Source organism: Helianthus annuus, chromosome 17, assembly GCF_002127325.2.
Source record: "Helianthus annuus cultivar XRQ/B chromosome 17, HanXRQr2.0-SUNRISE, whole genome shotgun sequence".
NCBI lineage: Eukaryota > Viridiplantae > Streptophyta > Magnoliopsida > Asterales > Asteraceae > Helianthus > Helianthus annuus.
This window is the reverse complement of record NC_035449.2, coordinates 61,727,867-61,872,045: the sequence shown is the minus strand read 5'-3', so window position 1 is coordinate 61,872,045 and position 144,179 is coordinate 61,727,867. Positions and strand designations below refer to the sequence as shown.

At 38.5% G+C, this 144,179-nt stretch overlaps 4 protein-coding genes, 1 long non-coding RNA gene and 1 pseudogene across 6 annotated transcripts; 4 read left to right on the top strand and 2 right to left on the bottom strand.

Annotated features, from left to right (window-relative positions):
• Window positions 1-42,248: 42,248 nt before the first annotated feature.
• LOC110924682 (LEAF RUST 10 DISEASE-RESISTANCE LOCUS RECEPTOR-LIKE PROTEIN KINASE-like 2.5) lies at window positions 42,249-45,007 on the top strand. The gene is made up of 3 exons (XM_022168676.2): window positions 42,249-43,146; window positions 43,277-43,309; window positions 43,811-45,007. The coding sequence occupies exons 1-3, from the start codon at window positions 42,429-42,431 to the stop codon at window positions 44,863-44,865; spliced, it is 1,806 nt and encodes a 601-aa protein (XP_022024368.2). The 5' UTR covers window positions 42,249-42,428; the 3' UTR covers window positions 44,866-45,007.
• Window positions 45,008-79,872: 34,865 nt separating this feature from the next.
• LOC118489305 lies at window positions 79,873-80,992 on the top strand (annotated as a pseudogene).
• Window positions 80,993-90,786: 9,794 nt separating this feature from the next.
• Window positions 90,787-95,574, top strand: LOC110926244 (probable leucine-rich repeat receptor-like protein kinase At1g68400). The gene is made up of 2 exons (XM_022169999.2): window positions 90,787-93,416; window positions 94,723-95,574. Exons 1-2 carry the CDS (start codon window positions 92,039-92,041, stop codon window positions 95,385-95,387), a joined length of 2,043 nt encoding a protein of 680 aa, XP_022025691.1. The 5' UTR covers window positions 90,787-92,038; the 3' UTR covers window positions 95,388-95,574.
• Window positions 95,575-103,537: 7,963 nt separating this feature from the next.
• Window positions 103,538-105,142, bottom strand: LOC110922771 (glycosyltransferase BC10). The gene is made up of 2 exons (XM_022166974.2): window positions 104,377-105,142; window positions 103,538-104,263 (listed from the first exon to the last, which is right to left on the bottom strand). The coding sequence occupies exons 1-2, from the start codon at window positions 105,052-105,054 to the stop codon at window positions 103,619-103,621; spliced, it is 1,323 nt and encodes a 440-aa protein (XP_022022666.1). The 5' UTR covers window positions 105,055-105,142; the 3' UTR covers window positions 103,538-103,618.
• A 10,271-nt stretch (window positions 105,143-115,413) lies between these two features.
• On the bottom strand, window positions 115,414-119,682 carry LOC110920968 (endoribonuclease LACTB2). Of its 2 annotated transcripts, XM_022165225.2 has the most exons (13): window positions 119,294-119,682; window positions 118,487-118,634; window positions 118,205-118,359; window positions 117,914-118,096; window positions 117,762-117,837; window positions 117,589-117,666; window positions 117,389-117,474; window positions 117,236-117,309; window positions 117,108-117,153; window positions 116,479-116,588; window positions 116,180-116,354; window positions 115,837-115,947; window positions 115,414-115,672 (listed from the first exon to the last, which is right to left on the bottom strand). In XM_022165225.2, the coding sequence occupies exons 1-12, from the start codon at window positions 119,558-119,560 to the stop codon at window positions 115,882-115,884; spliced, it is 1,464 nt and encodes a 487-aa protein (XP_022020917.1). In that variant the 5' UTR covers window positions 119,561-119,682; the 3' UTR covers window positions 115,414-115,672; window positions 115,837-115,881. The 2 variants fall into 2 exon arrangements, with proteins under 2 accessions (XP_022020917.1, XP_022020916.1); XM_022165224.2 differs by lacking the exon at window positions 115,837-115,947.
• Window positions 119,683-121,607: 1,925 nt separating this feature from the next.
• Window positions 121,608-122,793, top strand: LOC110925832. Its single transcript, XR_002584769.2, has 3 exons — window positions 121,608-121,738; window positions 121,981-122,057; window positions 122,624-122,793. It is a non-coding gene; the product is annotated as an uncharacterized LOC110925832 (long non-coding RNA).
• Window positions 122,794-144,179: the final 21,386 nt, after the last annotated feature.

Sequence of the window (144,179 nt, the reverse complement as noted above, 5' to 3'; positions counted from 1 at the left end):
TGCGATGCTTGCCAAAGGGCGACAAATATATCGGCACGTGATGAAATGCCACAGAACTGGATTCAGGTTTGTGAAGTCTTTGATATCTGGGGGATAGACTTCATGGGACCATTTCCCCCCTCACGAGGTAATAAGTACATCCTGGTCGCGGTTGACTATGTATCGAAGTGGGCGGAGGCACAAGCCTTACCCACCAATGATGCCAGAGTGGTCGTGAGATTTTTGAAAAGCTTATTTGCCCGGTTCGACGCTCCGAAAGCGCTTATCAGTGACAGAGGGACGCATTTTTGCAATACTCAGCTCGAGAGAGCTTTGTCCCGTTACGGTGTGCATCACCGTCTATCCACGCCCTATCATCCACAGACAAGCGGGCAGGTGGACATCACGAACCGGGGGCTGAAAAGAATCCTTGAGCGGTCGGTAGGTGCAAACCGCAAGGATTGGTCGGATAAGCTTGATGAAGTGTTGTGGGCTTTCCGTACGGCTTACAAGACGCCTATTGGGACTACTCCCTTTAGGCTTGTGTACGGAAAGGCATGCCATTTACCGGTTGAGTTGGAGCATAAAGCGATTTGGGCTCTAAAAACCGCAAATCTGGACCTAAAAGCCGGAGGTGAAGCCCGGTTTCTCCAGATTCATGAATTGGAAGAGTTGCGACAACGCGCTTATGAAAGCTCCGTGTTGTATAAGGAGCGCACGAAGAGATTGCACGATAAACGCTTGAAGGACCACAAAGAATTCCAAGCGGGCGATCTTGTTCTTCTTTACAACTCGCGGTTGCGCTTATTTCCCGGGAAGCTTCATTCACGTTGGACAGGCCCATACACGGTTAAAGAGGTATTTCCGTATGGGACTGTTGCAATAGAGAACGCGGACGGCGTTATTTTCAAAGTGAATGTGCATCGCTTGAAGTTATACGTTGCCGGGCCGACAGAGTCGGTGATGGAGGTCATTGAACTCCAAACCCCGCACACATCATAAGTGTGGGGAGAAGAGAGTCTACGCTGCTGACTCACGGACCAAAAATGCAGCAAGAGCGTATTTTGCGCTTTAGGGGTAGTATCGTCATTTTAGGATTTATTTTTCTAGTTTTAGCTTGGAGTCTTGCTATCGACTCGTCGACAAAAATTTAGCATGAGTCTACGCTACTGACTCGCCGACAAAAATGTAGCAAGAGCGTCTTTGGCGCTATAGGGGTAAAATTGTCCTTTTTGTGTTTTTGTAGTTTTAGCGTAATTTAGGTTAGTTAGGTAGTTTTCGTTAGTTTGTACAGTTTCTATTCGTGCCGAGCGAAGGTTATGTGCTGCAATAATGTTATAACAGTTGGCGTGTTGAAAAAATGGCGAAAAACGGCCAAAACAGTTGCTGGAAATGGCTTCTGCAGAAAATTCTGATCTGCAGCTGATGCACGACCGTGCCAGGATTCGCACGACCGTGCGTTCCCGAGCTGCCGGCACGGTGGATCGCACCCTTGGTGCATCACCGAGAAAAATGAATGGGCTTGAACGATGTCGGTGATGCACGACCGTGCTTCAGGCTGAGGGCAGTTTTGTCATTTGGCACTATAAATACCCTCATCTGCAGCCCCCATTCACAATTCGCGAAACCCTACCAGCACCAGGCCGTTCCAGAGCAATACTTCGTCAAATCGCACGATTTTTCGCACGATCTCACACCCTTCTTCGCACGGTACGTTCCTAGTTGTAGATTTCTCGTTTCCTTGCTTTCTAGGTTAGATTTCCTCCGATTCTTCAAGGGATTTATTAGGGTTCTCTTTATAAACAAATCGAAACCCTAACCCTTGTTTGAATCTTGCTTATCGTGAACACCCGGTTGAGTTTCCGATCCCTGTTTGTACAAAAAAGTTGTCGATTTTGGGAAAATCAGGCTATTCAAAGTTCAGGGGTTTGAAATCTGCAGGTCGCTTGTTGCACGGTCGTTCCTTGGATGGAACGGTCGTGCCAGTCCGGGTGATTCACGATTCCAGCTTGTTGTTCGGTGTTGCACGGTGGTGCCAATTGGCCGCACGCCGTGCAGTTCCGGCATCTCTGGGCAAATGGTGCATGTCATCGGCGACGCACGACCGTGCATCTCGTCGCACGACCGTGCCATATGCCCGGATCAGATTTACAACTTCTTCATAAGTGGCTGCTCGGCTGTTTTTTATTCAAAATTTTTATGTTTCCATCTCTCTAATGACATCTCTCATACAGATGAACCATCCTTTCCTTCAATTCGATCCCAACGACGAGCGTGAGGCTTTATGCATTCCAAAACGAGACGCATTATGGTCCCGGAGGGGGCAGTTCGGAGTCCCCAGATGGTTGGATTGGGAAGTGATGCAAGAACTCAATCAGTATGACCGACTCGAAAACATGATGAGTCGCCCACTTACAAATCTGGTCGGTTGCAACCGACCCGTTTACTTGGAGCTGACCATAGAGTTCTTCGCATCCTATGCCTACGAAAAGCCAGTTGCTGCTCGAAGACCCAAATTCCGCCACAAGGAGCGGGTAGCTTTCAGATTATGTGGTCGATGGCATAGGTGGTCGGTTGGTCGTTTAGGTAGGAGGCTCGGGATTTACACTAGGGAAGACATGGATGATCCCAATGTCTTCACAGAGCAGTTCACCTTCCCTTCTGATGCAGCACGGGATGCGTTTTGGGCTGCAAATGCCGTTGGGGACCCCTACAACCCGAGGATGTCGAAGGCCTCGCGACTCAGAGACCCTGTGGTGCGAGTGATGCACCATGTGTTTAGCCATACAATATGCGGTCGCATGGACAGTCTTGGTAACTGTCCAACACCAGATTTGATCTTTCTATATGCATTGGTGGAGAAGGCACCCATCAACTTAGCGGCGCGAATGGCTGAATACTTTGTGAAGTGTTCAGGGCGGACTCCGAGCAGTCAGATACATGGCGGTCAGTATGTGACCGAAATTGCGTACAACGAACACTATATGACTGAGGAGGTGCTTCAGGGTCTCACTCTGATAACCGAGGGGGTTCACGTTGACATCAGGTCACTCAAGGCCATGGGGGTGATTGTAGAGTTAGATAGAGGGGATAGATTGAGGGGACTCAACAACGAGGTCTGGGACCCGTTACCCCCACTCCCAGCAGAGGAAGAGGATGTAGAGATGCTGGAGCAGCATGTGATTCAGCAGCACCAGCCACACACACCACCACACCAGACACCGCCACATGAGCCGCAGCACCATGAGTACTACCAGCATCAGGATTGGCCTGAGTTTGATCAGCAGTTCCAGCAGATGCGTGTTACGCAGGAACAGCATGGTACGTACATCGACCAGATTAGGACTAGCCAGGACCAGATCCGGGCTAGTCAGGATCAGCTCAGGGTGTCACACCCCAACCAATGGCGGAAACATCGGGATGAGACGAAGTGTGAAGATTGCTAGAGACATCATAACACTATTTGTGACAATATTTAAATAATCCCAATTTCATTTCATAACTTCAAATAGTCAACATTACATAAACTCAAATGACAACAAGTTCCAAAAGTAATACATAGCAACATAAGCAAAATTGATACAACATATTAAACCTAAACGTCTATATGTGTATCTAGGCATCAACGCTACTTCTTTTCATAGCATCGTCATCATCAACCTGTAACATGTTTAAAAATACAATTCAATGCAAAAGCAAAGGTGAGTATACAAGTTTGATACATACATAGCAAAAGATAAGTTGTGAACAATTCCTCATAGCAAGCATGTGATTCAAGATAAACATTTAAACATGGTATGTGTCTAACATATCAAACCAAGGAAACGCAATATGCTCATGACATTACCGAGATAAAGGGGCGGGTCGTTAATCCTATAGCGCTACATATGTCACGGTTTGGCTCGTACGAAGTTAATGATAAATTCAACACATAAGATAAATCCAAGTTTAAAGCATCAAGCCATCACGTATACAAGCATGTTATAGGAATGTTCATGTGTTTAAGCAAAATGTTCACGTGTAAGTTTGTTGATAGATAAACATGTTACACCCCAAAAGTGGTAAAAGTAAAAAGGGGGAATACGAGTATACTCACGGTTTACAAGTTGTGACTTGAGAATCCGAGAGCAAGTTGGTGGTTGAATTAGCTAGTTGGAGCACCTTGTTTCTCTACACAAGGAAATGAAGCGTATGAGTTTGGGGAATTCGGAAGATTCGGAATTAAAGTGACATGAAAATGTTATAAAATATTATATCAAAATACTCATCTTCCCATATAACACTTGCATGACACTTGGTAACCACGAGGGTTATAATGATTTCATGAGTTGAACACTCATAAGAATCATAGCAAGGTTTAGGTCCTTAGATGATTATCAAAGATTTGAGTATACATAGGCATTATTTAGTTTGTAGAATATATATATTATTGGATTCGGATGTTTAAGTATTCAAGTAAGAGGTAGAAGATTTTATCCTTCATTTAGGTACCTCAAGTTCAGTCATAGGTGTCATGGATGGGGTAGGAAGACAAGGCTTCCATTTAGGTACCCCTTTGATGTTCACCACTACACTTGATGTAAAAACAACCAAGGAGGTCATGAACTAAGGTCATTACAAGTATGTAAAGTAAACTAACTAATAGAAATCATCAAATCACGTGAGGATTGTATGTTTGAGACAACCCAAGTTGTTCCATAATCACTCATGTATCAAAGGCTATGTTTGACATGATTTGTGGGTTGAAACCCTAGACAAAACACCAAGTTTATGAGGTTTAATCCTCTGATTTTAAATGTCTCAACCTTGTTTTTAAGCTTAACCAACCATGGGATAAGTTGTAAGCATTAGGACATAGGTATGAGATGTGTTGAACACAAGTTACATAGGTTTAAACAAGTTTTTGATGAACATAAAAACAAACAGAAAGTTTATGGACTATTTCGGGGCATTTACAGGTCTGATTTCTCCAAGGAGAAGTCTAGGAATCGAACCCCATGATTATCCAAGCAAGTAGGAAAAAGAATCAAGTGAATCGGATAAGAATTGAGTGAGTTATGCTCATTTTCGTGAAGGGGTGTCAATCTGCTCGAACCTTTGCTTTCAGCTACGGTTTGGAGGATGTTTTGAGAGTTTTTAGTGTTGCAAAAGTGGTAGGGAGGCTGGTTATAAGTGGTATTTATAGGGGGAAGGATTAGGGTTTCAATGGGTTGGGCTTTGGAAGTGTTTAGAAGGGGTTACACCTTGAAACTAGCCCACAAAACCCAACTATATGGGGCTGAATTTTGCTGAATTGGGGCTGGCATATTTCTTTATTTTTTTATTTTTTAAAACATTATAATGAGTAATTTTGTTAGTTAAGTTGTGTAATAATATGCAACAATGTTTCCCCTAACTTGTAACAAGGTGAAATATGAAATAAAACATGATTTAACTAGGTAAAAAGTGTAATGTACAAGTATGTAACATGTTTGTAAGTGACAAGTATATGTCACATATTAGATGATTAACCGTTGTATAAATAAGCATAGTATAAGGTGTAGTTAAGCATGATGATCACAACCAAAGTATATTTAAGCGTATAAACGTCATAACCAAGTATCATCCTCGTTCAGAACGCGTTCAAGGCATAAGTTTTAGTTTAATTACAAGTTTCACACATAGTTTCCAAGAGTGATGATTAAACATCAATTGTTTCACGAAGTTGAACATACGAGCATAATTAGAGTGCGTATGACATATACGTAATAAAATACCAGTTTCATTAATGATCCAAGTCTCGATTTGATAAAGATTACAAGGAAAGGAAATGATTACAAGAATACAAGGTTTCCAAAAATAGAACTACGAACGAAACCTCCTATAAATGGAAAGTACAAAATAGCCGGGCGTTACAGTCTCCCCTCCTTTAGGAAATTTCGTCCCGAAATTTAGGAAGACGTAGGGAAGAGATGAGGATATTTAGACTTCATTTCACTTTCGAGCTCCCAAGTAAATTCAGCGCCACGTTTTCCTTCCCATCGAACTTTGACAATAGGAATTCGGCTGCGCCTCAATTGCTTGGTTCCTTGGTCCATGATTTCGACCGGTTTTTCTACAAAGTGAAGCGTTTCGTTGACTTGCAAGTCTTCGAGAGGGACGTGGAGTCCTTCGTCAGCTATACATTTCTTTAAGTTGGACACATGGAAGACAGGGTGTACATTGCTGAGTTCTTCGGGCAGGTCCAGTCTATACGCAACTTTGCCAATCCTCTCGAGAATTTTGAAAGGACCAACGTAGCGAGGTGCGAGTTTCCCTTTCTTGCTGAATCGAACCACGCCCTTCCAAGGGGATACCTTGAGAAGCACGAAGTCACCTGTCTCGAATTCCATAGGTTTGCGTCCCTTGTCAGCGTAACTCTTTTGTCGGTTCCTGGCTTTCAATAAGTTGTCTCGAACCTGTAAAATCTTGTCCGTCGACTCTTGTATAAGCTCGGGACCGGTGATTTGGGCTTGACCAATCTCGTGCCAACAAATAGGCGAACGGCACTTGCGACCATATAATGCTTCGAAAGGTGCCATTTGAATACTCGCGTGATAACTGTTATTGTACGAGAATTCGACCAAAGGCAAGTGTGAAACCCAGTTGCCACCAAAATCTATTACGCATGAACGAAGCATATCCTCTAAGGTTTGGATAGTACGCTCGGTTTGACCGTCAGTCTGAGGATGGAAGGCGGTGCTAAGGTTGAGTTTAGTACCCATAGCAGATTGAAAAGTTTGCCAGAGACGAGACGTAAAACGAGCATCACGATCAGAAATGATGTCAGTGGGAATACCATGACGACAGATTATCTCCTTCATGTAGACCTTAGCCAATTTCTCGACTTTGAAATCTTCACGAATGGGGAGGAAGTGAGCTGATTTGGTCAATCGATCAACGATTACCCAAATGCTGTCATGACCAGCAGTAGTGCGAGGAAGCTTAGTGATAAAATCCATGGCAATGCTCTCCCATTTCCAGATAGGAATTCTTGGTTGTTCGAGTAAGCCAGAGGGACGTTGATGTTCAGCTTTCACTTTGGAACATGTGAGACATTTTGAAACGAAGGTGGCTATATCCTTCTTCATTCCAGACCACCAATAGGATGTACGCATATCATGGTACATCTTGTCGGCTCCAGGGTGAATAGAATACTTCGTGTTATGGGCCTCCTTCATCAGGAATTTGCGAAGATCATCACGGTTGGGAATCCAGATACGATTGAGAAAGTATAAAATGCCATCAGATTTGGACACGAGACTATTTTCAGCACCACATTGCATCTCGTTGTAGAGGTTACCCTCATTAACGGATGCATACTGAGCTTTACGTATGCGATTTTGAAGATCGTGGACGAGTTGGAAACAACGGATACTTTTGACATGGGTTTTACGACTAAGAGCGTCGGCTACTACATTCGCTTTACCTGGGTGGTATTTGATTTCGCAATCGTAGTCATTTAACAATTCCACCCAACGACGTTGACGCATGTTTAGTTCTTTTTGGTTGAAGATGTGTTGAAGGCTCTTATGGTCGGTGAAGACCACACATTTAGTACCATAAAGGTAGTGTCGCCAAATCTTCAATGCAAAAACGACTGCACCAAGTTCAAGGTCGTGGGTAGTGTAGTTTTTCTCATGTATTTTGAGTTGTCTCGATGCGTAAGCGATAACCTTGTCGCGTTGCATAAGGACACAACCAAGGCCAAGGTTTGAAGCATCGCAATACACAACGAAATCGTTGTTACCATCAGGAAGGGTTAGGATAGGAGCATTACAAAGCATATCCTTGAGCGTTTGAAAAGATTCTTCTTGTTCGGGACCCCAAACAAAAGGTCTCTCTTTTTGAGTTAAGGAGGTCAAAGGAACAGCGATTTTTGAAAAGTTGGAGATGAAGCGACGATAATAACCAGCAAGACCAAGAAACGAGCGAATTTCAGACGGGGATTTAGGTGCGATCCAATTTTTCACAACTTCGATTTTAGCAGGGTCAACGTGAATTCCAAGTTCGTTGACAGTATGACCAAGGAATTGAACCTCTTTTAGCCAAAATTCACACTTGGAGAATTTGGCGTATAGACTTTCAGTACGAAGGAGTTCAAGGATGAGGTGCAAGTGTCGCTTATGCTCTTCTTGCGTCTTGGAATAGATGAGAATATCGTCGATGAAGACGATCACAAAACGGTCCAAGTATGCTTTGCACACGCGGTTCATTAAATCCATGAAAACAGCAGGTGCGTTGGTCAAACCAAAGGGCATGACCACGAACTCGTAATGACCATAACGCGTACGGAAAGCGGTTTTAGGTACATCTTCTTCGAGTACTCGAAGTTGATGATACCCAGAACGAAGATCGATCTTTGAAAAGCAGGTTGCGCCTTGCAGTTGATCGAAGAGGTCATCAATGCGAGGAAGAGGGTATCGGTTTTTGATGGTAAGCTTATTGAGCTCACGATAGTCAATACACATACGAAATGATCCATCTTTCTTTTTGACAAATAAAATGGGAGCGCCCCAAGGAGAAGTACTAGGGCGTATAAAGCCTTTGTCAAGAAGCTCTTGAAGTTGACTCGAGAGCTCTTGCATCTCAGAGGGTGCTAAACGATAGGGAGACTTAGCGACAGGCGTAGCGCCAGGCACTAAGTCGATGCGAAAATCGACAGAACGAGCAGGAGGCGGACCAGGAAGATCGTCGGGAAATACATCCGGAAAGTCGCGTACAACAGGAACGTCACTTATGCTCGGGCCTTGGTCCCTCTTTTCCACAATGTGGGCGAGAAAGGCGAAGGTACCCTTGCGTAAGCATTTGTTTGCTTTAATACACGACATAAGCTTAAGGCCTTGAGAAGGCTTTTCACCATAAACGTGTAGAGAGTCACCGTTTGGAAGAGGTAAGCGAATAAACTTCTCGGAACAGACAACTTCAGCACCAACTCGCCTAAGCCAGTCCATACCTACTATGACGTCAAAACTACCCATTTGCATAGGTATGAGATTGATTGAGAACGTGTGATCGTTTAGAATCAACGAGCAATTGGAGAGAACAGAATTGACAACGACGGTTTTACCATTAGCGACTTCGACAGCGAAAGATTTTGGCAACTTAGAGCGTTTATACTTGAGCAAGGACTCGAATTCTAACGACACAAAACTTTTATCGGCACCAGTATCAAATAAGCATGAAGCATAGACATGGTTAACGAGAAACGTACCAGTAATGACGTCGTTCGCGTTTTGAGCCTGAGCAGTGGTGAGAAGGAAAGCTCGACCTCTAGCGGGTTCTTGGACCTGTTGTTGTTGTTGTTGAGGCTGCGGTTGCTGCTGTCGAGGTTGTTGTGGCTGGTATCGTTGAGGGCATACGTTGGCCATATGGTTGGTATCACCACACGTGTAGCATGCTCGCGCAGGGGCGACTTGATTCGGAGCTAAAAGGGCTTGGTTTTGGTGGGTATGAGGTGGGAAGCGGCAGTATGGAGCAGTATGCCCACCTCGGCCACACTTGCCGCACTTTCGACATTGAGCGTTTGGATGGTGGTGATACTGGCATTTGCCACACTTCGGTTGCGTTCCAGTATAAACCTTGCGTTCATTGTTGGCAAAAGCAGGCACGGTTTGAAGGGGTTGTGGATTTGGCGGAGTGACGACCGCACAATTTTGGCTCGAAGCCTTCCGCTTCTTGCCTTGGTTTTTCTTAGACGACTGGGAGGGTTTGGGCTCATCAGGAGAGTCAATTGTAGCTTGGCGTGCACTCTTTGTTGAAACCTTGTCAAAGGCTCCATGAAGAACGCAGTTGTTGTTAAGTTCAGTGGCTATACGAAAGGCATCTTCAATGGTTTGGGGATTGGCAGAGGCAAGGTGGTTTGTCAGAGAAGGTGCAACACAACGGACGAATTTGGCTATGGTTTTGGGTACGGTTTCAACTTGTCCAGGACAGAGAACACTGAGTTGCTTAAAGCGCGTAATCAGGCCATCCATGTCACTCCCCTTCTGAGTAAGGTTCCAAAATTCGTTCTCCAATTTTTGGAGTTCATGAGGAGGACAGAAGTGGTCTTTCATAAGCTGTTTGAGATCGTCCCAAGGCATAGCATGTGCAACCTCGTTTCCTCTTTTGTTGCGTTCAGTCGTCCACCACTCGAGTGCCTTTTCACGAAACACCCCAGTTGCATTCAAGGTTCTTAGTTCGTCAGGGCAACCACTTTGCAAGAAGGTAAGCTCGATGGCATCAAACCAGTTCATCATGGCGGTAGCGCCATTCTTGCCAGTAAATTCTAAGGGTTTACAAGCCATGAAGTGCTTAAATTGGAAGGTCGATTTGGGCTTTTCTGCCTTTGAGTCAACAGAGCCATGCGGTGAATCGGTTTGAATCTTGCTAACGATGTCAGGTAGGACCTTAGCAAATTGTTTGGCCATAAATTTCATGCAATCTTTTTGAGACATGGCGGTGGAAGTCGAACCCTTCTTTGACTTGCGTCTCTTGGAGGAACTAGACGACATCTAAAAGATTGAAAAAAAAGAAGGAAAGGGTGAGACTTGATCATTAATTGAAAATAAGGTTTGTGTATGTAAAAGCAAGTAAGTGTTCATGTATCAAGTAAAGTTCACATAGAGCATAAGTTTCCAACATACATTCAACAAGTATAACACATAAGTTGCGTAAAGAGGTACAAATTTAGTTTGTTCACGAGAATTATTATTGTTTGTGATTGCGGTAACGTGCGAAATGATTAAAACGACATTTCGAAACGAATGAACGTTCAAGTATAAAATCACATATAAATTGAGATACATAAAAGAGAGGCTCAATAAAACATAGGATTATTTCGGGTAGAGAAACGTCGACAATTCCAAAGTGGGTCGAAAGTCCTTTCGATTTAGAGATATTGTGCTTTGGCCTATAAGTAAGATACTCTCGTCGAGAAGCGATTAACGGTATCTTACCCTTCCGGTTACTACACATCTCTAAATGATTGGAACATTCGGGACTTTGGCGAGAATAAAAATCAAGGAATGGGACTTAATCGACAAGATGCGGGTTTCACCCCTAACTTGACGATCTCGTACCCTAAATGTGGTTGGTACTTGTCGGCCAAAAATAAATTTTGACACTTTGACAAGGGTCCACTAGAGTTGAAATGGAAATTACCATTAAGTTGTGGATGTCACTCCTAGCTTAATGGTGAAATTTCGTGCAAAAATAGATTAAAGGTAGAGTGAGAGTCGTTTACCAAATTGTGGGTTTCACGCCTATTTTCGTAAAGTTGTCTCGTTGATGTTACAAGAGTATAAAATAGCATAAGTGTATTCGTGTTAGCCTTAGGAAAGGCATATAAATTTAATAACAAGAAGTGTAGCTAGGAAGCATGCAAGGTGGAGTACAATTGTTTTAAACAACAAATAAGAGACAAAGTTCCTAAAAAACTATAGACTAGGGCAAAAGCATGGCAATTTTCCTAATTCCCTATAGTTATGGCTCTGATACCAATCTGTCACACCCCAACCAATGGCGGAAACATCGGGATGAGACGAAGTGTGAAGATTGCTAGAGACATCATAACACTATTTGTGACAATATTTAAATAATCCCAATTTCATTTCATAACTTCAAATAGTCAACATTACATAAACTCAAATGACAACAAGTTCCAAAAGTAATACATAGCAACATAAGCAAAATTGATACAACATATTAAACCTAAACGTCTATATGTGTATCTAGGCATCAACGCTACTTCTTTTCATAGCATCGTCATCATCAACCTGTAACATGTTTAAAAATACAATTCAATGCAAAAGCAAAGGCGAGTATACAAGTTTGATACATACATAGCAAAAGATAAGTTGTGAACAATTCCTCATAGCAAGCATGTGATTCAAGATAAACATTTAAACATGGTATGTGTCTAACATATCAAACCAAGGAAACGCAATATGCTCATGACATTACCGAGATAAAGGGGCGGGTCGTTAATCCTATAGCGCTACATATGTCACGGTTTGGCTCGTACGAAGTTAATGATAAATTCAACACATAAGATAAATCCAAGTTTAAAGCATCAAGCCATCACGTATACAAGCATGTTATAGGAATGTTCATGTGTTTAAGCAAAATGTTCACGTGTAAGTTTGTTGATAGATAAACATGTTACACCCCAAAAGTGGTAAAAGTAAAAAGGGGGAATACGAGTATACTCACGGTTTACAAGTTGTGACTTGAGAATCCGAGAGCAAGTTGGTGGTTGAATTAGCTAGTTGGAGCACCTTGTTTCTCTACACAAGGAAACGAAGCGTATGAGTTTGGGGAATTCGGAAGATTCGGAATTAAAGTGACATGAAAATGTTATAAAATATTATATCAAAATACTCATCTTCCCATATAACACTTGCATGACACTTGGTAACCACGAGGGTTATAATGATTTCATGAGTTGAACACTCATAAGAATCATAGCAAGGTTTAGGTCCTTAGATGATTATCAAAGATTTGAGTATACATAGGCATTATTTAGTTTGTAGAATATATATATTATTGGATTCGGATGTTTAAGTATTCAAGTAAGAGGTAGAAGATTTTATCCTTCATTTAGGTACCTCAAGTTGAGTCATAGGTGTCATGGATGGGGTAGGAAGACAAGGCTTCCATTTAGGTACCCCTTTGATGTTCACCACTACACTTGATGTAAAAACAACCAAGGAGGGTCATGAACTAAGGTCATTACAAGTATGTAAAGTAAACTAACTAATAGAAATCATCAAATCACGTGAGGATTGTATGTTTGGGACAACCCAAGTTGTTCCATAATCACTCATGTATCAAAGGCTATGTTTGACATGATTTGTGGGTTGAAACCCTAGACAAAACACCAAGTTTATGAGGTTTAATCCTCTGATTTTAAATGTCTCAACCTTGTTTTTAAGCTTAACCAACCATGGGATAAGTTGTAAGCATTAGGACATAGGTATGAGATGTGTTGAACACAAGTTACATAGGTTTAAACAAGTTTTTGATGAACATAAAAACAAACAGAAAGTTTATGGACTATTTCGGGGCATTTCCAGGTCTGATTTCTCCAAGGAGAAGTCTAGGAATCGAACCCCATGATTATCCAAGCAAGTAGGAAAAAGAATCAAGTGAATCGGATAAGAATTGAGTGAGTTATGCTCATTTTCGTGAAGGGGTGTCAATCTGCTCGAACCTTTGCTTTCAGCTACGGTTTGGAGGATGTTTTGAGAGTTTTTAGTGTTGCAAAAGTGGTAGGGAGGCTGGTTATAAGTGGTATTTATAGGGGGAAGGATTAGGGTTTCAATGGGTTGGGCTTTGGAAGTGTTTAGAAGGGGTTACACCTTGAAACTAGCCCACAAAACCCAACTATATGGGGCTGAATTTTGCTGAATTGGGGCTGCCATATTTCTTTATTTTTTTATTTTTTAAAACATTATAATGAGTAATTTTGTTAGTTAAGTTGTGTAATAATATGCAACAATGTTTCCCCTAACTTGTAACAAGGTGAAATATGAAATAAAACATGATTTAACTAGGTAAAAAGTGTAATGTACAAGTATGTAACATGTTTGTAAGTGACAAGTATATGTCACATATTAGATGATTAACCGTTGTATAAATAAGCATAGTATAAGGTGTAGTTAAGCATGATGATCACAACCAAAGTATATTTAAGCGTATAAACGTCATAACCAAGTATCATCCTCGTTCAGAACGCGTTCAAGGCATTAGTTTTAGTTTAATTACAAGTTTCACACATAGTTTCCAAGAGTGATGATTAAACATCAATTGTTTCACGAAGTTGAACATACGAGCATAATTAGAGTGCGTATGACATATACGTAATAAAATACCAGTTTCATTAATGATCCAAGTCTCGATTTGATAAAGATTACAAGGAAAGGAAATGATTACAAGAATACATGGTTTCCAAAAATAGAACTACGAACGAAACCTCCTATAAATGGAAAGTACAAAATAGCCGGGCGTTACACAGGGCCACTCAGGATCAGCTTAGGCATAGCCAGGAGAGCTTATACCAGGGGGTGAGTGCCGGATTTTCATACCTATTCGGAGAGATGCACCATGCATATCCCGACTACTTTCAGCACCCTCCACAGTTCCCACTGTGGAACCCGCCTGGTTATGGTGATGCAGGCCCATCCTTCATGAGAGACGATGATGGTGATGACGAGTAGGAGATGGTGGTGATGTTCGTTAGTTGTTTTTATTATTTCAGTACTTGTCATTTCGGGTGTTCTTTTTGCTTAGTATTTCAAACACCCTCGGATTGTATTTTTATTTTCAAAACATTTTACTTTACGTTATGTCTTTGTTTGAATTGATAGTATTTATGTATATTATGGTTGATTTGTGATTTTTCTGTTTCTGTTCTATTTTGGTGCACATATGACATACTTGCAGATTGTGGGCTATTGGATTTTGGACCGGAGCACGTGACAGATACAGCTTCGGAAGTCTCGTTGCATCAACATCATCTTGAGGGGAGTATTGTTATCCTTTTCTCTATATTTCGGGTCTCGCATTGGGGACAATGCGAAGTTCAAGTGTGGGGAGGGGGTTAACTTTGTTAACTTTGTTTGTCCTCAAAAAAAAAAATCAGAAAATCAGAAAAATCATTCAAAAATACCTATATTTTGTTTATATTTTAATAAATAAACCGGTTGGTTGTGTTTTAGAAAGCTTCGGACTTGATAAAAACTCGACAAGCAAAATATTTTTGAAAAAGAAAACTGGAAAGCGTGACAAACAAAGAAAGACTTACATGATAGTTTTCACACTTTTACCCATTCCATCCGTTACGTGAGCATATTTGAGCCTATTGTTATATATTTGTTCATTTCGGATATAGGAGTGAGCCGGATGTTATGTGTAATTTAAAATTTGTCACTAGTATGCTTGTTAAGACCATGAACTTGTGGATTTGTGTAAAAGTGATAGAGGCACTTAGATTACCCCTTTGTTGTAAACCTTGTTTTTTGTGTTGTGCTCCCCGTTCACCTTATATTACCCTTTAGGATTAACCCTGTCGAGCCTTCCCGTTTACCTTTGTTTACCCACATTATCTCCCACTTAGCCAAATTTAGCCTTTTTATGTTTTAAACCCTTTTTAGTGTTCAAACTCGGGCAAAATAATCGTTTAACTAGCGTTTGTTTCAGTTTATTGTTTAATTAGTATGTTGAAAAAAAAAACAGAAAACAAAACACCCTAAAATAGGGTAAAGTTGATAAAAATCGAGCAATTTTGAATGCTTAAATGTTAAAATTTCGTTGATAAGCTCGATTGCGCAATAGTCGCCTTTTTAAGGCATTTGTATGTATAGTTGTATACTTTGTTGCTAGTTAAACGCTACTACCGAGTTTTAACCATTTTCGCCACTTTATATGTCTACTTCCATACCCTTCGCCCAAGCCTAACGTTACAACCCGTAAAGACCTCTTGATTTACACTTGTTTGCATGTTAGTTGGTGGAGACGAGATCTTATGACAAGCTTATGATATTGCATTTTTCATTGACGAGGCATTGAGTGTTTGCACATACACATTTTATGTATGTTTCATAAATAAAACCGAGTGTGTGTGAATATTGTGAGTCGTGTGAAGATTAACATGTTGAGTCAATTAAATGTGAAGTCACGGCTTTTTGGTTGTCGCTATTATAATTGCATATGCTTGTTGGGTTTGAGTCTTTTGATGTTGTCTTTCGACAAACCGGCTAACCGTTTATAGTAGTTTTCAATAAAATAGTGTGTAAGTTATCGTTCTTATCTGTTTCTGTCTTTTATTACTTTTTAGTTCAGCTTGCTTGAGGACAAGCAAGGTTCAAGTGTGGGGAGATTTGATATTCGCTAATTTACACATATTTTAGTCCCCCGTTTTACCCCTATTTTATGCGTTTTCGGCCGTAAAACCGTCATTCGGATACTTAATTATCTACATTTTTGTTTACAGGCCTAAAACAGCATACCAGACAAGATGATAGCGAAAACGAGGACTTTCCGGATAAAACGACGAAGCTGCGCAACTTCTGTCACAAAACTGACCTGGGCGTCTGGAACGGTCGTGCGACCTGATGCACGACCGTGCATATCCGACAAACTAAGAAAGGCCCGGCATTGAACGATGGTGCAACTCCGCGTGCAAGGCATTTGAAGGCCAACCCGGGAACGCACGGTCGTTCCATATCTCGCACCCCGTGCGGATCCGACGTTCCAACAAGACCTCGGAACTGAACGACCAAAGGACCAGGCGTGCAACCAGACCTCAGAAAGGAACGGCCGTGCCAATTGAAGAACGGCCGTGCGTGTCCGAAGACCAGTCAACGATCTGTGACGTCATGCAGTATGGTGGACCACCACCAATAATTGCTTAAAGTGCACGGTCGTGCGATCGGAGAATGACCGTGCGACATCGAAAAAGCATAAAAACAGAACAGAACCATTCTATTAGTAACTCTGGAATTTTGGAGAGCTTTGCAGGCGATTTTGAGGCTCCGAAGGATTCTGCTTTCACTCGGATTCAAGCCACATTGCCCGGTTTTGCTCGTTTACTATCCGGATTCTTAATCTTGTGCTTGTTTATGGTTGGGTTTTCTAATCTTTCCATTTTTGTTAATCTTTCAAGCATTTAGGTTAATGTTTATGTATTATTGTAGCCTTTGGGCAAAAACACAACAATCCCTTGCTTGATTATAACCATTAGTATGTTAATCTATGTTTGTAATGAAATTTGGAAGTGTTTTCTATGATTATCTTTGATGATTAGTTTGCAACCTTGTTATTGATATTGATTTCTTGATTATAAGTAATTGTGTTGGATGATTAGTGCTTGGTTAGGTAAGATAGTTGAAAAATGAAGCTTATTTAATCATGTATTAGTAAACTTTTAATTTGGTTAACTAGCTTAACTTGGTTAAAATGTGGGCATCATGATACTCTAACGGGTTAGTGGTTTAATAAAATGTAATTATTATTAATCAAGAAAGCTTGCCCTCACGGAAGGACTCTAACGGGTTAGATGGTGTTGTTACGAATTCTTGCCATGATTTGTTAGCTTAGTTAGTAGTTTCGGCCAAAATTGCTATCTTGGTGAATTTATGTGCAAGATTTGTAAAATGAACTCGGTTGTGATTTAATCTAGTTTATGCTTGTCTCGGTGGTTGCATTGTGTTTATCGATGTCGCTTTCCTTGATTAAGTGAGGTTAGAAAACTCCTAACGGATGACTAACTTATTTTTAGGAGATTTTTGTAGACATTAATCAATCGCACGTTAAAGAACAATTTTAAGTGGTTAAAGTGTGTTTATCGTTTTAACTTTCCGAATGATTGTCATGTTAGGATTCCCGAAAGGGATACTAATTGTCTCGAAATGGAAAATTGACCGAATACTTCTAGTGCCAAAACTGACTTAGTTGACATGTTGTGGTTGTGTATTAAGCAAGGCTATTTATATATAATCTACTATGTTTTATAAGTTTTTATTTCTGCTTACTTTAGTTTAATTAAAACCAAAACAACTTATGTTTTTACCGGTAATTTAGTGACAAAGGTCTAGTATTATTTCTCCGCCCATTTCCGTGGATCGATACTTGCTTCTTACCGATACTTACTACATATATGACGGGGTACACTTGCCCTTTCGTGTGTGTTTTGATGTAAAAGTAATAATCACTTTTATAAATTTAAAACCAATTCGTGTGTAATTTCATTGTAAAAAATATGTACAGTCGCGCACGTACCAATTGCTTAGCAAACATATGGTAGAAGTAAGTTCTATGCCGGTCTCGAGTGTTTCACAAAATACATCTTCGGGCGAGTGTTGAGTGATCTCCCGTGAGGTATGTGAACTTGTATATAAATGGAATTTTAAAGAGGCATGTTATGCCTAATTAAGTAATTTCTCTTATGAAACGTTCAAAATAAATCATAACGAATAGGATTGTAAATAAACATAAAAATAAAGCCTAATAAAGATTTTGGATTCCCGACACTCAAGACAAGCCCAAAACTTCTCTTCTACCCATTCCATTTGGGAGTGTAAGCCACATTATAAAGAGTTCTGCTTGAGGACAAGCAAAGATTCAAGTGTGGCGGTATTTGATGTGTGTAAAATACAACATATAAATTACATCAAATGAGGCATAAAACTAACCCTTTTTTAGTACTAATGTTGAAAAAAGTACGCTTTTGTCTTCCTTTTGTATTTTCAGGATTAAATGAGCGTAAATGAACAAAAGAAGCAAATATGCAGCAAAATCTAACATAATTACAAGAAAAGGAATAAACGTGGCATGCCCGACCCCTCGACAGCATCTTCCCAAGCAAAAACAAGTGAACAGAAGGGTGAACACGGCTCCGTGCCCATCGGACACGGGGGCGTGGTCAGGTGTCTGCAGAAAGGACAAAGCTATAAAAGCTTCTATCCCCGACACGGGGGCGTGCCCAGCTCAACACGGCCGTGGTCAACGCTAAGATTTGCAGAATCCAAGCAAATCTTGATAGTATAGATACGCTTCTACACACGGGGCCATGCCCAGTAGACACGGGGGCGTGTGGAGCTAATGCAGACAAATTGCAATTAATAAAGAAAGAGAAAGTGGATGGACACGGGGCCGTGCCCACTGGACACGGGGCCGTGTCCGGGCTTCTGTGCAGGCTCTAAATCGGGGTGCTTGGTTCACTTCAAAAGCATCCATTGGCAAACCACCTCTCTCCCACTTCACCCACACACCACTACCATCACAACCCACATCCACCACCATCATCCATCATCCATCATAGAGTGTGTGCAGTAGTCTCGGGATCCAAGATTGATAGTAAGAGTTCTTGACAATCAAAGGCCATGTTTGCCTAAGTCTCTTACATCACTTGGTGAAGACAAGCATTTAGTGTAATACTTTTTGTTTTTTAATCTTTTTGCACTTTTTAATTTGTTTTGTATTAATGACTTTAATAACTAGTTTCTTATGTTGAAGGTGAAACTTCCTTATCATTTGTCCGTGGTGTCTTGGCGTTATTTTACTGTCTATATAAAATAAAAGATTTACACCATTCATATCTCTACGGTCTATATAGAGATATGTTGGCTACCTGGTCGGGGGTTAAGGGAATGGTTTGGTAAGGTTCTTGCCTTGTTCAGTGTATAGATCCTGCAAGGACCTGGGTCAAGCTTACTAGGACCTCCTTCAATACCCATTGGTATTGGATGGCGGGGGTGTGAATGGCTTGATCCCCTCATATGTAAACTACTATTAATACATTAACCCGGCTACTTGGGATTGTGTCCCTGCTGACTCAAACCACTTAGCTGAGGGTAACGTCACCTTCAAAAGAGGGGCCTACCACATTACACATTAATAACTTAATTAATTATCTTTCAATATTCCGACCCTTTAGGCTTGTATCCTTGCTGACTCAAACTACTGGGTTGAGGGTAACGTCACCTTCAAAAGAGGGGCCTACTACTATAACTAAGATAATCTCTTAAAAAGTGCAAAAGTGCGGAAATCATCAAAGGTTACACTAAAGCCGAGCCGGATCCAAGTGATTCATCTTGTCTATCTGTTTTTAGTTTTATTTTTCAGCTTTTTTAATTTTATTTTCATGTTTAAAACTTTTTCTAAACTCTTGATTTGATTAGACGTTGAGGATAAACTGGTACTAAAAGCTCTTGTGTCCTTGGATAAACGCTATACTTTTATAAATTTAAAACTTGACTAAAGTGTTAAAAAGGGCTTAAAATATAACTAAAAATATATTCACACCGACACGCATCATTTTCCAACTTCTGAATTTCGTCGCGAGGACAGTACTTTTCCGTATCAACTCCTTGAAGTCATCCCAAGTAGTTGCATTCGCCATTTCAATGCCCAGCATCTGGACTTGGGCATTCCACCAAGTCAAGGCACCATCCTCAAGGGTGCCCATAGCATACTTTACCCTATCCCCAGCTGGACAGTTGCACATCGCAAAGACTGACTCTACCTTCTCGAACCAACGGAGTAGCCCCACAGCTCCTTCGGTTCCACTGAACGTCTGTGGTTTACAATCCATGAACGTTTTGAACGTACAAGCAGGCGGATTGTTCTGGTTCCGATTCGCAGGTTGACCGGCCTGCTGTGCTTCTAAGGCTTCAGCCACACAAGTATTGATTAAGTCAGTCAGTTCCGCCTGGAACATAACAATGTTGCCACGTCCACCACCACGGCCACCACCACGTCCACCGTTACGTCCACCACGTCCGCTCATGATTATATATAAGAAGAATGGAAGAGGTAAGGATCACAATTGAGTAGAAGTCAATCATTGCCATGACTTCCATGGATTACTGAGTTCTCACATTATGTCAGATAACGGAACAGAACCCTTTACACACTTGTTAAGCCTCACTGGGACTCACATGCGCCCCACATCATTATTATGTGTGCACCCACAATAATAATGCAGTCTGCATGTTTATCTCAGCTCCTCTTAATTAATTTGCGCTAAAAGGTTTCTCAGATTCGAGTGACAAGACAAATTATATCACAAAAGTAAGGATCGCGAAAGTCTAGAGGGTATATCACACTATCAAACATCACAACATAAGCAAGCAACACATATAATCATATCGTAGGGCAAAACATGCAGTCGTATGCAATGTCATAAGTAAGTGTATACTAGGTATGTGGTGCAATACGTAAACGAGAAAACAACCTTGCAATCTAGAGCTGAGTGTTATCGTCGATTTTAAAACTGTTAGGTTATAATCTGGTTTTATGAAAACATTTTAAAACCTAGTTCACTATAACCAGTGGCTCTGATACCAAGCTGTCACACCCCCAAAATACCACATGCGGAAACCCCCGCGAGGTGTGTGACATACCAGGATCCAGCCACTAATCACATTGAACTAATGACGCATTTTAAATAAAGGTTCCCATTCATTAAGATAATGTAATTCAAAACATAAACTTAAAACTCAACTGAAGAAACACTAGCTAAATGACCGGAATCAAGTTATCTAGGGGGTTAGGTTCTGCATAAAAGGGTGGTTCTCTCTCGTTTGATTCGAAGGGACAGATCTTCTTCTCCGGTGAACACTGCAAAACAGAACACCATAAGCCTCGTCAAGGGGAGAAGGGAGGTTCTCTCCTTGACCTGACTCTGGCGTGAGAATAAGTATGTGTTTATGAAGAAGAAGAAGAAGAAGAAGAAGAAGAAGAAGTATTGATGAAATGAGTGTAACTTGAACTTCATACCTAAATTACTCTCATATTTATAGCCGGGAGTTTGGGTGGGAAAACTCGTTGTTGAATTATTAATGGAAGATGCTAACCCCATAAGCGGTTATTTTCCCTCCGTTAATTCTCTTGATCGGATTGTGAGAGCACACGGATCGCGATCTTAATCAAAGGCTGGGGGATTGCCACGTGGAAAGTGGGCAAGTGGAGGTTTCTCTCCAATTCCATGCCATCATCATGATTTCAGGATGGCCTGGGTGATGACACGTGTCCCAGACGGTTATAACCGTCTGGTGGTGCACGATTGAGTCTTCTAGAAGACTATTGCCATAATTCAGTGTGACTCCTTACTGTGTGGTATCAGCTTAGTAAATTATACCCATGTCTGGGTATTTTTTTGAGCGGAAGTATTTGTTGGGATTTTATCCCTTTTGCTAAGGAGAATTGGTGCAAGGACTTATTAACTTCCTTTTGGCGCACGGGTGCTGCCTGCTGTCTTTCTTCTAAACTCTTTGTGGGACCAGTGCGGCGCAAGGCCTAAAGAGGGTAAAAAGACGAGGTTGTGGTATGGTCTCAAGTACTTGATATGAGGTTTTTGGGACCTTACCCCTTCAAGTCTCCCCAGTCTAGTGTTGCTCTTATGCAAATAAGTGGAGCACTGGACTATGAGAGAGTGGTGCTTATAGGCTTTTGGGCGCGAAAGTGGGAAATCTTCTATGAGAAGATACACCTTGCTTATTTTAATGATTTTTGAAAATCTTGACTTTGGGTATGAAAGGTACAGTAATGACTGTATGACAGGCTGTCATTGTCAGATGTATGTTGCTGACCGTGTTTCATACGCGTGCGTGAGGTCGCATTCGTGTTGTTCCCCACTAGCCCTGTCGCTTGGGTAACTGTGCTATTCCGAAAAAGGTGTTGTTGCAGTTACCTAGGCTATTTATGGCGGTGGGTATATAAGTTTGTTTGAGTTGCCCATTCTTGTTAATCATTACTTCATTGAAAACTTTTCCCCTTCTTGTCTTCTTCATCCGTTAAGAAGAATTTGCAGTTTCTTTCTCTTATGTCAACCGGAGATCATCACGAAGACTTTACTGAAGAAATGTCTGTTGAACTTCCACCGTAAAGTGGCCTAGGGCAACTTTTGATGGCTTGGTTCAAAATCTTAGGTTTCCGGAGAACTGGGGTGCCCGATACCCTGAAGAGGGACAGACAGCGGCAGATGCTCCGGCTGGGTATGTGACCCTATTTTGGGATTTCTTCTGTGTAGGCAACTTCTGTTTTCCTGTGACGAAATTTTTCCTCGAAATCTTGGAGTATTATAAGTTCCATATCTCCCAGATGCACCCAATTGGTATGGTAAGGGTTTGGCATTTTGAATTCGTATGCCGGACGATGAATATCGAACCGACGGTTCCCCGATTCCATGTTTTCCACCAAATGCATTGTTCTCAAGATTCTACTCTTTTGTGCAAAGAGCCTCGGGCGAAGAAGATTTTGCTGAATCCCCCCAAATCTTTTCATGATTGGAAGCAAAAATTCTTCTTTTTCAAGGTGGGAGTTGTTCCGATGAGGATGATTTTTAGGGGAAAAGAGGATGTTCCCACTGAGACCATTCAAACCCCTGTTGACGAAAATTGGTACCAAGATCTGAAAGATGTTCCATCGATTGCTTTGCCGGAGAAGGCCCTTGTTGGTGCTAGTATGAGTCTGAACTGGAGGATGGACCGGGAAGAGAAACCGGTGTATATGGAGGATGGTAAAGGTGAGATTTTGGGATTTGCCTTGTTTGTTCCTTACTCTCTCTCTCTCTCTCTCTCTCTCTCTCTCTCTTTTATTTTTTGTTGACCTTGCTCCTCTTCATCTACAGTTGTTTCCTTGTATGTTGTTGCTTTTGAGAGGGAAGGAGGAAAAATGGCTACCATTGCTAAAAAGCCTGATGAAGAGCTTTGGTATCATTATATTGTGACGAACTTTGTTCATCCACGGGATGCTGATCTGTATGCACAACTTGCTACTGGTGCTGGTAAGTTTTTATCATATTATTTTCTGTTCGCTACTTTTGCGCGTTTGAAAAAGTTTTACTCTGCGCTTTGTTAGTAGGTGAATTATCTAACTTGGGCATAGGCCCTGAGAAGAGAAAGCGTGCGCCAACCGCTACTGCTGCGTCAAAGAAGAATGATGTTGAGAAAGCTCAGTCTTCTAAGGCAAAAAATATTGGAGGAGAGAAGAAAGGTATGCGCCGCTCCTCTGACTCCTGGTGTGATTATGTGGTGGTTTCTGATTCTTTGGAGGGTCTTGCGCCTGCAGTTATTATTAGAAGGCCGAAACCGGAGCCAAAAGATAGTGCTGATATCCTTCCGTCTAATCCTGAAGATCCCATTGATTTGGAGTCAAGTCTGGAGCGTTTAGTGAGGAAGAAAGCAGGGAAAAGAAGCAGACTGATGCTGAGGCTGAAAGTCAACCGACGAAGAAGATTCAGAGGAAGAAGATCACTCGAAGAGGCAATTTGGACGCCTTTATTTCAGAATCTGTTCCTGGTAAGTGTCACTTTTTTGCTTCCTTCTTTTTTATTTCCTCGAATAATTGTGGTTTTCATGTTTATCTTAGAAAAACCAGTTTCCACAGAACCATCGTCTGTGGCTAACGAAGAACTTCCACCCTCTCCTCCACGCGCCTCTGTTGCTGCGCAGTTGAAGAACACTAAGACTCCTGAGACGGGGGAGGCTGCTAAGGCTAAAAATCTTGAAGCTGATAAGCCTGTCGATGTTGTTGCGGATGTGAAAAAGGTTACTGGCCCAGAGATTGTGGATGGTGCTGGTAACCCACAAACTCCTCATCTTGCTGCCCATGATTTGGAGAAAGAGAAAACTACCGAAGAAATTCCTGTTACAACTTCTCCTCCCAAATGTTCTGGCGTTATGCCTGAGAACATTGAGAAGGTTACTGTTGAGGAGCAGGGCTCATTTTCTGGTGTTGGCAAGAGTTCTCCTATCCGCCCAAAGGAAACTTTGGGGGATTATTACTATCGAACTTATTCGGAGAAAGTTGCCTCCGAGATTCATGCCCCTGTTTGGAACTAGAAGAAGGGTGATACTTTCTCTGATTGGCGCGTGTTCCGTGACTGGTTGCAGGGGATATTTCCGCCTGGGGAGATTTCAAGAGAGTCGACTTCATGAGCAGACTTACCATGCCTACTTTGAGGAGGCTGCCTCTCATGCATCCACTACGCACCGCATAGTGCGCGAGTGGCACAGTATGCACAAGGATTAGGCTGCCTTCAAGGTATCCAAGAAGAAAGTTGCGGATGATGAGAGCCGTGTTGCTCAGTTAAAGGCCAAGCTGGAAGCTGATCAGGCCAAGTTTGAAGCTGATCGGAAAACTGAAGAATGGTCTGTTGCGGGCTGGAAGAGGAAAGCGGGAGCCGAAGCTGCCCTCCTTTCCGAGGAACGCAAGAACTGGAAGAAGATTTTGAAAAGGACAATGCTGAAAAGGCGAATCTCCGCAATGTTATCAATAATCTCAAAGCTGAGATTGAGAAATTGAAGAAACAGGATGCGGAGGTTGAAAAGTTGAAAAAGGAAAAAGCTGATGCGGAAGCTGCGCTAGATGAGGCACGTTCTCATAGGGAGCGCAGTGAACAAAAACGCAAATGTATGATAACAAATAGCCTTGACTCGTGTTTCCTTGTATCTCGACCCATGACCACTCCAGTAGTTCCAGACAGCAAGTTCCACATTCAAGAATCTAACGACCTGCGACCATGCAGATAAGTGTATCAGCATAATGCTGGCGAGTTCACAGTTTTGTAAACCGTTTAATTTGCCAAGCATTAGTTTAAAAGCATGTTGATAATAACTCGAGTACCGCAATATGGCGTCAGTTTGTTTACCCTTCCCCAATGCCTATCAACATTGGTTAAGTGGTTAAGGTCATTAGTTCACGCTCGTCCTCCCCGGTACGGTGTGAGGGTGCGAAACATAATAGCGCTATCAACTAATAACCCCGTTGCCTCCCGGGCAACTAGTTCGGTAGTACGTGGGACTTAAGTGATAGATTTGAGTGTATATCCAACATCGAATTTAAACCTAGTAAAACCCGTATTCCTCCCCGGAATATTTACCCGTTTGTCCCTCCCCGGGACGCATGCTCGAAAAGAGTAGTGAACTCACCTTTTTATTGCTCGGCAGATTAGATTTAAGTGTACGAAACCTAGAGCGATCAACCACGCCCTATAATAGTTACCATGGGTTATTAGGCCTTGTTTACACATTGCACGAAAATCCTACACATGTCTAGCAACTAGCACGCAAACAAGAAGTCACATGGCACGTCTAAACATATGGTTCCATAACCGTGTTCATAACTTTTCTATGATGTTACTTATGCTATTTATACGATTACCAAACAAACATGGATACTACAAGTAGCAAGTTGGTTCCTACGCGTTCATGCTTTACTACATAGAAAATCACTGAAAATGAGATGTTTTGGGTGACCCGTTTAACCTGGTTACAAGTCTTCAAAAATTATGATTTTTTATGTGACGCACATCTCAGAGGGGTAACCCTTTTGTTAAAATTTCAGGCTCTAACTCTTTACCAATAATTTATAAAAATTCATTTACTAAGCTGCAATCAGATTCGTCACTTCTGACTGCAGTTTACGGAAAAAAAATCATTTAAAATTCTTCGTTTATCCGATTGACGAAATTCCAGTTGGGGATTTTTGGAATTACCTGGAAGTATTTACAGTATAAATTTTAGATCATAACTCAATTCCTATATTGAGTTATGACATTCGTAATGGACTGCAAATTCTGACAGAAAACGCAGCTAGACCTTTGGTACGAAATAATTCAATTAAAATATCAAACGGCGTCGAAAAAATGCAATTCCAATGGGGCTTGAAAGATATTTCCTGAACCACATTATAGAATCAAGAAACACTGATTTTCATTCAATTTTGACCTGGTTACAGTTGACACAATTCGGCTGTAACTTTCTGGACAAATATAGTTTTGTTACCCAGCTTCTTAAAACGAATTTTATCATCTTAATCACATCCTTAGCAGCCAAAAACGACCTATATACATCATCTGCAATAGGTTATCATCATAAATCAGGTTATACATCAACTAATTCACCAAGAACCAACAAGATTTAACCTAGATCATGCAAGAATCAAAACCCTAGAATATATACAAACATCTAAACGATCAAACCACCAAACTAGCATGATTCCTAGCAAACTTAATCCATTATCATCATCACATACATCAACAATCATCAAGAAAACAAAAAACACAACCATGATACAAGAATTTCAAACCAAAACAACCACTAAGAACAACTAACCTTGTAGAGAATGGATGAAAGAACTAGAGAGATGGAGAGTAGCGATCGTAGAAGAGGGGGCTGCTTGTGTCTCTGCCGTCGCACACACAAGGAGTCTAGGGTTTTTGTTGTTTTTTTTATCTTCCCTCATGCAACATACGTACAATATAAAATCAAGGAAGGGGGTTTGCTAATTGGGCCGAGAAGGGTGGGTTTGGTTGGGTTGGTTTGGGCCGCGAATTGGTGTGGGGGATGGGATGGGTTCGGTTTGGGTCATAAGATCACGGGTTAGTTGCCACTAATAATGTTTCACGTAAATCACATAAAAATGTTTTGGTTTCGAGTTTAGGTTTCGCGTAATTACGTATCACTATGTTTCGGTTTCGAGAGTCGAGTATTATGCTAATAAAATATAAACAAGTACATGCTACTAAATTATCCGCGACACACGTAATATATAATAACCACATAAACTAAAACATAACCGTAATGAGAACTAAAACAGGAAGGATACCTGATTTTCTGGGATGTCACAATAAAGATTGTAGATTGCTTATGAAATAAATTATACGTGGTCTGCTTGATTTAGTGTTGCTGGACTTGATGTTTCTTGTGATGGTGTTCAACGAGTGAGACTGTGGGGTGAGAATTAAAGTGGCCAGAACTAACAAAGTGGTCTTACTGGTTTTTAAAGTGTAGGGTGTATTTCCACGCAGCTAACTAGACCTTGAGTTCTTGTAAGTTAAACAAGTTGAGCTTTAGCTTAGATGAGCCCGGGCTCGGCTTGACTCAGCTAGTTTACACCTCTACACTTGATATGGCAGGCTAGTTTACACCTCTACACTTGATATGGTAAAATTTTGTTTTTTCTCATAAAAAACAAAAGGTGTTAACAGTTCACATGATAAATTAAGTATACATGAACGACAAGTAGAAATTGTTTTTTCAAGTTAAGTGAAACTCATTCAAAGGTAAAATTATTGCAAAAACATCGTTAAGAAGTTAACTAACAAAATGACTAAAGTTTATTGGTTTTATCCAACATAACTCCTCTTATACGTTTTCTTCAAGTGCGCTCCAAAAGTATATACTACTAGTATCCATGTTGGCCTTAATTGTTTGATCAAAGTTTGATTAGAAGATCCGGGTCAAAAGTTTAAATAGTTTAAAGTTAGTTTAGATGGCGGTTACAAAATACAGGGACTAAAGGTGGCAAACCAGAAAATGAAAACCACCACCCCAAGGGTTGCGAAACCCGTTGGGTCGCACCTGTTGGATCGTCGGCTTCAAGGGAAAAAGGAAGAGACACATCGGTTTGAACTTGTGGACAAGAATCAATATACTTCTTCAAATTCAATTACAACCACAAGATCCTAGAGACGCGACTATTCGTGAAAGGACACGTCTCTACACTCACACCCATTGAAGTCTATAAATAGATTAGGTTTTCAGTTTGTATATAGTATCTTGTATCAATCAGATTCAATTGTTCAGTTTCAATACAATTGCATATTAGGGTTTATCCCTTTCTTCTTGTTCTTGTTCGATTGTTATTTTGTTCTTGAGTGATGGGTTGAATTCATGGTCTCTTGGGATCTATATTGGCATCAAAGCCAAGGCTCAAAGAATCAAGATCATGGGTTCAATTCTTCAATCAAGGCAAGGGTTTCGCGGTTCGGAATAATCATCTGAGGGAAGGCAGGAAATCATCGGGCGAACCGATCATATTGGTGGGGGTCTGAATGGAGGAAAGAGCGACCAGGGCAGCGGAAAAGGTAAACAGCACGCGCAGGGGAAGCCATCCTTCGTTCATGGAAATCACCAGTTAACAAGTCTCCCGAGAAGTTGATCCCAGATTTGCCTACAGTTAAAGACATTGGGTTCAGAGGTTGCCCAAGAAGGAGAAAAGATACAGAGAAGGAAGGGAGGATAACATCACAAAGGTCAATCGCAAGAGACGGCATTCGTGTCGGAATTGCCTAAGGACTTGTAGGGTTGAAGATTGTTGATGGAATCATAGCGGGAACATGATGGTTTGCACATGCACACATGGATGAGGCCGCAAAGTTTTTGGTGTAGTGTATGACGAATGTTGAAGACACCATGATTATAGTTTGCCCAGGAAGAAGCATTTATTGTTCAAGACTCAAACTTGGATCAACAATTAGGGGGTGAATGTTGGCCTTAATTGTTTGATCAAAGTTTGATTAGAATATACGGGTCAAAAGTGTAAATAGTTTAAAGTTAGTTTAGATGGCGGTTACAAAATACAGGGACTAAAGGTGGCAAACCAGAAAATGAAAACCACCACCCCAAGGGTTGCGAAACCCGTTGGGTCGCACCTGTTGGATCGTCGGCTTCAAGGGAAAAAGGAAGAGACACATCGGTTTGAACTTGTGGACAAGAATCAATATACTTCTTCAAATTCAATTACAACCACAAGATCCTAGAGACGCGACTATTCGTGAAAGCACACGTCTCTACACTCACACCCATTGAAGTCTATAAATAGATTAGGTTTTCAGTTTGTATATAGTATCTTATATCAATCAGATTCAATTGTTCAGTTTCAATACAATTGCATATTAGGGTTTATCCCTTTCTTCTTGTTCTTGTTTGATTGTTATTTTGTTCTTGATCGATGGGTTGAATTCATGGTCTCCTGGAATCTATAATCCATAAACATTGATTATATGTGAACATTTTCTTCTAGTGAGAAAATTTTGATAATGGTGTCTAGCTAGTGTCAAAATTGGGTTAAAAGAAAATATAATTGTCCAATTTGGCGTTTGAAAGGGGTTAAAGATGAATGGAGGAGACTGGAAAGAAAGTCAAGAGTCTTCATGCATGGTGTTAGTGAATGTGGAAAATATTACAATTGTTAGGCAATTTCTATGTTTTTCTAGCATAAAAGACTGGACAAGTCGAGTTTGTGAGTATGAAAGTTTATTAATGGTTAACTCATGCCCCCCTCTATTAGCCAACCGCTCTAAAATCCTGGTTCAAAAACATATAGATATATAAGTGTATACAGACTCATCTTGCCATGCACCATAAGTTGGCTGCGGACTAGGTGTCAATCCTCTCCTGTTAGACATTTGAAATGATTCTGGTCATCACTTTTGTGTCCGTTTTCCTATCGTGTCAACCTGTTTTGTTCTCTGCTACATATGTCGTCAATACATCTAAGCCTATCTGCCCGCAAAGTTTCAGTTGCCAAGATTTTGGCCCATTCATGTTCCCTTTTTACAATACTACTGATACTCGATGTGGTTTGATCAAGGCTGACTGTACTTCGAGTAATCATTGTATTCAATTAGGAGGACACTCATACAAGATTACTGGCAAAGATTATCTAGGTCCTTCCGTCAACATCCAAAACAGCACATTTCAAAAACTTTTAGAAACAAAAAACTGTGAGGCTCTTATGAATAATTTCACTTCTCCAACTCCTCACTTGTTTTCCATTTCAATCAAACCTCTCATGACTATCTTCAAATGCCCAAAAGATCTTGATTATGGTGCAAAAAATGACCAACCTGATTATAATAGCTACAACAGATGCAAAGATCACAATTTCTACTACGAGTCTCTCATCAGCCGTAGACCAGTTCCAAGTGATCTCCCAAATCGTTGTGAAGTAATACAGCTGCCAAGGGGAGTTGATGGCCCTGCACCTAATTACTGAAGAACGTAATGGTTAACCAAGTCCATCCGAGTTACAAGCAATGGGCCTCTCGGGCCGGTGATGTTTATATTTATTTGTTTAGTTTATTATGGGTCAAACAATGGTTATGTTATGTTTTATTATTTGGGCCGTAGGCCACATGTATGGGTCGAACAGAAGTCTTATGTCCAGTCCATTAGGTAGCGGTTAGAACATATGGTTTGGGCCGATAATATTGAAGCGGTACGTCCACATCCCTTGGTAACTACCGAGCGGTTATTATGGGATAGACACATCCCTTCGTTGAAAAGTTGTGACGTTTGGAGACGTGCCCCTTCACTTCGAATATATAGGGCTGCGAAACCATTGTTCAATCAGTTAGTTAGTCAGTTTCATTTGTAATCAGAACGTGTGTTTGCAAGTTATTATTCAAGTTCTAGTTTGTTCAAGTATTTTCAATTCGGTTAGTTTATCTTTGCAAATCTGTTTCGTTCAATTCATCATGAACACTTGTGATTGTTGTGGGTTGTTCAAAACCGATTGTGTTTGTGGTCACAATACCATCCGTTCCGATTGGTCCTGGGTTTCCGATGACGATGATACCAACATTGGTATCAGAGCCAAAGGTTTAACAGGAAGCGGAAGGGATTGTGATCAAGAAGAAAACCGGGTTCGTGGAAACAAAGGGAAATCGGTGGTTACCGATTATGGTGATGATGTTTTTGTTCGTAGTGGAGAGTGCGGCCGGGCGGCGGAAGTGGATGAGTACGCGCAGGGGAAGCCAACCATGCGGACCGGGGTATCACCAATGAAAAAGTTTCCAAAGAAAGCGTTTCAAAGGGGTTTCGTGAAGAAGTCCGGGAAGAAACCTAATGCACCAGTGGGTAGGCCGAGAAAACCGGGGGTTCGGTGTTTCAAGTGCAAGAAGTTCGGCCACATCGCGTCAATTTGCCCTAGTAAGTATATTATATTATCACCATTGCCAATAGAGTGTGATTATATTGTGAAGGATACTTGCGGGGGTAAATGGGATTCAATCTGGGTTGTGGATCCCACGTTTAAAACGCATATGACGGGAAATCGAAATTTGTTTAAGTGTTTCAAAAGACACTTCGGGGTTGTAACGAACGAAAATAGGAAGGATTTTTCGTTCATACATGGAATAGGAGAAGTGAGAGTGCCGGTGGACGGCAAGGATAAGACAATCCCGTGCGTAAGTTATGCACCCAAACTTGACAAGAATGTTCTAAGTCTAGAACAACTCTTGTTTCAAGGAATTGAGACGGTCACTATGGGTGAGAAGTGTGTTTTGAAGAAGATGTTTGGTTGTCGATCAAAGGGGTTCGACATATACGAAGACAAGTCGGAAACCGATCTGGAACAAGATTATCTTAATGCTTTCTACGATAATCTTGGGGTTGATAATGGCTACAAGAAAGAGAAAGAGGAATTCCAAGAGTGTCTGGGGGATTATTATGAACGAGAATTCGAGAAGTCGAAAAACAAAAAGAAAGTGTACGGTGAACGTTCAAACACTAGGAAAGAAAAGGTTGTATACTCCAAGAAAGCGAAAAAGGCGTTGCTAATCTACATTGAAGGCAAGAAGGATAATCCGCACCAATCTAGAGAAATGCTTCGGGAACGGGCAATAACTCTTTCTCAACTCGAGAAGGACGTCGTTGAAAGAGATTTAATTATTGAAAGTTGCATGGAACCAGGGGATCTTATCACACTACACGAAGAAATCAAGAAACACCCAAGGTTCTTCGACGCACCGTTCGAGGAAGTTTTAGTTTGGTTCATCACGGATTTTCTAGGGATTGTTTGTGAAAAAGCAATGCCGCCAGAGTTAATCGATGGGCGTGATCTCAGTCTCATACTACTACACCGCATCGTGAAGCATAACGGTGGGTTCGAAGAGATAATGAAGAAAGACATGTGGGGCGATATTTCGGTGAAGTATGGCTACGAAGCGGACGACGCTTACGAGATAAAGGTCGCCTACGTTTATTATTTAGAGTTGGTCGAATGGTATTTCGACTACATCAAGAAGGAGCGTGCAAGAGAGAAAGTTGGCATGGCGGAAAGCTCAAGCAACAATTGCGGTTGGATCGACGATTCAAGCGACGATGACGTGGTGGTCAAGATCGAGGTCACCAACAACCGCAAGGAGTGATCGTGATCGAAGGACTCGGATGTTCTTGTTTAAGGGGGAGAATGAAGAACGTAATGGTTAACCAAGTCCATCCGAGTTACAAGCAATGGGCCTCTCGGGCCGGTGATGTTTATATTTATTTGTTTAGTTTATTATGGGTCAAACAATGGTTATGTTATGTTTTATTATTTGGGCCGTAGGCCACATGTATGGGTCGAACAGAAGTCTTATGTCCAGTCCATTAGGTAGCGGTTAGAACATATGGTTTGGGCCGATAATCTTGAAGCGGTACGTCCACATCCCTTGGTAACTACCGAGCGGTTATTATGGGATAGACACATCCCTTCGTTGAACAGTTGTGACGTTTGGAGACGTGCCCCTTCACTTCGAATATATAGGGCTGCGAAACCATTGTTCAATCAGTTAGTTAGTCAGTTTCATTTGTAATCAGAACGTGTGTTTGCAAGTTATTATTCAAGTTCTAGTTTGTTCAAGTATTTTCAATTCGGTTAGTTTATCTTTGCAAATCTGTTTCGTTCAATTCATCATGAACACTTGTGATTGTTGTGGGTTGTTCAAAACCAATTGTGTTTGTGGTCACAATACCATCCGTTCCGATTGGTCCTGGGTTTCCGATGACGATGATACCAACAATTACACCGATATATTTTCTCTTCTCACTTCAAATTTTTCAATTCAATTCCGGCCACCTTCTTGTTACGAGTGTCTCAGAAAAGGCCATTGCCATCTATACTATGAGGATTTTGAGTGTTCATATGCCAAAAAAGGTATTAACGGCTTCTTTTTCCCTTCCCTCTGTTTCTCCTTATTCCCTGCAATTAATTTACTGACCTATATGTAACTTCTCTTTTGTCATCTCATTCTGCAGACGAAAAACTGATACTGATCCTAGGTAACTTACCTCTTCAATCATAAGTAATATTACTACACATACGTACATGAAAATAATTTATAACTGAAGAAGTTGCATTTTGTGTCCATTTTCTTATCTAGTCCAACTCTTCTATCATTCTATGCTCTGCTGCGTATGCCAATACATCTAAGCCTACCTGCCCAGAAAGTTTCAGTTGTCCAGATTTTGGTCCATTCAAGTTCCCATTTTACAATAATAATGATACTCAATGTGGTTTGATCAAGGTTAACTGTACTTCAAGTAATCAGAGTATTCAGTTAGGAGGACACTCATATATATATTTAGAAGAAAAAAAAAAAACTAAATGCAACAAAATATAATGGTTTTTTTCGTTCAAATCAACAAAATATGTATGCAACACATCTAAATCAACATAAAAACATGGAGGATATATACATGAATATCAAGTTGAAATGACTTTCTTAGGGGAGTGGGGGTGGTCTTCTATCACTCACAATATCCAATCAACTCCTGCCATGTCAACAGCCACTATTTTATCACTCACAGGCATTTTGTAGTGGCGGTGGTCACTAGTGATAGAATTCTATCACTCACAAATTTTTTTAATTTTTATTTTAAAATTAGAAATTAACAATAAAACACTAAATTATAAATTTCATTAAAATTAAAAAATAAATTACATAGCAAAATAAAAAACAACTAAACATTGGAAAAAAAACTTAAATTAAACTGGTGGCATCTCCCACCCCCACTTTTCGCAAATCTCACGCTTTTGTTGAATTACAATTGACTTAAACGGTTCGTCGAGATGGGCGTGCTTTTCACACAAGACTTTTAAATCATTTTGTCTTTCTACCGTTTTCAAGTGTCCCATGTACGCCTGCTCGCGTTCAACTTTTACGGACATAATTTTTTCTTTTCTTTGTTTGGCCTCGTTGTATTGCGCCAATTTTGCCCCTTCGATTCTGAAGATCGACTCCGCCACCGCCTCCTTTCCTTTGCTTGACGATTCACCACTTCTCCTGCGGCGTGGCCTTGTAGGTGTATCTTCTTCAATGGGGTCGTCAACGGGTTGATCGGGTTCGTGAAGGGGGTCTTCGTTTAAATTCATTTGGGGCAAGTTATCCGACGCGGAAGTCGTGTAGTTCCCCGAATCGGATGTCTTTGATCTTTTCGAACCTCCTCTTTTTTTTTGGAGCCGTAGGACCACGCATGTCAACCAACTTAACCGAGACCCACTTCGGGTGATTTCTCGCAACTTCTCATGCCGCCACGTGTGGAAAACTCGTCTTTTTGTAGAGATCGCAATACTCTTCGGTGGCTTGTCGCATGATTGTCGCCTCGCTCGCTCCACTTTGTGGATTTCGGTTTTACAAAAAATAAAAAAGGTTATGTATTTTAAAAAAAATTGTTTTCTGTTTTTTAAAAAAAAATATTTGTTTTCTGTTTTTTCTTAAATAAATTGTTTTCTGTTTTTTTAAAAAAAATTGTTTCTGTTTTTTTTTTTTAAAATAACAGTTGTCTGTAATTTATAAAAAAACGGTTTTTTGTTTTTTAAAATAAATTGTTTTTGTTTTTTTTAAATAAACTGAGAAACTGTTTTTTTTAACTGTTTCTGTTTTTTTAAAAAATAAATTGTTTTCTGTTTTTTTTTAAATAAATTGTTTTCTGTTTTTTTTAATAAACTGTTTCTATTTTTTTAAATTAACTGTTTTCTGTTTTTTTTTAAATAAATTGTTTTCTGTTTTTTTTTAAATAACAGTTTTCTATATTTTTTTAAAGAACTGTATTTTTTTAAATAAGAGTTTATAAAAGAAGATTTAAACTTTATAAAAAAAACATACCTTTTGAATGAAACAAGCGTTGAACTTACTAATTTTCCCGTTCAAATCTGTCCATTTCGACGTCATTTGGTCCATTTTCGTTCCTTTGCACCGGGAAGTCGGCTAAAATGATTAATGACCCGTCTCCAAAACGTATCATTTCTTTGCTCGTTGGCATGTTTCTTGTTCTCGGAGATGTGCAGGTACGCCTTCACCAAGGCCACCTCCTCCTCGCTCGTCCAATGTTGTCGGACGGTTGGGACAATTTCTTGAACGTCATCATTTTCTTCTTCTTCCTCTTCCTCTTCTTCTTTTTCTTCTTCTTGTTGTTCTTGACGTAATCATCATCTTCATCGTCGTCAAGACTTTGTTGTGGTTCACGATACTCGTTTGCAAAATGATGGATGAGGGTGTTGTCGTCTAGTAGTGGGTCGAGTTGGTGGGGTTGGGTTTGAAAGTTTGGAAACGATTGGGGCTGAAATTGGTGAGGTTGAAACGGTGGAATGAACGGTTGGTTTTGATACGTTTGCGATTGAAAGGGTGGATATTGTTGGGTTTGAAAGGGTGGATATTGTTGGGTTTGAAAGGGTGGATATTGTTGGGTTTGAAAGGGTGGGACTTGCTCAGGTTCGTCTTGCAACCTAAAGCGCCTCGGCTCGCCAAGATTCGCTCGAACCTTGGGTCTTACGGGATTTTTCTTCGTACCCGAACCTCATTTTTTCGAACCCCCACCTCTCTTGCTTGAACCTTCCATGTTTGTTGTATAATTTTTTAGTTGAATTGGAGAATTTTTAAGTTGAATTGGAGAGTTTTTGAGTTGAATTGGAGAGTTTTTTGATTGAGTGGGGGAATAATTTGGATTTTATATAAAAAACTCTCAAACAATTAAATCCCAACGGTCAAAAATTTGTGCCAAACAGTCAAAAATGAAAAGGTAACATTTGTTTTCAACGCATGATGATATCAACACGTTGATATGTTCACGCGTTATAATAGGGGTGGCAGCAGTGTGCTATTGTTGTTTCACGCGTGGTGAGACGTCCATAACGGACCGCCCCCACTTCCCTTAGAAAACTAATTAAATGTTCAAACTATTGCCAGAAACTTCTTCTAGGTTCAAACTAATTAAAGTTCGGTTTTTCTTATGACTCTAAAAAAAAGAGAGAGAGAAATGTATATGATGATGAAGCCAAAAGAAATAAACAAACAAGTTTATCAAAAACAACTTTGTTTGAAAGAAATGCTTCATCAAAATAAAAAGTTTTGGAAAATAACGAGTCTTATGAAAACCGACGCTTTTTACGCCTTTAACCCTTTTACTAATCATTAACCCAACCACCCACCTTTAGCCCAAGCCTAACCCTTCACCCCAAAAGTCCTCTTGATATTTACAAAGGCATATAGTTAAAAATGAGGAGGATGGATTGCTTGGCAAGCTTATGGTAAGAGTAAGTTCCATGCCGCTCTCGAGTGATTCACTAAAATACATCTTCGGGCGAGTGTTGAGTGATCCCCTATGAGATATGTGAACTTGTATATAAATGGAATTTTAAAAAGGCATGTTATGCCCTAATAAGTAATTTGTCTTTAACCCGGCTATTTAGGATTGTATCCCTGCTGACTCAGACTACTTTGCCGAGGGTAACGTCACCTTCAAACTCTTTGATCCCCTCATAAGTAAGCTACTATTAAAACTTTCGCTTTGTCCGTCCATTTGAGGATGATAAGCGGTGCTTAGATTCAGCTTGGTTCCCATTGCTTTTTAGAAACTTGTCCAAAAATGAGAGGTAAAACGACTATCTCTATCAGAAACAATTGATAAAGGAATTTCATGTAATGAAACTATTTCATTTACATACAACTCGGCTAATTGTTCCATACTGAATGTTTCCTTCATTGGTAAGAAATGAGCTGACTTAGTTAGCCTATCTACAATCACCCAGATTGTATCATTACCCTTCCTTGTCTTGGGTAATTTGGTAACAAAATCCATTGTTATCAATTCCCATTTCCATACTGGCATTTCTAATTGTTGCAACAAACCTGAGGGTTTCTGGTGTTCAGCTTTAACTTGGGAACAGGTTAAAAACTTGGCAACATAAGTTGCTATATCCTTTTTCATCCCTATCCACCAAAAGTTTTTTCCTTAAATCCTGATACATCTTATCACTTCCAGGATGTATCGTATACTTAGACTTATGAGTTTCTTCTAATATACGGTGGCGTAGGTTTCCTAATTTGGGTATCCACATTCTTTTCATATGGAATCTCCAAATTCCATCTGTTCCTTGGTCTAATTCCTTAATCATTCCTTTCAATTTCTCAGTATCATCCTTGATTACTGATTCTTGTGCTTCTCTAATCTGTTCATTTAAATCTACTTGTAGATTTAATTTAAGAGAACGTACTCTTTTTGGTTTTTCGTGATACTTCTGACTTAATGCATCGGCCACCACATTAGCCTTTCCTACATGATACTGGATATTGCAATCATAATCACTAAGAATTTCCATCCAGCGTCTTTGCCTCATATTTAACTCCTTTTGCCCGAAGACATACCTAAAACTTTTATAATCGGTGAAAATGGTAAACTTACTACCGTAATGGTAATGTCTCCAAATCTTAAGGGCAAAAATTATGGCTCCTAATTCCAAATCATGGGTAGAATAATTCTCTTCATGATTCTTAAGTTGTCTAGAGGCGTAGGCTATAACCTTTTGGCTTCTTCTGCAGTCAGAACAAATGCTCTAGCATTCTTAGTATTCTTGTTGTTCGTGGCTGGAGCCAGTTTCGAACAGTGTGGCTTGATGTGCCCTTTTTCTCCACAGTTGAAGCACACTCCATTACTAGGTTTCTTCCTACAATCTTCTTCCTTGTGTCCTGGTATCTTACAAAAATTGCAGTAAGTGGAGCATCTTCCTGAATGCTTCTTCTTGCAGGCCTTATAGTAAGGTGCAGAGGTAGAACCTACATTTTTCCCACGATTGGAATTTCCATAGCGGAATTCTTGGGTAAGCCTTTGAGCTAGGTTCCTCCTCTTGTCTTCTTCTCGTGTACGCACTAAGTCATCAGTCAAGGTGTTTGCTAGTTCTACAGCTTCTTCTATAGTTTGGGGTCTAGTCGTCTTAACTACATGCCTAATCTCACTGATTAATCCCCATATGTAACGGGAGATTAATACTGGTTCTGGTGATGCAAGGGTTGGCACTATTCTAGCATATTCAAAGAAAGTAGTAGTGTAACCCTTACTATCTACTCCAGTCATTTTAAGGTTTAAGAATTTATTTACTATCTGCTCTTTTTCATTGGGAGGGCAGAATTTCCTTTCCACCATGTTCTTAAATTCCTCCCATTCCATATTGTAAACCCTGTCACTTCCCCTAGACTGGAGGATAGTGTTCCACTATTCTAAGGCTGAGTTCTTAAACAGATTGGAGGCAAACGTTATCTTATCTTCTTCTGCGCACTTGCTTATTTTTAAGACTGCCTCGGTCTTTTCTATCCAGCGTAGAATTGCAATGGGTCCTTCATTCCCCGAGAATTCTATTGGTTTACAAGACCAGAATTCTTTATAAGAACAACCATAAGACATGGTTCTTCTTCTTTTAGGAATGGGCACTTGAAGTATGGGTCCATTGTTTACGCTATGTTCTGGTTCAGTGGGTCGTTTACTGCCATTATTACTCTTATTATCTGCTTCCTTAACTGTTTTGATAATATATGGCATCGCGTCTATAATTCCTTGTGCCACTCTATGTTGGATGGCACTGTTATCCACTTGGTTTCCATTATTATTGTTATTCTTGTTTTCCTGGTTCACTTCGTTGTCCATTTGAATTTCAAACATTTATCACATATTAATATCGCAAGACAAAATACAAACAATCACATCACAAGCATATTGATCCAAAATTGTCATCATTGCGACCTTTACTCTTTTTTTATATATTATGCATCTATATCTATTACAAATACAACTGGAATTGAAAATACAATATTAGTATGCATCTGTAGCTGTTGTTTAGATATTTTATATTTTTTTTCAAACATACACACATATTATATATATATATATATATATATATATATATATATATATATATATCATTATTAGTGGTGCGGGTTCATCCAAAAGTCCATATTACGCTCGTCATATTTCTAGACGAGTCGTTCTCCTATCTGCCTCATCCTTTCACTTCCTTCTAAAATCTCCTCACCAAAGGTTCGGAGTTCTTGGTCCATTTTCGTTCCTTTGCACCGGGAAGTCGGCTAAAATGATTAATGACCCGTCTCCAAAACGTATCCTTTCTTTGCTCGTTGGCATGTTTCTTGTTCTCGGAGATGTGCAAGTACGCCTTCACCAAGGCCACCTCCTCCTCGCTCGTCCAATGTTGTCAGACGGTTGGGACAATTTCTTGAACGTCATCATTTTCTTCTTCTTCCTCTTCCTCTTCTTCTTTTTCTTCTTCTTGTTGTTCTTGACGTAATCATCATCTTCATCGTCGTCAAGACTTTATTGTGGTTCACGATACTCATTTGCAAAATGATGGATGAGGGTGTTGTCTTCTAGTAGTGGGTCGAGTTGGTGGGGTTGGGTTTGAAAGTTTGGAAACGATTGGGGCTGAAATTGGTTAGGTTGAAACGGTGGAATGAACGGTTGGTTTTGATACGTTTGCGATTGAAAGGGTGGATATTGTTGGGTTTGAAAGGGTGGATATTGTTGGGTTTGAAAGGGTGGGACTTGCTCGGGTTCGTCTTGCAACCTAAAGCGCCTCGGCTCGCCAAGATTCGCTCGAACCTTGGGTCTTACGGGATTTTTCTTCGTACCCGAACCTCATTTTTTCGAACCCCCACCTCTCTTGCTTGAACCTTCCATGTTTGTTGTATAATTTTTTAGTTGAATTGGAGAATTTTTAAGTTGAATTGGAGAGTTTTTGAGTTGAATTGGAGAGTTTTTTGATTGAGTGGGGGAATAATTTGGATTTTATAGCCAAACAGTCAAAAATGAAACGGTAACATTTGTTTTCAACGCATGATGATATCAACACGTTGATATGTTCACGTGTTATAATAGGGGTGGCGGTAGTGTGCTATTGTTGTTTCACGCGTGGTGGGACGTCCATAACGGACCGCCCCCACTCCCCTTAAAAAACTAATTAAATGTTCAAACTATTGCCAAAAACTTCTTCTAGGTTTAAACCTAAAAATGATAGGAATTGATGCTAATCGAAGCTTAAAACATATAACAATGGTGGAAATGATGAAGATGATCCAAAAGGATCTACAAGAAAAAGATAACAACCACAAGTGGTCCGAGGGCTATGCCCCTCTCATGCACATGGCAATGCGCCTTAACAACTAACTAATTCTCTTCCTACTTTCTATAATGACTAATGCCTTATTTATAGAAGTAGTAATTACACTAACCCCCCCCCCCACAATTACAATATACTATTAAGTATGCAATTTCTATCAAGTTCCTATCAATACTCCCCCCTTTAAAAAATTCTTGTCCTCAAGACTTTCATCATAAGCGTGTCCCGGAATCCCCGTAAAGACCTCCTCCGATGAGTCTTCTGGTGGTCGAGGCTGCCCATGCACGACCCATAAGTGCCACGTAGCCGAAAATGTCAATCGCATTCCATTGAAAAGACGGTGAGACAATGAAGCATTTCCCCTGTCAAATGGAGCTTTTCCCATCTCATGCAATTTCAAAATAGAAAAAATCAGGCCCAGAATCATTTTCTGCCCCACACCACGACCCAGATCAGTATAATCCAGATCCACAACTGAGTTCAGCCCCACATCGTGACCCATCATAGGTTCCGAGCCCAATTTCCATTGTACAATATCAGATATAGCCCAATTAGCTCTAATCGACATCAAACGTCCCTGGCCAGACGACTGTTCTTCAGATCCGGAGATGATCGCAATCACTGGAGCCACATGAGACAGCGACCGCGACTGAGAATCTGAAGAGCGATCCACCACACGTTCAATCAAACTGTCGTGGTCAATCGAATTGCCGTCAACTTGTGATTCAACTTCTGCAAATTGTACAAGGGAAGGATGAGCTTGAGCAATTGAGGTTGGCGATGTAGAATTCAAACCTGAAAAACGTGAAACCGTATGGCCACGCAAGCGTACTTCAGATCTGGAGACAATTGCCTCCAATTACTCGATTAGAGATGGAGGTGGAGAAATAGAACCTGAAGAGGAAGCTGGAACATCTGAAATCGACATGGAATTAGACCGCGAATCCTGATGGTGCATCCAATTGTAAACGAACTTCCGGAATTCTCTAGATTCAGATCGATCATCATGCAGCTTTTTAAGAGAATCCTTTATCGATGTAACATCAGATTGCAATTGCTTAATTTGCGGTGCATGAGTATCCAATAGGGATGACTGAGTCACCATGATTGAATCGCACATTGAAGGAATAGAAACATATGAGGAATTGGATTTAGAAACCGGAAATTAGAAATCGGATTTAGATCAGATAGGGACCAGATCTGTAACAGGTCCGATAAGCAGAGACTGGAATTTGATGGAGAGCAGAGGTGAGGCAGGTCGAACCAATGATAAGAATTGATACTAATCGAAGCTTAAAACATATAACAATGGTGGAAATGATGAAGATGATCCAAAAGGATCTACAAGAGAAAGATAACAACCACAAGTGGTCCCAGGGCTATGCCCTTCTCATGCACATGGCAATGAGCTTTAACAACTAACTAATTCTCTTCCTACTTTCTATAATGAATAATGCCTTATTTATAAAAGTAGTAATTACACTAACCCCCTTCATAATTACAATATACTATTAAGTATGTAATTTGTATCAAGTTCCAATCAGCTTTATTCAAAGTGACCCTGATAAATTTTCTTTATGTGTACTAAGTTGAGAATATTACCTAGGGATAAAACTTGGTAAAACACAGAACTTTCCAAGTGGCCCCTTTTGGCGTTTGAAAAGGGACAAAAGATTAGTACAAGGGAGTCAAAGTCTGGACGGTGTTAGACGTTAGTGGATGTGGATGTGGAATGAATGGGGAAAAGAGTCAAAGTCAAAAATTTTGATGGTGTTAGTGAATGTTGAAATATTACATAAGTGGTGGGGTTTCTAAGGCAGCATATAAGACCGGACAAGTGTGAATGGTATTCAAATAAGAATTCAGGCTCCCTCTTTTATTCCAAAAACCTCAAGCAAAAAAAAAGATATACAAGTGTAATACGCACCCGTCGGCCGTCTTGACACAAGTTATAAGTTGGCTACTTGTCAAACCTCTCCTATCGGGAATTTGAAATGATTCTCGTCATCGCTTTTGTGTTCGTTTTTCTATCCTGTCCAACTCTTCTATGCTCTGCTACATATGTCAATACATCTAAGCCTATCTGCCCGCAAAGATTCAGTTGCCAAGATTTTGGTCCGTTCAGCTACCCTTTTTACAATACTACTGTTACTCGATGTGGTTTGATCAAGGTTGACTGTACTATGGGTAACGAGACGATTCAATTTGGAGGACACTCATATGTGATTGTTAACAAGTATTTTGGTAGTCCTTCCGTCAGCATCCAAAACACCACATTTCAAAAACTTGTAGACACAAAAAGCTGTGAGGCTCTTATGAATAATTTCACTTCGCCAACTCCTCATTTGTTTTCCATCTCAATCGCACCCCTCGTGACTCTCTTCAAATGCCCTAAACATCGCAATTATAGTACAGATTTTGATGCTTATTTTGACCAACCTGATTATATTAGCTACAAGAGATGCAAACATCACAATGTCTACTATAAGCATCCCATCAGCACTACACCAGTTCCAAGTGATCTCCCACATAGTTGTGAAGTAATACAGCTTCCAGGGAGAGCGGAAAGGAGCGTATCTAATTACACCGATATATTTTCTCTTCTCACTTCTCAGTTTTTTATATCTTTTTGGTCACCTTCCTGTAACGAGTGTCGTAAGAAAGACAACTGCCTTAACAATGAAAATTTTGAGTGTTTGGATGCTAAAAAAGGTATTTATGGCTTCTTTTTCTTTTTTTCTCCTGTCTCCCCTTATCTGGATACACCAGATGTGTAAAACATAAACTGGAATATATTTACTGTCCTATATATGACTTATCTTTTGTTGTATGATTACGGCAGGAAAACAAGTCAAAAAATGGATACCGATCCTAGGTAATTTACCTCTTCAATTAAATCATATAATAACCTACACAAGCCAGATTCTATGAGTGGGTGTGGGTGTGGAAAGAGGATCAAATAAAGACTAATATTTCTAATATGAATAAAGTACACGTATGGACTTTGTAGTAAAACCCGATTGCCCTTTCGTCGTACTTTTTAAAAATTACCTTCACGGCTTACATTGTTCACTCTATTGTATTATTGTTGTTGGATTAATCGGTTATTTATCGGGTCACGGTGTTCGGTTCGTTGGTTAGCATTTTATATTGGTTTGAGTTCACTTGTTGAATGAATAAAAAGTACCCTTCTTTTTGTTTATAAAATATAACAAGCTTGTTGAATTTCTTTCTTCTCTGCAATTTTACATACATACGTGAGTGTGTGTCTTGAGTGAGGTTTGAGGGGCCTGAACCAACAATTGTAACATGTTATTTGACTTTGAATAATAATTAAACAGCTTACAACTAGTTAATGTTTAAGATCTCTGTGTAGGTGTGGCAACTCTCTGTGTAGGAGCTGTGGCAACATTAATCATCATATTATGTTTAAAAGGGAAACTTAGATGGAGAAAAGAGGCCACGTACAACGAAAACGCTGAAATATTTCTAAAGAATAATGAATTTCTTGCTCCAAAAAGGTACTCTTATTCACAAGTCCAGAAGATTACAAGCTCCTTTCAAGTCAAACTGGGCCAAGGCGGCTTTGGGTCTGTGTACAAAGGATCATTAAGCAATGGAAATTTAGTGGCAGTGAAGATTATAAGTGAATCAAAAGGTAATGGAGAAGATTTCATTAATGAAGTAGCCAGTGTGAGTAGGACTTCCCATGTTAATGTCGTTACTCTTGTTGGATTTTGTTTAGAGGGTCGACGAAGAGCTTTAATATATGAATTCATGCCTAATGGATCCCTTGAGAAGTTCATATACGGTCGGAGTTCTTCAAATATTAGTCAACTTGGGTGGGAAAAGTTGCACCAGATTGCTATCGGGATTGCTAGAGGATTAGAATACTTGCATAGGGGTTGTAACACACAAATCTTACATTTCGACATAAAGCCCCATAATATACTTTTGGATCAAGATTTTTGCCCTAAGATATCCGACTTCGGACTGGCAAAGCGATTCCTTGAGAAAAGAAGCATGATATCCATGTCTTGTGTGAGGGGAACACCTGGATATATTGCTCCTGAAATAGTTTCTAGGAGTTTCGGTCATGTGTCCCACAAATCAGATGTTTATAGTTATGGAATGATGATCCTAGAAATGGTTGGAGGGAGGAGAAATGTTGAGACTGAAGTTGATCATACAAGTGAAATATACTTTCCTCATTGGATATATAAGAAAGTTGAGATAGAAGAACAACTTGGACTGGATGGGATTGTGAGCGAAGAAGAAAATGAGATGGCAAGGAAGATGATTATTGTGGGTTTGTGGTGCATACAAACTAATCCCTTGAGCCGTCCGGAAATCACCAAGGTGTTGGAGATGTTAGAAGGGGGCTTAGAGTTACTGGAAATCCCTCCAAAACCTTATATGTATTCACCGTAATGATCAGTTGATCTGTCAACTACAGATTTGTTGCATGTTTATTGTTTACTACCTGACACTACAATGTTTTTGTAACCTAAGTACAGCTATGTTAATTTATTCCTTATGGCTGCTGAGTGCATATACAAGGTTTTTTTTTTTTAACGGCAAAGCTTGCTCTTACACCATTTATTTAAAGAAACACCTCTTGCCCACAGACTCCCTTTAAGAGGCATGTGCCTTTACCAAGTGGGCTACCCCACATTGGTATGTGCATATACAAGCTAATACTACAATTTTGCTATGTTGGTTAATTCTATGTGAACTCCCACATACATACAAATTATATGGTACTGTAAACAGAAGGGTTATTTAGAGATTGTTATATTATTCAATTAATACTCTTAATTTTGGGTCATTGGCTCCTAGGTACAAGTATCTCAAGTGTACTCAAAGCTTCATTATAGTAAGAGAATTCACAGTTTCTTCTCTATGAACTCTTGCAGCACCTACATCATGTCCTGATGACAAAACATACATTTTTATGCAATAAGATAATCCAAATTGGAGTACTGTTGAGTAAAGTTTCCGTACAAATAACTTTAACGTACTAAACGTACGTATGGCATGAAAAAGACAAAAACACGCAGTGGCATTTTTGTAATTATCTGCTTGTAGGGTAATTATCAAAATTAGTCTACAAATGATATTGTAGAGTAATTTTGATCTTGTAGAGTAATTTTGTAAAAGGTTCTTGTAGAGTAATTTTGTAAAATGTTCTTGTAATTTTGATCAAAAAACTATACCCCCCCCCCCCCACACACACACACAAACTAAATGCTCAAAACTAAACCATAAAACTAAATCTCGTAACTAAATGCTAAAAAAAGAGTTAATTACACAGATGGACCCTGTGGTTTATAGCTAGTTTCACCTTTGGGTACTAACTTTTTTTTTCACAGGTTTAGGTTTTAGGTTTCAATTTTGTAACACCTTTGGGTAGTAACACCAAAATTATCAATATAATGACTAAAATACCCTTCCATTCTTTATAATTTTATCAATTTAATACCTTTGGGTACTAACACCTAATTTTATTTAAGTTTAAATTAATTTTACAAAATCTATTTTTTTATTTTCATCTTTTTATTATATCTCTTAATTAACATAAAATCTATTTATTTTTTTATTTTTTATTTATAAACATAAATTAAAAAAGTCAGAAAACGTTCGCTCCATTATTATTTATTAATAATATTACTAAATAATACTAGATAAATATCTGACTAATATTATGAATATATAAAAACTCTTTAAAATATAATTAAATAATGAAAGAAATGATATAATAAGTATCTATTAAAATCCATAGCAATCTTGAAATACACGAATATAATAACTGAAAATTAGTTAAATTAATATATCAATATATATAGCATAATCGAGAAAAACTGTTTAAAAATGACTACAACTAATTTAATATATTTTGTAGTAAAATCGTAAAAATGTATAGTCTAATCTGATTTGTTTGTTACGGTCAATTACTTGGCACATTTTGATACGGTGTGATTAAACCATGACGTCTCTATTTTATCTGTGTATCTATGTGCATAGGAAACACTTTAGTTCCGCTGAGATACAGTCTTTTATTATTATTGTAATTGGTTTTATATTAGTTAATCCCATATATTTAAAATTAAAAAAATTAAAACTAAGTTTTATACATTAAACACGTGTAATACATGGAGTTTTAACCTAATATCTTAATAATAATTTATTTGCACATTACCAACTATTATTATACCTATTGAATTTTTAATTATTTAAGATTTTGATCAACTTCTATCATGCTAAATTATTTATCATTTCTTAAAAAATATATATATATAAATATTTTACTTATAAAAAAATAAAATAATAAATAGATTTTATGTTAATTAAGAGATATAATAAAAAGATGAAAATAAAAAAATAGATTTTGTAAAATTGATTTAAACTTAAATAAAATTAGGTGTTAGTACCCAAAGGTTTTACATTGATAAAATTAAAAAGAATGGAATGGTATTTTGGTCAGGATCATTTGTAAAGTAATTTTGAATTGTATGTTGTTTGATAAAGTTGCAGAGTAATTTTGATTTACTTGTGAAGTAATTTTGATACACTTGTAGAGTAATTTTGATAATTACCTTACAAGATCAAAATTACTCTATAAGAACATTTTACAAAGTTACTCTACAAAGATCAAAATTACTCTACAGGATCATTTGTAGAGTAATTTTGATAATTACTGATAATTTTGATTTTACATTTTTTTTTACTTTGGATTATGCTAATAAACTAAGTCGTGTTACATGGGAGGGAAATGGGACCACATACAAACTTACAAAGTGTGTCCTTTTGCCATTTGAAAGAGGTAATTAGACTGGAGGGTATGGGGGCCTGTCGCAACCCCTGTCCCCTATTTACCTGGGAACGGGCGATCACGACCAGTTTCAGTGGTATCAGTGTTTATCATTTTGGCAGCGGAAATTTCACCAGGACCGTAGTTAGGAAATATTTAACAGAGTAAAATACCACACTTTTATAATATTAAACATGTGGGTAAATTCCCAAGTTTTCAGTACACACATTTTCATAGGAATAAACCCTATTTTATTTAAATAAAAACATCTCTTTATTTAGGTAACTTTATAGCCACTTTTCCAAGTATTTAGTGCTGTCCAGCTGGCTTCTATTTGGCTTTCACATTTTGTTACCTGAAACGCGTTTAAAAACATTTTGTAAGTGGGAAATACTGGTGAGTGAATCCCAGTTTAATCAAGATAGGTAAAACCGTTTACAGCATTGAGGGCCGTCGTGCAATTACATTTGTTTATTTTCTACTTTAATTACCACCCACGGTACTGTCAACCCGACTTGTGGTCATGTTACTACTCACAGTGTAGTAGCAAATTTTGTATACAAACCCCAAGATACCGACGATAATTGTAGAATACAAATACTCAATAACTGTTTAATATAATGTAAAACATTTGAGGTTTTGTAAAAACAGTTTGCAAAAAAAGGAGATTACTTACATTGCTATCTTAGGGTTTTCCTTGGAGATTTCCTGATGATTATCTATTAATTACACAATGCACACACGTTAGTATAATAACCCAATATTTACATTAGTAATACTCTCCCCGAGAAAGAATTCCAACGACTACGTCGGGCAGAACCACGACAGCCGTTACGGAACCCAAGATCAATCGGGCAGCGCATCTAATACGTAACCGGGGGTTATAATACTTACAAAGAGGCAGGCTTCGCTATTTTAGTGGTATTATTGTAACACCCCGTGTTTCGAAAGTCAAAGTCGAAGTCAAGATTGAAGTCAAAGGAAGAAAAGATTGTTAATTGCGATCTGTCACTCCTTGCTCAACTCATGTTTTGACTTCTTTGACTTGTAGATAATCTATTTAATTTATCGCTTTAGTTGTATTATGTGGAGTACATGTTAATAATTGAGATTTACGCTATTTATCGCATGTTTTGTCGCTTTATCGCGTATCGCATTCGCAACCCGAATTATGCGTTCTGGATATTGTTTTACGTGTGTGTGTTACTTATGTGTTACTTGTGCATGTTTACTTTATGTTTGTGGTGATTAATCGAAACGCAATCGCAACTCTATCGCATCGCAACGTGATCGCAAACGCTAAACGCAAGTTATTTAGGATGATTGTATGTTAGATATAGTAGTTGGGATTAATGTGTAAATACTATCGCATCGCAATACTCAACGCACGAAACGAAACGCCAAAACTCAACACGTCGGAGCCACTCGATCGGACAACCATCCGATCAGTGACCCACCTGATCCTATGCACTTTCCTTTTTGGGAAACACTATAAATACCTCAACTGTTACATCATTTGATGTGACAGCTCCTCTCACTCGACCCAGCCGCTCTCAAGCTTCTTTCTCTCGATTTCTCGCGATTCTTGTAAGTTTTCAACCTAAATCTTGTACTTTCATGATCTACACGCACTCCTTCATTTTTCTATCTTTTGAATCTTAACTTTTAATCGTGAAATCAGCGGATTTGAGATGTTCTAGGATGATGTCATCATGGGGTTCTTATGAACTTCATGTTTTGGCTTCAATCCACCAAGAACAACTTAGATCTGGACGATTTCAACATGAATAAAGAAAGATCTTGCATAGATCTGAACATATTCATGGTGAAAAGGATTGAAAAATGGTTTTCTAACTTTCTTTCAACTCTTGTACACTCAATGCACTCAAAACCGATAGAATCGGAGCTCGTTCTAATCTTCTACTCCTTCTTAGTGATGTGTCGGTTCAAGATCTGGATTCTATCCAAGAGACTACCGATTTCGGGTTAAACATGAAACACCGTCTCGAACAGTTAACTGGTGGGACTAGGGTGGTTCCTGTCCGATCGGGTCACTTGAGTCTTGACGAGGTTTCTGTTGTTTAGCACGTTATCACGCCGTCTCGATAAAACTACAAACTTTCAAGACAATCAAGTGTCCAGGCGATTAGGCTGACGGGACGGATTGCCGTCCAATCGGATTGCCACCTGATCAGACAGCCGTCTGATCGGCTTGCACTTGTTTCCACACTTAAACTATTAGTTCAACTTTCAAGGTTTTAAACATCGAACGGATTGTCGTCCGATCGGATTGCCATCCGATCGAACGACCACCCAACCATGTGATGTTTGGACTTCAACACTTAAATAATTTCCAACATGTTTAATGCAGGAACAAGGACCAACGGATTGCCACCCGATCGGATTGCTATCTGATCGAGTGACAAACTGCTGTGAACTTGTTCTCACTAAGTATCCTACCAATCGGATCGTCACCCGATCGATCCGCCGTTCGATCGATCGACCTGAAGGATAGAGATATTTCTCTGTTTTCAAAATGCTACAACGAAAACTTCAAAAGACAAACCATCATACACAAACACATCAGATGACAACCCAATCAAATGGTCACCCGATCGGATGACCATCCGAACGGATTGTCATCCGATCAACCGGCTATCTGATCGGATTACCGTCTGACACTTCGACACTTTGAATCGTTTTACGCGCCGCTTATCATTATGCTATCGTTAACTATTCAGGATAATCTCTCTCAGCGCTCCCTTCAATCCAAGGTTGTGTTTATTTATTAAACACAATCTGTGAGTATATTTGAACCCTTTTTGGCTTTATGCACTTTTGGGTGTTACATACGTTACTTATTCTAAAACACAATCTACACACAACGCAAACACTATTTATACGCTAATCGCTCTCGCATGTTATGTGTTATTGGATGAATGCTTGTATGTTATGTTAACACAGTGATTGTTGCCTGACACCTTAGCAACGATAGTACTATAGTTTGGACTCAGCACCTGTCTTGGACACTCCCGGGGGGTATGTGTTGCGCATTCTACAACTCGCAGTCACGTCTGTGCATATTTCTCTGTCGATAACCTACTTGCCTTCACTTTTCCTGCTTTTGTGGAACCGAGTAGGATGGAGTCTAGAAACAGACGAACAATTTATTTATATTTGAAATTTGAGTAGTCGAACATGTTTTGTTTGGAGAACATCAACGTCTGTAATAATTAGGTTACTTAATAGGTTATGGTATGGGACATAATGTTAACTATTTGGTAATTTAGTCGTTATGGAATTTCTATCGACAATCTGTTCGCTCAGTGCCATGCCCCGAGGTTTCCGCCTTCGGTTGGGGTGTGACAATTATGCCCGATACTACTTCAAATATCTAGAATTTTAGAGAGAATTTCGAATGTGGGACGAATTATGAACTAAGGCCAACGACCTCTATATATAGTGCCTGATTGGCACTTTCTCGCGGCCCGCGTAAACCACACAAGGGGCCTTCGCGCCCCGCGACATAGGCCGGGTAGGCCCTAGCCTTATCGGGCCACGCGCACGCCACGATCACGCCACGTGGCAGCACACGGTGAGGCTGCGTAGCCAGGTTGTCGCGCCCTGTGTAAGCCGAAGGCTAAGCCTTCGCGGCCCGCGAGCGACACTGGGATTTTGTTTTTATTTAAATTAATTAAAATTAAAGAGATTTAAGGCCATTTCTCGTATACAGGACGTATTTTAGGACCTATAGGAACATTCAAAATATATTAGGGGCGTCGGAAATAATTTTGGAGGGTTGTTATATCCTCCCCACCTTGTTTAAGAACTCGTCCTCGAGGTCTACTGGAATAGGTGTGGATATTTCCTTTGCATCTCTGATTCAAACTCCCAAGTGTACTCTGGTCCTCTCTTGGAATCCCATTTTACTTTGACTAGAACCAGTCTCTTGTGTTTGAGATTCTTGACTTTCCTGTCTTCAATTTGTAGAGGCCTTTCTACAAATTTAAGCTTTTCATTTACCTCTATCTCCTTAAGAGGCACTGATGTGCACAAAATGCAACATATAAATTACATCAATTGTGGCATAAAACTAACCCTTTTTTAGTACTAATGTTGGAAAAAGTGTGTTTTTGTCTTTCTTTTGTATTTTCAGGATTAAATGGGCTCAAATGAACAAAAGAAGTAAAAAGGCAGCTAAATCTAACATAAATACGAGAAAAGGAACAAACATGGCATGCCCGACCTCCCCGACAGCATCTTCCCAAGCAAAACAAAAGAACAGAAGGCTGAACACGCCCCGTGCTCAATGAGCACGGGGGCGTGCCCAAGTGTCAGCAGAAAAGACAAAGTTGTAGAAGCTTCTATCGCCCACCACGGAGTCGTGCTCAGCGGACACGGGGCCGTGGTCAACTCTAAGATTCGTAGAATCTAGGGAAATCTTAATAGTACAAATACGCTTCTGCACACGGGGTCGTGCTCAGCGGACATGGGGGTGTGGTTAACTAATGCAGACAAACTGCAATTAATGAAGAAAGAGAAGGAGGATGGACACGGGGTCGTGCCCAATGGACACGGGGTCGTGCCCGAGCTGCTGTTCAGGCTATAAATAAGGTTGCTTGGCTCATTTGCAAACCATCCCTTGGCACACCACCTCTCTCACACTTCACCCACCACCCACCACCCACCACCCACCACCCACCACCATCACAACACCATCATCCACCACCATCATCCATCATAGAGTGTGTGAGTCGTCTCGGGATCCAAGATTGATCGTAAGAGTTCTTGACAATCAAAGGCCATGTTTGCCTAAGTCTCTTACATCACTTGGTGAAGACAAGTATTTAGTGCAATACTTTTTATTTTTAATCTTTTCGCACTTTTTATTTGGTTATGTATTAATGACTTTAATAACTAGTTTCTTATGTTGAAGGTGATTCTTCCTTATCGTTTGTCCGTGGTGTCTTGGTATTATTTTACTGTCTATATAAAATAAAAGATTTTCACCATTCATATCTCCACGGTCTATATGGAGATATGTTAGCTACCTGGTCGGGGGTTAAGGGAACGGTTTGGTAAGAGTCTTGCCATTGTTCAGTGTATGGATCCTGCAAAGGACCTGGGTCAAATTTAGTAGGACCTCCTTCAATACCCACCGGTATTGGATGGCGGGGGTCCAAACTCTTTGATCCCCTCATAAGTAAGCTACTATTAAAACTTTAACCTGGCTATTTAGGATTGTATCCCTGCTGACTCAGACTACTTAGCCGAGGATAACGTCACCTTTAAAAGAGGGGCCTACCACAATATGCATTAATAACTTAATTAATTATCTTTCAATAATCCGACCCTTTAGGATTGTATCCTTGCTGACTCAAACTACTGGGTTGAGGGAAACGTCACCTTCAAAAGAGGGGCCTACTACAATAACTAAGATAATCTCTTAAAAAGTGCAAAAGTGCGGAAATAATCAAAGGTTACACTACACACGAGTCGGATTCAAGTGATTCATCTTGTCTATCTGTTTTTATTTTTATTTTATTTTTCAGCATTTTAGTTAGTTTTATTTTTCTAGTTTAAAAAACCTTTTTTCTAACTTTTGATTTGATCGGACGTTGAGGATAAACCGGTATTAAAAGCTCTTGTGTCCTTGGACGACCTCGGTATCTTACCAACACTATACTACGTCCACGATGGGTGCACTTGCCCATATGTGTGTTTAGTGTTAGTAAATATCGTGTTTTATAAATTTAAAACTTGGCTAAAAAAATGTAAAAGGACTTAAAATATACACCAAAAATATATTACACTTCACGCACATCAAGTTTTTGGCGCCGTTGCTGGGGACACAAGGATTTTAAGAAAATTAGGAATCAACGGCCTAATCGTTTTTTCTAATTTTTCTGTTTTTTTTTTTTTAGGATTTTCTTAATTTTTCAGCTTCTGCAGAACTTAGCACGGGCCGTGCCCTCTAAACACGCCCCGTGCCCAATCTTTGGAACCGGCAATCCTGCTTTAAGTCAGACAGTAAGCTGAACATGGGGCCGTGCCCACTCAACACGCCCCGTGCCCAAGTTTCAGTTACTGAAAACAGAACCGTAAGATCCCGACGGTTGGTAATTTCTGACACAAACATGAGTGATACTGATACTTTTTACTTTCGGCACTCTTATGGTACGTGGTGTCAATTATGTGGTCGCTCTCATAAAGAATTAAAATGTTATTTTCTGAATTATAAGCCCCACTATATAGACCCATTATTTTCCTGTAGCCTTAAGAGGGGCGAAAGTAAAAAATAATCCCTATCTCTCCCTCGAATGCTCTCAACCGGACCTTCTAGGAGAAACGCTTCTTGATGAACTATTTCAATTAGAAGATCTAATTCTTAATTGGTTAAAAGAACTTAAGATGGATTTCATTGATTCATCTCAAGACGATACCCAAGAAGAATTGTTGGGATCGCATTCGAATAAAAACAACTTCGTTGTTCCCGATAATACCTTTAACTCTAGTGAAGACTTGGGCGATAGTCATCCCTGTGCCGATTGTGCCGTGAAGGACTCTCCATCGACTTCGTTCAATGCATACATAGACGAGAGCCCGGGAAAGGGTTGGACTTGTCCACCTACATTTAGCATAGGAATCACCCTCACCGACAACCTCTTGTATTCTCGTCTTAGTCTAGAGCAATTTAGGTATCTTAGGCACTTTGGGGTTGTTCCATCCGGTAAGGAGCCGCCCGATCCGGATAAGTTCCTTAGAAATAGGCGAAACTTCATAAACAGCCTCTAGACACGGGGCCGTGCCCAGGTTAACACGCCCCCGTGTCCACCAAAAGATTCTTTTCTGACTTTTTGTCAGAATACGGACAAAATGTGTCAGGATCTTGCCTGCACACGGGCCGTGTCCACCATGCTGTCGTTTTCTATAAATGCAGCCAAGAATTCTGCACATTTGGACCATCCAGGGACAAAGATTTGAGAGGATCTTCTCACCTACCATCCTAGAATGTCTAGTCAAAACAGTGGAACCTCTTCTTCACATTCCAGAAACAGTCGAAGGGAAAGAAGGTCTTCAATTGAAGCAACTCTCATACGTTACGTAATGGCATTACGTGAAGCTCTTGACGAGATAACTTCGGTAGAGGAAGTCCTTATAGACCGTATAAATTATCTTGCGGTGGGGCTGGAAAACAGTTTTCAAGAAATTAACCTCTTGCACCAGAGGTTAAACATTCTTGTAAAACCTCCCATGGAACCAATCCTCCCTCAAGAGGATTAGAACCTAGCACTTGGAATCAACAATCCTACCGGGTGGGATGACATTCCAGCGGAGCCTCCTCTTGAAGATCTACAAGAAGTCCCGACGGAGGTTGCACCCCCTCAAACCGATGCCAATGAGCCCGCCTTTCTTCTCCCAAGGGAGATAGAGGAGTGGCTCGCCGACGTGTGAGGGACCCATGCCTGGAGAAAGAAGTTCTTCAAGCCGCATCCAACCAAGAGAATTATCTCTTTGGAAATTTTGCTAGTAGAATAAATGTTAGGCTAGAACTTCTTGGTTTAGATTTCTTGTGCTTCTTTGACCTATTTATCTAGAATTTTAATTTTTAGGATTATTATGTAATTCTCTCTATGTTTTAATGAATGATGGCTTTAGTTAATTTGGTGTTTGGATGATGTTGTAATGGATAAAACACACTCGAGATGGTGAAGGATAACAAGGGAAACTTGCACCAGCACCCCATGCACGAAAACCGGGTCATCCGACAAAATTTCTTCATTACAGCAAGGTCAGCACGGGTCGTGCCCGCCCAACACGGCCCCGTGCTTCACAATCTGCAGAAAATGCCCAGTTCAGGTAACTGGACACGGGGCGTGCTCACTGAACACGCCCCCGTGCCCAGGCTTCTGTTTCTTTTTACAAACTTTTGTTACTAGCGATCTGAACATGGGGTCGTGCCCGGACACCACGATGCCGTGTCCAGACGCCCAGTAACATAAAATTTTGTTTTTTTACACCTTTTTACACATTCAATCAACCTAAAAACTTATTTTTGGGACACATTGAGGACAATGTGTAATTTAAGTGTGGGGGGGGGGGATGCTAAAACTTTGAGTCTTGCAAGTCCTAAATACAAGCCTTACACAAAACTCTATTGGAACAGCTAATCACCCCAATTTTTTTCAAAAAAAAATTCATTTTTTTACTTGTCTAGGTTTAAGTTGGGAAATTCAAGTTCTAAAAAGGTTATATTTTTACAAATTTACAACCGATAGCGTCGTGATAAAAAGAAACAACATAAGAAAATTATGAAACGGCATGACAAGTTTAGTTAAAATTTGATTATATATACTTGATCACATAAAAACCCATTCCCACAAAAAGTGAGTTTTGAGCCTTTATTGAGCATACAAACACATATCTTTAAACTAAATGCTCATTTTCCGTTTCTTGTGTGAATAGCCGCTTGGTTCTTACGACTCTAGAACTTGCCACGACGATACATTCCCGGTCCTTAGCAACTTAAACCCGAGTAAGTAAATGATGGAGGCATTAGGACTAACCCTTTTTATTTCTACACCATTATTTTTCTTTTTTTACCACCTACCCAAAATCCCCCTAGTTAACCCCTTTGAGCCTAAACCTTTTCATTTCTTAACCCAAAAGAAACACCCTTTTACCCATCAAAACCTTTTTATTTTTAACCCTTTGTTTTAGTAACAAGTTCGGTTTTTCTTATGACTCTAAAAAAAAGAGAGAGAGAGAGAGACAAATGTATATGATGATGAAGCCAAAAGAAATAAACAAACAAGTTTATCAAAAACAACTTTGTATGAAAGAAATGCTTCATCAAAATAAAAAGTTTTGGAAAATAACGAGTCTTATGAAAACCGACGCTTTTTACGTCTTTCGCCCTTTTACTAACCACTAACCCAACCACCCACCTTTAGCCCAAGCCTAACCCTTCACCCCAAAATTCCTCTTGATATTTACAAAGGTGTATAGTTAAAAATGAGGAGGATGGATTGCTTGGTAAGCTTATGGTAAGAGTAAGTTCCATGCCGCTCTCGAGTGATTCACTAAAATACATCTTCAGCCGAGTATTGAGTGATCCCCCATGAGATATGTGAACTTGTATATAAATGGAATTTTAAAAAGGCATGTTATGCCCTAATAAGTAATTTATCTTATGTAATGTTTTTAATAAATCATGACGAATAGGATTGTAAATAAATAAAAATAAAAATTAATAAAGAATCTTGGAAATCCCGGCACTCTATGACAAGCCCAAAAACCTTCTCTTCTACCCATTCCATTTGGGAGTGTAAAGCCACATTATAAAGATTTTGCTTGAGGACAGGCAAAGATTCAAGTGTGGGGGTATTTGATGTGCACAAAATGCAACATATAAATTACATCAATTGTGGCATAAAACTAACCTTTTTTTAGTACTAATGTTGGAAAAAGTGTGTTTTTGTCTTCCTTTTGTATTTTCAGGATTAAATGAGCTCAAATGAACAAAAGAAGCAAAAAGGCATCTAAATCTAACATAAATACGAGAAAAAGAACAAATGTGGCATGCCCGACCTCCCCGACAGCATCTTCCCAAGCAAAACAAGAGAATAGAAGGTTGAACACATCTCGTGCTCAATGAGCACGGGGGCGTGCCCAAGTGTCAGCAGAAAAGACAAAGTTGTAGAAGCTTCTATCGCCCATCACGGGGTCGTGCTCAGCGGACACGGGGCCGTGCTCAACTCTAAGATTCGCAAAATCTAGGGAAATCTTGATAGTACAGATACGCTTCTACACACGGGGTCGTGCTCAGCGGACACAGGGGCGTCGTCAACTAATGCAGACAAACTGCAATTAATGAAGAAAGAGAAGGAGGATGGACACGGGGCCGTGCCCAAGATGCTGTTCAGGCTATAAATAGGGGTGCTTGGCTCATTTGCAAACCATCCCTTGGCACACAACCTCTCTCACACTTCACCCACTACCCACCACCATCACAACACCATCATCCACCACCATCATCCATCATAGAGTGTGTGAGTCGTCTCGGGATCCAAGATTGATCGTAAGAGTTCTTGACAATCAAAGGCCATGTTTGCCTAAGTCTCTTACATCACTTGGTGAAGACAAGTGTTTAGTGTAATACTTTTTATTTTTAATCTTTTCACACTTTTTATTTGGTTATGTATTAATGACTTTAATAACTAGTTTCTTATGTTGAAGGTGATTCTTCCTTATCGTTTGTCCGTGGTGTCTTGGCATTATTTTACTGTCTATATAAAATAAAAGATTTTCACCATTCATATCTCCACGGTCTAGTGGGGGTATTTGATGTGCACAAAATGCAACATATAAATTACATCAATTGTGGCATAAAACTAACCTTTTTTTAGTACTAATGTTGGAAAAAGTGTGTTTTTGTCTTCCTTTTGTATTTTCTGGATTAAATGAGCTCAAATGAACAAAAGAAGCAAAAAGGCATCTAAATCTAACATAAATACGAGAAAAAGAACAAACGTGGCATGCCCGACCTCCCCGACAGCATCTTCCCAAGCAAAACAAGAGAATAGAAGGTTGAACACATCTCGTGCTCAATGAGCACGGGGGCGTGCCCAAGTGTCAGCAGAAAAGACAAAGTTGTAGAAGCTTCTATCGCCCACCACGGGGTCGTGCTCAGCGGACACGGGGCCGTGCTCAACTCTAAGATTCGCAAAATCTAGGGAAATCTTGATAGTACAGATACGCTTCTACACACGGGGTCGTGCTCAGCGGACACAGGGGCGTGGTCAACTAATGCAGACAAACTACAATTAATGAAGAAAGAGAAGGAGGATGGACACGGGGCCGTGCCCAAGCTGCTGTTCAGGCTATAAATAGGGGTGCTTGGCTCATTTTCAAACCATCCCTTGGCACACAACCTCTCTCACACTTCACCCACCACCATCACAACACCATCATCCACCACCATCATCCATCATCCATCATAGAGTGTGTGAGTCGTCTCGGGATCCAAGATTGATCGTAAGAGTTCTTGACAATCAAAGGCCATGTTTGCCTAAGTCTCTTACATCACTTGGTGAAGACAAGTGTTTAGTGTAATACTTTTTATTTTTAATCTTTTCACACTTTTTATTTGGTTATGTATTAATGACTTTAATAACTAGTTTCTTATGTTGAAGGTGATTCTTCCTTATCGTTTGTCCGTGGTGTCTTGGCATTATTTTACTGTCTATATAAAATAAAAGATTTTCACCATTCATATATCCACGGTCTATACGGAGATATGTTGGCTACCTGGTCGGGGGTTAAGGGAACGGTTTGGTAAGAGTCTTGCCATTGTTCAATGTATGGATCCTGCAAAGGACCTGGGTCAAATTTAGTAGGACCTCCTTCAATACCCACCGGTATTGGATGGCGGGGGTCCAAACTCTTTGATCCCCTCATAAGGAAGCTACTATTAAAACTTTAACCCGGCTATTTTGGATTGTATCCCTGCTGACTCAGACTACTTTGCCGAGGGTAACGTCACCTTCAAACTCTTTGATCCCCTCATAAGTAAGCTACTATTAAAACTTTCGCTTTGTCCGTCCATTTGAGGATGATAAGCGGTGCTTAGATTCAGCTTGGTTCCCATTGCTTTTTAGAAACTTGTCCAAGAATGAGAGGTAAAATGACTATCTCTATCAGAAACAATTGATAAAGGAATTCCATGTAATGAAACTATTTCATTTACATACAACTTGGCTAATTGTTCCATACTGAATGTTTCCTTCATTGGTAAGAAAAGAGCTGACTTAGTTAGCCTATCTACAATCACCCAGATTGTATCATTACCCTTCCTTGTCTTGGGTAATTTGGTAAGAAAATCCATTGTTATCAATTCCCATTTCCATACTGGCATTTCTAATTGTTGCAACAAACCTGAGGGTTTCTGGTGTTCAGCTTTAACTTGGGAACAGGTTAAACACTTGGCAACATAAGTTGCTATATCCTTTTTCATCCCTATCCACCAAAAGTTTTTCCTTAAATCCTTATACATCTTATCACTTCCAGGATGTATCGTATACTTAGACTTATGAGTTTCTTCTAATATACGGTGGCGTAGGTTTCCTAATTTGGGTATCCACATTCTTTTCTTATGGAATCTCCAAATTCCATCTGTTCCTTGGTCTAATTCCTTAATCATTCCTTTCAATTTCTCAGTATCATCCTTGATTACTGATTCTTGTGCTTCTCTAATCTGTTCATTTAAATCTACTTGTAGATTTAATTTAAGAGAACGTACTCTTTTTGGTTTTTCGTGATACTTCCGACTTAACGCATCGGCCACCACATTAGCCTTTCCTGCATGATACTGGATATTACAATCATAATCACTAAGAATTTCCATCCAGCGTCTTTGCCTGATATTTAACTCCTTTTGCCCGAAGACATACCTAAAACTTTTATAATCGGTGAAAATGGTAAACTTACTACCGTAATGGTAATATCTCCAAATCTTAAGGGCAAAAATTATGGCTCCTAATTCCAAATCATGGGTAGAATAATTCTCTTCATGATTCTTAAGTTGTCTAGAGGCGTAGGCTATAACCTTTTGGCTTCTTCTTCTGCAGTCAGAACAAATGCTCTAGCATTCTTAGTATTCTTGTTGTTCATGGCTGGAGCCAGTTTCGGACAGTGTGGCTTGATGTGCCCTTCTTCTCCACAGTTGAAGCACACTCCATTACTAGGTTTCTTCCTACAATCTTCTTCCTTGTGTCCTGGTATCTTACAGAAATTGCAGTAAGTGGAGCATCTTCCTGAATGTTTCTTCTTGCAGGCCTTATAGTAAGGTGCAGAGGTAGAACCTGCATTTTTCCCACGATTGGAATTTCCATAGCGGAATTCTTGGGTAAGCCTTTGAGCTAGGTTCCTCCTCTGGTCTTCTTCTCGTGTACGCACTAATTCATCAGTCAAGGTGTTTGCTAGTTCTACAGCTTCTTCTATAGTTTGGGGTTTAGCCGTCTTAACTACATGCCTAATCTCACTGATTAATCCCCATATGTAACGGGAGATTAATACTGGTTCTGGTGATGCAAGGGTTGGCACTATTCTAGCATACTCAAAGAAAGTAGTAGTGTAACCCTTACTATCTACTCCAGTCATTTTAAGGTTTAAGAATTTATTTACCATCTGCTCTTTTTCATTGGAAGGGCATAATTTCCTTTCCACCATGTTCTTAAATTCCTCCCATTCCATATTGTAAACCCTGTCACTTCCCCTAGACTGGAGGATAGTGTTCCACTATTCTAAGGCTGAGTTCTTAAACAGATTGGAGGCAAACGTTATCTTATCTTCTTCTGCGCACTTGCTTATTTTTAAGACTGCCTCAGTCTTTTCTATCCAGCGTAGAGTTGCAATGGGTCCTTCATTCCCCGAGAATTCTATTGGTTTAAAAGACCAGAATTCTTTATAAGAACAACCATAAGACATGGTTTTTCTTCTTTTAGGAATGGGCACTTTAAGTATGGGTCCATTGTTTACGCTATGTTCTGGTTCAGTGGGTCGTTTACTGCCATTATTACTCTTATTATCTGCTTCCTTAACTGTTTTGATAATATATGGCATCGCGTCTATAATTCCTTGTGCCACTATATGTTGGATGGCACTGTTATCCACTTGGTTTCCATTATTATTGTTATTCTGGTTTTCCTGGTTCACTTCGTTGTCCATCTGAATTTCAAACATTTATCATATATTAATATCGCAAGACAAAATACAAACAATCACATCACAAGCATATTGATCCAAATCGTCATCATTGCAACCTTTACTCATTTTTATATATTATGCATCTATATCTATTACAAATACAACTGCAATTGAAAATACAATATTAGTATGCATTCGTAGCTGTTGTTTAGATATTTTATATTTTTTTCAAACATACACACATATTATATATATATATATAGCATTATTAGTGGTACGGGTTCATCCAAAAGTCCATATTACGCTCGTCATATTTCTAGACGAGTCGTTCTCCTATCTGCCTCATCCTTTCACTTCCTTCTAAAATCTCCTCACCAAAGGTTCGGAGTTCTTGCACATTCTCAATGCTCATGGGTGGTACGGGTGCTGGTATTTGGTTTGGGAACTGGGGCATGGGTTCCTCAAGTGGGTAGGGGTTCTCTAGGATTTCCCTGATGAATTGGTCGTTATCATAATATGGGTCCAGGGGGTCCAGGTATGGGTAGGCTGCTAGGTTTGGCATGGGTTCCTCTGGTATTGGGTAGCATTGTTCATAATCCCTATGGTCATCAAACCATTGGTCATAGTCTGGGGGATGGGGTGCTGGTACTCTAGGTATTTTTGCTGGGTCAAAATCAGGCATTGGTACTTGGTCTACAGGGTTTGGTTCCCCATAGGTTGGGTGGGAAATAGTGGTAATGGTTGGGGTGCTATGAGTTGTTCCAGATTAGGGTCTGCAGCTGTAGTTGCTAAGATATGGAAATTTGTTAGACTCCTATTGAGCATATCCTGAGTGTGAGCATTTGTTTCTCTATTCGCGGCTGCTAAAGCACACTGCTGCTGAAGTTTTCTCATCCTTTTCCTACGTTCATGGGCTCCTCTGCTGAACCATCCTATCTTCTTAGGAGGGAATGGCTCTCTAGATTGTGCTTTGAACACGAAAATCTCGTCTTCAGTGTCAGCCAAATACCCTGAGAGGGTAGGCTGTGAAGAGGTGCTTTCGTCCTAAGTGAGCTGGACAACTGACGGTAAGCTTATGAAGGTCCTTGGTCGTTCATACTGTAAAACTAACAAATAGTCAAATAACACACAACAAAAAATATACACGTAGTTCCGTAAATAATTTCCTAACATATTGAACAATATCTTGGTGTCAGCAGAACACTTATGTGGCTAAATCAGTGGCTTAGCTCTGATACCACCTTCTGTCGCAACCCCCGTCCCCTATTTACCCGGGAACGGGCGGCCGCGGCCAGTTTCAGTGGTATCGGTTTTTATCATTTTGGCAGCGGAAATTTAATCAGGACCGTAGTTAGGAAATATTTTATTAGAGTAAAATTCCATACTTTTATAATATTAAACACATGGGGAAATTCCCAAGTTTTCAGTACACACATTTTCATAGGGATAAACCCTGTTTTACTTAAATAGAAACATCTCTTTATTTAGGTAATTTTATAGCCACTTTTCCAAGCCTTTATGCTGTCCAGTTGGCTTCTATTTGGCTTTCACATTTTGTTACCTGAAACGCGTTTAAAAACATTTTGTCAGTGGGAGATACTGGTGAGTGAATCCCAGTTTAATCAAGATAGGTAAAACCGTTTACCACCCACGGTACTGTCAACCCGACTTGTGGTCATGTTACTACTCACAGTGTAGTAACAAATTTTTTATACAAAACCCCAACATACCGACGATAATTGTAGAATACAGATACTCAATAACTGTTTAATATAATGTAAAACATTTGAGGTTTTGTAAAAACAGTTTGCAAAAAAAGGAGATTACTCACATTGTTATCTTAGGGTTTTCCTTGGTGATTTCCTGTGATTATCTATTAATTACACAATGCACATGCGTTAGTATAATAACCCAATATTTACATTAGTAATACCCTCCCCGAGACAGAATTCCAACGACTACGTCGGGCAGAACCACGACAACCGTTACGGAACCCTAGATCAATCGGGCAGCGCATCTAATACGTAACTGGGGGTTATAATACTTACAATGAGGCAGGGCTTCGCTATTTTAGTGGGTATTATGCTCGATACTACTTCAAATATTCAGAATTTTAGAGAGAATTTCGAATGTGGGACGAATTGTGAACTGAGGCCAACGACCTCTATATATAGTATATCTGATCGGCACTTTCTTGCGGCCCGCGTAAACCACACAAGGGGCCTTCGCGCCCCGCGACATAGGCCGGGTAGGCCCTAGCCTTGTCGGGTCACGCGCATAGACTCGCACGATCACGCCACGTGGCAGCACCGGGTGAGGCTGCGTAGCCAGGTTGTCGAGCCCCGCGTAAGCCGAAGGCTAAGCCTTCGCGGCCCGCGAGCGACACTAGGATTTTGTTTTTATTTAAATTAATTAAAATTAAAGATATTTAAGGGCATTTCTCATATACAGGACGTATTTTAGGACCTATCGGAACATTCTAAATATATTAGGGGTGTCGGAAATAATTTTGGAGGGTTGTCGGCGAGGCCCGGCGCCGCACCCCCACACCTCCCCCCATAGGAACGTCCCGGCTTCTCCGTCGCCTAGAAGACGTGCTCGACGGGCCCATTTTCAAATAACTAGCCGTTTGTAACGTCTATTTTATTAAAAAAATCACTTTAAATAAATACCCCTTCTCTCATGCATTTTTATATCCAAAATCTCAATACTTCTCCCTTCTCTCATCCATTTTTATAAAAAAAAAAAAAAAAAAAAAAAAAAAAAAAAAAAACTCCATCTTTTTTATAAAAACATGAATCCATTCAACCCAACAATCTCAACCCGAACCAAGCTAACTTTCTTTCGACTCCCGCTTACACTCCGACTATCGATCCTTCATGGGTGTCTCCACAATTTACGTTTTCGGGTTTCCAACAATCACCTAACGCGTTCAAACAAATGTCTCAAGTTCAACAAACGCAACATTACCAAGCACTCCAACAAATGATGCAACGCAACTCGTTTGAATCTCTAGCGCAATTCCAATCGCAACCGCCAACATCCCAATCGCAACCCCCAGTTCCACTTGACGATGATGAAGAAGCCGTCTCCAAATCGCCACCTCAAAATCTCAAGCGCAAAAAAAAAAAAAACAAGGGGAAGGCTGTTGAAACCGCAGTCGAAACCAAAGGCGGTTCGAAACCAAAGGCGAGACCTTGGACAAAACTAGAGGAGGAGGCGCTAGCAATTGCGTGGGTTAAGTCCTCAACTTGCCCGATTGTCGGTATGAACCAAAGTTTATTTTTTTAATTTAAATTTAAAAAGATTTATTTTTTTATTTTTACTAGGGGAACAACCAAATGGGTACTGGTTTTTGGAAGGCAATGACGGAAAGATTTAACGGGATTATGGAGCAAGGCCCGATGCGTGATATCGATTCCGTCTCGGGCAAGAGGCGTAAAATGAGCAAGGCCATCAACACCTTTAGCGGGTTTTATAACCAAAATTATACTAATCCTCCTAGTGGGAGTAACGACGAGGACATTCTCAACCTTGCTTTGGCTAAATGGGACTCTAAAAATTCAACGCATTTCCAACACCTCTGAGCATGGAACGTTTTAAAGAAAGAAAACAAATGAAGGTCGATTCCAAATGAGGTCGCAACTGCCAAACGGAGTAAAACTTCCGAGTCCGAAAGTATAGTGCGGGAGGCTCCACCGCTCGTTGTCAAACCGACATTAACGACGACCCGGAATTTGACGAGGAGGTGTTGCCCGTTCACGAGTCGGAACGTCCCCCCAGAAGGGACAAAGCAAAAAAAGAGGCGGCCGGAAAGAGAAAAGGGGGCGACTCGAGCCAAACATCTTCCGGGGCGGTTTCGGAAATGGACGAGTTGATATCCGAATTCCGTTCGTTCAAAGAGCTCACGTCGGAAAAATATAGTTATAAGAAAAACTTGTCGGTCGACTATGCTCGAGCGGAGAATTTTAGGATTATGAGGTTGGATCTCGACTCGGTTCCGGAGGATGAACACGAGGTTTATCGGAGGATGAAAGAGGAAGTTAAGAAAAAATGGACGTCGTAGGTTGTTTCGTATTTTTTTAGTCGTATCGTATTTTTTTTTTTTCGCTTTTATGTTTTTCGTTTCTAGGATTAGTAATTTTAATTTTTAGGAAATGTAATTTTTTTTATGTTATGAGATGGATTTAATTATTTTGTTTTATGTTTTAATTTTATTTAATTTTAAGAAGTTTTTATCAAGTTAATCAAAAAAAGTTAAAAAATTATAACATAATTGTGTAGGGTAGGCTCATCCTCCACCCCCTTCAAAATGCTAGGAGGGTCATCCCATGAAGGATGGTGATGTGGCGTCCTACGTGACGACCCATCCTTATAGGGATGACCCTCCCCATACCCTCTAGTCTAACAGAAGTGGTCGATAGAGTGTTTTTTAGAGTGTTGACTCTATATTCATGACTTCATGTTCATATTATATTTTTAGCAGAAAAGCTTAATGATGAGGTAAAATTATTGTTTTTTTCACATGGTAAATCAAGTATAAATAAATAACAAGTATTATTATTATTTTTTTGATAATAAAGTGAAACTAATTAAAAGGTAAAACCATTTGAAAGGGGTTAAAGATGAATTGGTAAGTGAACAAGTGGACACGTATTACACGGGTTAGAATTGGTAAAAAAGAACATAAAATTTTCCAAGGTGCCGTTTGAAAGGGGTTAAACATGAATGATGAAGGAGACTGGAAAATGAGTCAAATTCTTGATGGTGTTAATGAATGTGGAAAATATACAATTGCCAGGAAATTTCTATGTTTTTCTTTTTTTTTTTTTTTTTTTTTTTTTGCATAAAAGACCGGACTAGTAGAATTTGTGAATGTGAAAGCTTGTTAATACTTGATAGTATTCACATAAGAATTTCAGGCCCCCTCATTTAGCCAACCGTTCCAAAAACTTCATGCAAAAAATATTGATATACAGATGTATACACACTCATCCTGCCACACGCGATAAGTTGGCTAGTTGTCGATCCTCTCCTGTTGAACACTTAAAATGATTCTAGTCATTACTTTTGTGTCTGTTATGCTATCGTGTCCATCTCTTCTATGCTCTGCTGCGTATGCCAATACATCTAAGCCTACCTGGCCACAAAGTTTCAGTTGTCCAGATTTTGGTCCATTCAAGTTCCCATTTTACAATACTAATGATACTCATTGTGGTTTGATCAAGGTTAACTGTACTTCAAGTAATCAGAGTATTCAGTTAGGAGGATGTTAAAATACCTATATCTATCCAGTATAAATGTGCATATTATATAACGTGTCTTAGTTTGTTTCCTTTTATTTTATCCATATTTTAACCTCTTGTTTATCTTGGTTGTGAGGTTGGGCTTTAGGATGGGCTGCTCTTTCAATTGGGTGCTTGATGTCTTGGGCTGTGGCTTGGGCTTATATCTGTTGCATCCTGTTGCCAGTTGTGCTCCGGTGTTGTCGCTTAGGGTTGGCAAGATAAAAGAGGGCTTTGGTCCCTTGGTGGCTGTCATTCGAGCATCTCATTCTCTCCTGTCATTCGCTGCTCTCTAGTTGTTCCTTGAGTCTCACACGTACATTCGTGAGCCTAGGGTTTTGTCTATTGATTGTACTGATCATCCAGTTGGAGATCTTTTACACTTTTGTTTACTGTTAATCTGTGATGACTGAATCATTCAATCGTTGTATTTGATTCTGAACTTTCATAATAAAAGTCTTTGATTCTCAAAGTTCTGACATGGTATCAGAGCTCCGAGGTTAAATCGGTGCTCTGGTGTTCTTCCGCTGCTTCTCGTCAAGGTTGATCTCTGTAAATCAACCTAGGCCTTCCGATTCTTGAGGTCTTGGTGGTCTGTGAGTCTGCCGGCCTTGACTCCCGGTGTTACCCTTCTCTTCCTGCTGATGTGATCAAAACCCTAAAGTCTAGGGTTTGGGCTTGGCCCTGGTTCTGTCCATCGGTGCTGCTCGTGTGAAATAGAAACCCTAATTATTGGGGGTTCTGCTCTCTTGCCTGAAGAAGACCCTCGTTAGTCCCTTTTTGGGCAAACGAACAGGATCCTGTTTTGGTTTTCTGATCAAACGCTTGTAACCCTAAGTGAAGGTTACAAGCCTTGGTCCGCTGGAGTTGTTTGCACCCACTGTGAGATTGTTCCTTCCTTATCTCTTTAATTTTGTTGCATCATTTTTTGTCTTGTGTCTAGGCATCCTTGATACCGGTCTTAGGCTTTACCGGTTTGATTATTGGGACACAGAGAGGGCTCACTCTGTTGCATTGTGTTTGGTCTGTCAAGTTGTGTGTCACACCCCAACCAATGGCGGAAACATCGGGATGAGACGAACAAATTGCTCAAAACAACATAACACTAATTGTGACAATATAATTTAAATTCAATTTCATAAATTCTAAAATGTCATACATTGTTCAAATGAACAAACAAGGTTCCAACATAGTTTATTTCTAGGTGTGTTTCTAATCCACCCTAACTTGATTCCTTCATCATCTTGACTATCAACCTGCAACATGTATTAAAATAACATCAACAAAAAAATGTTGGCGAGTATACAAGTTTGATAGATAGCATAGTAGAATAGAATGTGTAAATACTCATATCCAACACGAATAACATGATCCACTTTGCCTTTCCCAATAGACTAGCGGGAAGTTAACACGTTCAACTTGTTCAATACGTTCAACTTGTTCAGTACGTTCAACTTGTTCCATACGTTCAACTTGTTCCATACGTTCAACTTGTTCCATACGTTCAACTTGTTCAATACGTTCAACTTGTTCAATACGTTCAACTTGTTCAATACGTTCAACTTGTTCAATACGTTCAACTTGTTCAATACGTTCAACTTGCATAGCATATGAGATTAACAAGCAGCGAAATGTTTCGTGTTTAAATGTGGATAGAGTGTAAATATAACAAGTTTCAAGTGTTGTGTAATTTGAATATAGAATACATGTTGCACCCAAAGTGTTTAAAACGAAAATGGGATCGAGTATACTCACCTTAGAGTGCGTTGCGTATTTCTTGGAATAAAATAAGAATCAAAGATTTTCCCAAAGAGAGCGTGCACAAGAGAATTACCCTATTAAATTTGTGAGGATTTGATTAATATTTGGGGATTTGGGGATTGTTTAAATAACAAGGCAAAATTATATAACATTTCTAGAGTATCTAATAACAATATGCCTTATTTTATATATTTTGTATTTAATAAAAATAAATGACAATTTATAAGTAATTCACAATAAATACTGATTTTTATATATTATTATAATAATATTACTGATTTTATCAAAATGATATATATGTTATTACTAAATTGTTGGATAGTAATTATGATATGTGAATATATATATATATATATATATATACATATAAATAATAAGTTGGTGATTAATAATTAGAATAATAAATCTGATTTATATATAATATAATATTGCTAATCTAAATAAAGTGATAAATCTATTTATATAATAATTCACATTAATATATATATATATATATATATATATATATACATAACATGAAAATTCTAATTATTATAAAATAATAATTTTAAATTTTAAAGTATCAATTCTGTTTTTAATATATATTTATTTAATTTTAATTATTAATTTATTTATTTAAAATACTAATAAAATAGTATAAAATCATTTTAACCCAAATTTTGATATTTTTACCGAGTTAACGTACGAATTCCCAATTTTCGTACGGTTTAGGGTAATCTCTTGGCAACGATGAATTTAAGAGCTGAGATTTAGATGGAATTTCACTGTTTTTACGTGTTTAACATAGTTTCAACGTGTTTCAACGTGTAATAACATAACATAGCATATAAACACAAATATGAATAAAATCGTGCATTTCCATTATGATTTCAAGTCTCGAGTACAATTTGGGAATAGAATCCAATACGACAAAGGTACAACTTACAAAAATAGAAAGTACAAGCAGATTTGCCAAAAATAGAAAGATTGAAAATATGATATGTTACAGTCTCCCCTACTTTAGGAGATTTCGTCCTCGAAATCTAAGAGGAAACTTTTGAAAAGATTGTATCTAAAGGTTTATAAAATGAGACTTTGATCATAAGGTTTTTATTTAGGAAAATTGGTTTCATGAATGCATCACATAGCACATTGTCTTTCACATTGTTGTTCACATAGAATAAAATGAATGAAATGTCATAGATTTTCACATAGTGCAATATGTATAATGAAAGCATAATAAATTTAATTTGTTCACGAGAGAGTATCGTTAATTGTTTTAGGTTACGACAATAGTGCGAAATGTGTCTCCTAGCTAGAAATGAACGTAACGCTCAAATGTAAAACACATAATAATTGAGATAACATAAAAGAGATTTAATGTAAAATATGGATTGTCACAGAACGTAACGTATGACACTTCCAAAGTGAATCGAAGACCTTCTCGAATTAAGGAAACGTGCTTTGGCCTAATAGGTATTAGTACTCTCATCGATGGTCCCCAGGTAGGCAACGGGTCCTTAATGGATTTATACGAATGCCAAACCTAGACAGGACGTCCCGACTACCGGTACCTCACCCTTCCAGCTACTACACGTTCTTAATCGATTGGGAAATCGAGACTTTGGCGAGAGCGAAAATCGAGGAGTGGGACTAGTTAAACAAGATGCGAGTATCACCTCTAACTTGATAACATCGTACCCTAATGTGGTTGGTACTTATCAAAAGATAAGGGTCCACTAGAGTATGAAATGGAAAACTCCCATCAAGGTTTGGATATCACTCCTAACTTGAGGGTAGATTTCGTGCAAAAATCAAAGTATAGCTGAGTGAAAATCATCACCAAGTGTGGGAATCACCCCTATCTTAATGAATCATTTCGATTGTGTTGTAAGAGTGTCTTCAAAGCCTCCAAGTGTGTATTGTGTTAGCCTTAGGAAAGACATGTATATTAAAAGTCCAAAAGAAAGTAGAGGGAAGCAAAGAAGATAGAAAGGAAGTTGTTTTAAGCAACACATAGTGAATAAGCTCCTAAACTATAGACTAGGTAAGGCATTCCTAATTCCCTATAGTTATGGCTCTGATACCAATCTGGTATCAGAGTACTCCTACTATAGACTAGGAAAAACTAAGGCAACCCTACCTAATTCCCTATAGTTATGGCTCTGATACCAATCTGTCACACCCCAACCAATGGCGGAAACATCGGGATGAGACGAACAAATTGCTCAAAACAACATAACACTAATTGTGACAATATAATTTAAATTCAATTTCATAAATTCTAAAATGTCATACATTGTTCAAATGAACAAACAAGGTTCCAACATAGTTTATTTCTAGGTGTGTTTCTAATCCACCCTAACTTGATTCCTTCATCATCTTGATTATCAACCTGCAACATGTATTAAAATAACATCAACAAAAAAATGTTGGCGAGTATACAAGTTTGATAGATAGCATAGTAGAATAGAATGTGTAAATACTCATATCCAACACGAATAACATGATCCACTTTGCCTTTCCCAATAGACTAGCGGGAAGTTAACACGTTCAACTTGTTCAATACGTTCAACTTGTTCAGTACGTTCAACTTGTTCCATACGTTCAACTTGTTCCATACGTTCAACTTGTTCCATACGTTCAACTTGTTCAATACGTTCAACTTGTTCAATACGTTCAACTTGTTCAATACGTTCAACTTGTTCAATACGTTCAACTTGTTCAATACGTTCAACTTGCATAGCATATGAGATTAACAAGCAGCGAAATGTTTCGTGTTTAAATGTGGATAGAGTGTAAATATAACAAGTTTCAAGTGTTGTGTAATTTGAATATAGAATACATGTTGCACCCAAAGTGTTTAAAACGAAAATGGGATCGAGTATACTCACCTTAGAGTGCGTTGCGTATTTCTTGGAATAAAATAAGAATCAAAGATTTTCCCAAAGAGAGCGTGCACAAGAGAATTACCCTATTAAATTTGTGAGGATTTGATTAATATTTGGGGATTTGGGGATTGTTTAAATAACAAGGCAAAATTATATAACATTTCTAGAGTATCTAATAACAATATGCCTTATTTTATATATTTTGTATTTAATAAAAATAAATGACAATTTATAAGTAATTCACAATAAATACTGATTTTTATATATTATTATAATAATATTACTGATTTTATCAAAATGATATATATGTTATTACTAAATTGTTGGATAGTAATTATGATATGTGAATATATATATATATATATATACATATAAATAATAAGTTGGTGATTAATAATTAGAATAATAAATCTGATTTATATATAATATAATATTGCTAATCTAAATAAAGTGATAAATCTATTTATATAATAATTCACATTAATATATATATATATATATATATATATATATATATATACATAACATGAAAATTCTAATTATTATAAAATAATAATTTTAAATTTTAAAGTATCAATTCTGTTTTTAATATATATTTATTTAATTTTAATTATTAATTTATTTATTTAAAATACTAATAAAATAGTATAAAATCATTTTAACCCAAATTTTGATATTTTTACCGAGTTAACGTACGAATTCCCAATTTTCGTACGGTTTAGGGTAATCTCTTGGCAACGATGAATTTAAGAGCTGAGATTTAGATGGAATTTCACTGTTTTTACGTGTTTAACATAGTTTCAACGTGTTTCAACGTGTAATAACATAACATAGCATATAAACACAAATATGAATAAAATCGTGCATTTCCATTATGATTTCAAGTCTCGAGTACAATTTGGGAATAGAATCCAATACGACAAAGGTACAACTTACAAAAATAGAAAGTACAAGCAGATTTGCCAAAAATAGAAAGATTGAAAATACGATATGTTACATTGTGGCTCCCTGGTCACTGTCTGCGGAGGCACCTTGAGTGATGAACCTCTGATCAGACCTCTGTCCAGGCTTTGCCGGTGTTTGTTACCTTGGTTGCTTTGGTTGGTTTTGGTCTATTCGTCTGATTGTTTATTACCTTGATTGTGTTGGCTGTTTGTTGGATTGTTTGTTGATATTTGCTGTCTGGTTATCCATTCACTATCTGCTCTGTTCTGTGTTTTTTTCTTTTATCATTAAGCCTGATAAATCTGAGACTGCTGTGACCTTGATTAGCAAGTTGGATGCTAGTGACCCATTATATCTTCATGCTAGTGACTCTAGTGGTCTCACAATAGTTAGCATTAGCTTAAAGGAACTGAAAACTATGTGGTGTGGTCCAATGCTATGAAACTTGCTCTAATGGCTAAAAACAAACTAGGGTTCATTGATGGTAGTTGTGTTAAATCTAAAGACAATAATGTGCTTGCTAGTCAGTGGGATAGATGCAATTCTATTGTTCTCACCTGGATCTTGAACTCTGTCTCTGATGAATTATATGTTGGCCAAGTCTACTCTAAACTTGCCTCAGAAGTATGGGATGATTTAAAGGACACATATGATAAAGTTGATGGGTCTGTTGTGTTTAGCTTATATCAAAAAATCAACTCTGTGAGTCAAAATGGTTCTAGTGTCTCTGAGTACTATCACAAAATTAACACTATGTGGAAACAATTTGATGCTATGCTTCAGTTGCCTTCTTGTACTTGCAATGCTTCATCCAAGTTCAATGAGTTTAATCAGTTATTCAAACTTATGCAGTTTCTAATGGGCCTTGATGACATTTATCAACCTGTTAGAACTAATCTCTTGACTAGAGATCCTCTACCTACCATTAAAATTGCCTTCTCTATTATCCCTAGAGAAGAGTCCCATAGAGGATCAAATAGTGGGTCTAAAACTCCTAATGTTGGTTTTGCTGCTAAGTCAAACAATTTTAATGACAAAAAAAAATTTAACAAAGGTCCCAACCCTAATCTTAAATGTACTCATTGCAATAAGGTTGGGCATACTGTTGATAAATGTTTTGAACTCCATGGCTATCCTTCTAACTATAGACAAAAACCAAACAGTCAGTGGTCTAAGTCTAATAATTCTGTCAGTAATGGGAATAGCCCTTCTGTGAATAATTTTGTGGGTGATAAAGGTAGTAGCTCCTTAAACACTCTGTCTGCTGATCAATTTTCCAAGTTGCTAGGGCTGCTGAATGAAAATAAAACTGAAGACTCTAGTAAGTCCAATGTGGGAGGTAAATGCTTTAACTCCTTTTCTAACTTCAAGCATCTTGTCTGTTTTAACTCTGTGAACTCCTCTGCCCAGAGTCTGAACTGGATCATAGACTCTGGGGCAAATCAGCACATGGTAATGTCCAGTAAAAACATGTTCAACCTGGTAGATGTCACTGAATATAATATAACCATTAAACACCCTAATGGAACGGATGCTAAAGTTACTAAAATTGGATGTTTTAAACTATCTGAGTCTGTGATCCTAAAGGATGTTTTTGTTGTGCCTGAATATTATGTGAATCTCATCTCTGTGTATAAACTTGCTAAAGATAACAAGCTTAGAATCATATTTGATGAGAATACTTGTTACATTCAGGATTCCTTCACCAAGAAAACCCTGGTGACTGGTAGACAAGCTGAGGGCTTGTACTTTTGTGGTAATCCTCTAGGCACTAATTTTTCTTGCTTAAGTAAAACTGAAAGCATAAAGCTCTGGCACTCAAGGCTGGGTCACCCAGCTGAACAAGTGCTAAAAATCTTACAAATTAAAACTGAATCAAACGATGCCAATCCTTGTGACATTTGCCACAGGGCCAAACAACATAGGGCACCATTTCCTCTAAGTGATCACAGGTCAACGAAAATAGGGGATCTGGTGCACTTAGATGTTTGGGTCCCCTACAAGGTCACCAGCATAGATGGTTACAAATACTTTCTCACTATTGTTGATGATTTCACTAGAGTGGTGTGGGTATATCTAATGAAATCTAAATCAGAAGTTTTTGAAAACTTACAAAGTTTTTACAACTTGATCAAAACCCAATTTGAGGTTGATATCAAGATCTTTCGGAGTGATAATGGATCTGAATTCATTAACTCTCAAATGTCATCCTTTGTTAAATCCAAAGGGATAATTCATCAAACCTCTTGCACTTACACCCCACAACAAAATGGGGTTGTTGAAAGAAAACACAGACACTTGTTAAATGTTGCAAGAGCTTTATTATTTCAGTCTAAGGTCCCTCTTAAATACTGGTCTGAATGTGTGCTTACTGCTTCATACTTAATCAACAAGCTTCCTTCCTCTGTGCTACATGGTTGTTCCCCTTATGAAATGCTTTTTGGTTTTAAACCTTCTCTTGATCACTTGAAAGTGTTTGGTTGTCTGTGTTACTTCACTACTTTAGATGTCTCTGATAAACTTGAAGAACGTGCTGAAAAATGTGTTTTTATGGGGTATTCCAACTTTAAAAAGGGATATAAGGTTTGGAGCTTGGACCAAAGAAAGTTTATTTTTTCCAGAGATGTCAGTTTTCATGAAACTGTTTTTCCTTTTAAGAATAACGCTAATGATGGAATTAATGCAAACTTGTTAAATCAACTAAATTTCTTTGACAACCTTGATCCTTCAAGTGATACAAATCCCCATGATGAAGAGAAGGGCAACACTGACTCAACTACTATGACTCAGCAACACAGTGATGCAGTAGAGTCAACTATTGATAGTGACACTCAACATACATCAGACGTTCATGATGTGTCTGGGCTTAATGAGTCTATAGGGGTTCCAACTGAACCTGTGAGGGCTGAGTCAAGTAGTGTTCATGATGAGTCAAACCTTCCTGAGGGTACTCAAATCATTAGAAGATCCACTAGGTCCGCCTCGGCCCCTAGAAGATTTGATGATTTTATTGTAGGGAATGCCAAATATAGCTATGATAAAGTTGTTAATTACTCTAATCTGCCTACTGAAAATGTGTGTTTTGCTGCCAATATAAATAAAATTGTTGAACCTCAAACTTATAAAGAAGCCCTTAAAGATAAAAGGTGGATTGATGCTATGAACGATGAACTGTCAGCCCTTTATAAGAACAATACCTGGGATATTGTGGACTCCCCTAGTGGTACTAAACCTATTGGTTGTAAGTGGGTGTTTAAGGTAAAATACAAATCAACAGGCGAAACAGATAGATTTAAGGCTAGGCTTGTAGCTAAAGGGTTTAATCAGCGTGAAGGGATTGACTTTGAGGAGACATTCTCCCCTGTAGTCAAGATGGTTACTGTTCGTTGTGTTATTGGTCTATCAGTCCAAAACAACTGGCCCCTATACCAACTTGATGTTAACAATGCCTTTCTATATGGCAATCTTAGGGAAGATGTTTACATGACCCTTCCAGATGGTTTAAATGTTAATCAGAAGGGTAAAGTGTGTAAGTTGAACAAATCTTTGTATGGGTTAAAACAGGCCCCTCGTATGTGGAATGAGCGTCTTGTCCAAACCTTAGTCAAAATTGGGTTTGTACAATCCAAATGCGATTATTCCATGTTTATCAAGTCTGATAAATCTATCTTTGTTGTTCTCTTGGTTTATGTTGATGATATTGTGCTAACAGGGAATTGTGAGCATGAGATTAATAAAATAAAGAGCCTTTTAAAAAATGAGTTCCTGATCAAAGATCTTGGTTTACTAAAGTATTTTCTTGGAATAGAAGTAATAAAATCTAACAATGGAATTTGTCTTTCTCAAAGAAAATACTGCATGGACTTACTGAATGAATATGGCATGAGTGGCAGTAAGCCAAATAGCTGTCTCATTGATCAAAACCATGTTTTGACAAATCTGACATCAAATAATTCTAAACCAGTGGATCCAACACAGTATCAAAAACTTGTTGGAAAACTCATTTACCTATCTCACACCAGACCTGATATTGCCTACTCTGTTCATTACCTATCTCAGTTCATGCATAAGCCCACTGAGGCTCACACCCAAATTGCTTTCAAAGTTTTAAGATATCTCAAAAATGCTCCTGGCGCTGGAATCCTGTTTACCAAAGGCACCGCTTTCCAGTTAACTGCTTTTGCATACTCAGACTGGGCTAAATGTGTGGACAGCCGAAGATCTGTCACAGGTTTTTGCATTTTTCTTGGGGGCTCTTTGGTGTCTTGGAAGAGTAAGAAACAAAGTGTTGTTTCTCGGTCCTCTGCTGAGGCCAAATACAGGTCTATGTGCAGTGCCACGTGTGAAATATTATGGCTACTGAATCTGTTAAGAGAGCTTAATGTTGCTGTGGATATTCCGGTTGAGCTGAAGTGTGACAACACTGCAGCACTGTCCATTGCTGCTAATCCTGTCTTTCATGACCGGACTAAGAATTTTGAAGTTGATTTGTTTTTCCTAAGAGAGAAAATTGCATCCGGATTGATCAAAACAAAAGGTGTTAAGACTGAGGACCAGCTAGCTGACATATTCACTAAAGGCTTGCTTCCAAAAACTCATTCTGAAATGTGTAAGTCACTGGGTATGTTCAATTCCTTTGCACATTTAAACTAAGGGGGGATGTTAAAATACCTATATCTATCCAGTATAAATGTGCATATTATATAACGTGTCTTAGTTTGTTTCCTTTTATTTTATCCATATTTTAACCTCTTGTTTATCTTGGTTGTGAGGTTGGGCTTTAGGATGGGCTGCTCTTTCAATTGGGTGCTTGATGTCTTGGGCTGTGGCTTGGGCTTATATCCGTTGCATCCTGCTGTTGCCAGTTGTGCTCCGGTGTTGTCGCTTAGGGTTGGCAAGATAAAAGAGGGCTTTGGTCCCTTGGTGGCTGTCATTCGAGCATCTCATTCTCTCCTGTCATTCGCTGCTCTCTAGTTGTTCCTTGAGTCTCACACGTACATTCGTGAGCCTAGGGTTTTGTCTATTGATTGTACTGATCATCCAGTTGGAGATCTTTTACACTTTTGTTTACTGTTAATCTGTGATGACTGAATCATTCAGTCGTTGTATTTGATTCTGAACTTTCATAATAAAAGTCTTTGATTCTCAAAGTTCTGACAGAGGACACTCATATGAGATTATTGAAAAAATTTCTCAGGGTCCTTACGTCAAGATCCAAAACACCACATTTCGAAACCTAGTAAAAACAAAAAGCTGCAAGGCTCTCGTGAATAATTTTACTTCTCCAACTCCTCATTTGTTTTCCATTTCAATCAAACCCTACATCACTATCTTCAAATGCACAAAAGATTATGATACAAAAACTGATGTTTATTTTTACCACCCTAATTATAATAGCTACAACTTATGCAAACGCCACAATTTCTACTATAAGTATCCTATCAGCAATACTGCAGTTCCCGCTGATCTCCCACATGATTGTGAAGTAATACAGCTGCCAAGGATAGAGCAAATGGTAAATGGAACAGCATCTATTAATCACACCGATATATTTTCTCTTCTCAATTCTCGGTATTCAATTCGGTTCTGGGCACCTTCCTGTAATGAGTGTCTCAAACAAGGCAACTGTCTTCAGAGAAATTTTGAGTGTTTAGATGCCAAAAAGGGTATTCACCGCTTCGTTTTCCCTTTACGTCTTTGTTAATCCTTTTTCTGGGTACATCAGATATGTCAATATAAACCTGGAATAAATTTACTGTCCTATATATCATATACGATTATCTTTTGTCATTTGATTACTGCAGGGAAGCAAGATCAAAAACAATATAGAAAACAAGATGAAAAACAAGATGAAGAACAAGATGGAAAACTGATTCTAATCCTAGGTAACTTACCACTTCAATCACATTACTGCACAAGCCAGATCCTTCGTGTCTAACTGTCTATGTATGTATGTATGTGTATGTGTATGTGTATGTGTATGTGTATGTGTATGTGTATGTGTATGTGTATGTGTATGTGTATGTGTATGTGTATGTGTATGTGTGTGTGTGTGTGTGATAAGAGGATCAAATAAAGACTTAGGTATTTCTAATATGATTAAATTACATTGATGGTCATGTGGTAAGCTTGATTGGGTTTATGTCCTTGCTTTTCAAAATTTACATTCACGGTCCCTATTATGTATAGAAAGAGGATGAAACATGTTTAATCAAACATGATGAATATCATACTCCTCTGTCAAGAAAATAAAAAAAAATTACAAAAGTCCCCAGCCACCTTTTCTTCTTCATCGCCCATTCCTCCCTTGCTGTCACTTGTTGACGCCCTACCTCCCATGATGTCACCCACAAGACCAACTGATCAAGTTGGTATATCTCAAACCTTGTGCTTTCCATTTCTATGATCCCTCTCAGCGTATCGGCCTCATCGCTCAACCCCATCTCTCTCCTGTATCTTTGTAGGTCTCTCACAACTTTAACCTTAAACAAATTAAATACCTACCCCAAATTAAGGCAATCATTATCTGTCTTCGTTCGGTACAAAGCTGAGATAGGAGTTTGACTATGAGAGACATACATTCAATCGCGGATCACCAAGCCAATCTTCTGATAATCTAGATCAGTCATCATCACTTGTCATCGGTCCAGCTTCGGTCTGTACCAACAAGAAAGACATGATGTTTCTCTGGAGCCGAGAAGTTGCATAGGAAGGCGACAGGGGCAAGATTGCTACTAGCAACAACCATTAGATTGGTCCTGCTGCCGATGGTACAGCTGTAGTGAAGCTTTTGTCGGCGATGTAAGCCCATTTCTCGAAGACCAGAATGTCGAATTTGTGCTTACAATGATACCATTCATGCTTCACAGTTCACCCAACCCGTGATGACCGGTTATAGGAAGCCACCTTTATTTAGTCATATGAAAATCCTCGATTAGTTAGGTAGTTTTCCATTAGATAGTAGTTTAACTCATGATGCATGTTCCACGTTTATACTTTTCAGCATGTTTTTACTTCCATGTTTGTATTTAAACCCACTTAGTTCATGAAATGAAAGGTAGAGAAAAAATGGTGCAAAGTTGTACATTTACTGTTTTGTTAATTTTGGAGATTTGCCGATCTCGAATCGGCCACCGCTTGCTGCAGTTTAGGCCTTCTAATGTCAGGTGTCACATAAATGGCCGAGAGTGTCATACTAAGAGCATGTTTGGCTAAGCTTTTTGAAACAACTTATTGACTTATTAGTTTTTTCAAAAAGCTAATAAGGAGATTTTGTGTTTAGCAAACCTAAAATGACTTTTCAAAATGACTTTTTATAAAGGAGAAAAAGTCATTTTTGAGAAGTTAGGATGGTGTGATTTTTTGAGCAGCTTATAACTTTTTGAGGCCTTTTAATCATTTTACATCAATAAACTAAGCCAAACAATTTTAAAAAAACAACAACTTATTGACTTATTGATTTTTCCCACCCTATAAGCTAATCCAAACACTTTTTTTTTTTTAAACTCCTTTACAAAAAGTCATAAGTCAATAAGTCCTTTTCACAAAAACTCCATTTTAGGTTAAATAACCTTAGCCAAACATGCCCTAACAACAGACATTCTCAAAGTTTACACCCTCCTAAGCCATAAACCCAAAGTAATTTAATCTGGAGAGGATAATTTGTTTACTACGATTTAAACAACGATTTTTTTATGATATCGTTTTCTGATCAAAGTCCTACAACTTTTTATGTCACCAAAAGTCAAGACTCAAGACCATGGTTAAAAAAGCATAAGTATGTTCTTTTCACAAACATTAATTATAGAATCGGATGTGTCTATCCACAAATAAAGAAAGTCTTTTTCTTATTCAATTAATAACAAAACTGAATGCATCACTAGCACTATAGATTTGTTAGTAAAGCAATGTTGCAAAATACATAAATATGAATATGAATGTTGTTACCATAACCAGCTATTTGACTTTGAATAATAAACTTATTGATCAACTTACAACAACTTAATGTTACAAATCTCTGTGTAGGTGTTGCTATTCTCTGTGTAGGTGTTGTGACAACATTAATCGTCATATTATGCTTAAAAGGGAAATTTAGGATGAGAAAAAAGGCGAAGTACAATGTCAATGCCGAAATTTTCCTAAATAATAGTGACTTTCCCACTCCAAAAAGGTACTCTTATTCACAACTCCAAAAGATTACAAAGTCCTTTGTAGTTAAACTAGGACAAGGTGGCTTTGGAACTGTGTACAAAGGATCATTAAGCAATGGGAATTTAGTGGCAGTGAAGGTCTTAAGTGAAACAAAAGATAATGGTGACGATTTCATAAATGAAGTTGCTAGTGTGAGCAGGACTTCCCATGTGAATGTTGTCAATCTAGTGGGCTTTTGTTTAGAGGGTCGTCGAAGAGCTTTGATCTATGAATTCATGTCTAATGGATCCCTTGAGAAGTTCATATATAGTCAGGGATCTTCAGGTATTAGTCAACTTGGGTGGGAAAAGTTGCACCAGATTGCAATCGGGATTGCTAGAGGTTTAGAATACTTGCACTAGGGTTGTAACACAAGGATCCTACATTTCGACATAAAGCCCCATAATATTCTTTTGGATCAAGATTTTTGCCCAAAGATAGCGGACTTTGGTTTGGCAAAGCTATTCCTTGAGAAAAGAAGCATGGTATCCGTGTCGTGTATACGAGGAACACCAGGATATATTGCTCCTGAATTATTTTCTAGGAATTTTGGTCAGGTCTCCCACAAATCAGATGTTTATAGTTATGGGATGATGATCCTAGAAATGGTTGGAGGGAGGAGAAATGTTGAGACTGCAGTTGATCATACAAGTGAAATATACTTTCCTCACTGGATATATAAGAAAGTTGAGATGGAAGAAGAACAACTTAGATTGCATGAGATTGTGAGCGATGAAGAAAACGAGTTGGCACGGAAGATGGTTATTGTGGGTTTGTGGTGCATACAAACTAATCCCTTGAACCGTCCGGCAATCACCAAGATATTGGAAATGTTAGAAGGGGACTTAGAGTTATTGGAAATCCCTCCAAAACCTTACATGTGTTCACCACAAAGATCAGTTGATCTGTCAACTACAGATTAGTAGCAGTCTTATTGTTTACTACTGACACTTTATAATGTTGGTGTCATTTAAGTATTGCTATGTTAGTTAAATACTTAAATCCTAATGACTATTGAGAAAATCGTGCATATACAAGCTAATACTGCAATTTTGCTGAGTATGGCATTAAGGTTAGTAAATCAGGTAGTAGACACAATTGTATGTGTCACGCATGGGTAGATTAAATATTAGAATGATTAGGAATTGTTAGGCGCAAATACTAATGAATGATTTGTGTCCTATCTTTTATAGGCCTACAAATCATTTTGATGTTAATCAGGCAATGTGGGTTGATATATCAAAGTCAGCCGTTCTTCAAAGTGTAATCCGGCGATGTGGGTTGATATATCAAAGTCAACCGTTCTTCAAAGTGTGAGGGAATCCAATCACAATTGAGTTGGTGACAAGTTTAACTCTGAAACCACTCTTCAAATGCAGCAAACAATCTCAGTTACACTCTTAAAATGGATGCTTATTTTTAGTTTCTTACCAACCTACTTACTATGGCTACAACATACGTGAAGATCACAATTTTTACCAACCAAATTACAACGGCTACAACAATCTAATTGATCATTTTATACATTAATATATAAAATCCAAATGAAAAGAACACTGATTTGTCATCAACAAGCAATGGACAACTAAAATTTGTTATGGTTTTAACACCCAGCCCCCTAATATTAAAGAGTGAGAAACAACTGCTTTATATGTGCCTGGTGAAAATATAGATTACAGGATTTAAGGCTTCTTAGATTTGTTATCTTTGCCACTTCCCATACTTAATTATGCATCTAATATTCTTATCTACTACAAACACACAGTCGTGTTAATAGGAAATTGATCACTAGTATAAAGTAGACTTGCAAATTGTAGGCGAGCATATACTTTCTAATATGCACATCATGTATGTCATACAACTATTTAACAATGTGTACTACATGAATAAGTAGTCAATTTCTATGAGTATAAAGATATCTAAATTTTGTTAGATCAAATAGGACAAGTATGATTTGAGGTCAAAATTATAACCTGAATCCAAAACTTGTGGGTTTTAAAGGTTATTATTAGCTGAGAACATATGTATTTATTTGTATTGTATTATAGTCTTGATTTTCTCCTTGATTCTTGGAGTTATTATTGTAATTACTTTTATTATATATATTGAGATCATCCCACATTATGGGGTGTAGGTTTTTTTATTAAACATTAACGTTAAAAAAACAGTCACTTTTTCAAACGTTCAAAAAATCAACACGTCAAGTTTATCACGCGATTTAATGTTCACGCGTGGAAAATGTATGGTGGCGGTGGTGTTTTGGAAGCCATCACGCGTGGTGGGAGTTTATCACTCACCACCCCGCCGGCCCTAATATTGAAACCGCTAATCCTTCACATCCAAGTACAAGGGTTGTTTTGTATATAATATGAAGTTAGTTTATTTTACATTTAAAGGAAGTAATGAAGTTCATGGACTAGATTCGGCAAAACAAAAGTTGATAACCAACTCTCCTATGTGAGTCAACATGTCCCTCTGTGTGGACACATCTGTTCGATCGATCAGCTTCAAGAAACAAAAGGGACACGACTGTTGGATCAACAAGACACACCTCTTCATATTCATTCTCAGCCACAAGTTTAAGAGACGCACATATTCGTGAAGAGACACGTCTTTATGATCGCACCTTTTAAATTCTATAAATAGGCTATAGATTTCATTTGTAAAAACACATTCAGGTATTCAGATTTCAAGTTATATTCAAGTTTTGTTTAGTTTTATCATTCATGTTCTAGAGATCAAAAGATCAATTGGGGCCAACAATTGGTATCAGAGCCTCGGGCTCTAGGCGCGAGGCATTGCAGGGTTAATTTCGCGATCAGGTTCTATTATTTTATTCTCAATTCGCAGCTTAGTTCAGTTTTTTTCGGTTCAAGTATAGCAAACCAGGGGTTAGAAATCTAGGTTTTTTTTATTTCGGGGTTTAGTGCGAATTAGATTGTTTGGTTACTACGCGTTTCGGGTAACGCGGGTCAAGGTTTATTGAAATCAAGAAAGTCAAAGTTTAGCGGTACAGGAGTTGGTATTGGTGGTTAGATATTCTAAAACAAAAAGTAAGATTCTTTGATTACAAGTTATGTTAAAGTGAAGATCGTTCGGTCAGAAATCATGTCAGGAACAACCGGACCAAATCAAATTGTAATTCAAAAGGAGGGAAATTCTCCTTCCCAGTTTCAATGTCCAATCTTGAAACTAACAAACTATACGGTTTGGGCAATTCGCATCAAAACAGTTTTGGAAGCGAATGGGCTTTGGGAAACGATTGAACCAACAGAAAATACACAACCGGATGTTAAGAAAGATAAGTCGGAAATTGCATATTTGTTCCAAGAAATACCGAAAGATGTTGTATTGCAAGTCGCAAGTTGCAAGACAAGACTGCAAAGGAAATTTGGAAAAATTTAAAAATAAGACACATTGGTGTTGATCGGGCACAAAAGGCTCGCTTGCACACACTCTTGTCAGAGTTCGAGTTGTTGTAAATGAGGGAAGACGACAGTGTAGATTCTTTCACAGCAAAGATAAACAGTATTGTAGCAAGGGTAAGTGGATTAGGGATAACACTGAGTCAACCGACTCTGGTACGCAAACTCCTAAATGTCATGCCGGATAGATTCACTCAGATTGTCGCCTCCATGGAACAATACTCCGATCTATATACGATAACGCTAGAAGAAGTAGTCGGAAGACTAAAGACTTATGAAGAAAGGATAAAGTTAAAGAAAAAAAGGCCCTGTGAATAATCTAGAAGAACTCTTGTATGCGGATCATGGACAACATGCTGGAAATCGTGGACGAAGGAGATTCCACCCATTACGGGGTCGAAGGAGAGACAATTATCAACATAGGGGTGAAGGACACACCTCTTTTGAGTCGGAAGGAACCGACAAACCACAAAGGGACGATAGCAAGTAAGAAACAGCGGCTATGAGAGATAATTCGAAAATCACTTGTTACAGATGTGAGAAACTTGGGCAACTATGCCTACGAATGCCCAACAAGAATACCAAGGAAAATGAGGCACTCTTGGTCGAAACTGAAGAAGATGATGAACCGGCACTTTGATGTGCCTACACGTTGAGGAGAAGATGATGAATATTTGTGTAGAGTATTCCAATAATAAATCAACCAAGAATTTAACTCTCCACGACAACCACAATTTCCACACATTAAAGTTTCAACACACAAACTTAATTTTTTATTTTTTTTTTTTTTTTGAACAGCAAATTTGGATCACTGACGGACCACTGGAGTATCATAGTGCCACAAGCAAAACCATCTGATCATATCCATCTCCACTAGGCATAATACCTATACACCAATTCAGGAGGAAACCAAATAAATATGGGAAAACCCCCATGTGGGAATCGAACCCAGGACCTATTAGTCCTAAAGCTTTATCTCACCACTAAGATGTCACTAGGCTAGAAAGCCATGGACAACACACAAACTTAATGCTCAAAATCTATCGTTATCTTGAATTTACTTATTAAATAGTGATTATATTAACCAAGAATATAACATTATTTATGAAATTTCCAACTGGCTTTTGTGTATTATCATCTAAAAATGCCCCCTTTTATATATCTATATATACATAGTACTATAGTAGCTCTGTAGGCACAATATAGGCACTTCAACCAAATCGTCAAAGGACATCTTTAGACAATGAACTTCATTGTGTATAACTTACAGCTCTCTAATTGATGTCCAAATGATCATTTCGATTTCTGCTATATAAGTATACTTGACAACTCTCACGTATTTGTTGTGTTTACTCTAGCACACACTGTATAAGCAACTATATACACTTGTTTTACTTGATTTCGTAGGTTATAACCAAGATTACATGATAAAATAAACAACACCTATGCCCCCATCAAAGTAATCATGTGTATTTAGGGGAAAAAGATAATAATATGATTATCAATTTTTTATTGTAACAAAACATGGGTATGTCAAATTAGTAACTTTTTTTAATTTAATAACACGGGCTTTTTGTTCCTATTAACTATAAAGTACATGGATTAGAATTAAATAATGAGTCAAACAGGACAAAAGAGAAAGTTAGGAGTATGTGCTGAAAAGTTGTTACTACCACTAACAAATATATATTATTACCATATGATTCAATATTTAATTTCAAGTGGTAAATAATGTGATACATAACTTTAATGGCCTTGTCTCCAACATGGGTTATGAACGCCACGCTTCTTTTCATGTGCTTTTTAATAATTAAATTGTGACCATATTATCACTTTTAAAAGTAATAATCCTATATACTTCTCTCAGTTTTGTTACATTTTTATACAAAATCATGTCAAAACTTTAAAAACTAGAGCCATCGTGTTGTGCAATGCGAAAGGGGTGCAATGCTCATCCACATAGACAGTTGGGGCATGAAACAATGTCCCCTTAGCGCTACAGGAGGTGTGAGGAGGAGAAAGGTGAAGGTGACTGCAAACGTGGGCCGATGTTTATTATTAACTGATATATAAACCAATAATTTATGTTCACCTCCCCAGTGGCGAAGCTTGAGATTTCGGAGCGGAGGGTCGAAAATGTATATACCCAAAAATTTCTATAAAACTGGGGGTCGAAAACGTATATACCCAAAAATTTCTATACAAAAACTACATACGCTCCACTACTGAGCAAAAAGTTCGGAGGGTCGACCGCCCCCTCCCGCCCCCACTATGCTACGCCCATGCACCTCCCTTTTTATTTCTTCATTTTTTTTATTACTCGTCCACCACATTTCACATTGCCACACCCTATCTTAGTGAAAGGTAAAAAGTAAAACTAACAAGTGAGACTACCTTTGCGGTTCTGTCTACGTGACGCCTACATAATACTTTTTTTTTCATGCTTCACCTCATCAAAACACATATTCTAACCAAGTATAAAAAACTATACTGTTCTTGTGTAATTATAACTTTTTCTGAATAGAGAAAGATTCTATGATTACAAAACATGACGAACAAAGATCGCTAAAACTCCTTCATCAAATATTGTGTATTTCTTTGTGAGGGTTAAGGGTGACCATTCCAATTATTGGACCTTGTAATGCATATTGAGATGGGTCATAATTGGTCAAGGTAATACGCATTGACCATCTAACTACATCTACATGTTATGTTTGGGATGAGGCTGCTTTTCGTAAAGTAATCCTCCACCTTTTTCTAATTAAATACTTTTGTTTTATCCGTTTGATGTATACGTATTGTCACAGCCCGCTAAAAATTCAGATCGCAAGTGCCGGGATTCCGGAATTTTCTAGGAGCTTCAAGGGACTTCTATGGCAGATTTTTGCCTTAGAAAATTCTGGATTCAAGGAACAAAAATATCATCAAAAGACTAGAGACTTCTTAGGAAAATATCCAAGATATTTTCCTTAATCCTTCTAGATTAGTCTTATGTAAATATCTTAGATATTATACTTAGAAATATCTAGATTAAGAATAATCTAGAACCAAAGCAACTAGTATAAATAGGTGATGCTAGCTCATTTGTAAATCACCTTCCAAGATTGTAACAAGCATCCTTTGTAAAGAGTTCTCAAAAGCAATACAAGTGTTCCTTTCATTCACAATCTTTGTTCCCTTTGTTCAAGTCATTGAATCGAGTTGCAAGTTGGTGTCAAGGCTGATCTTAGCACGGTGACTAAGAGCCGCACGTGGGTTGAAGGACTAACTCCGTGACAAGTGGTATCAGAGCACGTCGATTCATTGGGAAATGGCTGATACGGGCAACAAAGGAGTAGGCATCAATATTGCTGTTGATGAGACTCGTGGACGGGATGAAACACCCCATGGAGGGAAGAAACACCGTGGTGCATCTAAGGATAAGACCTTGGAGAAACGGGTTGCTGAGTTAGAGACCGCGATGACCGGACTCGGAGCTCAAGTTGATGGTGCACTTCAACGCTTGGATGAGATAGATACAAGCTTCAGCGACCTTCGTGATGGATTGAAGGCTGCTATGGAGTTGTTTCAAGCTGAGTTCCAGGCGAAGGTGAATGAGGCCATCAAGGAGGCTACAGACAAGGCAATTTATAAGCTTCGTAAAGACATGGATGACTTATCCATGGATATGCATCGTAGTCTTCTTGGCCTAGAGACCAAAGTAAACGATTGTAGCAGAGTCGTGGCTTCAACCGGAAGTAGCTTTGTGAGTATCACTCCAAGAATCGAAGTACCAAAACCAACACCCTTCATTGGCAAACGGGAAGCAAGGGCTGTTGATGATTTCTTATGGGAGATGGAGAGATACTTCGAAGGTGTAAATGTGATTGATGATGCCACGAAAATCAAGACGGTCACACTTTACTTAAAAGATACCGCGGGCCTGTGGTGGCGTCGTAAGCATGCGGAAATTGAAAAAGGTACGTGTATCCTTAACACTTGGGCTGATTTCGTTAGAGAAATCAAGAAGCAATTCTATCCGGAAAACGCAGAAAATGAAGCTAAGAGCCGGTTGAGAAAGCTGAAACAAACCGGCACTATCAAGGACTATATTAAAGAGTTCACTACACTTGTCCTTGAAATTCCGGATATGTCCGACAAAGATTCCCTCTTTTACTTTCTCGATGGCTTACAAGCATGGGCCAAAACTGAACTAGAAAGACGCGGTGTCCAAGATCTCTCTTCGGCAATCGCTATAGCCGAGGGCTTAACTGATTATAGCCGAAGAGAATCTAGGAACAAGGACCGCAAGAGTAGCCATGAGAAAGGTGGGGGAGAAAAATCAGCCCAAAACAAAGAAAGCACCACACGAAAATCTCCACCACAATGGAAGGCCCGGGACAAGAAGCCCTCAACCAAGGAAAACAAGTGCTTTATATGTGACGGGCCACATTATGCTCGAGAGTGCCCCAAGAGAGCTAGCCTGCATGCTATGATTGCCCAAGCCGAAGGTGGTCACGAGGAAGAGGATGTTTGCATGGGATCGATGCAAATATTAACGGCAATCAAGGCTATGGTTGAAACACGTCTGTCACCTAACAAAGGGCTACAATTCGTCCAAGCTAACATTTTAGGCAACCAAGTTCGGGCCCTTGTTGACACAGGAGCGTCTCATAATTTCATGTCTATAGAGGAAGCAAGGCGACTTGGTGTAAAGTTTGCTAAAGGAGCAGGAGCGATGAAGACCGTCAATACTAATGCCAAACCAATTCATGGGGAGGCCAAGGACGTTCAGATTCGTATTGGTGAATGGGCCGGACTTATCAACTTCTCCATAGTAGAGATGGACGACTTCAAGGTCGTGCTTGGCATGGAATTCTTCGATAAGGTACGGGCTTTCCCTATGCCGTTTGTTAACTCTTTATGTATCCTGGATGAGGGGAAGACTTGTATGGTGCGCACGGAGCGTGGGTCGAAGAACGGACCAAAGACCCTTTCAGCCATACAATTCAAGAAGGGATACAACAAGAAAGAACCATGTTACTTGGCGGTAGCAAAGGTCGACGAGGAAAAGCCCAAGGAAGCTGTGCCGATGGAGATCGAGAAGGTGCTAGAAGAATTCAAGGATGTCATGCCAACTGAATTACCCAAGAAACTACCACCTCGAAGAGAAGTTGATCACGAGATTGAGCTGGAACCGGGTTCTAAACCGCCATCGAAGGCCCCATATCGCATGCCACCACCAGAACTGGAAGAGTTACGAAAGCAACTTAAGGAGTTGTTGGATGCTGGCTATATTCGTCCCTCAAAAGCCCCGTACGGTGCACCGGTACTATTCCAAAAGAAGAAAGACGGGTCCCTCCGAATGTGCATTGATTACCGGGCACTTAACAAAATCACGGTAAAGAATAAGTACCCTATTCCCCTTATTGCTGATTTGTTCGATCAACTTGGCAATGCTAGGTACTTTTCAAAGCTGGATTTACGTTCGGGCTACTACCAAGTAAGAATCGCCCAAGGGGATGAAGCAAAAACAACATGTATCACAAGGTATGGCTCGTATGAATTCTTGGTGATGCCTTTTGGTCTTACTAATGCGCCAGCAACATTCTGTACTTTAATGAACAAACTCTTCCACCCCTTCCTTGATAAGTTTGTGGTGGTATACTTAGACGATATAGTCGTCTATAGCCGCACTCTAAAGGAACATATGGAGCATTTGCGGCAGGTTTTTCAGGTACTACGTGAGAACGAGCTTTATGTTAAGTTGGAAAAATGCTCGTTCGCCCAAGAGGAAGTTGAATTCTTGGGCCATAAGATCAAGGAGGGCCGACTCATGATGGACGACGCCAAAGTTAAAGCTATTCAGGCATGGGAGCCACCAACCAAGGTTCCGGAGTTACGTTCATTCCTTGGCTTGGTAAATTACTATCGTCGTTTCATCAGAGGATATTCCGCAAAGGCTGCACCATTGACGGATTTGCTCAAGAAAAGCAAAGCTTGGGACTGGGACCATCGTTGTCAAGCAGCTTTTGAAGAGTTAAAGGAGGCAGTCATGTCAGAACCGGTACTAGCCCTCCCTGATGTCTCAAAGCCTTTCGAGTTACACACGGACGCATCGGACTTTGCAATTGGTGGAGTACTTATGCAAGAGGGGCACCCGATCGCGTTTGAAAGTCGAAAGCTTAACGACACCGAGAAGAAATATACGGTGCAAGAAAAGGAGATGACGGCAGTCGTGCATTGCTTACGCACTTGGAGACACTATCTTCTCGGGTCAAGGTTCGTTATCAAAACCGATAATGTTGCCACTAGCTATTTCCAAACCCAAAAGAAATTAAGTCCCAAGCAAGCTAGGTGGCAAGACTTCCTTGCTGAATTTGACTATGTCTTGGAGTACAAGCCCGGGAAAGCGAATGTTGTGGCTGATGCACTAAGTCGCAAAGCCGAGCTTGCTGCCATTACACGCCCAACATTTGATATCCAAGACCAAATCAAGGAAGGCCTTAATCAAGATCCATTTGCCAAACATCTTGTCGCCTTAGCCCGAGATGGAAAGACGACACGGTTTTGGTTAAAAGGGGATCTTTTGTTCACCAAAGGAGACCGGCTCTATGTACCAAGATGGGGCAATCTCAGGCGATCTGTGATGAAGGAATGCCATGATTCTAAGTGGGCTGGTCACCCAGGCATTAAACGCACATTAGCACTGATCGGAGGCACGTTTTATTGGCCACGTATGGCAGACGATGTTGAAGCATACGTACATACTTGCTTAGTTTGCCAGCAAGACAAGATCGAGCAACGCCAACCAGGAGGTTTGTTAGAACCCTTACCAATCCCAAATGGCCCTTGGGAAAGCATTTCAATGGATTTCATCACTTGCTTGCCAAAGTCAGAAGGATCGGGGAGCATTATTGTGGTGGTCGATAGATTTTCCAAGTATGGAACGTTCATTCCAGCACCCGCCGATGTTACAGCAGCGGAGACTGCGAGACTTTTCTTTAAGCACGTGGTGAAGTATTGGGGCATACCGCAAACCATTGTCAGTGATCGAGATCCTCGCTTCACGGGGCGTTTTTGGTCCGAGTTATTTAAGATTATGGGGACAGAACTCAACTTCTCAACCAGCTTTCATCCCCAAACCGATGGGCAAACGGAGCGGGTCAATGCATTGCTCGAGTTATACCTCCGACACTATGTAAGTGCTAATCAACGAGATTGGGCTAAACTTTTAGATGTTGCACAGTTTTCTTACAACATGCAGCGGAGCGAAGCAACGGGAAAAAGCCCTTTCGAGATCATAACGGGACGTCAACCATTGACCCCAAATGCCTTAGCCGCATCTTATGATGGTAATAGCCCAGCTGCTTTTAAGAGTCTAAAGGAATGGCACGAACAGGCAGACTTCGCTCGTACTTCCCTTGACAAGGCGGCTAAGAAAATGAAGAAGTGGGCGGATGATAAAAGGCGACATGTGGAATTCCAAGTCGGGGACCAAGTCATGGTAAAACTTTTGCCACAACAATTCAAGTCACTAAGGGGCGTGCACAAGGGACTCGTAAGGAGGTATGAGGGACCTTTCCCAGTGATTGCTCGCGTTGGCAAAGTATCTTACCGACTTCAATTACCGCCCAAGTTAAAGATTCATCCGGTCTTCCATGTGAGTTATCTCAAGCCTTACCATGCCGACGAGGAAGACTTAGACCGAGGAGTATCCAAGCGGGCGCCAACGGCCGTTGTAACTTCATTCGATCGAGAGGTTGCCGAGATCGTATCCGACCGCACCATCCGACGACGAGGAGTGCCAAGCTACAAGGAATACTTGATCAAGTGGAAGAACCTACCGGATAGTGAAGCAAGCTGGGAAACAGAAGACTCATTATGGCAGTTCAGAGACGAGATCAAGAAGTACCATGAAGACTCGACGAGGACGTCGACGGATTAGGTGGGGGAGAATGTCACAGCCCGCTAAAAATTCAGATCGCAAGTGCCGGGATTCCGGAATTTTCTAGGAGCTTCAAGGGACTTCTATGGCAGATTTTTGCCTTAGAAAATTCTGGATTCAAGGAACAAAAATATCATCAAAAGACTAGAGACTTCTTAGGAAAATATCCAAGATATTTTCCTTAATCCTTCTAGATTAGTCTTATGTAAATATCTTAGATATTATACTTAGAAATATCTAGATTAAGAATAATCTAGAACCAAAGCAACTAGTATAAATAGGTGATGCTAGCTCATTTGTAAATCACCTTCCAAGATTGTAACAAGCATCCTTTGTAAAGAGTTCTCAAAAGCAATACAAGTGTTCCTTTCATTCACAATCTTTGTTCCCTTTGTTCAAGTCATTGAATCGAGTTGCAAGTTGGTGTCAAGGCTGATCTTAGCACGGTGACTAAGAGCCGCACGTGGGTTGAAGGACTAACTCCGTATACTCGCTAACCCAATAAAATACAATCAAAGGGTCTAGTCTTGTAAACGAAGAAACTACAGGGACTAAATACCAACATTTGCCTCTGATGAAGCATCCTCATTAACGTTCACGTTCTTCCCCCTCACTGCACTCATTCCACAGTACACTGGCTCTACTCCCACCGCCGGTAACACCTTTCTCTCTCACACACAACAATGGTTGAACCACCGTCTCCACCACCACATTTCCTCTTCTTCCTCTTATTCTCCACCCTCTCTCTCCTCCACGCCACACCACAAACCACCACCCACCCAGACCTCCCACCACTAATCTCCTTCAAATCTTCCTCCGACTCATCCAACCAACTCACCTCCTGGAACAACTCCACCGATCCCTGCACCTTCTCCGGCGTCTCCTGTCTCCACAACCGAGTCACTCGACTCGTCCTCGAAAACCTCAACCTACACGGCCGGTTCGACTCACTCACCGCCCTCACTAACCTCCGTATCCTCTCTCTCAAAAACAACCAACTCACCGGCCCCGTTCCAGATCTCTCTAACCTCACCTCACTCAAACTCCTCTTCCTCTCCAACAACCAAATCTCCGACACCTTTCCGGCGTCCTTACCGTCGTTATCCGGCCTCTACCGCCTCGATCTATCCTACAACAACTTCTCCGGCGAGATTCCGGTCACAATCAACCGTTTGACTAACTTGTTAACCTTAAGGCTAGAGAATAACAAGTTTTCAGGTTCTATCAAAGTCGTGAACTTACAAAGCTTACAAGAGTTTAATATTTCTAGCAATGAAATTTCCGGTGAAATACCGGCCGTACTGTCGAACTTTCCGGAATCTGCATTTGCAAATAACCGGATATTATGTGGATATCCGTTGTCTAACTGTACGGAACCGGAAGTACCTGGTTTAACGGCGCCGTTAGGTCAACCGTTGGGTCATCCGGCTAACACGGTTGTAGCATCAACACCTAGCTCAATGCCGTCAACGGCGTTAATGCCGAATAGTAAAAAGTCAACGGGTCATCACGGTAGTGGAAAAATAAGCACTGTGGCAATTGTAGGGATTATTATTGGAGATGTGTTGGTTTTGGCGTTAGTGACGTTAATTTTGTATTGTTATTTCTGGAGGAATTTTAAAAATGGTAACGGGAAGTTAACGTCGTCAAGGATTTTAGAAGGGGAGAAAATAGTTTACTCGTCTAGTCCTTACCCGAACACGAACACAAACATGAATGTGAATGCGAACACGGGGTTTGAGAGGGGTAAAATGGTCTTTTTTGAGGGGGCGAGGAGGTTTGAGTTGGAGGATTTGTTGAGAGCGTCAGCGGAGATGTTGGGGAAAGGGGGGTTTGGGACGGCGTACAAGGCGGTGTTGGATGACGGTAATGTGGTGGCGGTGAAGCGGTTGAAGGAGGCGGCGATTGGTGGTAAACGGGAGTTTGAACAGCAGATGGAGGTGCTAGGGAGGTTACGGCATCCTAACGTAGTTAGTTTGAAGGCGTATTATTTTGCACGGGATGAGAAGTTGTTGGTTTATGAGTTCATGACTAACGGCAACTTGTTTTGGCTTCTTCATGGTATGTTGTTCTTACCGTTAATAAATTTGGTTGGTAGAATAAAATGTCAATTATGTGTAGAATGTTTTTTTTTTTTTTTTAACTCAGTTTTGGTAGTTTTGGTACATTGAAGTTTATGAACTTACTTAGAAGGGTCAAAAGTTGAATATTAAAGTTATTGAAAGAAACAAAAAGAAAAAGAAGCATAAATTAGGGTGCTCAACCATCACAAATATTCTTAATATACAATTTTCCCGTTTTAAGCTTTTTTGTTGTCTGCCCCAGTTTTAGCTTCGATGCATCTTTATGAAGTTTTTTTATTATTCTTTCATGTTTGGTGTCAGTAGTTAAGTTTTAGAGTATCCTAAATAATGTTCCTAAGACATGTTTCTATGACTTTAAACTGAATTTAGAACATTGTTAACTAAAATCAGAAATAGATCAATGGCTCTTGTTAAACTGTTCATAAACCCGCGTTAATGAACCAATGAGACATGTGTTCATGTCTGTATGTTTGATTAAATTAACAAAAATTTACGTTCACGTTCGTTCATTTATCAAATATATAAGCATTTACTTCTTGTTACATGCCCCAAACATATGATTGTGTTTTTGCTTATACGTCTTAAACTTGACGGGATAATTGATATAAGAACAAAGTGTTTTTGCTTTACATTTTATGCCGTTAGCCTTTTTGGCTAGTAGCACAAGGTGTTTATCTCCCCAAAGTGATACTGGTTCAAGTTCCATGAAGTGGACAATACGTGGATTTTGAGAGTAGATTTTATGGGTTATTAGTATTTACCTTTCAAAAAATGTATGAACCAAATAATGAGTTGATAATAACAAATTGATAAAATATTAAGGACTTGTTTGTCAATAATTGTTGACATCAAGGGCTGTTTCTGTTAAACCCTTAATATGAAGAGCATTCCAATAACATGGTCAAATAATATAAAAAAATGTACAACACTTCACAAGAGCTGGCCCCTACCCTTTCTTTTGATCTGGGAAACTGCAAAATCTGTTGTAACTTTTTCTTTCTTGCATGTTTTGCCCCCATCAACTTCTTGTCTTTTTCCTTTCTTAACCCTTGCATTTCTCCTTTCTCTATTTGTTTCTTTTCCAATTTTGTTCTTCAATCCTGTTACTCTTTTGTACCCTCCATTCATCAATACTTGTTATAAAAAAGTACATTCAGTCCTAACTATAAACATTACACGAAACTCTTGGTTTTATAAAAAATGTAACATGTTGGGTTTGTACTGAAGTGAAAATGATAGCTTACCTAAATTCTCATGGGTTTTTTGTTTGTGTCATAAAACAGGCAACAGAGGACCAGGCAGAACACCTTTGGACTGGACCACAAGGCTTAAGGTTGCAGCAGGTGCAGCCAGAGGACTAGTCTTTATCCACCACTTTAGCAGGTCACCTAAACTCACCCATGGCAACATCAAGTCCACAAACATCCTCCTCGATAAAACCGGAACCGCCTGCATTTCCGACTTTGGCCTCTCCGCCTTTGCCCCGCCAACAACCGCCCCAAAATCCAACGGTTACACCGCTCCCGAGTTACTGACAATTGACGCCCGTAAAACCACTCAGAAATCCGACGTGTACTCCTTCGGGGTCTTGTTGTTGGAACTTTTAACGGGAAAATGCCCGGCCATGGTGGACAATGGTGGGACCGGATACGGTGGGGCCGTGGACTTGCCAAGGTGGGTGCAGTCAGTGGTGCGGGAAGAATGGACCGCGGAGGTTTTTGATTTGGAACTAATGCGGTACAAGGATATTGAAGAGGAAATGGTGGGGTTGTTACAGATTGCCATGTCGTGTACCGCGGGTGCACCTGATCAGCGTCCTACGATGGGATATGTTTTGAAAATGATCGAGGAGATACGGGGCGTTGAGGTGTCACCGAGTCATGAGATGCTTGACTCGGTCTCGGACTCGCCTTCGGCTTCTGATGACACATGCCGAGCCAGTGAGTAGTTATGAGTTAGTTGGGGATATTAGTTTTTGTCTCATAGATCTGTTTGGGTTGCTGTAAAGTAGGGCTTACTTTTGTTTTTTAGTTTTATTTAATAAATTTAGTGTTTATTTATTTGTTTTTGACAAATTCTTTAAAAATAGTGTCGGTTTAAGATTCAATTGAGGTCTGATTTGTATCTTTGTGTTATGTCTGTGGTTGACATTAATTTTTTATGGTTTTAATGTTGGTCCTCATCAGCCACTTAGTGTTTGGATTCTGACAATGAGCCCGTACTATAATTTGGGCCTTATCTAAAAACAATTCCTCGCATTCTTCTAATATGACTTTTATTTTCGTGTAACATTTTAATGCCTACCATTTATCTTGTTTTTCTTATTAATTCTATTATTTACACTTCATTAATGCCTACCATTTATCTTGCTTTTTTATTAATTCTATTATTTACACTTCATATATATTTCATCTTCTAATTTTCATGCATATTATTCAAGTAAAAAAGATGTATTGTTCGTTGTGGGTGTTCTGGGTATTAGTTTTCAAGGACGTTGGTTGTGCTATGTTTCATTTGTGCCCATCTTAGTATCTTGCTAAGAGTGGGTGGTGTTTAGTGAATAAATGGCTTCGTCTATCCATTAAGAAAAAACCCTTAGTATTTATTAAACTTATGTGGCTATTTAGTAAACTTTTGTTTCTAACGAACAATTTATGATAACCGACGCTTATCTATGAGGTGGAGGTTGAGAATGTGATGTCAACAATTAGTAGTAGAACACTAGAACACATTAGAGAATGTGAATTATACATGTCACCTAATACACTTGATGAGAAAATGACCACCTCACCATCCACCACATAGGGAGGACCCGACTCTAGTCATTAAAGAACTAGTGGATGATAAATGGTGTCCTTAAATCGTATATGACCTCTAAATGTGTGTGCACATTTTGGGGGGATGTTAAATTTTGTCATATTATCTATTTAGGTTGATCTTAGTGCATGATAAAACCCTCATACAATACCTAAGTTGATAACCATCATCCCTTGAACAACTTCAAGATCATAGACACAAGTGATTTGCAAGTAATACATAGGATTCTTCTTCAAGATGCAACACACATTATCAGATTCCATTATACAAAAGTTCACACCTCACAATTATAACTCACTCGTCACTTGGTGTAAAATCGAATAGAATCACTTGTAATAAAGATTGGCTTAATGTCACAACTCCCCTAAATATTATTGTCTTATTGATCGCTATGAGCTAATAGAATGGCTTAATGTCATGACCCCCCCCCCCCTAAATATTATTGATCGCTATGAGCTAATAAGATATTTATAGGTTGCTTTTGACGGGGCTAAGACACACACGATCAATCAAATAAAAGACTAGAACACTCAACAATTCTGGATATAGAAAAATATGGCAAGAGATAATTCAATGATTTTATTGAAATTGTTGCATCTGTGGTTGGTAACAACCGAATACATATATAGAGGAAAATAAACATGGCTAGGATCCTATAATTAAGGATAAGATCACCACAAAAGATAACTATCAAAAATAATATTATTCTATATTCCCCCTCAAGATAAAGCATGTAAATTTGTCATGCTAATCTTGCCAAGAAGAAAAACAAGTTGCTGTCTTGAAAGACCCTTGGTTAACAAGTCGGCAATTTGCATCTTACTGCTTATGTTCATCGGGATAATTTCCTTTGACTCTACGCGTTCACGAACAAACAAACAGTCCATTTCAACATGTTTCATTCTCTCGTGATAAACGGGATTGTTTGCTATGTGACGAGCCGCTTGGTTATCACAGAACAAGGGAGTAGGCGAGGTGATGTGAACCCGTAGCTCACTAAGCAACCAACGTACCCAAATAATCTCGCTCACAATAGTGGCCATAGCTCGGTATTCTGCTTCAGCTGAAGAACGAGAGACAACGGATTGCTTCTTAGTTCTCCACGAGATAGGCGTACCCCCAAGTAAAAGGAAGTACCCGGTCCGTGATCTTCTGGTATACGGGCATCCTAACCAATCAGAGTCACAATAGGCGGATAATGTAGAATCTCCCGTACGCGAAAGAAGAACACCTTGCCCCGGGGTGGCTTTCAAATAACCGAGAATGCGATTAACTGCCTCCAAATGGTTGCTTCTCGGGTCCCCAACAAATTGACTCAGAATGTTAACCGAGTACGTGATGTCGGGTCGAGTTTCTTGCAAGTATAGAAGTCGCCCAACCAGGCGACGGTATTGACTAGCATCAACCCGTTCATTTTCTTTTCCTTTGTCTACCTTTAAACCTTGTTCAATCGGAGTCGAGCTGGGCTTGCACCCTATCTTTCCACTGTCCTCCAAAATATCCAACGTGTATTTCCGCTGACTAAGGACCAAGCCTTCTTTGGTTCTTGCAACCTCTATCCCGAGAAAGTATTTTAGGACCCCCAGATCCTTAATGCTGAAATTCTTATCAAGCTTCTTCTTAACTTCTTCAATCTTGGCTAGACAATTTCCTGTTATGATAACGTCATCCACATAGATTAGGATGACTATCATGACATCTTTGGCCTCAAAAATGAACAAAGAGTGATCTGCTTTGGATTGTTTGAAGTTCAAGCTCAAAAGAAATGTGGTGAACTTGTGATACCAATTTCTTGACGCTTGTTTCAATCCGTATAACGACTTTCTTAGACGACAAACCCGCGTCTCATTATCATTAGAAAAGCCTTGAGGAATCTTCATGTACACCTCTTCTTCGAGTTCACCGTGTAAAAAGGCATTATTCACATCGAGTTGGTGAATAACCCAGTCTCTTTTGACTGCCATTGCAAGAAGAGTTCGCATCGTAACCAACTTCGCAACCGGAGCGAAAGTGTCGTGATAGTCTATTCCTTCTTGTTGAGTAAAGCCTTTAGCAACAAGGCGAGCTTTGTATCTTTCTACCTCTCCATTTGGCTTGTACTTTATCTTGTAAACCCACTTCGAATCAATAGCCCGTTTTCCTTGGGGTAAATTCTCCAACGTCCACGTTCCATTTCTTTCCAAGGCTTTGATTTCACTTTTCATGGCTTCACACCACCGTATATCCTGTGAAGCTTCTTGAAAACATTTTGGCTCATCATTTTTAGTGATGGCCGCCAAGAAAGCCTTTTGCTTAGTTGAAAAATTGTCATAAGAAATAAAATCTGAGATGGGATAACGTACCACGGAGGAGGCTTGATTGGATGCTGGGTGTTGGACCGAAGGGGGAACATTGACAACGAAGTCCTTGAATTTTGAAGGCTGTGATCTTTTGCGAGTGGGTCTATTCTCAACTTGAATCTCGGCTTCTTCATTGGTTACATTTTGTTCTTCATTTGAAGCTTCAACATCAGCCTCAACATCATTGCCTTGACCCAAATTAACTTCAATCTCAGGCCAATGATCTATTTCAATTTCAGGCCCATGATTATCCCCATTTTGATCACTGTCTTGGGCCTCTGAATGGGCAGACTCATTTAGAGAATGGTTTTGATTTTGGGAGCAATTTAAGTGGGGTTCGACTGGTGGTTTTTGGTTTGTGCATGTGTCATCACATCCATATTCATGCAATTTCATGGGGTTCTCATTTTTGTCAACTTCTCCGCTTTGGATTTTTGTGAAAGGAAAAATCTCCTCAAGGAAGAGAACATCCCTACTAACAATAATTTTTCTAGTTTCAAGATCAAGTATTTTGTACCCTTTTGTTCTCGGAGGATATCCAATAAACACCCCCGGTTTCCCCCTTTGTTCAAACTTATCTCCTCTTGTGTTGAAATTTTTGAAATAAGCGAGACATCCAAAAACTCTAAGGTGGTTGTAATCGGGTTTAATTCCAAGAATTATTTCAAAAGGGGTTTTATTTTTAAGGACCTTGGATGGTAGACGGTTGATAACGTAAGCCGCGGTTAAAACACACTCCCCCCAAAATTGTTTAGGAAGTTTTGCACCGAACCTTAAGGCCCGCGCCGTTTCCAAGAGGTGTCGGTGTTTTCTTTCGACGACGCCATTTTGTTGGGGGGTGTGGGGGCATGTGGTTTCGAGTAACATTCCCTTTTTATTATAGAATTCCACCATGTCATTGGAAGTAAACTCCCCACCATTATCACATCTCAATCTTTTAACACATTTATCAAATTGAACCTCAACCATTTTACAAAAGTTTACAAGACATTTACTTGCATCGCTTTTGTGTTTAATGAGGAACACCCACACGGCCCTACTAAAGTCGTCAACTATAGTGAGGAAATAGTTGGCTTTAGTATAAGATGGTACCCGGTATCCCCCCCAAATATCACAATGGATCAACTGAAATGGTTCAATAGTTTTAATGAAACTAGAAGAAAAAGGTGTTCTGGCAAACTTGGCCATGACACAAGAATCACAAAAATTACCAAGTTCAGTAGTAATGGTACTAAGAAAATCAACTTTAGCTAGTTTTCCCTTCGAGGCATGTCCAAGTCTCTTGTGCCATGTCTCAATAGTGGTCCCAAAAGCTTTCTTTTCTTGCATCATCTTCATTCGGTACAGTCCCCCTTCGCATCTACCCGCTCCAATCAAGTTCCTCCTCTGCAATCCCTACATGACACAAAAGTCAGGAAAGAATGAAACGACACACTGTAGATCACGGCTAAGGCGACTAACAGAGAGTAGGTTGCACTTAAAATCTGGAATGTAAAGGACATTTTTCACTTTGGCTCCTCCAGGGAGAATATATTCCCCCTTTCCCTTTACAGGGATGGATTCACCATTAGGGATAAGGACAGGGCTTTCGAGGGGAGCTGCTTTCTCATTAATAAGAACATTAGATAAATGAGTTATGTATTCGGTGCAACCCGAATCGATAATCCACTCACCTTCGTCATTAGTTTTACAAGCCATATTAGCAAGAGATTTTGTGATTTCATCGTTACCCGAGCCGGAGAAATGTTTGAGAAGAGTTTGATAATTTTCCTGTGTCAAACCCGGTATCGAACTAGCATCTGTCTCCACACAAGCCGCCTTCCCTTTGGTCTTTTCACCCTTCTTCCCGGGCCACCAATCTGGATACCCGACTAGCCTGAAACATCCTTCACGTTTATGCCCATCTTTATTGCAAAAGGTGCAATGTTCGGTTCCGTCTCTTACCCCTTTCGCTCCACTCTTTTCTTTATTATGGTCACGGTCCTTCCTTTGGAATGCCTTAAATGCAGCGGCTTCAACGTTGCCTTTGCTTTCACTCGACACGGCCCTCTGCTTCTCATCATCATGCACCATATGATATGCGGCTGTGAGTGATGGGATCGGTTTAGTGGCCAATATTTGAGTCCTGATTACGGAGAACTCATTATCCAATCCCATGAGAAACTCATACAAATGCTCCTTGTCTTGATGTTCAAAAATCTTCTTCCTAACCTCACATTCGCATTTACCACATGAGCACTGTGGAAAAGGTTGAACTGATTGGGCCTCATCCCACAACGACCGAAGGCTTGTGAAGTCGGCAGACACCGAGTTTCCCGCTTGACGAGTTCCTGCAATCTTCTGCTTGATTTCATATGCCCTGGGGGCACTTTCTTTTCCGAACCGTTCATCGAGATCTGACCATATTTCTGACGCCGTGCTAGCGTATTTCACGCTATTACGGATGTTCTTTTCCATCGCGGTCGTTAGCCAACCTTTGATCATGGCATCCACACGCATCCATGGCATATAATCTTTGGATGATTTCTCCGGTTTCTTGATCGACCCGTCTACGAACTCTATTTTATTCTTAGCAAACAGGAAGTTCATCATCTCTTGCCTCCAATCTGCATAGTTGTAATCTGTTAGGACTTCGTTTACGTGTAATTGTTTGGGAAGATCGGACGGATGAAGATAGTACGGTGACTCATGAGAAATCGAACCACTGTACCCTTCTCCATCCTTGGCTTTATTTGAGGAATCATCTCCTGCCATGCCTCGATCTATCAAGAGCTAGGTAAAAGCCTGCTCTGATACCATATAGAAAAATATGGCAAGAGATAATTCAATGATTTTATTGAAATTGTTGCATCTGTGGTTGTGGTTGGTAACAACCGAATACATATATAGAGGAAAATAAACATGGCTAGGATCCTATAATTAAGGATAAAATCACCACAAAAGATAATTATCAAAAATAATATTATTCTATACTGGACCACAAAGGCATGGAAAGATTAGAAAGGAACTTGGAAAGGTGTGGAGACTTTCATAGAAACCTTTAGATCTATGAAGCTAGAGTGATATATAATTGAGTAGGAACTTACAGAGTAGGAACTTGAGTAGCATAAATATATAGTTGCCCCCATTGCACCACCAAAATTACCTCCAAAGATACTTGAAAATCATTTTGAAAAGCGTCCTTGTAATGTTGTCATAGCAATACAAATCGTTATTTAGCTAATAATATCTTGCGTTCTGTTGCAATGTCATTTGAATTACCTACAAGTTTTGGACAAAGGCGGAACCTAGTACACAACTAAGTGTTGCTAGGATCTGTCGAATGATAACTTCTTAAAATTAAGCTTGATAAGTATCACATCTCCAACAACTAGCAAATACTTGAAGGTTTTTAGAGGGTTGTAATGGGGCTTGGTTTAAAGTAGGAGTATTTGCAAAATGACCCGTAAAGTGGATACATTGGTATTCATCCTCTTTCTCAAACTTATAGATATTTTTCCAATGCTCTTTTTCTTTCATTTGACATTTTTTTTTTCAATCACCGTCCCCTCAAGGGGAGGGTGGTCAAGTCTTTGTTTTAGGTCTCCACTTTACTACCGCCCCCGATTTAACTATACACACACACAAAAAAAGGGGGGGCCCAAAACAAAGGCTTTATATGTAAACATTGACTTGGAGTTGGAATTATCACAAGCCATGAAACGGTTTGCCCTTAACTTACCCCCGCTTATTGAATATTAACATCATCATACTGCAATCACTTATTCCTTTTGGTCGTTCATCTTTAATCCCATCTTGAAACCGAAGTCCGTAGGGCCATTCTTCCTTGTTCCCATCTTGAAAACAAAGTCGAAAGGGATGACATTCGTAATACACATAACTAAATAAACATAACACGATACTTTTTAGGACATTTATATGTGTGTAAACGCCTAACTGTAAACATAACACAATACTTTTTACAGACATTTATATGTGTGTAAACGCCTAACTGTGGGGTTATGCCCAACAGTCACTCAGCCCACTAAAGTTTTGAAATAAGTATAGCTACATACATAGAGTACTACACTAAAACTTAATGTACTAGTTTTATCATTAACACCGTGCCTACATGGTGGGATTCACAACCCTAGCCCATATGTAAGAATAAGCCTGCTACTTTTATATGAATCTCTCAGCAGTAACACATAGTGGGTGTAACAATTTCCACATCATGTTATAACACATGGCTATCGTTGGCGTGTGGGACCGAGAATTACTCATCAAGGCTCTCTCTGATATTTGTGAATACGGAATACAAAATCTCTCTAGCCTTAAAACAACCATGTCTTTAACCCATGGCCTAGTGGTATGGTGATTGTCCCCCGCAACTGTGGTCTGGATTCAAATCCTTGCATACGTAAGTTGATAGGTGGTTTAGCTTTGAAAACTTGTTAAAAGAAATAATAACCATGTCTTTATTAGCAATTAGCTAGTATCATCTACGTAGCCTAATAATACCGACATCTTGTTTAATATTCTTACAAAGATTATGCCTAAAGAATTGTTAACCGTAATCAAGCTTAGTAAGGGCATGTTTGGGATTGCTTTTTGAAACGACTTATTGACTTGGGCCAAAGGCTTCACCAAATCACATATCCGGATTTGTTCTAGTACTATAAAAACAAATGTGTGGGGAGATCTAGTCCACAACTTTTGCATTGATAGATAACTCTAGTTCTAAAAGATCAAACAAGTGGCAACTCTATCCAACTTTTGAGTCATCAGATTTTCAAATTCAAATAAGCTTCATAAAGTACAAAAACAGGCGCTTTTTTATTTGCACGTTTAATATATCATTTAAAAGTTTAATAACTTAAACCATACACATTTAGAAAATCACTTTACTCATTGCCTAGTTCTTTCTGGCTTTAACAAAATACAACTTCCAAAAGAAAACTAAAAAAAATCCAATATATGATTCTATTATTAATCCGGTAAATCAGAATAACAAATAATTAATGAATACAAAATTGTGAAAGAGCTATGAGTTGAACTGCATAATCTTTGGTGCCAGTCTTAACAACCTGTCCAAAGCATGTGGTGTAAACTTTCTAGCAAACAAATGGCACGTCTCGTTACTTCTCCCATTGTACTCACAACTTCTTTCACTCCTCAACTTCTCCAAAAAATCCCGCGTAACATCGTACCTCGTGTACCGCGACGGATGAGGTCCACCTTTTGACCAATCGACATAAGTCAAAGTCCGGTTTGAATTCATTTCCCCATATTTAAGTGTAACAAACGTAGGCAAGTAGTGCTCGTCTGCATAACATGAACCGTTGCAATAGTCTTGAAAGGCCGGAAAATAAGTCTTGTCAGATATCACCTCAATTGCTAGCTCACGGCTCATTTCAAACCATTGTGACCCTTTTCGCCATTCGTGAAGTTTAACCGTCGGGTGCATTTTCCAGTTGTACCGCCCTCGACCAACTGGTCCCGCCAAGTCATAGGACTCGATATAACTATGTTTAGAGTTGATTAAATAAGAGTAAACCGTCGAGAAATTAAATAGCGGAATGCATGACTCCGAGAGGAGAACGAATCGTTGGTTTGAAAAATCGAGTAGCGCGTTAGCTAGTAGCCGACGCTCCGCTTCAACCATGCTTACTTTCCCCCATTCGACATCCTACATTTTATAAAAAAAAATGTAAATAAAAATTGTACATTACTTTTTACTAAAAATAACTTATGTAAAAAAAAAAGATAACTAAAGCAAGGGGTAAAAAGGTAAATTCACACCTTGCTGGGAATTCTCCGGCCATAAAAAACAGACTCTTCTGGCTCTGTCCAATTGGAAGACAAACCGGAACTATGAACATAAATGCTGAAAAGACCATCATGCCCTTTAAAAAACAAATCCCACAAAGGTGACAACAACACCGATCCCCTTGTCAAAAACATGAATGCCACCTTTGGTGTTTTTTCAAACGGATACTCGGTCACTCTAGGAACCATAGACGCTCTCCAAATCAACTCGTCTTCGGTCATTTCACGCGTTACATCCGTCAGATATGTACACTTTTCCATCCCGATCTCTATCTGTGACGTTGGTGGTGGTGGTGGAGATGGCGATGATACAACAACATTGGTATTGGTATCAGTATCAGTATCAGTATTGGTATTGATATAGGTATTGGTATCAGTATTGGTATCGGTGTTGGTGTTGGTGTTGGTGTTGGTATTGGTATCGGTGTTGGTGTTGGTGTCGGTGTTGGTGTTGGTGTCGGTGGATATTGATAATTGTGTGAATTGAAGATTGAATGAGACGTTTTTTAAATGGAAAGTGAGGATGATACCAAAACATAAACCGAAACTGAAAAAAATAATTACGGAGAAAAGATTTGATAAATGTAATCTAGCATTGAAGAGGGTGGATAGTGAGTTATGATTGTTGTTGATGTTGTTGATGTTCTTCATTGTGAAATGAATTTTTGAAAGTGGTGTTGTTGTATTGATGGGAGAAATAAGTGGAGAAAATGATTTGATTGGTGTAGCGAAAAGCAATCTGTCAAAAAGGTCGGACCCATGCGATGTTATTATATACAAGCGTGGGGGCTATTCGTGTCTCTAGATACATACTTTTTTTTTTTCTACTCGGTTTCCTTAGGGTGTAAGGGGCACCTTCGGTGACCCCTTTCGGTGACCTCATTCACATAAGAGGAACACCGCCACCATCACTTAGGTGAGTGGTTTGGGGGAGTGAAATCGGTGTGAAGTCACCGAAGAGAGGGAGGAGAGAAGGAGGAGAGAGGGAGGAGTGGACCAATGAAAAGTTTTCTTTTTTTTTTCTTTTTTTTATAATAATAAAAAACCAAATCACCTAAGAGGGGAGTGCCGCCATCAATTTAGGGTGTTAGGGGAGTTTAAGAGAGGAGTTGACGTGGCACACGATGATTGGTTATGTGTAAGAGAGGGGACTCCCCTCTTAGGGGAGTGCCCCTTAAAGAAAGAAATATTTTGTGACACCCAAAAACACTCTTTAAAAATATCTTTATTATAAGTGCTCTAAGACCATGTGTAGTGGTATAACACTATAATGCCCCCACCATGGGGCGTTTTGCGCCATGTGGCGTCCTAGTCAGCAAGGGGGCATTATAGCAAAAGTGGTGTAGTGGTATAATGCCCCATAATGCCCCATTCAATCATTTTACAATCATTTCACAATTATTTTTTTTTTAATTTAAAACATAAAATAACATTCATTAATTTAAAAAAAAAATTACATTACTTGAAAAAAAAATAAAAAAAAAAACTTAAAAAAAAAACCGAAACTAAAAAAAAAAGCTGAAAATAAAAAAAAAACAGAAAAATAACTGAAAAAAATAAAAAAAAAAACATAAAAAATTAATATCATCTAGAGTCCATATTTTTCTTTAATTTTTTGGCGACGCATTTGCGCAAGGATCAACGCGACGCATTTTTCGAAGTAGCTCCCAACACTTGTAGTACGTGAAAGGGCCTTTTGTCCTCTCGAACTCCTCCAAACTCTTCGTTAAAACCCCCACGTCACCTTCACCGCTCGGGCGATTATCGTAGTTACGTTGGAAGACTTCTTGAAACGCATGACACTTGTTGTTTATGTCGGTCCATTTGCTAGAAATCGAGTCTTTGTCCCGATGTTCGCCTTGACCCCACGTGCTAAAGAAGAGTGCACGAACCCTATCCCAAAAAACCGGACCCGTTTGAAAGTTTGCTACAAAAAAAAAAAAATAATAAGTTGTTTGTTAAAAAATAAAATAACAAAGTAAGTAAAATAATATTTATATAAAATATTTACCCGTCTCTTCGTCCTCCGAAATGTCGACATACGCCCGAGTCAACGCGTATTCCTCTTCCTTCGTCCATTTGATTATATTTTTTGTACGCCTCGGTGCGTCCTTATCCTTCTTCTTATGCGACCTTTTGCCGTGTTTCGATGTTTCTTGCACCGGTTCGGGTTGCGTCTCCGGTACGACTTCCACATCGGGTTCGGCTTCGGGTTGTGACGGTTGAGACCCGCCGGCTTGACCATAGCCGAAAGTTGGAGGAACAAACGGAGGGGCGCCACTTAAGTAAGCCGCGTAACTTAAAAAGCTCGGGTCCATGTCTTGAAGGTTGAATGGGGTTTGCGGTTGGGTTGTGTTCGGGTTTGCGGGTCTAGCGGGGACACCAAAAGGAGGGCGGAAAGGATGCATGGTTGTATAAAAATAAGAAGAAAGTGGGTTTTTTTTATAAAAGTTGGAAGAAAGTGGGAGAGTTTGTGAAGTTTTGTATAAAAAATGGTGTGAATGTGAGTTAAATATATATAGTGGGAATTATTTAAAATAAAAAAAATAAAAATAAAGAAAGTTACCGTTTGAGCAACGGTCGAAAGATGGTGGCCCTCACACGATTAAGCGTTATTTTTAAAACGCCGGAGACAATTTTTTTCGAAAATCACGCCTGATAACGCCCCCTGTAATGGGGGGTGGGGCGTTATAGGGCGTTTTCGGGCAAAAATTTTTAAAAAAAACGCCCCATTACGCTTGGTCTAATTAATATTTGACCAAAAGGTTAGACAAAATGATTTTAGAGTAAACTGCTAAAATGGTCCCTAAAGTTTGATTACTTTTGTCATTTTAGTTTAAAACTTAAACTTTTTGAAATTGGGTCACTGTGGTTTCAATTTTGTTTTCATTTTCATCCAAAATCAAGTTATATTTTTACTGTTTACAATCATGTTACAATATTATTTTCATCAAAATAGTTTATATAAATAATATATAAAATCAGTATTTTATGTATACAAGTTATATATATATATTTTTTACTCAAATTAAGTATTGATAATAGTAAACAAGATGGTTCGCAACCACAATGCAGCATCTTTGTTGTTGGGGTATGTGTTATTAGAAAAGTACATACACAATGGAACTCTTATAATAAATTTCACAATTTATACTCTTTAGAATTTGCTTGACAAATTGAACAACATTTGGTGACCTTTTATTTAATGACAAATTGAAATACATATATAACGAAGGTGACCTATTTAAATATTTCTCTTTTTCACTAAAAAGCATCTCTAGTTTGTTCGCTTTGTCACATCAGATTTCCATTCATACTTCAAATATATCGATTTTCTTCCTAATGCTATGTCCACTTTCATACACCACTTGTGTGAGTGAGAGAAAGAGAGATGTGAGAGATGGACTCCATTTGCTCTTGTTCGGTTTTCTCCAATCCTTAGTTCGTTTCAGAAAACCAACTCAGCGTCACGTCTCGGTCCAAAATGCTCCATTGAAGTTGCTCTAACGGTTACTCCTATTAGTGAGTCGTTTATTTTAAAAAATCCAAGATGGAATGGTAACAATTGATGCATAAACGAACTTGATCTAAGATGTAAATTCGAAAACTATTGACCAAAGCCATAATATATACAAAACACATGAATTATTTTTGGAATATTTTCCGATATGTATTTTCTTTCGCATCACCCAAAAGTTGGAAGTGGCCAAAGATTCAATAATACCCATGTAAGTCTTTTTTAACAACAATACTCTTAAATACAACTTAACCTTTTAATTGAAAGAATTTAAACTTACATAACTTTTATGAGATCAAACACCATACCACTAGGCTGTTAGGTCATGGGTATATTCATGTAAGTTAAGTCGCACTTCCTAAAACAATATCCAATAAAGGTTTTGAAGTCATATTTAAACAAATTGTATACAATCTTAAAAGACAAAATCGGTGGATTTTCCACCGGCTTTCCCTTCCTTCCCCTGTATTTTAACGATATTGCAATTTTAGCCCCTTTACTTTGGTACTTTTAAAGTTTTATAAAATGACAAATTTAGTCCCTATACCTTTTACTTTGAATTCCAAAACCACAACCTCATCTTTCAAATTCTTTCAGCACCAATCCTCTACTTTGGTTTTCCACCATCACCCCCTTAGCTCTTACACAGTTACGCCACCAACCCTCTTCTTTTATATTTCTACCAACACCCCCTCATCTTTTACACATTTCCGCCACCACCCCTATACTTTTACACTGTATTTTTTAGACTTTGCTTTTTTACCCCTTGCACTGTTACTCCATTTTTACACCCGCCCAACTTTTAAAAAATTGCAATTGTAACCCCTAGACTACAACTCCTACTTTTGCAAATATCAATGCATTGTGTTTTAAGAAATGTCTTAGACATTGTGTTTTACACTTTGTGTGTTTTACACTTTTTTGTAATTGTCTTTTACGCACTGCGTTTTACGAATCGTGTTTTATCTTACTTTATGTTTTCACCCGCCGCCGCAACGCGCGGCCGACAAAATACTAGTTTTATATTAATAGTTAAGATTATCAAATATAAACACATAACTAACCAATAAAAAATGCAAGGAAACTGATTTTTTCGTGAAAATTAAATTTAGTTAATCACCCCTGATTTTAACTAATCTGTTGCAACTCGTTTCCTAATTTTAATTCTAGTTACTAAACACCACAATAATCATTTTGTATCAAAGTAACCAGATATAATAGAGTAAACTGTCAAAATGGTCTCAGAGGTTTGGTCACTTTTGTCATTTTAGTCGAAAACTCAAACCTTTTAAATCTGGGTCTCTGTGGTTTCAATTTTATTGCTATTTTCATCAAAAGTCAAAATTTCAGTTAACATCCAGATTTTTTGTGCTTTCCTTCTTTTAATGAAGGGTAAAATGATCTTTTAACGTTTTATTAAAACAAATTAAAAAAATCTGACAATTTTGTCTTCATTAAAAGGAAGGAAAAAGACAAAAAACTGGATGTTAACTGAAAAATCTAACTAGATTTTGTTTTTGGATGAAAATGGCAACAAAATTGAAACTATAGAGATCCAGATTCAAAAGGTTTGAATTTTGTTTGGACTAATATGACAAAAGTGACCAAACTTCAGAGACCATTTTGGCAGTTTACAGGGCCGGCCCTAGGGGTGGACGAGCCGCACTCCCGGCCCAGGCCCGTATTCCCCGAGGGTACTAAATTGAAAAATAATGTGTATATATATTTTATATATATGCGTTTTGAGTTGGATTTTTAACATACTATCCGGCTTAGCCTAATAGTTCTTGTGCGGCTCTCTAATGTAATGTTGTCAGGTTCGATTCCCGCTATCTTCTTCTTTGCGTTGTCTAAACGTCTCTTTTGTGATTCTGTTTTGTGTTTTTATTATTATTCCTTTGTTAATTATTATTCATTGTTGTGCCTTTTTTAACTTAATGACATCATAGGGTTGGTATTTACTTACAATCCATTTTAAAATAAAAAGAATGAACTTCAAAGATTTCTCATGTATTTTTTTTTTTGAAAATAAACTCAAAACACCTAAAAAGTTATTGGCAATGAAACTATTGGTATTTACTTACAATCCATTTTAAAATAAGGGTTATTGGATTTTATCACCTCTAACTATTGACTATTGGCCGTTGTCACCCCTAACTATCACTTTGACGCCCGTCACCCCCAACTTAACACTTAGTGTGTTCTGTCACCACTTCGTTAATTGATCACTAACTTTTGATCATGTTACTATACATTTGGGGTGTCGTAAGATCACTAAAACCTTCCTAAGATCCCTATGACACCCCCAAAAGTATAGTAACGGGATCTAAAATAAGTGATCAGTTAACGATGTGGTGACTGAACACACTAAGTGTTAAGTTGGGGGTGACGGACGTCAAAGTGATAGTTGGAGGTGGCAGCGGTCAATTGCCAATAGTTTGGGTGGTGATAAAATCCAATAACTTTTAAAATAAAAAGAATGAAGTTCAAAGATTTCTCATGTATTTTTTTTTTTTGAAAATAAACTCAAAACATCTAAAAAGTTATTGGCAATGAAACTATTTTTTTTAAATGAAACTCAAAATTGTTCAATGTAAGTTTTTGTTGAAAATGAAACTCAAAACATCTAAAACTTTTTGTTGAAGGAATTCTCATCGTTGATAGTTCTTTGCATTTGTTAATTTTGTTTTTTATTAATATAATTTTGGCCCAATATATACGAACTTAAAATCTAAAAAAATATTAACAATATTAATCTATAAAGCCTAGCCTAAATGTAAAATACTGGATATTGATCCATTAACCTAATAAACAATACAAAATTTAAAAAAAAAGATAGTTTATATAATTTAATTTGTTAGGTCTAAGGGCCTTTTTTTCGGATCGTACAGGGTCCTTGAATTATCAGGACCGGCCCTGGCAGTTTACTCAATATAATAACATACCATGTTGTAATGTGTGACATAATACTTTTTCAAAGAAAAAGAAATATATTAATAAATTTAATATATAACTTTAAGAAAAAGTTGTCGAATTATTAGCTAAAACAAATTTGCTTTTAGTAAAGAAAAATATATTGGTATGATTGAAATAGAAATAGCAACAAACAAACCGATTGTGGGTGTCTGTTAAAATATGAACTTAAAAGCAATGCAAATAGGAGTGCAAATGATGGGGGTGTTGGTGGCTAAATCTTAGTGGTCGATGATAGTGCATTAGTTGTGGAATCCACGTTCCAAATCTAAACAACATTTGTACCCATTTCATTTTAGTATACAAAAACAATTGGATTAGTAGCTTGATGATGATTTTTAAACTCATACTTAATATACACATTTTTTATAATTTTTAGAAAAGATAGTAAAAACTATTTATAAATCCATTTGAATGTAGTTGTTTTTGCGTGTCTCTGACTTTCTGATGTTTAACCCATCTAATTCGTTGCCTAGAATAAAGATAGATTGTTTTTGCGTGTTCCTGACTTTCTGATGTGTAACCCATCTAATTCGTTACCTAGAATAAATATAGAGTAAAATGCACGGATAGTCCCTGTGGTTTGGTGAAATTTCACCTTTAGTCTCCAACTTTTCAAAATTACACTCTTAGTCCTTGTGGTTTGACGATTTGTTACTCGGATAGTCCCTGGAGTGGATGGGGGTTAGTTTTCTCCGTTAAATGGATATAAAATGATAAAATTACCCTTCACCTACCACTCTATCGTCAACAAACAGTGAAATGTCAATTGAAGGAAAACGATTCAGAACAAACAGTTCAATCACTACAATCTCCACTTAATCATTTGCTAATCAACGACTGAACTGAAACTGAGTAACAACTCAAGAAGCAATTACAGCAAGCTACTAGTCTGTAACTAACTATATCATCAACACAACACTTCAGTTGTAAGCACTTTAAGTTATCAACATCAAACACCTACATCTACGATTTCTGCTTAATTATCTGCTAATAAACGGAGTTGAAACTGAAAACAACTCAACAAGCAATTAGGGCTAAATAGATTGTGAAATTGAAGAGATCGATTATTACGTACTTTGATAGGGAATTAGAAGGGGAACAGCAGACGAAGGGAGTTGGGGGTTAGATTGCAGGTGGTGGTTAATGGAATCTGATGGTGGTGGTGGACGACAGTGCGTCGGTCATTAAAACCTCACCGGAAACCCACAACAATACCACAGGTACCCATCATCGCCGGAACCCTACAACCCAAACCACTGTTGTAGCATGGGTAGGTGGTGGCAGGTGGTCGTGTGGGGGTGGGTGGTGGCAGGTGGTGGGGGGTTTTCCTGAGAGAGAGTCACAGTTGTGTTTATAAATTTTTCTTATATTTTAATAAAATCAAGGGGTAATTTAGTAATTTCACATAGACTTAACGGAGAAAACTAACCCCCATCCACTCCAGGGACTATCCGAGTAACAAATCGTCAAACCACAGGGACTAAGAGTGTAATTTTGAAAAGTTGAGAACTAAAGGTGAAATTTCACCAAACCACAGGAACTATCCGTGCATTTTACTCATAAATATATATGGACACAAATTATGGTATATTTTATTACGATGTCACATAGTATAATGTTATGTATATTTAATAAAACCTTTTTTGATTTTATTTTATTTGACTTTGATCGATCATTACACGTTAATGTTTGATTTTTGAATCCATAGGGAAAGTAGATTCCCCTTGAAACCCTCTCATCCTATGGTTTCTTGTCCATAGTATTATGACTTCCATTTGTTTAATCAACTGAGGATCTCTTTTCTTGATTCCATTACATTCCTTCATTTATTTATTTACATTGGGGGAATGATATCCTTTTTATAGGTGTGAAACCTTGAATAGAGTAGGATATGATGTACCATATCAATCCGAGCTACCGAGCTGAATTTGGCTTTTATTTGACTTGAATCAACTAAAGCTTGGTGAATTGTTTACTTGAAATTGATGGTTTCTATGTTCTTTTATAAAAGTACTAAATAACTAGTTAATAAATTATATAAATTCCGGACAACACAATACCTACATAGTATTATAGACAGAAAATGAAGGGTGATTAAGATCGATGATTCAATACATCTAGGGTTGTAAACGAATCGAACAAACACGAACAAGGCCATGTTCGTGTTCGTTCGTTAAGGAAATTAAAATGTTCGCGAATTGTTCACGAACGCATATCAAACATAAGTTTATGTTCGTGTTCGCTCGTTAAGGAAATTCAGTTGTTCACAAACAATTCGTGAACAATGGTCTCGAACACAAACAAGCGCAAGCAAATAAAAACGAACGTAAACGGACACTTAACTTGAAAATAAAAACATTGTTATCCTTAAACATTGGACATAAGTAGTTAAATACAATCATCAAATGATAAATAAAAACATAAGAAGTCTACTACAACCGCCAAACGATGAATCAAGTTTAACTACGTTAGACATAATTACTGAAAGTTTAACTAACTTAGAGTAATTATCCAAAAAAAAAAGTCTTAGAATATCCAAATTTTAGCTAACTTAGAAAAAAACAGGGTTTCAAGTTTTCAATATGTTTAGATAAAAGGTTTATTATTTATTATTTATTATTTTTTAATATAATCAAACGAACACGAACAAATGTAAAAGAACGAACATAACCAAACATATTACCGAACATTCACGAACACAGTCGAACGAACGAGACCCGTGTTCGTGTTCGTTCGCTAAGCTAACCTAACAATTTTTTTTGTTCGTGTTTGTTCGTTAAGCTAATCGAACGAACATAAGCGAACTTCCCGCCAAACGCTTCACGAACTGTTCGCTGAACGTTCAATTTGTTTACAACCCTAAGTACATCCGAGAACATTGTGGTCTCAAGATAATTAAGATAAATTCAAATTAATCGTATCAAGATAGCATGGTGTGTATAGCTCAATCAATACATCCGAGAACATTGTGGTCTCGAGATAATTAAGAGAAATTCAAATTTACCATATCAGGATAATATGGTGTGTATAGCTCAAGTCGTATTACCATGTATTAATGTAACATATATCACCAAAAAAAATTCTCTACAAAAAATTTTAAGAATGTTTGTCAAACGGATAATCAACAATATAACAATATAGATGAGTTATTCACAACATCATCAAAAACAAAAGCTTTTGAGTAACTTGTAAATAAAATCAACATTCGATGCTTGAAAAGTATACTTTAAGTGATGGAGAGTATTATCCATGATGCTCATCAAATTTCTATTGTAGCGATACTAAATTACTATGTGAAAAGAAAATAAATAAATACGAAAGGAAATTACAAGATTACTACAATAGAAATAAAGAAACGCGAAGAATGAGTAGAAGAAAAGACGTAGAGGCCATGTTGGACAAAGTTTCCTTAAAACAAATTGTTGATCGACAAATATGTCCCGAGAAAAGTGGTTAAGATTTATTGTATTAGAGAGCATTAAGTATAAGTGAAAAGAAAATAAACATTACTGGCTAACGGGCCAAAGCCCACAACAAACAAATAAACTAAAGCTAACACGGATTTCGTGTCTCTCTCGGCGAACGAAACTGTCTACCGATGTACAACAACAAAAAGGCAGTTAGTATTGCCGGAGTAGACCATCGAACTTGAAATTATTCAATTGTATGCCAAATTGTTGTTGGAAATCGTGTGTTTACTTGGATACAAGGTCCATCAAGTTATAGCAGTTCAAGTATCATCTCAAATAAGTTGCTAGTTAAATAGTTGAAACATCACCCATTGACCCATGTGTCAATTGATTTAATGTTTCAGTTTTAAGTTTTAACCCACATATCGAGAAACCAAGCAGTGGTCATCATCGCACCAACATCAGGCAGAACTAGCGCCTATCAGTGCTATACAAGACTGAATCCGTCGCATACCGAATTGGACTAGTAGTAAGCCGAACTGGACCGCTCCAAAGAATACCGAACCCGACCATCAATGGCAACTGAGCTGAACCAGACCACACCCAAGCATACCGAACAGACCAACAGTGACACCTGAGCTGCAACTTAGCAGTAAGCCGAACCGTACCTAGGGGTGTAAACTAGTCGGGCCGAGCCCAGCCTGACTATGCTCGAGATCGGCTCGTCATGTTTTTATGAAGCTCAAGCTCGGCTCGGTTCAAGCCTACTTATATAAGCTCGAGCTCGGGTCGAGAGTAAAACCCAAAGCTCGAGTTATTATGATAACAACCTCAAACGAGCTAAAAGCTCAGCTTGAGCTCGCTTCAATTCGCTTAAACGAGCCAAAGCTCGGGTCACCAATGTTATCATCGTTTTTACTATATTATATATAAAAAAAAAAACTAAAATTTTGTTTGGGCTCGTTTAGGCTCGCGAGCATAAACAAACTTTGTGTTTCAGGCTCGGCTCGTTCGAGCTTTTAACCAAGCCGATCACGAGACAACCGACTAATAAGTTTCAAACACCCAACTTTGAGCATCTATATCCGATGAGTATTTAAAGTTATCTATTATTAATATTTATATTTCTTTTTTATTAATCTATACAAACAATAACCATATTATAATCTTAATTGATAAGTAGCCTCAAACTTCATTCAGAATTTTGATTGTTGTGGACATAATACAACATAGCGACACCCGAAGCTGTAACAGCACCAAGAAACATAGCAGCCCGGACACTAGTATAACTTTTAATGTATGTCCAAATCCACTTTGACAGAAAATGCACCGTGCAAGTCGACTGAAACTTCGCCACAGAAAACTCCTACACAGAACAACATATGAAATATTATGATCAATACTGCTGTCATCTGTTATGAGATGAAATTGCACACACTGGGAGTTATGAATAAAAATACGAAGGCCATGAAGTCGAAAAAAATAAACTTTAACAGCACATTCGAGTTGAAATGTTTAAAAAAATTTAACCTAAGGTAAGAAGGCCCTGAAAAGCGGTCATTCCATTCCATTGGATTATAATTTACCCACTTGGGTGGTAAATTGAGAACAACTGTTGTTGAAGTGTTCTAAAGAGAAGTCCTGCACAATCCCAAATGAACTTATCAGAGGTAGAAAGATGGACGGGCTGGACGGGTCGGGTATGGGTATGGGTTCAAGTTGAGACGAGCTAATTTTGGTACGGGTCGAAATGGGCCAGTTTGGGTTGTCTAGTAAACATTATTATGTCATTTACTTGCATTTCTTGTAAAATAGTTTAGACAATAGTTATGTTGAAAAAACGATATTATGACAAAAATAACCTAACGTTTACCTTGGGCAACTTTTTCTGATGGTCAAGATGGTCAACATGCAACCGTACATTAGAAGCAGCATGAACCCAAAGACTGCGGTCAACATCAGCATATGTATACGCAACAATGTCAAATAAAGTATTAGAGCCTGCTTCTATGGCTTTCAAGATGGTGTCTTCTCTATTTCTCCGGTTCCTGAAATAAAACAATTATATAAATATCTGACTCGATTTGACCAAATTTATTACATGCCCATTTAGTCAATTATACTAACTATCTAAAAAAGACAAATAGTGAAGAATGGATATCCGTTTCATACTTGAGATATCCACAAAGCATGTGTTTCGGCCATAGATTAACCCTCCCATGCATGGAGATCAAAGCATTAGGTGAGAGGTCCATAAATTTGTAAGTAGTTCGGAAATAGTCCTGCAAATGATTTCAAGCATTTATTGTAAATTATTTTTATGTCCGAAACAAGGAATGTCTGATTTCTTAGAAACAAAAATATATATATTTTTTTTTCAATAACAAGGTATAAACGATATGCTATGCAGTTAATATCGCCGTGTTATCGGTCCCTTGGTGAGATATCGGTGCAAAATATTGGTCAGAATATCGGTACCAATATTATCGGCGATATTTACCGATATCGGTACCTTTCTTCTTAGTTCTACCAGTCGTCTTTCTTCTTATTGCTGCTATTAGTATTTTAAGTATTAATTGTTAATCGTTAGCGTTTTAATGTTAGTGTTTTAAGTCTTAATTAGTTTCTACTTGCTACAATTGTTGGCGTTTTGCAAGTTGCAAAAGGTTAATTTGTTATTGTTAGTGTTAAATTGCTATATATACAAATTCAGCATGATATTAAAATTACCGATATCCCACTGCAATTACCGATATCCGACTTTTTACCACATTAACTGCTTAGACGATAGGTACACTTACACTCATATTTCCACCAGAATTGATATCCAAGAGCGCACTTCCTTGTCTAACAATAATAAATATAAAGGAGATCAAATATTGAAATAGATAACTAATCTGGTAAATGAAATCATGTTGTAGAATCTTACCCCACACAATGATCACCAACAATCAAGGAATTAGTGCTAACATGAAGCAATGCTAAATGTCCATCTGTATGTCCCTGTATGTATCAAAATTACGTACGTGTGACACATCTTAAATTTGATCAAAACACAGAAAACATATAAAGTGATCATTACTGGAGCAAAAATGATTCTCAATCTCTCCCCACCAATGAAAATCTCTTCCGTTCCAGAAACAGTCGTATAACTACCAGACCAATCATCTGCTTGAAATAAATTTAAAAAAAAAAAAAAAAAAAAACATCAGGCTTAAGTATTATGGTGCTCACTGTTCTGTGCATAACATTTTATAGAATAAGGTAATACAATGTCCTGACCCTTTTTAATGCGACCCATGGTATTTTCGTGGACCAAAAGCAAAGCTTCGGGATTGCTTTTCTGGACAGTGGAAAGACCTGGATAATAACTTGTTATTTATTGAAATTGCAAATAAAAGCGAAAAGGTAAAAGTAATTCCGTTGTGTTAATTGCTGTAAATGTAATCACATACCATCAACATGATCACGATGATGATGAGTGACGAAGACAATTAACTTGCATGGTAAAGCAGCAACAATTTCTGCAAGCTGGTTGTCACAATTTTAATAGTACAGAAGTTACCAAACTAAATTCATAATTAAAGCGCAAAACTTATATCTATACCTCTTCATTGAATTCAGATCGGCATCCTGGGTCTACTATCATTGCATCCCCCTCAGCAACAAAATGACTACTTTCCGACTTAACATGATTATTCCCAGGTGCAAATACAATCAAATTTGTTGTACGGAAAGGTTTCGCTGTTTTGCTTCCCATTGGTATAACGTTTACACCAGGAGGGTACTCCTAAAGAACGGGTATACCACAGTTACATAAAGTATGACATCAAATATGGGTACAAGTTCTGCAAGCATTAAAAGGATTCCTATTTACGTGTATGTAATGCGTACAAACCTGGCAATGCAAGGTTGGAGGCACTTTCAACGGATCAGATTGCATTGAGTCTTTAAGTGGCCCATTGACTACTAAAGGCCCGACACGATCACCAGCCGGCTTTACTTGAAGTAGCAAACTGAAGCAGGCTTCCTTGCTACTCCACTGACAATCGCCTGCACAAAACTTTCACCGATTACCTTTCAAAGTCATCATAAATGTTTACATCTACAAACCAAACCAAACCAAACACAACTAAAGCACACACTATTGACAGCACAAAACATCATAACCACCAATTACCTTTCAAAGTCTCAACATTAGAAACAAAGTCCCCAATAACATAAACAGTCTCAATAGTAAACCCTGGTCCAAAATTAGGCTCCTCCACAAACTTTAAAAACTTCCATTCTACATCACTAACTGATCCAAACCCCACTTGTCCCAAAACCTACAATCAGGAAACCAACTTGAATATTAAATTAACCACTGATGAGGAGCGGGTCCAAGAGTTGGCGTTGATAAGTGGAAACGGGCCACAAAAGACCTCAAGCTTTAAACGGGCATAACTTAGGCTACCATTGGAGTTACGGGCCCACGAGCGGACGACGGAAAGGCCACTAATCATACATTTCACATGACAAACCATCATATAGGTGGTCTGACCCAGTTGTCGGACTCCGAGTCCCTCGACGATTTCACCAATCAAGATTTTCCCACAATTTCGTCAAACTTAAAGACTATCCTTTTTGTAGCTAATAATGTGTAAATCACTGAATAGCATAATTTACGACTTTATTTATGGTGTTAATTTGAATTTATTCCAGTTGATTTTGTATTTTCGAAAATTTGGCAAATCTTGCCAGATTTATTCAGAATTAATCTACCTTTTTAGAGAATTATTATTCATGTTTCTTTGCTTCCGCTCTGCATCAATTTTCACCGTTGCTTATCTATCTTTAAACAATTATATTCCAAAACAAGTTTATCTTACGGATTTATTTATTTTTTTTTTTGGGTTTAAATTGATCAATAGTTAGCCTTAGGAAATTACATAATAATAATGGCAGGTAGTAAAATTGATCAATCTTACAGATCATAACCAAATACCTCTTCAAGACCTGAATGAAGATCAAATTTCCTCAAATTGAGGTTCTGAGGACACGTGTCCTCTCCTTTAAGAACAAATTGAGTTGAAGAATCTGATTCCGGTGAAATTGAGGGGAGTTTTGCTGACGGTAAGTCCCAGAGGTCGGAGTCAACATAGGAGTCGTACTCTTGGTCGTCGAATTTGGGAGGCGAAGGTTGCTTGACGAGAAGGAATTCGTCGCTATTGGTAGGGTTTGTAAAGATCACAGCGAGCTTGTATGTCGCCATTGCTGGATATCAGGAATTTTAGGGGTTTTTGTTTTGCACCGGTGGTGTTGGTTGTACCGGTTTTTTGGTGAGACTCACTATTAGATCATATACTGGTTAACACCTCACGTTACGCGTTTTGCGTCATGTGGCAGGTCAGTCACTAATAGAGTATTATAAGGTGTTTTTTAAAATGGGTGTAATCTCATTGAACAATGAAAAAGAAGATAAAACTGATTGGCCAACAACTTGGCCTGAAAGCGTGATTTAAAACACGCCAAAACCAAAAATCAGGCCAAACACGCCCAGGGGGTGGTTGGTCGGCGTTTTCGGGCGTGTTTGGGGGCTTTTTTTGAAAAAAACACACCCACTACGGACGGTCTTAGGAAAAACTAGTGTGATTCAACCCGTGCGTTGCTACGGAGACGTGATGAAAACTCCGTTTGGTTCGTCAGAATACATGTAAGGCTGGAGGGTGTGGTATAAAGCCTCTAGAGGCTTTATCACGTCATGCCAGATCCACCTAGGCGCCACGTCATATGGGGTCTTTAACCCCCCCCCCCCCTCGCTCCTTAACTTGCATGCAATGGTTTAAAGCCCCCTATTAAACAAAATTAAAAAAAGAGAGATTTATTGGTTGAAAAGGTGGGTCCCCCAATTCTGCTCATTAGCGTGCTGGCGGAAGGGCCATAGCGCCCCCCCCCCCCTCTTAACTGTCGCGGTGTGGTCCACAGTGCCCTGGGGCGCTAAAATAGCTGAGATGACGAGATGACGTTAAACCACACCCCTGGCCTAAGAAACTAAAAGAGAAAACTAAAGAAATACAATAGAATAAAAACACATAATCATTCCATACCAATTCTTTCAATTTACAAAAAATGTAAAACTATGATTTTATATATTTCTTTTAAAAGTACTTATAGCAAAATGTTTTTAAAATAACTAACAAAGTTTGATGATAACTTACCTATCAAATTAGAATCTTGACCATCATGAATATGTTAGGTTGATATTCGATGTATTTTTATTTAATGGTTAAGCAATAAAATGTTTCGGATTTATGTTTTGTTTATACATGTTATCATATCTAGTGAGTTATAGTGTTATAAACCAGCTGGGGTAGTCCAGTTGGCCACCGACACCCACCTCTTACCAGGAGGTACCGGGTTCGAACCTTGGGGCAAACAAAGTACCCTCAAAGGGTCGGCTCGGCAAGGGTATTTACTGCCAGGCTCAGGCATGTCTGGTGGCGGCCTGGGAGGGGTTATCCCCTCCGCGGTCAGGGGTACCGTGCATTACCCTTTTTTATAGTGTTATATATGTTTTATACAAGTTTGTAAATTCATTTCCATGTATTCTGAAGCAACCATTCATCTCTCAAGGTCTAAAACTAAGGTTTTCCTTAAGTTGATCAAACACTTTGGAGACTTCGTGTACACACCTAACACTCATATCCTGACCTTCTTATTATCTAAACTTCATTATATACATGCCTTAAGATATGACATTGTGTTTTGGAGGGTTTAGATGTAAATGATAACAAGTAAGAAGCTCTACATGTTGCATTTTTAGTTTTGTCATAAGATAACTTTCGGGTGACTTTTTTGCCAATTTTTCTCCATCCTTGAGCTATCATTCTGGTCCATTTAAAGCTCCAAGATATACTTGGTATACTAAGGAGCAAGTAGGTTCAAATGGTTCATAAAACTGAAACCAAGCGTAACGGGAATCGCAAACACAAGTTTGAGAACGTAACCCTTGACCAGCATCAAGATCCAAGGTTTAAGCCCAATTCTTGACACCATGAATGTTGGATTACTCTCTTCCATATGATAGCACTCTGAAAATAATGAACGTAGGCGAAAACCGTGCGCGAAATGGAGTTATAACGAAGCAGGAATCACGAAAACAAGTTTGGTATTTGTTGCTGATTTGCAAGACGCGAAAACCCATTTTAAATCTGTCCCACATTGCCTCAAATACCATTTTGTGTTCCCTTTCACACCTATAAATACCCTTTCTTGGTTCCTTATAGCTTGCAACACCTAATTTGAGTATAAACAAGTGGAATAACCAAATTTGGTGGTTTCACAAGTGCAATACCCCTTTGGGTGTTGTGTGTAGTAGTTTTTATTTCCGCTCTGACAAGGATGAGGTGCTGCCTTCAAGCTCTTCTTATTTTGTAAAGTTTTCTTTGAGGTTATTTTCCTTTCCTTTTCATTATTAATATATTTATTGTTTTCTTAGTTTAATTAGTTTCGTTTAGGTTCTTAGTTAAGGAGCATTAGGCTCGTTTAGGTAGCCTTGTTTAGGCTCGCCTTTAGGCTTGACATAGCCTTATAGAGGCTTGTTAGGCCCAACGAGTCCAACATATCGTGTTCATTCATTTAGCAATGCCTAGCATAACGTTTACCCTTTCCTTGTTGCATTCGTTTGTCTAGGTTAAATCACGCTTGTCATTTGGATTTGCTCATTATTCTCGTGCGGTTTTTCACTAAGGATTAATGGAACACAAACTGTGAGTGGATCTTTAATTTCCTTTTTTAATACATGTTTTGGGGTGTATCATGTGTCACATTACAATTATTACATTTTCATGATTTAATACGTGCAAATACCAACTTGTATAGTTGATGTGTTACGTGTTAATTGTTTGTTTATCATTTGGTGCATTACATTCATGAGACAGTTACATATGGATCCACTGGCTCGTCCATATCCCATTACCATGAGCGGAATTAGACGTTGCCAACACACGAGATCAGCTCCGTTTGATTGAGCTCGAATCTTGCAATAACAACCAGCACACCATAATACCGTGCACATTAACATACAGTTGATTTGATTATTGTTTGAGATTGAACATCGTTATCCAATGCATCATACAGACATTCATTTGAATCATTACATTATTTGCTTATTGGTTGCTTGAGGTTTGATACATTTACCTACAACATATTAACTTACATTTGGATATATGCACATTTTCTATATACAAAAATAAACTTAAAATTTTCATAAAAAAAATATGATTCACTCACCAACCTTTGTTGATCCCAAAACTACTTTTTACATATGATACAGGTGAATAGGAATGAAGAGGAGATCAACATAGGAATGGGACTTAGTATCAAGAAATGGACTTATAGTTGATTATCTACTTTGTACAATGTGTTTTATGTATTTGTTTCATTTGAATTATTTGTTATGTGAAACCTTTAACATGGAACTAATGAATATTTAACAATTTAATAGCAAGTCCTAAGCTTTGTGTAATACCCCGAACCTTAATGTGCTGGTTATAAACGTGTGAAATATGTAATTTATATTTCATATATTGTTAAAAGAGTAAGATGATTGTGTGAAAGGTGAAATATCTTGATAAACCTTGGCTAATATAGGAGACCGTTAATATTAATAATTAAATATATTATTTTATTTACCTTACTCCGTTTTTAATGAAACTTAGGTTAAAACGTAGATAAAAATATGCTCGTTCTAATGACATATTCGTCGTTTTATAAAACGTCATATTTTAAAAGTTATACAAGAAAAACGAGTGAAGCAGCTGAATTAATATAACTAAGCTAGTTAGCTGGCACGTCAAGCTAGCTAGCTAGCACGTCAATTGTCCGGGCCATAGCCATTGAGGTGCTTGCTTGCTTCATATATATATAGGAGTTAAATTGTAGGATTTTAGATACACCAAAATTTTAACGGGAACGCTCTAGTATTGAGAATCCCGATTATTCGATACCCCGTTGGGTGTTGTTAGTAATCATTTTTGGAGCACGAGTAGGAGCAGGAGTAGGGAAACTCTACATCAACGTGCCGTAGATAGTTTTGAGGTATACTCTCGTTTAAATTTATGTTTAGTTATTTATTATTTATTTTTAGTAGTTAATATTAGTTTTATTATTAGTAATAATATATTAGTAGTAGTAGTGTTAGTATTATTTTTAGGTACTAGGGTTATTGTCAGGGGCGGGTATTGGGTAGCCTAGCCTTAGTTAGGCATGGACTGATCACCCATGCTTAAACAAGGTAGGGTTAACCAATATCCAACCATGATAATGACTAGTTAGGTGTACCATTACCTAACCTAGCTAGGGTTATGTAATTGTGTCAGGACCTTGAGACATAACCCAGTATTACTAGCGGCTGTTAAGAAATTGCTAATCAGGTGAGTCATCATACTTGTCTTTTAAACTGTGATAGTATACCCGTCCATAACTGGTAATAATGAGAATGCTGCAATATGCATGTGTCAGTAGGGGTATATGGGATCCTATTATGCTTAATGAGGTGTGTCACTCTGGGAAGGGTAATAAGGTGTTGTACCCACAGGCACTTCGTGCTTATAAGGTCCAGCGACACACACTCATACCTATGTGACAGCCGTAGGGGGACACAGCTGGAGGACCAGTATGTCTTTTGTACGGTGGTTTGTGACAAGTCAAATGTGACCTATAAGGTTCAATGAGGCTCAACCTGACTATAATGTGGTCACATGTGATAGAGAGTGTGAAACCCGTGCCTTAAAGTGTATTTTATTACGTGTTTGAATGCGTTTTACGTGATGATGAGCTTTGAATATGTTAACTACGAGTACTTGTGGTTTTACAGGTTAAACGCGTAATATGGGGAAATTAAAGTGCTTAGTAATGAACCGGGACAAGCACAGATGATTATTAGAGAGACGTAAAGTTAACCGGGAGTTGTTCGGGTTGAGGAGATAACTCAAAGGAACAAGAAACACGAAACATTGAAGTATAGGGGCTAATTGGTTATTAAGTGAAAGTTATAAAGTGGTTTCATGTGGGTTTGAAAGAATGGACGTAAGCTACAGAATGTTAACCGTAGCCTACGGTTGTAAGAAGTCAGCCAACAAGTTAACAGAAGCCATAGAACGTAAGCTACGTTCTCAAACCGTAACTTACGGTTCAAAATAAAAGATCTAAGGAACTTGACGGCAGATTTGGACGACACATGTTCTTTTCACGCATATCAAGGGAAGTCAACAATTTATTCAGTTATTAAAAAGAGAAATTATCATCAATGATTTTTTTGGGAGGCATCACGTGAGGAAGAGGCAGCCAAAAGATATCACATCTCTATTATCACAATTAAGTGGGGCCATTGAAAAACATGGAGGGTTATATGTACATCACATACATCCATGCCTACATGGAAGGCAGCCGTCATATACAAGGTTTGGAGGAGTTCTTTTTGGTCTTTGGGGAGAAGGCATCAACTCACGTGGAGGGCATAAGGCTTATCATCATCATCACACTCATAACATGACATCATCGAACATCATCATTATTTGAGTAGAGGCAAAACATCACATGCACAAGAGAACACAAAGTATGACAACATTACAGCTTTGGCGGCACATGTGAGAAGCAAACAACATACTCTCTCTCTCTAAAATATCGCCGGGTAACCCAACGGACGGTCGCCGATGGCTCGACGAAGTTGAGATCGATTGATTTAGCGTGCGAGGTTTTGTTGTTATCAGCATACCTGCTGATAATATGTATTTACCTTTCATTCTAATTCGATCCGTGGATTCTTCCATTCGCCTACGGGACTCAGTTCTTCATACCTGGTGCTTAAATTTCTGTGATTATCATCGCTCGTGTCGAAATCTTGATAGCTTAGTAGGTCTGTTATTGGTCGCGGCTATATTTATAGTTGAGCTAGATTGATACGAATCCTATTAACATATTAAAGATTTGTGACCGCGATTGTGGTGATATTTTCATCAGAAATGGAGAGAGGACGAAGAAAATTTGACAACAATGGGTGGAGATATGATGATAATCGACATTACGTTGACCATGGAAGAAGATACGACGAAGATTTGCGATGGGGAGACAACACGGGAGAAGAGCCTTGGAGAATTGCAAAATACAAAGGCAGGAGACTGATTCAGGAAGGAATTCAACAGAAAAAATCCCATGTAAAGGAAACCACGTATTTCATCGGCAACCTACCAAACGACTGTTCAAGTTATCTATTATGGGATATTTTTCAAGGTTTTGGGAATATGACTGATGCATATGTTGCAAAGAAGAAGGACAAGATTGGAAACACTTTTGGTTTTATTAGGTTTGCTGGAGTAAGAGATGTACACGCTCTTGGGGAGAATCTGGGTTCAGTAAAGATCGATAAAGTGAGAGTCTCGGTAAATTTGGCTAAGTTTGAAAAGAGCTTTAATTCTGGCAATAACAAGTTCATGAACTGGAAGAATGATGAAAGAAGGAGAGATGCTCAGAAGAAACCAATGGAATCAAAAGCTAGACCACCAATACATCTTGACAAATCAAAACCACCACCACAGGCTGAACAGGTTATGGCGAGAAACATGGGTGGGCACCAAGGAAACATGGGTCAAAACAATGCATGGTTCCCAAAACGTACGATAGAGCAGCCTCATATGAATGTAACAAAGGCATGCACGGAACCAAATCATGATACGGGCATTCGAGATCTAAAAGTACCTGAAGAAATGATGGAGATTGAGCTAAAGGAGAGTGATATCGCAGTAAAATGGAAGAGTAGATCTATTATTGGCGAAATTAAAAATCATATGGATCTAAAAGACATTCAAACGCCGCTAGAACTTGACGGCATTTCGGGTCTCTCTATCAAATACTTGGGCGGATTACGGGTCTTACTTTTATTCAGTAATAGTAACGATGCTGAGAATTTCGTTAAATCTAAAAAAGCCCTATGGTCTACATGGTTCTCCTCAATGTATCGGTGGGAAGGGCAAAGAATGCCTTATCAAAGGTTCGCATGGATTAGCATTAGAGGTGTACCATTACAGTTTTGGGGTTCGGACATTTTTAACCAGATCGGCAACTTGGTTGGTAAGGTGATTGTTCCCTCGAAGGCCTCCAAAGATGATGATGATCTTTCTATCAATACGGTGGGGATTATATCAGAAAAAGTCGGTCGTATTAACAGTATGCTTACGTTAAGATGGGGAGGAGAACCTCTAATGATCTGGATTTCAGAACTGGAAAACACTTCGTACGGAGGGGATGCAGTTAGCCGGAAATATGAAGAGTCACCGGAATGGGGGATCGGAACGACAAGAGTGCCAGACATTGTGCACGTGCATAGCACAACCTTTTCGGGAAACGAAACGCCTCTGGGGTATGATGGGGATCTTGGGAATACTAAGAAGATAATTAATGATGATGTTGGAAATGCGGCGGATGAAATGAATTCCAATGTTGAAGTAGGAAATATGGAGGATTCTAATAAAGCTGATGGTGATGACTCACCAACTTGTGACAGCTCAGCGGATCCCTACAACACACCTCCCCCACCACCTGTACGTCAACATGGGTCCACTTTGGAGCCCAATTCAGGTTTGGGCCTAAAAAGACTTGTTTATTGATGAGGAGTATGTTGAGGATACTCCACCTCTTAAGCCCAACGAAGATAACTTGGTGAATCAAGAAACATTATCATCTGACCCATTTAATATTATGGATTTAATTAACCAGGAAGCAGCCCAACAAAAAAATAAAAATATTGACCTGAATATTGATCCATGTTCCTCACATAACAGCGAAAGTGGTGAAAGTGATGTTAGGTGTGATACTCAAGATCCTCAAGATCATCAATCTAATCTGAAATCTGTCCATCAAAGGAAGAAAAAGCATAATTTTCCCTCACTAAAAATGAAGGATACGTTATGGTATGGAAGGAATTCTGATCTCGCGAAAAACAAGAGCAAACCTTCGAGTAATATTGGAGAATCGTCTAGGGCAGAGGTCTCTTCGGCGGAGGGTAATGTCAATACTGATGAAGGTACGGTCGACTGTAATCTTCATAGAATCTCAAAAGAAGTATCTGCAACTATTCAGGTTGGGGAAAAGGTTGGATTTCGGGTGACTGGCTTTGAGGAAAGGGTACTGAACCAGATTAGAGGAGTCGAGGAGACAAACAATTCTAAATGAATTTCTTATCATCAAACATCAGGGGGGCAGGTGACTCATGCAAGGCAGAGCACATCAGGAATCTCAAAAAAAAAACAACAATCTCGGCTTTATCGCAATTCAAGAAACACAGATGTCCAATTCATCAAATATACAGGTCAGTAACTTCTGGGATAATTCTGTTTTTGAATTCGATTCAATTGATGCAACTGGTAGATCGGGGGGTTTAATAAGTATCTGGGACCCTTGTGTGTTTGCTAAAAAGGCAACAGTGAAAAATAGACATTTTTTAGCCACGATGGGGGAATTTTGCAATGGGGGAGGTGAGATTTCAATCGTAAACACATACGCACCTCATGATCAAAATCAGAAAAAACGGCTCTGGGATGACCTACTTGCTCTTATGGGTTCTTTTCGGGGTCCATGGATCTTCCTGGGAGATTTCAACTGTGTAAGGGAGCCTGGTGAAAGGAAAAACTCAAAATTCAACAAAACTGAGGCAGAGGATTTTAATTATTTCATAAATGCAGCTGGTCTTGTAGAATATGTGATGTTGGGATGTGCATTTACGTATGCGTCGGATGATGGAATAAAGTTGAGTAAGATCGATCGTATGTTGGTTTGCCACTCCTTCCTGTCTCTTTGGCCTTCAGCGAAACTATGGGGACTACCGAGATATAAATCAGATCATAGACCATTACTCTTGTTATGTTCTGATGTTTCTTTTGGCAAACCTCCATTCAGATTTTTCAATTCTTGGTTAAAAGAGGAAGGTATAAAAGATATTGTGAAAAATGCGTATGAGAGTGTAACAGGCTCGGATCCCCCAGACAAACTTCTAGCAGCTAAATTGAAAGCAGTCAAAATCGCTCTAAAACCATGGTGTGTGAAGTTAAAAAATAGGGATAGGAAAAGGTTAAATGAACTTCAAAGAAAGGTGGAAGAAATGGATTTAAAAGCTGAATCGGTTGTCTTAACCGAACAAGAAGTGAAAGAAAGAGATTCGTGGCTGAAAACAATAAACGAATTGGATGATAGCAGGATGGAGGATCTAAAACAAAGGGCAAAAGTCAAATGGGCGGTGGACGGGGATGAAAATACAACTTTCTTTCACGGGGTCATCAACGGTCATCGGAAGAATAATAGAATCAATGGCCTGAGTGTTGATGGGAATTGGATTTCGCAACCGGATGAGCTCAAAGAGAATATTAAAATGTATTTCGAATCAATTTTTACAGAGCAAGAACCCAATAGACCAGAATTCATCAATAACGGCTTCAAAACATTATCTTTGGCGCAGTCTGCGGTGCTTGTGAAGAGGTTTTCAAAGGAGGAAATCAAAGAGGCAGTTTGGAACTGTGGTGGTGACAAAACTCCTGGCCCAGATGGTTTTACGTTCAAATTTATCAAAGAGTTTTGGGATCTATTCGAAACGGATTTTGGTATAGCCCTTGATTACTTCTATGTACATGGTAAGTTAAATCGAGGCTGTAATTCGAGCTTCATATCTCTGATTCCTAAAACAAACAATCCTCAAATTATCAGTAACTTTAGGCCAATCAATCTGATTGGTTGTATCTCAAAAGTGGTTACAAAAATTTTGGCGAGCAGACTCAAGAAAGTCATGGATTGTCTGGTTAGTGACGTGCAAACAACATATATAGAAGGACGAAGCATTCTTGAAGGGCCATTAATTATTAACGAAATCATCTCTTGGGCAAAAAGCAGTAAAAGGAAGATTATGCTTTTTAAAGTAGACTTCGAAAAGGCGTTTGATTCGATAAGCTGGGTTTTCTTAGACTCGGTTTTATCACAGATGGGATTTCCGGCACTCTGGAGAAAATGGGTTATGGGATTGTTAATGACGGCTAGAACTTCAATTCTAGTAAATGGTTCACCAACGTTGGAATTTGAAATACAAAGAGGTGTCAGACAAGGTGATCCGTTATCACCACTCTTAATCATCTTGGCTATGGAAGCACTACATATAGCCACTAAAAGCGCAGTGAATGTGGGTATTTTCAAAGGCGAAAACACCTGGAGAGGGTCCATCTATTACACATCTCTTGTATGCAGACGATGCACTATTTGTGGGAGAATGGTCGGATGAAAATTTTCACAATCTTGCGAGGCTGCTTAGATGCTTTCATCTGTCCTCGGGGCTAAAGGTTAACTTCTCAAAAAGTAAAGTTTTTGGGATTGGTGTCGGCCACAATGATGTCTTGGAAACGGCTTCGATACTTGGGTGTGAAAAAGGTTCGCTACCTTTTTCCTACTTAGGTCTACCAGTTGGCTCCAATATGGGTTTGGTGAAAAACTGGAAACCAATCATTGAGCGTTTTGAAAATAAACTCTCACTATGGAAGGCACGAACACTATCTTTTGGAGGGAGGGTGACACTTGTGAAAGCAGTTCTAGGTAACCTTCCAACTTATTATTTCTCGCTATTTAGTGCACCAGTGCATGTGATTAAATACCTAGAAAAAATAAGGCGTAAGTTTCTTTGGGGGGTTGCATGGATAAAAACAAGATGAGTTGGGTACCGTGGTATAAAGTGGTGGCTCCGAAGGAACAGGGGGGCTTGGGTATTGGCAGTTTGGCATCGATGAACAAAGCAATGATGGTAAAATGGATCGTTAAATTCAGAAACGAAGCATCACACCTCTGGACGAAGGTTATTATGGCCATACATGGGAGATCAAGAAACTACAATGTTATTCCTATTAAGAGCTCGGTAACAGGGGCATGGAAAAATATAATACAACTGGGTAAGGGGTCAAATTTTAAGCTTTCTGATGTTGAAAAAAGGTTAGAGGTGAAATTGGGTTGTGGAGACAAAACACTTTTTTGGTTAGATAAGTGGATAGGTGAATGCTCATTAAAAGATCGGTTCCCCTATCTTTTTGCTCTGCAAGTCAACAAACATAGCTTGGTTCAACACATGTATAGTATCGAGAACGATATAATTTCATGGAAATGGGGTGGCAGCATTTCGGATAGTCAATCGGGTACTGAAGACACATGGGAGCAACGCAAATCACTGCTACAAAACGTGGAAATTAGTAAGAAGAGAGATAGATGGCTGTGGAAACAAGAAGATAACAAAGAAGAATTCTGTGTTGGAAATTTGCGATCGGAACTGGATAGGATTAATCCGGTTCCGGAAACTCAGGTTCTTACGTGGCTGGGCTGGATACCGAAAAAGATTAACTGTTTTTTATGGAGAGCGGTGCAGGATAGAATCCCGACGAGAGAGGCATTGGCAATGAGGAACATACAAATTCCTTCGGTTTTATGTGCGTTATGCAATCGAGTTATCGAATCGGTCGACCATTTACTAATCTCATGTCAATATGCTCAATTGGTTTGGACGGCGATTTCGTTATGGGTCAAAATTCCGCTTCCAAGATACTTGCTCAGCGTGGTTGGTTTGATGGAACATATTCAAGCTCATAGTTCGTCACAAGAAAAAAAGAAGGCGGTATATATGATACTTGCGGCAACATGTTGGACACTTTGGCGTATCAGAAACAATGTTATCTTCAACAGCAGGTCAATGAACGTTTCAAGGGCTGTTGGGGAAATTAAAGCAGCTTCATTTTTATGGGTGAAAGAAAGAGCTGGTAGAAGGGATCTAGAATGGGAAGCATGGGAAGATTTTAGTTGTTTCAAGTGATTCCTGTTGCTTGTTTTTTCTTATGTACATTAAACTGTTGCTGTACTGTACCTGGGCATTTATCTTAGCAGCTTGCTAAGGTTTCTGCCTGTTTGTTTTTTGCTTATATAAAAAATCGCCTTTCTTCAAAAAACATACAACATATATTGAGAACAAGGGGCCCACACACGTGCATCTTTAGATAAAAGAATATAATGTTTGGGGACTTTTGGATGGTAGATTCTTAGGAGGAGCCCAACAAAAGTCAACAACATCATCATCATAGTGGGCTCGTAGACTTTTGGATATTTTTGGATTGGGCCTATTAACAAAACACATCAACAATCACGGCAGACTTTGGGAGATTTTCTTTTGGGGTGATTGGGCCGAAACTTATCAGAAGAGGCGGCACATATTGTCACGTGAAGAAAGGTTTGGTTTTTCATCATCATACAATCACCATACATCATCATCTTCGATGCAGACAAGAGGGGCACGAGGGGAGATCCGGCCTTTGAAGATCAACCAACCGAGATGAGCGGCTAGTTTCTTAGTGGTTTCCTTCGGATGGAGGGTTTTTGTAAGTTAGGTGATACTATGTGTTTGTGATAATCGTTTTGATTAGGTGATCTAAGCATTCAATGCTTTTCACCTTTGATTTGATTTATTGGTTGTAAACAATTGCATTTATTTAAGCCTTAATTTCTAAGCATTTAGTTCCCGAGAGTTCTAGTAATTGGGATATATTTGACATGGGGTTAGGGTTTGTAATTGTAATTGATAATCATTCGATAACCTCCCGTTATGTATTGACCGTAGTACTTAGTCGTTGATTATCACAATTGATGAATTAAGTTAAACACTTATGTCTATGTGAGCGTTTCAATTAAACACATAATTGAATCTAGCTGCAAAACCTGAAATCTGGAGGAACCATTGTTCTCTCCCATTATTTACAACTTGTTTTTCATTTAATCAATCAAACCATCAATTGAGTTTAACTTTTTAGTAATAGTTAATTAATACTTAGCATTGTGACACTTTCCACAATCCTCCTCTGGTTCGATATCCGACTTATCCTATCTACATAGTTTAGTTGGTTTTTGCATGTCCTTAACGACAGACATCAACATGCCCATATTGTGTATGCATATAATGTAAACTGTGGTCTGTCTTTATAAAAATTGTATAGTATGAGCTCACCAGTATATATCTGACGTCGTTTTGAGTATACTTATCTCAGGTAAGTCATGAGGAAAGCTATAGGAACTACTTGACAGTTGTGGAGTTTTAGAAGATCAAGGAGTTCTTAGTTGCTAAAAGATTGTAAATAAATAAAGTGTTGTACTCAGACTATTATAAGTTTTAATGAAAGTTTAGTTTGTTTCCGCTGTAAGTGTATCAATGTGCACAATCACCCCGGGTTACGGGGTGGGTGTTACAGTTGGTATCAGAGCCCAGGTTACGGGGTGGGTGTTACAGTTGGTATCATAGTCAGTTGAGTGACGCTAGAAGAAGTAAACTATGTTGTGCCTTTCTATGTCTTATAAATATATACACGTATATATATATCTCTATGTGATGTATATAGTTGTTATATTATAATGATGTATCATACATACTAGTAACTCTTTATACTCATATTCCTATGGGAAGGAGACAATGTCTGAACATAGAGATGAACAAGGGTCTAGAAATAATCAGAATAACAGAAGGAGAGAGGAAGATTCTTATAGGACTCGAACTCCCTCTCACAGTGTCAGGTCCCGATTTAGTACAAGCATGCGTCTAAATACTGAGGATATCCACAATATAGCTGTGGAAGTGGCTAAGGTAATGAAGAATGCACAAACCGGTAATGTTAACCAATCTGGAGAACGACATGAAGAAAGCTCAGCAACCTCCACGCCAGTACAAAGGAAGGAATGGGCGAAAGGAAAAACACTATTGCAACCATGCCACTAGAAGGAAAAGGTGAATATTCCAAATCAAAGGAATGTACTTATAAGCACTTCATGTCCTGTAAACCTCAGTCCTTTGACGGAAGAAAGGGAGCACTAGAAGCTCAAGACTGGCTCAACAGAATGGAGTCAGTATTAGACATATGTGAGTGTGATGACCGCAACAAAGTACGGTTCGCCGTACATATGTTTGAAGCTGAAGCCCTTCACTGGTGGAACATTGTGGTCCGAACAGAGGGAAAAGAAAAGGTTAAGGAGATGAAGTGGGAGGAGTTTATTCATAAGTTTCTTGCTAAGTATTGTCCTCCTAGTGAGACTGAGCAACTGGAAGTGGAATTCTTTCAGTTAAAAATGGGAAATAAAACCTATCGAGAGTATGTTTCTCGTTTCAACGACATATCTCGACTGGTTTCTTATTTAGCATTGACTGAGGAACAACTGATCAATAGGTTTATTTGGGGTCTACACTCTGAAATGAGGGTGTTTATTAAATCCAAATCCCCCAAAACTTTTGCAGAAACTGTTGAGGCTGGCGCCGTTATGGCTGCCGAGATGACTCTGCGGCAGGCTGAATCTCCCGCACCAAAAAGGAAGTGGGAAGAAAGAAAGGGGGACACCCGGAATAACAACTTTAAAAGGCCTGAAACATTTCCTCAATGTCAAAATTGCAAACGCTTTCATACAGGGGAATGTCGTTTTCCTTGTCCAAATTGTAAAAAGACGGGTCATGCTCTTCAAGAATGCAAGGAAAAGAAGAAGTGTTTCAAATGTGGAGACCCTAACCACATGAGATCTGAATGTCCCGAACTCAAAAGAAATGATAGGACACAACCAAATCAGCCAAAAGGGCGGGCGTTCGTACTCACCACGGAAGAAGCCAAGACCAATACAGACGTTATCACGGGTACGTATCTCGTAAATGATGTATATGCGCGTGTGTTATTTGATACCGGTGCAAATAGAAGTCTAGTGTCGACTACCTTTAGACCTTACATGAACCAGGCGTCCCAAAACCTAGATCATGCCTTTACAGTAGAAATGGCTGATGGAAGTCAAAGAGAGATAGTTGACATAGTTAAGAATTGTAAAATAAGCTTAAACAACCATGCTATCCCTATAGACCTAATGCCTATGGAACTTGGAGAATTCGACATAGTCATAGGAATGGACTGGTTGACACCATATCATGCGGAAGTTATATGTGACAAAATGATCGTCCAACTCCAATTACCCAACGGCAAACAGCTAACTGTATCGAGAGACCGCACTGACAGGACTAAGAACCTCATCACGATAGCACAAGCACATAAATGCCTAAGGAAAGGGTATGTTGCCTTTTTAGCATATGTCGTAAACACTACAGAAAAGAAGAAGGTCGAGGACATGCCAGTAGTACGAGAATACCTAGAAGTGTTTCTCGATGAGCTCCCGGGACTACCATCGGATAGACAGGTTGAGTTTCGCATTGACCTAGTTCCCGGTACATCACCGATTGCTAAGTCGCCGTACAGACTAGCCCCGACAGAAATGCAAGAACTCAAGAAGCAACTACAAGAGTTGCTTGACAAGGGGTTTATCCAACCTAGTTCGTCGCCATGGGGAGCACCCATCTTGTTTGTCAAGAAGAAAGATGGGACGATGCGTATGTACATCGATTATAGAGACTTGAATAAAGCCACTATAAAGAATAAATACCCTTTACCCAGGATCGATGACTTATTTGATCAATTACAAGGGGCAAGCTAATTCTCTAAAATAGACTTGAGGTCTGGATACCACCAAGTGAAAGTTGCACTAGAAGACATACCTAAGACTGCCTTCAGGACTAGGTATGGTCATTATGAATTTTTGGTAATGCCATTTGGATTAACCAACGCACCTGCAGTGTTCATGGACCTCATGAACAGGGTTTGTAAACCCTACCTCGATAAGTTTGTGATCGTTTTTATCGACGATATCTTTATCTACTCTAAGAATGAGGCAGAACATGAACAACACCTGAGAGCAGTCCTTGAATTGCTCAAGAAAGAAAAACTCTATGCAAAGTTCTCTAAGTGTGAATTCTGGATACATGAGGTGCAATTCCTAGGCCACGTGATAAATGAATGTGGAATACAAGTTGACCCTGCAAAGATCGAGGCCATCAAGAAATGGGAAGTACCGAAGAATCCCACTGAAATCAGAAGATTTCTGGGGTTAGCAGGATACTATAGAAGGTTTATTCAAGACTTCTGAAAGATTGCAACACCATTAACCACACTAACCCAGAAAGCCTCTAAGTTTAATTGGGGACCTAAACAAGAAGAAGCCTTTAACACGTTAAAGCATAAGTTATGTAGCGCCCCAATACTGTCACTTCCTGAGGGAATAAAAGATTTTGCCGTCTACTGTGATGCATCTCACTATGGTATGGGATGTGTACTCATGCAAAGAGGCAAAGTGATTGCCTACGCCTCTAGACAGTTGAAGATTCATGAACGGAACTACACAACCCATGATTTGGAACTTGGTGCCATAGTGTTCGCGTTGGAAATTTGGAGGCACTATCTTTACGGTACAAAGTGCACTATCTATAGTGACCATAAAAGTTTAAAACATATATTTGAGCAGAAGGAGCTCAATATGCATCAGAGATGATGGATGGAGTTATTAAGTGATTACGACCGTGAGATCCAATACCATCCAGGTAAGGCAAACATAGTAGCAGATGCTCTAAGTAGAAAAGAGAAACCTCAACCAATAAGAATTCGTGCAACCAGAATAGAGGTTAAAACTAGTCTCTTAGATCAAGTTAAGAATATACAACAAGAAGCCTTAAAAGAGAATCATATTGTAAAAGAAAGAATGATTGGGAGACTGAAGCTACTGACAATGGGAAATGATAATATCCGTAGGTTCAACAATAGGATATGGATTCCTAATTTTGGAGGACTGCAGGATACAATCTTAGAGGAAGCTCATAAGTCTAAGTATTCCATTTACCCTGGCAGTGACAAGATGTATAAGGATTTAAGGAGAGATTATTGGTGGCCAGGAATGAAGCGATCTGTTGCCCATTATGTGGAAAAATGCCTTACATGCCTTAAGGTGAAGGCAGAACATCAAAAACCCTCTGGATACTTGCAACAACCAGAGATCCCAGAATGGAAATGGGAGAAAATCACCATGGATTTTATCACGAAGCTCCCAAGGTCAAGTCACAGTTATGATACTATTTGGGTAATAGTGGACAGATTGACCAAGTCTGCACACTTCGTGCCAATTCGTGAGGACTATAAGATGAACAAGCTAGCTCAAATTTACATCAAAGAAATAGTCTCGCGACATGGGGTGCCTGTATCGATCATATCAGACAGAGATAGTCGTTTCACATCTAAATTCTGGCAAAGTTTCCAACAAGAGTTGGGAACCAAGCTTAATCTAAGCACTGCATATCATCCTCAGACGGATGGGCAGAGTGAACGGACTATTCAGACATTAGAAGATATGCTTCGGGCTTGTGTAATTGATTTTGGTGGAAGTTGGGACACTCATCTACCACTCATCGAATTCTCCTACAATAATAGCTATCACGCCAGCATCAAAGCTGCACCTTATGAAGCTTTATACGGAAGAAGGTGCCGAACTCCTATCTGTTGGACGGAAGTAGAGGAAAGTCAACTATCAGGACCAGAAATCATTGTGGAGACCATAGAAAAGATCCAGCAAATAAAAGAAAGGATGAAAAGTGCTCAAGATCGACAAAAGAGTTATGCAGATCAGAGGCGTAAACCCCTAGAGTTCCAACTAGGGGATAAAGTAATGCTTAAGGTATCATCTCTGAAAGGAGTGATTCGGTTTGGAAATAAGGGAAAGTTGAAACCCCGATACATTGGGCCGTTTGAAGTAACAAGCAAAGTAGGACCAGTGGCTTATCGGCTAAAACTTCCTGAACAGCTGGCAGGAATACATAATACTTTTCATGTATCAAATTTAAGGAAGTGCCTGGTGGACGAAGCCCAACAAATACCCCTGGAAGACGTACAGGTTGATGAAAAACTCAACTTCATTGAAGAACCACTACAAATCGAAGATAGGAAGGTTAAAAAATTACGCAAGAAGGAAATCCCGTTAGTCAAAGTCAAGTGGAACGCACGTCATGGACCCAACTTTACATGGGAACTAGAAAACATAATGCAAGATAAGTACCCTCATCTTTTTAAGTAATGACAAATTTCGAGGACGAAATTTTTGTAAGGAGGGAAGGATGTAGTACCCCGAACCTTAATGTGCTGGTTATAAACGTGTGAAATATGTAATTTATATTTCGTATATTGTTAAAAGAGTAAGATGATTGTGTGAAAGGTGAAATATCTTGACAAACCTTGGCTAATATTGGAGACCGTTAATATTAATAATTAAATATATTATTTTATTTACCTTACTCCGTTTTTAATGAAACTTAGGTTAAAACATAGATAAAAATATGCTCGTTCTAATGACATATTCCTCGTTTTATAAAACGTCATATTTTAAAAGTTATACAAGAAAAACGAGTGAAGCAGCTGAATTAATATAACTAAGCTAGCTAGCTGGCGCGTCAAGCTAGCTAGCTAGCACGTCAATTGAAAGCTTTAAATTGTAGGATTTTAGATACACCAAAATTTTAACGGGAACGCTCTAGTATTGAGAATCCCGAGTATACGATACCCCGTTGGGTGTTGTTAGTAGTCGTTTTTTGGAGCACGAGTAGGGGCAGGAGTAGGGAAACTCTACATCCACGTGCCGTAGATAGTTTTGAGGTATACTCTCGTTTAAGTTTATGTTTAGTTATTTATTATTTATTTTTAGTAGTTAATATTAGTTTTATTATTAGTAATAATATATTAGTAGTAGTAGTAGTGTTAGTATTATTTTTAGGTACTAGGGTTATTGTCAGGGGCGGGTATTGGGTAGCCTAGCCTTAGTTAGGCATGGACTGATCACCCATGCTTAAAAAAGGTAGGGTTAACCAATATCCAACCATGATAATGACTAGTTAGGTGTACCATTACCTAACCTAGGATTATGTAATTGTGTCAGGACCTTGAGACATAACCCAGTATTACTAGCGGCTGTTAAGCAATTGCTAATCAGGTGAGTCATCATACTTGTCTTTTAAACTGTGATAGTATACCCGTCCATAACTGGTAATAATGAGAATGCTGCAGTATGCATGTGTCAGTAGGGGTATATGGGATCCTATTATGCTTAATGAGGTGTGTCACTCTGGGAAGGGTAATAAGGTGTTGTACCCACAGGCACTTCGTGCTTATAAGGTCCAGCGACACACACTCATACCTATGTAACAGCCGTAGGGGGACACAGCTGGAGGACCAGTATGTCTCTTGTACGGTGGTTTGTGACAAGTCAAATGTGACCTATAAGGTTCAATGAGGCCCAACCTGACTATAATGTGGTCACATGCCCATATTGTGTATGCATATAATGTAAACTGTGGTCTGTCTTTATAAAAATTGTATAGTATGAGCTCACCAGTATATATCTGACGTCGTTTTGAGTATACTTATCTCAGGTAAGTCATGAGGAAAGCTATAGGAACTACTTGACAGTTGTGGAGTTTTAGAAGATCAAGGAGTTCTTAGTTGCTAAAAGATTGTAAATAAATAAAGTGTTGTACTCAGACTATTATAAGTTTTAATGAAAGTTTAGTTTGTTTCTGCTGTAAGTGTATCAATTATGCACAATCACCCGGGTTACGGGGTGGGTGTTACACTTTGGATCAACCAATGATGCCCCGGTCACCTATTCTGCTACGGGTCGGGGTGTGACAAAGATCGTGTTTTTCAGGGCGGCAGTGGTAGTAGTATCCGGTTGAGCTATGGTGGTTCGAGTCCAAGTCCAATGTTTCCGGATCAGATCCTAAACCTACGTGAGCTTTGTAATCGGCAGTGGTGGTAGAGTCGTAAGTGGTCTGTGTGGTATTTGATTATTGTTCATAGGGGATGGTGGTAGAGCCGTCGGTAAGAAACAATCAGCGTTGAAATCAGAAGAGCAATTTAGTAATTTCGGTGTTACTTAACTCAGTGAATCTAAGAAGTTGCTAAATAATAATAATAATAATAATAATAATAATAATAATAATAATAATAATAATAATAATAATAATAATAAGAAGAAGAAGAAGAAGAAGAAGAAGAAGAAGAAGTTGTGTTAATAAATGGGAAATTTTTAATCGTTTCTGTAATACTAGTTTGGAGTTCGCGTAACGCAATGGAGTGTAAATTACCCCATAAACTCTACTAGTCCATGGTTTCATCGTCACCACTCTAACCTCGTTGGGAGTTCGCACGATGTAGTGGAGTGTAAATTACCCCAAAAATGCTACTGACCCATGGTTTCATCGTCACCACTCCAACCTTATTTCTTATGAAACTCATGAAAGGAGAACACCAGGTATCCACACACCCTTGTGTTAAGTATTTGGTGCACGCATACCTTACAAGTACACAATTCATACGCCTACACATATCACACACCTCGACATACCCACACCTCAATCATACACTTTCTGTCTTTCATATAAACACACCATAATTTAAATCTCATTATTATATACATAAATGATGTATTATGAGAAGTTTATTAAATAATGTATCAATAAGGAGAAGCGGAGGAAAATTAGAAACCATAGAGCACTTGTATCATATGTACTAAAATTTGTCTTAGACGTCTTAATATTGAGTAAATTACAAATCTATCCTTCTCAAATATATTTTATAGTAGTATAGACAACAAATATAAAACTTTAATTTTAGTAATTATAACTTGTCATAGGTAGGTTGTCTTGAACTTGTGTGATTTACTACTTTACATTAACTGATCATAACCATCATTAAATTGGTTAAACGTACAAATCGATTTAGCCCATACTCATTTAGATCGAACTTTAACCTGCTTAGGTTTTTGTTGACTTTATGTCATGTTTCTTAGTATCACCCCGCTTTTCATTATTGTATCTTTTTGTGTTGTACCAAACGACATTATCAATCAAGTTCGATACAAGTGTAGGTGATAAAAGGGCAGTACTTTTCCTTTCTAAAAAAGAGAGTAGCATCTTTGATGATATTATTATAGTTGATTGAATAAAATTGTAGTAAATAAAGAGTAACACAAAGGAGGTTATCGTCTATCGATTGCTACGTGCTACTAAATACTTTTGACTTTTGACCAAGGCTGTAGAAAAAATAATTACTTGACGTAGTGTTCTTGTCTATATGTTGACAACCAAATTGACAATTCAACGTTGTATAATCTTTTTGTTTGGAATATCAATCATATATAATGATTTCTTTGTTATCTCAATCGGGTCTCTTTGTTTGGGTGTTTCTTTCTTCTCCAATTCGATTTCTCAAAGTAAAAAAAGAGTAGGTTTATTTCATCTTCAAGTGAGTCGAACGTTCTTTTGTTTTTAATCTTTTTAAAAAGTAAGTGTATTTTATTTATTTTATCAACGTCAGTCACCAAAAAGAAAAAAAGTATGATCACAACATAAAAGATTATTAATGTCGTTATTTATACTGTACTAAGTTAGAAACTCGTATATTACGTAAAATGAATAAATGTTTTTTTTTAAATATTTGTAATATAGATATGTTAAAATCATGATACTCATGTTTATAAAGAAAATTCAATAAATTTAGGAACCAAATTTTAAAACTTTATATTGTTAAAACACTTGTACAGGAACCAAATTTAAAAATTTTATATTGTTAAAACACTTGTACATATTTAATAGTTTAATAGGTTATAATAACTACATTAAGATTTGTAAACTAATGCTTGACGTGAATGATATTTAGAGTTACATGTCAAATCTTAAAGTATTACAAACCTTAAAAAATTTATCTTATCGGTGTCAAAACTTATAAATTTTGATCTTAGATAAACATACAAGTATAATTGTTTATTTATAAATTAAAAATACAAATAAAAATTATGTCACAAGAGAATAATAAACCTGAAAATCTAAAATATAATTAAGGTTTACGAAGTCAAATTTTTAAACAATATTACTAAGTCTAATTACCTAAATTCGTTTCCCTCCCAAAAAAGGAGGCTTAAGAATAGGTAAATTATTGGATGACAAATGCAATTCTTAAATTATTGGACTAATAGTGTTAAAATCAACAAACCACATAAACAAAAATTGAGATTTACTCTAATAATTATAATAATAATAAATGAATAACCAACTAAATAAAAAAAAATAACACTTTCTCGTTAACTAGCCCCCATATTGTTATGTTAATAGTAGTAATGTTGTTTAAAACCAAATATCTGAATTTTCGGATACCTGGTTTTACTATCCGAATCTGTATCTGAAATTTTAGATATCTGATCGGATAGTGAATCGAATATCCGAATATCCATTTTTATTTTATTTTTTTATTTATTCAAAACCAGATATTTCATATTTTCGGAATTTCGAATATAAATTTTCGGATATTTTTTTTGAATTTTTTGGATAATTTCCGGATATTTTGAATATCCGATAAAAAATAATTTTATAAATTTTTCAGATATGCGAAAATTTTAAAATCACTAACTGAATCTGAATCCAAAATTTCGGATATCCGATTTTTTGAATAATTCGGATTCGGATATCAAATAATTCGGATTGAAATTTCGGATCAGGATATTTTGAACACCCTTAGATATTAGCCATTAAGATTCCTAGCTTAAAAGACATCTCGGAGTTTACATAACCATCTACAATTACAACACGCCATTATTCAATCATAACTCACCCTTTGCTATATATAGTCCAAAATTAAACATATAAAATGACAAAATGTCTTCTTAATGTATCGCAACTTGACCACTTCTATAATGTGTAAGTTCATAAAAAAGATTCGCATTGTACGCCAATAGAAAGGCATAAAGAGTTCAGGGGACATTAGCCTTTAGGTGCATCAACATGATGGCTTGGTATAAAGCACCAATATGAGCCATCTGATATGCAATAAGATAGTCAATGAAGAAATAAAAAGACCGGATGATAGAAGTTCCATATACAAACCAATTGATAAAGACTTAATAAAGCTAGCTATCCATTCTATTTTATATATATGGTTTACGACGAATGATAAATAGTAACTTTATTTTTAAAATAATATATAGCTTTTTATTTTTTTTATTTAATATATTATAATAGTTTATTATTATATTTACTTTTAATAATAAATTTTTATTTTTTTATTTTAAAACCATATATATCCGTTACCATTTTTTAATAATTCTTTTTTCTTTTTTGGAACATCTAGCAATTTTATATATATATTTAATATATAGTTTTTTATTATTTTTTATTTAATATATTATAATAGTTTGTTATTATATTTACTTTTAATAACATATCTTTTATTTTTTTTTCTTATTTTAAAACCATATATATATATATCCTTTACCTTTTTTTTAATAATTCCTTTTTTCTTTTGATACTTATTTTAATAATTTACGTTTATAACTTTTTTTCTAAAAACTTAAGTACGTAGTTGTGCTTGATTTTTTCTCTCGACATTCCGTTATAAGTTTATATTGTTTACGAAGGATGATGAATAGTAACTTTATTTTTAAAATAATATATAACTTTTTATTTTTTTTATTTACATATTATAATAGTTTTTTATTATATTAACTTTTAATAACATATTTTTATTTTTTTCCTTATATTAAAACCATATATATCCTTTACTATTTTTTAATAATTCTTTTTTCTTTTGATACTCTTTTATAATTTAGGTTTATAACTTTTTTCTAAAAACTTAAGTACGTAGTTATGCTTGATTTTTTCTCTCGACATTCCGTTATAAGTTTTGTTAAAAACGAAGTTGTACTCAAAATAAAGTATTTATTTGGTATCATAAAACGGTATAGTGATAAACTAAACTGTTCTAATGGTTTGGCTTTCTAAACAACATATCTTATTTTCAAATCACGTTTGTTTTACATTATTATTTGCTCAATTGCGCCGCAACGCGCGACGTAAAAAAAAAAAAAAACTAGTTAACCATGAAACGACACCTAAGATGATTAGTTGATATGCCATACCTAAGAACACTGCAAACCAAGTCAATGTATCCCATGCTAATTTTTCATTAAAGTGGTAATCCAACTAAACATTCTATGTGTATAAAAGGACAAATGGTTATATAAATACCAATCATCACCTATGTAATCACATAGTTATAGTTAAGTTGATTCAACAAGTTTAAGCTTACTTGAGGATTCATAATATCACAATGGCAACCATGGTTCACATCATCATCTACTCGTTTGTTTAACCGGACCCATTTGATCTAGTTTGGTCGCACCGAGATATAAAAAATAAAATGTGTTGAATATTAATTATAATAATAATAATAAAAGAATAACCAACTAAAATATAAAATATAGCACTTTCTTGTTAACTAGTCCCCCTGTTGTTATATTGATTGTAGTAGGGTTGTTTAAAACCGTATATCTGAATTTTCAGACACCTGGTTTTACTATCTAAATCTATATCTAAAATTTCGGATATCTGAATATCCAACTTTTTATTTATATTTTTTTATTTATTAAAAACTGGATATTTTAGATATTTAAGGATATTTGAATATAAATTTTTGGATAATTTTTGAATATTTCGGATAATTTCCAGATATTTGGAATATCCAATAAAAAATAAATTTAGAAATTTTCAGATAACCGAAATACTCAAAAAATTTTAAAATCACTATCTGAATCCGAAATTTCAGATATCCGATTTTTTGAATAGTTCGGATTTGGATATCAAATACTTCGGATTGGATTTTCGAATTCAGATATTTTTCAACACCCCTAGATACTAGTCATTATGATTCCTAGCTTAAAGACAACTCAGAGTTTACATAACCATCTACAATTACAACATGCCATCGTTCAATCATAACTCGCCCTTTGTTATATATAGTCCACAAAATTAAACATATAAAATAACAGAATGCCTCCTTAATGTATCAGAGCTTGACCATGTCTATAATGTGTAAGTGCACCAAAAAGATTTG

Excerpts from the sequence above, each read along its gene's own strand:
- LOC110924682 (XM_022168676.2), top strand. The coding sequence starts at position 42,429 with ATGATTCTCGTCATCGCTTTTGTGTTCGTTTTTCTATCCTGTCCAACT. Across the intron at positions 43,147-43,276 it reads GTGTTTGGATGCTAAAAAAG|GAAAACAAGTCAAAAAATGG; the intron begins GTATTTATGGCT and ends TGATTACGGCAG. Across the intron at positions 43,310-43,810 it reads AAAATGGATACCGATCCTAG|GTGTGGCAACTCTCTGTGTA; the intron begins GTAATTTACCTC and ends ATCTCTGTGTAG.
- LOC110926244 (XM_022169999.2), top strand. The coding sequence starts at position 92,039 with ATGGTTGAACCACCGTCTCCACCACCACATTTCCTCTTCTTCCTCTTA. Across the intron at positions 93,417-94,722 it reads CTTGTTTTGGCTTCTTCATG|GCAACAGAGGACCAGGCAGA; the intron begins GTATGTTGTTCT and ends GTCATAAAACAG.
- LOC110922771 (XM_022166974.2), bottom strand. The coding sequence starts at position 105,054 with ATGAAGAACATCAACAACATCAACAACAATCATAACTCACTATCCACC. Across the intron at positions 104,264-104,376 it reads GCCGGAGAATTCCCAGCAAG|GATGTCGAATGGGGGAAAGT; the intron begins GTGTGAATTTAC and ends TATAAAATGTAG.
- LOC110920968 (XM_022165224.2), bottom strand. The coding sequence starts at position 119,560 with ATGGCGACATACAAGCTCGCTGTGATCTTTACAAACCCTACCAATAGC. Across the intron at positions 117,838-117,913 it reads GATCTGAATTCAATGAAGAG|CTTGCAGAAATTGTTGCTGC; the intron begins GTATAGATATAA and ends TGTGACAACCAG. Across the intron at positions 117,310-117,388 it reads TGAGAATCATTTTTGCTCCA|GGACATACAGATGGACATTT; the intron begins GTAATGATCACT and ends TGATACATACAG.